Source organism: Alligator mississippiensis, chromosome 3 (genome assembly GCF_030867095.1).
Source record: "Alligator mississippiensis isolate rAllMis1 chromosome 3, rAllMis1, whole genome shotgun sequence".
In the NCBI taxonomy this organism is placed as follows: domain Eukaryota; kingdom Metazoa; phylum Chordata; order Crocodylia; family Alligatoridae; genus Alligator; species Alligator mississippiensis.
In genome coordinates this window covers 97,341,068-97,478,487 of record NC_081826.1, presented here as the reverse complement: position 1 = coordinate 97,478,487, position 137,420 = coordinate 97,341,068, and the positions used below count along the sequence as shown (strand labels likewise).

The 137,420-nt window shown below is 42.1% G+C and overlaps 4 protein-coding genes across 8 annotated transcripts in view; 2 read left to right on the top strand and 2 right to left on the bottom strand.

The window, feature by feature from the left end:
* Positions 1-15,861: 15,861 nt before the first annotated feature.
* Positions 15,862-49,581, bottom strand: IMPA2 (inositol monophosphatase 2). 2 transcript variants are annotated; one of them, XR_009460774.1, is made up of 9 exons: positions 49,343-49,581; positions 41,319-41,452; positions 36,031-36,135; positions 33,552-33,597; positions 30,366-30,474; positions 25,808-25,916; positions 25,456-25,607; positions 21,537-21,748; positions 20,498-20,660 (listed from the first exon to the last, which is right to left on the bottom strand). XR_009460774.1 is itself a non-coding variant. In XM_006269742.4 (8 exons), exons 1-8 carry the CDS (start codon positions 49,424-49,426, stop codon positions 20,545-20,547), a joined length of 855 nt encoding a protein of 284 aa, XP_006269804.1. In that variant the 5' UTR covers positions 49,427-49,566; the 3' UTR covers positions 15,862-20,544. The 2 variants fall into 2 exon arrangements, 1 of the variants encoding a protein (XP_006269804.1); XM_006269742.4 differs by lacking the exon at positions 21,537-21,748 and having other exon boundaries at positions 15,862-20,660; positions 49,343-49,566.
* A 12,298-nt stretch (positions 49,582-61,879) lies between these two features.
* LOC132249345 (myosin-11-like) lies at positions 61,880-75,032 on the top strand. Its single transcript, XM_059724254.1, has 7 exons — positions 61,880-62,228; positions 64,981-65,120; positions 65,682-65,768; positions 70,403-70,493; positions 70,955-71,141; positions 72,082-72,179; positions 74,672-75,032. The coding sequence occupies exons 1-7, from the start codon at positions 62,196-62,198 to the stop codon at positions 74,804-74,806; spliced, it is 771 nt and encodes a 256-aa protein (XP_059580237.1). The 5' UTR covers positions 61,880-62,195; the 3' UTR covers positions 74,807-75,032.
* Positions 75,033-80,869: 5,837 nt separating this feature from the next.
* On the top strand, positions 80,870-98,093 carry MPPE1 (metallophosphoesterase 1). 3 transcript variants are annotated; one of them, XM_019490400.2, is made up of 10 exons: positions 80,870-80,994; positions 81,098-81,245; positions 89,189-89,294; positions 90,338-90,441; positions 91,860-91,940; positions 92,814-92,922; positions 95,118-95,189; positions 95,279-95,401; positions 96,187-96,327; positions 97,632-98,093. In XM_019490400.2, the coding sequence occupies exons 2-10, from the start codon at positions 81,181-81,183 to the stop codon at positions 97,806-97,808; spliced, it is 978 nt and encodes a 325-aa protein (XP_019345945.1). In that variant the 5' UTR covers positions 80,870-80,994; positions 81,098-81,180; the 3' UTR covers positions 97,809-98,093. The 3 variants fall into 3 exon arrangements, with proteins under 3 accessions (XP_019345945.1, XP_019345940.1, XP_006269800.1); XM_019490395.2 differs by having other exon boundaries at positions 80,870-81,245; XM_006269738.4 differs by lacking the exon at positions 92,814-92,922 and having other exon boundaries at positions 80,870-81,245; positions 95,296-95,401.
* Positions 98,094-99,746: 1,653 nt separating this feature from the next.
* Positions 99,747-137,420, bottom strand: part of GNAL (G protein subunit alpha L) — a 330,318-nt gene continuing 292,644 nt past the window's right edge. For both annotated transcript variants that reach the window (XM_059724253.1, XM_006269740.4), the window contains exons 6-12: positions 119,828-119,882; positions 111,983-112,056; positions 110,850-110,908; positions 110,317-110,437; positions 109,007-109,137; positions 107,425-107,492; positions 99,747-101,417 (exon numbers count right to left, since the gene is read on the bottom strand). In XM_059724253.1, coding sequence (XP_059580236.1) covers positions 101,271-101,417; positions 107,425-107,492; positions 109,007-109,137; positions 110,317-110,437; positions 110,850-110,908; positions 111,983-112,056; positions 119,828-119,882 — 655 coding nt within the window. In that variant the 3' untranslated portion in view covers positions 99,747-101,270. The remainder of the gene's footprint in view (positions 101,418-107,424; positions 107,493-109,006; positions 109,138-110,316; positions 110,438-110,849; positions 110,909-111,982; positions 112,057-119,827; positions 119,883-137,420) is intronic.

Below are 137,420 nucleotides of genomic sequence, written 5' to 3'. Positions count from 1 at the left end.
AAAAAGAAGTTTCTTAGTCAAGCCTGGGTCTAGTCAGTTGTTTGTTTTTTAAACTAATTTGGATCAGAGTGCATAAGCACCTTTATATACATGTAATTGTGTCTCGAGTAGGAGAGTGTACTCATTTAACTATACTGGCTTCAAATCAATATAGATTCATAGATTCATAGATGTTAGAAGTATATATAGTTATATATATACTTCATATATAGTTAAAGTGGTATTAAAACCTCGTAGAGACAAGCTTATTTCCCCAGCAAGTTGGGGCTTGTCTTCACTATAGGGTTAAACTGAGTTATAACTCGAGTGTTTCTCCCAACCAGAACTCTGTCCACACACTAAAATCCTCCATTAGACTATGATGGTGCTTTTACCTCAATTTGGTTAGCCAGGGAAGGGGTATAGGCCACAGTGAGAGTTAGTGTGCTTGTCAACTGTTACCACTATCCTTCCATGCTGTCAACTGCTACCACTATCCTTCCATCCTTCCTATAATCTCATGCTTCTCAAATAGACAAGGTTACATTAAATATAGGCAACTTGTGCTCATGCTTCAATGATGCATAACATTTGTCACAGAGCACCCAGGAACCTAACAGAGGATTGCTGCTTCTGTTGCATTCATGTTTATATTAGACAAGGCAGAGTAGTTTGTTCCATACGCTATGACAGCAAAGTTCCATCATACTGACATTTCAAGATTCTGAAAAGCATAATTGGTAGACTGAAAAAATGTGAATTGCAGTTGTTTTGTCATCTTCAGCTGTAGATGCAAAAATACTCTTGTTCTGAGATACAATGTAATAATCTAGCAGAGCAATTAGATGGGAGGCATTAATACTTAATATAGGTTTAGTTGCAAGGCCTCAGCTTAGCTAGTTATTAAGAGCACTGACCTTGATCAGTGTAGAAAAACAAAGGAAATCAGACAGCCTGAGTTGAAATAGTTATAGAGTTAAAAAGAAGGTTTGTGAAAGATGTGGGACTGGTCTGCAAAGATTCATGACTAATTTATGTGACTTAGTTATTGGGATAGTTACTACATGGTTATATTGTTTTGTTGAACTGTTGACTAAGTGTGTATGTTATTTTAGTCCAGCAGGGATGTTGGGAAAGAGGTGAGAAAGCACACAGTGGCTCCAAATACGCAACCTCCTGATAAAAACACCAGGTGGAAATAATAGTCAACCTCTGTCAAGTATCATGAGTAATATTACTTTATCCAGGCTTCAGCCAAAGTTACTTATTCTTCTAGTAGTGGGAGCCAATGGAGCCAAAGCACACAAAACAGTTAAAAAATCAGATGCCATTAGAGAATCTGAAATAGTCAGGGGATAGTAAACTTTAGGTAAGATAGACATGAATGTAGCCCTCTTATCATCTTACAGTTCTTTTTCTCTTATGTAAGCATTTGTTCCACCTATGAAGATTATACCATACTTTGAGAAAGGTGTCTGGGTTTCCTGACAACCATGTCAGGATTTCATACAACCTGTAATGAGCCCCTGAAGGGAAGACTTGCAGATGCTAACTAGCTGGGCCAAGTCAGCACACAAGAACCACATGGGACTACCATATTTACTCAGTTACAAGATGAGGTTCCTCCTCCACCCCCATTTAACATGGGGGGGGGGGGGGGAAGAAGTCCCTTGCCTTTCAGTGAGGGCAGGGGTTAGGGCTAGAGCCAGAACCGCAGCTGCTGTCTGCCCTCAGTTGCTTCTGCACACCCAGCCCCCAGTCTCCCCGCCATGCTGCTTCTCCCCATCTTTCCACCTCTGCTGAACTCCTCCTTACCTTTGCTCTGCACAGGCAGGCTCCGTCTTTGCTGCAGTCTGGGGTATGGAGCACATGCTCCAACCTGACCCTGTAACAGCAGTGCCAGCTCCATGCTGCTGCTATGGGGTCAGGGTGGAGCCATGCTCCATACCCCAGACTGCAGCAGGGATGGAGCCTGTTGGTGCAGAGCAAAGGTGGGGGTGGGTGATGGAGAGGCAGGCAGGGGGGAAAGATTTTGTGGGGGTAGACAGGAGGAAGGGGGAGCAGAGACCCAAGCCTGTGATGGCCAGAAGCAGCCTGGAGAGGGAAAGGGTGGGGGGGCAGGGGAAAAGGGATTGGGGCAGCTTGAAGGTGAAGTGGGGTACAGGCATCAGGGGGAATCTACCTGCCTCTCTCACTGCTTGCCCCACTGCCTCCACACTGCCTGCCCCCTACCACATGGCCCCCTATTGCCTTCCCCACAGTCTGTCTCCCCAGTGCCTGCCCCATTACTGCCCCCCCCATCACCTCTCCCTCCCATCCTTCAGTAGTGAGGAGGGATGAATTTAAGATGATCCTTCAATAATTAGATTCCATACATGGAAATTTATAATCAATTTTCCATGTATAGAATCTAATTCCTCGGGGGGAGGGGGTCATCTTAAATTCAAGGTTGTCTTGTATTCAGGTACATATGATATGTCTAGGAGTGAGGGAATATGGGGATTCCACCCGATGAGAGGCAAAAGCTGTGAAACCTACTGTCTGAGCGGGTGCACTTCAAGAAATCAGAAAGGGATTACAGAAGTTGCTAGGCTAGTAACTGTGACAGGTTATGTTAGATTGCAACAAAACAAGCTTGAGTAAGAAATAGTTACATAGTTACTGATCCCCAATAATATTATGTACCATTTGACATCATGCTGGTTTTCTTTTATAGTACTAAACAATATAATTAAACAAACATGATGGAAAAGATTTTCCAGACATGCTTCTTTTGCCTCTGCATAAACACCAGAACACTGACATTTTGAGCATCAGACCTGCATTTATCCATGTCAGGTTTTACACTTGCAAAACTTATTTGGGCAGAGGCTGGAGTTAGAATCTCTGAAATGTATACAGAGATGTTGACATTTGAAAACTTCTTAGGCCTGTGCTGGCACATGCACAAAGGAGACTGAATGGAAAAATCTGTCCAAATAGAAGTTTAACACTCTGTATTGAAATGTCCATATACTTCCAAATGTCAGTCACAGGATCAGAAATGTACAGGCCAAGAGTGAATCCATTTAAATTCTGAAACACTGTGTGGTTCCCATAGTGTCAGCATGTTGGCAATAGCTCCTTACATGGTTTTAGGCAGCTCACAGGTCTGGGGGCTGGAGACTTGGCCACCAATATAATTAATACATGGAACGTCAGAAACCTTAGGTAAGCTCTGATAGTGATACCAAGAAGTTAAGTTAAAATAGAAGTACTTTCCAATGTTGTTTGTTTTTAATTAAATGATTTGTAACTGGCTTCTACCTTTTTTGTGGCATGGTCCAATACAGAGTGCTATAAGCTATTTTCTACTAGGGAATACAGAGGTACCAGATTTAGTGTGTGGCTGCTGGTGGTTTAAAATCAAGTCATATTCTTTCTACCAGCAGTGCTTTAATTAGCCTTGCACAATATAAACACATGATCCAGGCTGGGAAAAGGAACATTGTTTCCACAAAAACCTGCCATTCTGATTAAATAGTTTAGAATAAATATACTTCGCTGTCAGCAGGTGGCTCTGTGTTAAAACTGGTGTTACTTTTAATAACTCAGAATTGGAACAATTTTAAACAAGCTTCCTAGCTTGTAAACCAATTGGGAGAGAATGAAAGACTACATACAGAGTGTTTCTTTATCCTCTTCAATCTTCTGCGTGAGAAAAACTGTAGGATTGGGGACTGTGTTGGGAGGAAAAATCTAGTTATTTTAACTTGTGCCAGGGTAGATCTGGTAGAGATGCCAGTGGGTTTTAAATTTAAACATCATTCATTTTATTTCTCTTAAGGATTGTATTAATAGATCCTTCGTCTTTATATAAAGGATATTTCTCATGGAATGAATCACTGAGTGCCTGAAGTGTTTAGTGAGAACAATAGGAGTAGCTGGAGCATAGGGCCTGATCTAATGTCTCTGAAGTTAATGGGACACTCTCCATTGACTTCTGTAGGAATGAGATTAAATCTTCAGTGCCTCACAGTATCAGGCCCAGTGTCACTACTACTGCTGTGGTTCTCTGGCAGTGCTACAGCTTATATGGGCATTTGATGCTAATTCAACTGCAATCAGAAGTCCATGAATATATTACAATATACCATTGTTTGAAATTGTTTACCTAAATATCAAAATGAGTTCACCATCTAGTGCAGTGTTCTTTTCAGCCATTAAATACAAAGGCCTACTAAGGAGTCCCTTGACTATTTGTTTGTATGTGACAGTGACAGCCTATTTTAAGAAGGTGATTTTATCTTTTGTTGAAACATGAGCATTTATGGGCTCATGGGAGAAGTGAGGGCCATGTCATATGTTACACTTAGGACTTGTTAACTGCCCTTAAACTGCAAGCCTCTGAGCACTGCAGCAGTAAAACATGTGCTAAAGTGTGATTGTATCATAGCAAGTTATGACTTTTTGTGGAAGGAATATCTCTAGGTCATATTAAGTAAATGTTCAGCTCTCATCAGACTAGTCCACAGATACAGTATGATTTCAAGACTGGAGTGGTACAGAGACTGTGACCAACAGTCAGCTGATTGCTGGTCCCAGTCCCAGCACCACACCATAGCGAGTTCAAGAGTGCCAGTGACAGGAACCTAGCTTGTTCCATAGTTCCAGCAGGAGATGTGGATCCAGCAGCAGGAGTGGCACCCTCCCTGTGCCTCCCTCCACCTGCCCCTAGCAGCAGAGATCTGGTTGTCCTGAGCATGCCAGGGGAGGTGCTCTGGGGCTGGGCATGCATGGGCGGGATGGGGGAGCATGGTCTCCAGACATGGGAGTTGCACATCCTTATGGGTGGACATGTGAGTTTTGGTGCTTGGTGCCAGGGTCAGTGTTAGCAGGGAGGGAGAGGCACAGCTGGCCTCTCCAGAGTAGGCTAAGATTGTAGCAGATTGTCCTGTCCAGAGTAGGCTGAGATTGTAGCAAGCATTGTCACGCAACTTCTCAGAACATGTTCTAACTTTTAATACAGCATGGTAATGCTAACTACGGTTGAAATAAAACATGGATTAAGTGTCCCATGCAACAAGGCCCTGAGCTTAAGACAGGTTTTGAGAAAGGTGAATGGAGTTGCTTGACTTATTGGGATAGGAAGGGAACTCTGAGTGTAAGAGGCAGCATGGAGTGCTGTTAAGATACTGAAAAGCACCAGTATGTAATGGCCTATGACCATTTCCTTATTTCTACAACACAGGTAGATCTGTCTATGTACACCAGTGGCATCAAAGCTGGGGCAGTTTAGCAGTTATTCATCAAGAAATTACTCAGCTTCTGACAGTTAGCACAAAGACACTCCATTCAAGTTGTATCTTTTGCCATAATTGGGGACCTAATGAAATCAGAGCTCCTGCCCCCAATTTCACAGGTAGAATATGGGGCTGGGCAGCCATTCCACAGGCAGAGCAGAGCAGAACATGCCCCACCATGCCTCTGATTGGCCAAGGGGCTCCAGTAGCCCCTCCCCTCACTGATGATTATCTGTGAGGGCTACTTGTCATGCAGCCCCTCACTGCCAATTGGTGGAGAGGTGAAAGGTCACATAATAGGCAGCCCTCACAAGCAATCAGTGGTGAGGGATGGGGGCAGCAGCCATCTTGCTGGCAATCCTCTGAGTGGGCAGAGCCCCCCTGTCCCCTTCTCAGTCCTGGTGGGCTCATGTAGTGTGCTGAGGACGGTTGGCTCCCTCTGGGGAGCCACCATTTCATTTTCAGTAATTTTTTTTGCCTGCAGATTCCGCAGGCATTGCTAGACTTCACAAAATCTGTGCAATTGTGATTTCAGTAGGTCCCTAGCCATAATGTTCAGGTAAGTGGTGAATTCACTTTACCTAATCACCCTCCTTCTGGTTTTTGTTTTAAGAAAAATTGTAACTGTGGTCAAGTTACTGACTCACGGGATATGGAGCTCTCTCAGTGAAACTCTATATGAACAAAGGTGCAAATTAGATTACTGCATGCTGCTATTAACATTTTATTCCAGTATGTCATTTTATGGCAAAACACATGGCATGATTGACATAGACCATTTTCAAACTGAATTTTCTAGGTTTTGGACTGCTGTACTGGCACTGCTGAATTAAATTCAACATGTTCTTAGATTGCTCCTTTAAATGTTAAAGGCACTGTGGGCTCATCTGTATGCTCATTAATGCATGGTAGTTACTGTGCATTTAGTTTAGTACTTGCTTAAGGCACTGGCACACAGTTTTTTAGTGATGCTTACTGTGCAATAGCCTAATATTACTGTGCAGAAGTGTATTAGCATGGTTTTTGCCCAGCACATTACTGCACAGTGTTATTAGGCTACTGCACATTAAGCATCTTGTGTAAATGCGCTCAGTGAGGAATCTAGTTTAGCTCCACATGAGGCTCAGGCACTCACTCCTAGCCTGCATGTTGACCAGAAAATCATGTTTGCAGCTGGAGCCTCTGAGTAATAAAAGATGAGGTTTTGTCATCCGATAATTTAGATTCTGACTTGAGTTTCAGATTTTCTGAAAAACCTGCAACACTTAATTAAAAGCTACATTTGTAACATGGCAATTTCTGAATTATTAAACAAAAAAAGCTTTGAAAGAGTAACCTTGGGTCAAATTCAATCATGGCACAAATGGGTGGAGTTTCAATGAAACCAAAAGACCTTGCATCTGCAAGGGATTAGTTTGGCCTCTTGTTTTTGGTTCCTAATGATGTTTTTTACTACACAGAACATTTCTCTTCCACATTTTTCTGGTTATTCAGTTGCTTTTTTGTGACCTATGTGTGATCCTCATGAACAATGTATGCCCCCAGAGTCTGGCAGAGCACGTGGCAGCAGGGGCATGGTGGTGGTGAGTGGGGAACTCCCACAGGTGGCCGTGGTGGTGTCAGCGGCAGAGGAGTGGGGTGGTGAGCGCTGACCAGTGATCGGTGACCACCCACAGACACTGTTGGCAGCGCTTTCTTCAGGGGGTGCACGTGCACCTGTGTGCACCCCTTAAGTGTCACCAGTGGTGATCCTTACCCATTAAATATATGATTTTCACGTGTCTCTTTAGGCCTTGATTCATCACTCATACCATGGTAAGGAAGCAGGAATGTGCTGATGTAAATTAATGGACTTGAAACTCTTCCCAGGTTTGGTTATGTTCTGAAGGGCATGGGCAGATGAAAAAATGCACAGTAACCCTATCACTTGTTAACTCTATCCCACCACAACTGGAAGCTAAACAAGAACAGTTTACCACTTGTTTCAGTTCATTCAGGTGTAAATCATTTTGGTTTAGTTTTACGTCTTATGAGGACCTTGTTACATGGTAATTTTGGGCAGCTCCTGGACCTCTTAACACCTGGACTGTCCACACATTAACACCTGAAACTAGTTTTCAACAGTTGTTAGGTGGCTCAAAGTTCCCCACTCCAGGGCAGGATTATTTCTAATCTATGTTACCTAACTCATGTTACACTAAGGTGTGACCACTCTAGACTACACTTTAGTGTAAACACTCCCTGCCCTTTCCCCTGCTGGCCCAGATGAGTCCATTGCCACCCCCGCCACCCCTACAGATCCCTACTCATGGCTACCCCACCCCTTGCTTACTTGTGACTGCTTGCACTGTCTGTCCTAGTGTGGGGAGTAGGGAAGGGTTAACCTGCATGCCCAGCAGCTGTCACCACTGCTGCTCTCTGGGCTGGGCTCAGCTTGGAGGAGAGCTGCAGCCCAGCAGTGGCAATCACAGTGGAGGGGGGTGTTGAGCAGGAAGGTTGAGCCTTCCCTGCTTGTTCCCCTGGGACAGATGGCATGGGCAACCACAAGTAAACAGGGGGAAATTAAGGGGTGGGGAGGAACCTCAGGTTGTGTGTGTGGGGGGGGGGGTAATCAGGGTGGTCCTGTGGGGGCAGGGCCAGGGGGAATCCTGGAATGGGAGGTGGCAGGATTTTAACCTTTCAGTCTTCCCGGCCTCTGCTGGCCTGAATTTGTGACTGCTCCATACTTGAGCCAGTACTAACACTGATCAACATTTGTGCAGTTCACAGCATAACATGTAACACTGTTTCTTCTGCCTGAGATAGGGTCAAGCAGAAGAAACATTTATAACTGAGGATCTAGCTTGCACTTGCCTAACCTGTTGATACTCTTTAACAAGAATAACATAACACTGGGCAATATTAAACAGCTCTGTTAGCAGGAAAACAATGTGTTATTTATTACAGTAGACAAACAGAATTTTAGGGGTGGGGGGTACTGAATAATAATTTAATATTATTTAAAAAAGGGGTGGGTGAAATATGGCCCACAGGCTGTATCCAACTGATTGTATCTGGCCTATGGGTGGACAGTTGCAAACTCATGGGATCCAGCCCTCAGGCAGCCAGCAGCTCCAGCTCCAGCTCTGGCTACTGTGTGGTGCCAGGCAGGCAGTGTGTGGTGCCAGGCAGGCAGGACTGCTACCACCCAGTGCTAATATGGTGGGCAGCATTGGCTGTGGATCTGGACAGATGCCCCACTCAACACCCAGATCCTGCCAGCCCATCCACAGGTGATACTGGTGCCTGCATGGGGTTGCTTCTGGCATGCCGGATGGGTGCTGGTATCAGCTGTGGACATAGCTGGTAGGTTCCAGGTTGAGAGCGGGGAGGATCAGGGTATGTTGCAGCTTGGGGTGAGGTAGGGATCAGGATGTGCTGCAGCTCTTGGCAGGGTAGGGATTTGGGCATAGAAATCATAGAAAATTAGAGTTGGAAGGGACCTCAGGTCATGGCATGCTGCAGTTCTGGGCAGTGTGGGGACCAGGGAGGCAGGGGGTGAGAGAGAGAGAGAGAGAGAGGTGTGGCCTTTGAGAGGACACCAAAATTCATTAAGTGGCCCTCCAGCCAAAATAATTGCCCACCTGTGGTTTAAAGTATCCTGGCTTCAAGAAGTTACAGGTTTATCTCGCTTTATGCAGGTTCTGTATGTGCAAATTTGCTCTTATGTGATGACCCTTTTTATACCAAAAATTAGTTATATGCAAGGTAAATTAACTCTTATGCTATCGGTGTGGTGGAATCCCGCAGTCAGCTGCTTTGTGTGGTGTATTGTGGGATTGAAACACACCAAAATATAATCTCCTGTATAGATCTGTGCTCCTTGCTCCTTGTCTGCAAAATGTGTTCCTGTAGTAGCCATCTCCATTATGATAGTGCCCTGTGCTTGTGTGTACTAACTGCTGTTGGTGAATACCAAAACTATCTTGTAAAAGTGGTAGAAATGGGTCTGAGGGTCAGTACAATTGAGATCTTGGAACATATCCCTATTTGTTATATTGTAAAGTAGATTCCCTTTACATGAATTCGAATTATACACCATTTTCCAGGAACACATGTACAGCATAAAGCAAGGGAAACCTGTATTCAGGAACACAGAATTCCAGATATGGCATTACTTACAACCTGAGGAATATTTGCATTTCTGGCATTAAGCATTATGTTAGTATTACTGTTGATTCAATGATGTGAAAGAAAGGTGGATGCTTAAATGTTGCTAGTCTTTTAAAAGCACCAAAGATTAAGAAATACAGAATAAATACACCACAACATTGACAGGAATTGTACAGAGAGAGTAGGTTTCAGTGCATAATATGGATTAAATCCTCTATGCATGTTGCATAGACACTTTCTGGCATGTGCCTGAACAAACTGTCCAGATCTCAGCCTTAGTTATGTTTCTGAGATCAGTACTGAGTAGTATGTGCCATCCTGCTCTAGTGATGGCTGAATCACATAGATTCAGCATATAGTGCACACCAAGCAGAAGTGGTTGAACAGAGTGTGTTTTTTTGTGTTTCAGGATCAATGTGGAGGTAGCAAAAACTTTCTGCATGATCATTTTGGTCCTAAATTCTGTCATAAAAAAAGATATTGATACAGAGGCTAACCAGATTACTATAACTGGTTGGCTCGGTGTTCAATACAGAATCTATCCTTGAAATGCTGCTGTTTTTTCATGGTAATCATTTTGTGCTTCGAGGCATGAGAATCTATATCTGACATAATTTTTATCCTAGCCAGTATATCTGAATATTGTTTGTTTTCCATTGGCTAAACCTTTGAATTTTACTAAGTGATTCATATTTAAGAAATTTACCTCTTTGTATATACAGTACAATCTATAGAAATACAGAATGTCATTCATTTTCTGCCAAACATTTGCTTAGTATATTTAGTAACTGTTACATTAAAACAAAAAACTTTATTTGAAAAGAACTTCAAAAGAATTATTAGCCAGGATTAAATTACCCAATTAAATGCTATACACAATGCTGACAGATTGCAAAACAGTAAGTAAGCTACATTTTTGTAAAAATTATTAATACACATTTCTATTTATAATGATATAGGCCTCAAGTGCTAGTGTTCCCTTGTAAAATCTGAGCAACATTCCTCTTGGAGCCAACTGACGTTGCACAGCCTAAACCTGAAGAAATGAATTGGTGTGTCTGCATGAGATGCTTTACTGTGCAGTAGACTAATCTGTTGCACAGTACAATGTCACTTCTACACATGCTCAAATTTACTGTGCAGTAAATCAGTCTACTGTGCAGTTAGCTACAACCTATAAAAACAGGAAGTAAACTAACTGCACAGTAAAATGTGTAGATGCTGGCCAAGAGCAAATTTGATCCCAGTCATCCTAGCCAGTAGAGGGCCACAGGGCAGGGAGCTATGATCCTAGTGTTGTACAGCTCCCTGGCTCCCTGCAGGAGATGGGAGCTGACCAGGGCTGGGACTGGGGAGCTCTGTGCCCTGTCCTTACTCCCCACACTGAGCTGGCTGCTGTGGGGAGTGAGCGAGGGCTGGGAATCCAGACCTGCTCACTCCTCAGAGCAGCCAGCTGGATTCCCTGCTGTGTGGAGCTGGCTGCTCTAGGGCACAAATGAGGGCTGGATTCCCAGCCCTGTGCCCCCACATCTGGCAGGAGGCTTTCTTGCAGCTGCCCCACACCCCAGACAACTTCCAGCAAGCCCTGTGCCTGTGACTTGCTGAAAGCTGTGTCCAGATATGCACAGGGCCAGGAGAGCTCTGCCTGCTGCAGGGGCAGCTCTCTCCTGGCCCCATGCACATCAGGTCCCCTCACAATATGCACAAGGCCAAGAGACAGGTGCAGCTGGAAGAGCTCTCTTGACCCTGTGCCCCTTGGCAGTCCCTGAGGTTAAGGAGGGGTGGGGAAGGGGAGCTTGGAGTTCCCTCTGACTGCTGCAGGGAGGCAGAGCAGGGCAGGAACAGCTCTGTATTGAGCTGCTCCATTTGCAAGAGGGATACCATGTAGACATCCTCTCTTGTAGGCTTACTGCACAGTATTTTTACTGCACAGTAAGCCTACTTTTAAATAATAGCACGTGTAGATGTGCCCAGTGTTGAGCAACAGGAAGTAATCCCTTTCATGCAGCGAGATAAAATGTTCTGCCTCTACAGTATTCCTATGGTGACATCTTCTATTGTAAACAAATGGAATCCTGTTGACTTCAGAAGAACTCGCCTTTGTCAGCGGATTTGTTTTGGGAGAGAGGACAGGATCTTGAGTTTGAATTTCTGTACATCAGTGGACTAGGTTGGGTGCTTTCTTGCATATATTATTGAAAACCTGAGCATTTATTGTCAGAGTCTAAGAACAGTTATAGACATTTTAAAGTATGCAATTAATTCAAGAGGATTCTTAGCATAACTGGCTCAAGCAACTGTAGTGTTTTACACAGATCAATATGTGGGAATATGTAAAAGCCGTACATTTTGGTATACACTGGTGTAGTAATCTTAACAGGACTGACTTCACTAATCAGACCAAGCAACAGCAATTATTGAACTTTGCAAACATTAACTAATTAATTTTCATGCCATCACTCTGAGGTAGGTATTATCTATTATTACCAGGCTTCATTACATTACATTGAATGTATTATCATTGAGAGCTTATACATGAGCACAGAGGCTGCTCCGACGCGTTGTAATTACAGCACGTCAGAGCAGACTCAGTGAATTGAGTCTGCTGGAGTGTGGCAATTACTGCACTCCAGTAGCTTCCTGCATCTCATGTATCAGCATCCCCACACTTAAAAATGGCGGCAGAGGTGCTTGAACTAAAGCCTGCCAACTTTAAGCATGAGGACACCGATACATGAGATGCTGCAGTGCTTTATTAGAGGGCTCTTGGAGATTTTCTAAGTAAAGTGCCACCCCTAGACCACATGTAAAAGTGCCCACTAAGCTAGACAAATGAGTGTGGTAATATACCTTAATTTGTAAATAAAAGAATAACAGTCAGTATTCTGAAATTCAGAATTCTGTTTCTCGGGTTAAGTATAACAACACTAAAATTAATACCATCACTTTCTAATCCTCCTGTCTAAAAATAATTTTAAACACTAAGACTCAATGAATTTTATTATAAAACTTAGTATTATAACATAGAGGCTTATAGAAATTAGAGAAACAAAAAGACTTATGGTAATACACCATCAAAACTGAAACTTTAATTACATAGGAATTAAAAAAAATGCTGTTAAATTATCTCATAATATCCTTAATTCTGCTCCTTTTGAATTATAATAAGGTCCTTCATTATTTAACCACAATAATGTGTACCTAAATACTTAGTGCTTTTGTCATATTTAGTATATTATAGAAAAAGGGGCGATTTCTTTCTATGTTATTTACTATTTAGTGACTAGTGCGGTGTGTTTATAAAATTTATAATGTCAAGTGTATTTATACAAGCATAGCAAAAGGTGCTTTAGGAAACAGAACTCTGAATTTTTCCCCAAATGTTGCAATTTCTATCTTAATCATATATAACACTGCCAGATGCTTCATAGAACTTCCCTAACCAACAGTGAGAAAAAATTACAAATAAGTGTTTGTATTAACAGAAGGTGATGTGAGAAGAAAACCACAGTTTGTGCTAAAATAAGACTGCGGTTTCACTCTAGTGTACTTTAATATATAAGATATACACTAGAAGCTTCTTGCAGGTCTGTCAGCCAAATACTGAACAGACTCAGCTGCTTATGATACCAAACAAAAACACCAAAGTCTAGAACTGTCTTTCTGGTGGCAAATGTTATTTTTGTTGTTTGGATTAACGTTATCAGCAATGAGAATAGAATTATACATAACATAGAGCATTACCACCATAACAAGTGTTACCTTAGTCTTTCAAATAAATGTCTTGTTAAAAATGTATGAACACCTTAAGATTATCCATTGCTATCAAGGGGAAAAACAGTTTTATGACAAATACCAAGTACTAACCAGACCAATATCTACTTTGGCCAAAACTGATTTATAGGTTTTATAAATCAGACAAGTTGAAGTCCTTGCCTGTTTTCAGCTATCCATTACTGCAACTTCCATAGAGCATACATAGCAGAATTTCCTTATTTATCTGATATATATTATCTATACTTGAGATTATTTGAGCCAAATGGTAGATTTAAAATGTTCTGAGCCATTTTGCAAGAGACAAGCTGAAAAAGTTTAACAAGAAAAGGAGTAATGTTTACTTACAGGAAAAATAGATCCTATTCTGAGCATATGCCCACATAGGGCATGTCCAGACAAGCATGGATGTTTGGTTCCCTGGGGACAAGTAGTGGTGGTGCACCTTGTGTCACTGCTACTTGCCCCCAGGGAACGCCCATGCCATGCACACTTTGGCGTGTGGCAAGTTACCTTGGGTAGGGGAGGCTGGGCCCCAGCACTGGGCTGGCGCCAGCAGCCTTACCTGGGGGCCTGACAGGGCTGCAGCAGCAGTGATTCTCTTCAGTGTCACAAACCCCAAGTTCCAGCTCATGGGGATGCAGGCATGCAGTGTCAATTAAGATTTCTTCACCCATCTTGCTCTCCCATTTACATACACATGTATATTATCTAACATATTCATAACTATACATATTTTAAATATAATATACATATGAAATATAATATTTGAAATATGGTAACTTTCTGCATAAAGTAAATACATGCTGCACCTTCAGTGCATGGAGAAAATTAGACCCCAGGGGTCTAAAAAAAATGGAGAGAAAAAAAGCAGGGCAGGCACTGGAGGCTGGGTTCTCCACAGAGACGCTCTGGCTGCCAGAGTGCCAGAGGCCCTTGCCCTGGTGCTGAAACACACTGCCTGCCCCTCTCAGGCCCCCAATCCCTGCCCTACCCGGCCCCATCCCCTGCCAGCCCTCCCGATCCCTGCCCCCTGAACCCAGCATCCCCAGAGTAAAAAAACCCAAACTAACAAACCCCCTGGTACTTACTGGCAGTCCAGCTGCTGTCTGTGTCACTGGGGCCCCACCCACACAGCACGGGGCAGAGGGACAGCCCCAGCGTCCCCAGCCTGGGCCCTCCTGCCCCACACTGTCCTGTGCTGCCCAAGGGGGCTCTGTCAGGAGCCCCCGGAGCCCCCACAGCCCCTGCTCCTAGGGTAAGTAGAGGCTTTTGTTTTCCTTTTTTTTTTTTTAAAGTGATGGTGCCTGGGGCTGGGCAGCCATTGGGGGGGGGCTGCAGCAGCTGGCGGGGGATGGGGTCAGGTGGGGCAGCAATCGGGGGGCTTGGGTGGGGCATGTGGGCCTTGCAGGGGTGGGTGGTAGCCCCTGCAGGGGCCATTTGGCTCCTATTGGGGGGCTGTAGCCCCTGTGTGGGGCAATAGTGCCTGTTGGGGAGCTGTAACTCCTGTGTGGGGGCCATTGGAGGGCTGTAACCCCTGTATAGGGGCCACGGCCCCTGTGTGGGAGCCATAACCTCTGTGTAGGGGCCACAGCCCCTTTTGGGGTCTGAAAACCCTGTGTAGGGGCTGTAGCCTCTGTGGGAGGGCAACAAAATATATATTCATGTATTCATGAATTCATGAAACATGTATTTAGAGTTCACTTTATTATTATGATAGAGACACTGGTAGGCTTCCACATTGCTTTAACACTGTAGATATATCAATAAAACATTGCCCAAGTGATCATTGTCTCTGTCTCACTCTCTCTCTCTCTTCATAGTGGTCTTTTGTTTTAATAGTAGAGGAACATGGATTTTGGGGTATTTTACAGAGTGACCGGGATTTTTGTATCAGGGATTTTTTAGTTTGCCAGTAGTGAACAATAGAATTTCTGCTAGGGAGGCCAGTGACAGGACTCTGCCTGCTCGGAGCTGCCACCTTGGACCTAGCTGGCTGTTGTTGACAGTTTAAAGCAGGCCACCACACCTGGAACATCTTTGGGGCGATAGCTGCCCAGATGGCCAGGCAGGGGGCACACATGGCAGTAGTGCCACACAGAGGCCAACTCTGCAGCCACAGACTGCTGGCAGCTGGCCCAGAGGGGCAGATGCCTCATCCCAGTCTGGCAGGTGCGCAGCAGGTCACAGCCAGGCAGCAGCCCCCACTGCCAGACTGCTGCAGTGGGTAGAGGGTGCAGGGAACTTTCAGGGCTGCTTTTGCAGTCCAGTTGGCACAAGGGGTAGTGTTCCCAGATACCAATTGGCTGGGCCCCAGAAGCTTCTGAGAGCAAGTAGCCCTGGGCTACTTGCCAGGGCAACTTTTTGTACTGCTGGGGCCAGGACAGGGAAGATTTTTATACCGCTGGAGACAGCACAGGTGCTGGCCCCAGGCTCTAGCTCCCCCTGGCTGCAGATCCGGGAGGAGCCAGGCAGGGTTATTTTGCCCCAAATGGCACAATTTGCTCCTCAACAAAGTGCATGTCTAAGCATGTGCACTGATCCAAAAAGCCCTGGCTCAAATTTGCACCACTTCTATTTGAGCTGCTGCAAGCGCACGGCTGTGACCATAAGCTACAATCAGATTCTTTCCATCAGCAACAGTCTGTGACAGAACAAGATCTACCAGCTTGGATCCAGCAGAGGATCATTCTTTTATTTTCTACATTCAGACAACAGAAAAACAGCTAAAAACGTTGTGCTTTATACATTGTTCCAAAACAATTTCTGGGAAGAGACAAAGCATAAGAAGCTGCAACCCACCAAAGAACATTTAAAAAATATGTCAGACGACCACAATACCTGTAATAAGCCGAGAACCCATTCCAGTTAAATTTTCATTAGCAACTTTGGTTGGAAGAGCTCATTGTTTGTAAAATTTACAGGGAGGCAAAGCTGTGGAGTATTTCCAATACAGAAGAGGATCAGATTATTATAGAGAAAGAATTAGATAACCTTATGGAGTTGAGTAAGAGAAATTGTATGAAGTGTAAAAGTCAAAACTACAGAGTCATGCACTTAAGAACTAATACTTTTTCCATTAGATGGTGACTTGTAAATTACAGGCAATAGAGGAAGGACCTGGGTGTACTGATTAATCATAAAATGAGCATGACCTGTGGTGCAATCATGAAAAAGATTAATGCAACACTAGTGTATACTAGGTGGGGTATTTTTAGTAGAGACAGGGAAGTATGAGTAGCACTGTCTCTGAGATTCACTGTAGAGCTTGTTTTTTCATAGGGTGCTTTGTGGCTGCTGCATGTGAGAGGGGTTAAAATGAATAGTTTTGTGGCTACTTGGGCCACAGGGCTGTCTATGAATGCCAGGAACGTGGCTGCATGGACTGGGAGGCTTGTTCTAGTTCCATATTCCTAAGTTCTTGTAAAAAACCAAACCCAATTTTTTTTCCCTTCCACTCCAACGACAGCATGCAAGAATATGACTCCAAAATATATCAGAGATGTCTCTGACTCTTATTCTCTTCTGCCCTTTCCATCAACATTCCTCCAGGAGCTACCATGGGAAAAACGCCAACGCAGGTTTTAACACCCTGGATAGGGAACAGCTTTTCTGAACAGTTAAGCATTTGTTTTTTTCCTTTTGTATTTAAATACTATCTCTGCTTCATAAACTAGCCTTCAAATAATATAAAAAGGCTGAAGCATGATTTAAAACTATCCAAAGTACACAAAATGGACTGTAAACTTTCACATCTTCATTTTGTTAAAAATGAAAACTACATATTTTACAAGTGCTGGAAAATTAGTTAAAAGCTTGATATTATTTAAGCAAAAATAGCTAAACATTTAAAGATTTGACTCACATACAGTATTAGGTTAAAGCTTACACTGGAAAGTTGACAAGGAAAATTTATAGAAAACAAAGGTTTAGCTAGCAAGCATGAGAAGATGGAAGGGAAGGACAAAATCTGGGACAGGATTTATCTGTAAGAACTTAACGGATAAAACTGTTTTCAATAAAAAATGTGGGAATACCCCTGGTCAGTCTCACTAAAACTATGACCATCTGCTCCTTCCTCTGACATCAGTGGGAGTTTGAGGCACTCATCAATTGCACTCACCAAAGAAACAGGTGAATCTCAAACTGGATTTGTGGATGTTCCCCCCTCCTTAGTTAATCCCCACCTCCACAAAGCACCTGTTTCAGCAAAGCACTTGCATGTGTCATTGAAATCAACAGGACAGGTTCTCTGGTTTATTTAGTAAGGTCACCCTGCATTGCAAGTGTTGGGGAGTTCAAATAGACTGGCCAGAGGTTCTCTATGCATGGAAGCTATGCTGAGGGAAAGCTTGCCGAGGGTGGAGAGATGTCTACACCAGCTGTCCATCTACCAGAAAAGGAAAAAAAGCAGCTTATCTGAGGAGAGTGCAGAGATGGGAGGGGGCATGAGGAAGCCCAGCTCTGCTACACTTGATCCTCTGCTAGTGTAAGTTACATTACAGGGCTTATGTGAATGACGGAAGTTAGAGTAGGTGCCTGGAGATTCAGCCCTCTCCTTAAATCTCTCATTACCCTGGATCTGACCTGTGCTTGGATGGAATGAAAACTAAGCCAATGAAACCATGTTTATTCATTACTTGTATTATTGTAGTACATACATACCTAGTCATGAACTGAACAACACTGTATTAGGCATTCTACAAACACCGAATAAAATACAGTTCCTGTTCCAAAGAGCTTACAATCTAAATGTAAAATAAAAGACAGGAGATAGAAGCAGACCAGGGAGTACAAGGAAATATGGTCATGGAGCTAGGCAATACATCAGTATGTTTAAATGTTCTGCTGAATCAGGGACCTAAATTTTGGCTATTGTTCAGTCAGTGTGTGCATCTACATGAGATGCTTAATATGCAGAAGACTAGTTCTACACTGCATTAGCGTGGCTGGCAAAACAGTACTAATGCACAGTAGGCTCAGTCTAATTCACATTAACATCACAAAAAAGTGTTCATCTGCGCTAACGAGCAGTTGTGCTGATTAGTTATAGTACATTAAGCTTAGTACCTGTTATTACAGGTACTAAACTTCATGTGTTGTAATTATGACACATTAATGAATGTGTAGATGTGCCCAGTATTTTGCATTTCTCATTTAAAAATACAACATATAAATTATAATGAAAAAAATCCTCAAACATTTTTCACAGTAGAAAAAAAACATGCAGGGCTACTATTTTTTATACTGTATTCTTTAGTTGTGTATGCAAAGTGGGTAATTATGCATAGGCATTTATCTACAGTCCACACATGCAATTTAGAAACATAAGCTTTGGCCCATTTGGGTTTGTGGGCTTATGGGGTTTGTGGATTTATTTTGTATTATTTCAGAAAGGTTTTTAACTTGAATCTGAGCAACATAAAAGCTAGAAGTAAATCCCCATATTTAATCTCAAATAGTTTTCTGGACGCTACAGTATAAGTAATCTAGTAGTGCCATTTTATCACCGAGATTACACGTTTTAAAAGAATAATCTAAATAGAAACCTTGGTAAAATGAACACAACTGTTGAACATAAAACCAGAGTTGCACAGATTTCCTGTGCTTTTAGATTTATTAAATTAATTTTACATGATTTCTAGCCATTCAGAAAAGGTGACTACAATTGTATATGTGAAATGTCCTCTCTGTATTTACAATTATGTTTTTGCAAGCATAGCTTAGGCACCTATTTTTAATAATTGGCCTTTATGGATGAAACACTGTAGTTCCTACTCCAGCAAAACATCCACTGAGGTCAACACTTCCTTGACATAGAACTCTGTCAGGCTACCATACTACTATGTATAGTACTTACTACTGTGAATAGCCCCATTGGCTTCAGCCCTTCTGGTAGTAAGCACTTTGCCTAGAAATCACAATTACTTAGTCTTTGCAGGACTGAGATCTTACTAAAGGTCAAATAAGGACTGTCAGATTTGGGCCTAAATGGTTGACATGAATCATAAACTGGAGCTGGTTGAACAATGTGAAAAAAATAACTGATGAAATGTTTTCCCTGTTTTCACCAGATTTTATTACTAACCATTTTGGTTAATAAACACAGTAGAAGTAACGGATACTCTTCCCTGAGAAGAATATCTAAAATCAGCCTTTTTATTTTTCTCCACTATATAAAATCACTGTAAACTTCCGAGAGAGAGAGAGAGAGAGAGAGAGAGAGAGAGAGAGAGAGCGCATGCACACAAACACCACCCTGCCAATATGGATATATAATTTTAGCATAGTTAGAAAAGAGTAATGTCACTTTATATTGCATTAAGTACTGCTGAACAAGGCTATTGTAGGCACATATTTTTACTACTTGTTTCATACTACAGTTCTAAAGCTCATTTACCTGAGATCTGTGTTTTGTAAAAATAAAGTTTTATTTTTAACTCCATATGTTACAAAAGACTTGCTTCCAACCCTACGCATGTGAAACCGTGACTTAATTCTGAAACAGATATTACATGTGATCATATAAAAAAGTTACCACTGAAATACATGCATATTAAAAAGGATTGTTAACCTTAGAGGTTTTAAACATCTCTTTTTTCCCCCCACACCTCTTCATTGCAATAAATTTTTAAAAAATAATTTGACCCAGAAAATCTGTGCAGAAAGCTTGCTCTCACAATCATAGGTGCCGACTCCATGGGTGCTCTGGGTCTCAAGCACTCAGCAAACAAAACTAGCAGGTGCTCAGCACTCATGAGCCATGGCCAAGACATTAAAAAAAATAAACAAAACATGCTTTACCAGAAGCAGCAGCATGTTACTTCAACCTGGCTCTGCAGTGCCTGTAAAGACTGGGTGCTTCAGCAGTGCTTTTTAGCGTTTTTAGCAAAAACCAATTCCATTATTAGATAAAAGTGCCAAAAAAGCCCCATTAAAGTGCCCGATCTTTACAGGTACTGCAGAGCCGAGTTGAAGTAATGTGTGCTGAGTTTACATTAAAGCACATTTTTTGGGGGGGGTGGGGGTTTCTACCTGCAAGCACCCACTGGAGAAAAACAAAGTTAGTGCCTAAGTCAGGCGTGGGCAATTATTTTGAGTGGAGGGATGCTTACTCAGTTTTGGCAAGCCATCGAGGGCTGCATGACAGGCAGCCAGGGACATATAAATATTAATTGTCTAAATATTTTAGGGGCCCTGCGGGCTGGATAGAATGGCCTGGTGGGCCGCATCCGCATTTTGCCCACCTGTGGCCTAAGCTCACAACCATATTCCCTCTAAGTTGTCCATCCTGGAAAAAAATTACATAGTTCAGAAAACCAGATTTCACTTTACTATTCAGAGTATTTCATTTTGGTCAGTTCTCATCATCCCGTCTGTAGTCAATAGTCTGTATTTCCTGAGCTACAAACATGGCCATCTCTTTAGTACCTGCAGCAATCACTCGACATGACATGAGATCCAGAGGTCCCCCTGAGAATAAAATGGAAAAGAAGAATAACATTTAGATATAAAGGCAATATATGCTTTACTGCCCTCTGTTGTAGTTAGATAAATTAAAAAAAAAATACAGTTTTACACACAGTATGTTTAGGGAAATCCAATTAAGATCTTACAAGCAAAATATTGCATTTTGGAAATCCTAGACCCAGCAACAAAGCATGCAACATAAACAAGGTGCATTTGGATTTATTTGATATGAGACAAAAAATACAACGTATTTCTCCGTGCTTTCTTAAAGATGAAATGTCCAACTGGCAAAACTATAGAAAGTAAGAAATAAAATAAGCAACAGTACAACCGGTTTTGGGCGTAAAACATATCCTTCACCTGACAACTTTTTTTTTAAGTATGTATCTTTCCAGACTTCTCCCCTGGATAGGGGAAGCTTAGAACACAGGTCTGTGGCTCAGCTCTTAAGGTTAACACTTTACAATTTCCTAACCAAAAAACACCCAAACCTTAATTTTTTCAGTTCATCTGAGTGACTATTTGTGGGTAGTTGTACCTCAGCATCTTCATACTGTTTTCTCATCCTCTGTCCCAATACAGTAATATTGCACTAAAACCTCTCAGGCCTGGCCCACTTCCACCTAGACATAGGCTACCAGTCATATCACAATTACGCACTTCTGATTTAGGGATTTCCCAGGGGAGAGGTGCTGTATAAACAGTCACCCCTCTGTCTTTGAGAAACAATTTTGAAGTAAACAAGATACCATATTTTCTTGCATTACAAAACACCCCCAAATAAGTTACACACCTTGTTTTTGAAAGGCAGAATGAAGAAAAAAATCAAAGTAATGGCTGCATAGAGCAGGGACAGAGCCTAATGATCAGTTGACTTACCTTCCCTTTCCTGCTTAACTAAAAGCTGAAACCCTAGCTTCTCCTGAAGACTGGTCTCCATGGGTGGATCTATGATTTTGAAAAGAACTAAAGAGTCTCCAGGGCTGTGAAATAGGAGAAGACTAGGAGCAGTTAGCAGCTAGTAAAATTGCTGAAACTGGTTGATTAGTGGAACATCAAGACCATTGCAAAGGAGAGATGATGGTCAACACCTGTGGAGTGAAGAACAATGAGCTGTGGGAACTGACTTCCACAGTTGCCTGGATAGTAATGCCACTGCTGCTGCCTAGTGGAGCAGGAAGCAAATCAGGGTGCTTCTATCCAGAACAGAAAAAAAAACAACCATTCCTGCTTAAGACATGCACCCTAATTTTGGGGGTCTAATTTTTGGAGAAAAGGTGTGTGTTGCATGTGAATAAATACGGCATGCTAAAATTCCTAAACAGACTCAAGCAAGGTCAGAGGCCTGTTGGGAATACAGAATTATCAGCAAGAGAGAGACAGACAGACAGACAGTTCTGAGAATGTAAAGGACTTTTGGCAGAATTCTATTTCACTTAGTGGACGGTCAAAGTACAACTTGCGACCAACTCTTGAGTTACCTAACTGAAGTGCAGAAGTGATTCTATTAGCCCCTCGGGTACATGTAAGAATGAGAAGACATCTGTAAGGGTGATCCTGTTCCTGGACGCTAGAGGGTCTCACCTCTCCCATTCAGAGTCAAACCAATCACTACATTTGGGATCAGGAAGGAATTTTACCCCATGGTCAGACTGGTACAGACTGAGAGTGTTTTTGTCTTCCTCTGTAGTGGGGGGCATTGCCATCTTCCTTGGATCTCAAGCATATTTTGGCAACTCTTGCAGTTGCAGGCCATTGGCCACTGTTGTTTCCCTGATTTATTGTGGTAGGTTAAGGTGCTACATAATTGACTGTATAGTTTTACTAATGTTGGGAAATGGATTTATATAGCATGGTTTGGATAGGGATTGATCCTCTCTGGTTGGGTGGGGGGGGAGGGAGGTGGACAAGATGACCTCTGAAAGTCCAGCCCTACTTTGCTATAATTCTATAATAGAGGTACTTAAGGTGGAATTCTATTTCCCTTTGTGCATCTAAATGGAAATTTTCTAGCCATGTGCCCAGCTGTTTTTGGCCCTGGCTTTACTTTGTGAATGTATAAGCTTCTGCACACAGAATGCCCATGCTCAGTAAAACTATACACTGCTCTGGCATGTATGCAACTACATACATGCATACCTGAGCACAAGTCCTGGAAAAATGACAGAAGTGGGGAGGGAGGAGGAAGACAGTCCTCCCATATGTTAGGATATTTACAAAGCTGTCCTTTTGCAAAGGTGCCAGCATTTACCTCTCCTCTACTCTGCCACAGATTCAGCAAATCACACCTGGCGGAACTGTGCCAGACCATAAATCCCTCCACACAGCCAGATCATCTCCCACTCAACCCAGCACCTCCTTGTGCAGTGAATTACATTACAGATAAGAGTAGTCATCCAGGATACTGTTGTAAGCCACTCAAAAGCTAAGAACAGAGCCAGACACTATGCTCTCTTTCTAAGAATTCAATCTGTCTATACAAGGAGTAATTGTAGAAGACTGACACAACCAGGGATACCCTGGTTTTTGTGACTCTTTCTCCCGCTCTTCCTAGATGACACCATTGGCTTACAGGGTGTCAACACCTCTTTTTAAGAGGAGCCTCCTGCTCAGTCTGAAACATGCAATAGTTCAGCCAGTATCAAATCTCACTCAGTTCTACAACTTTTCAAGCTACTACTCGGTAACTTGGCTTCCTTTTCTAAGCAAGTCAATTGAGAAGCTGGCAACAAGAGTACTGTACTCGAATTGTTAACTTTTGGAATCTTGGCTCCATGTCAGTGAGGCTTTAGGCCAGCAGCTGGTAATGAGAGAACATTTGTTGCTCTGGTAAATAACCTTCTCCTGTCCATGTCTATTTTGCTGGCTCTCTCTAAGCCACTTAATATAACAGATAAATACACTTTTCTTGCCTCCAACAAGCTGTAGGAGTGAGTGCAAATGCACAGAAATGGTTCAGATCCCCAGATGAAACCCAGAAGATCCTTACAGGCAATCTAAAAAACCTGATGCAGGGAGAGGAATCAGTTCCTTTCCCATCTTATTCAGCATTTAGAAGAATGTATTGGGAGTGACAGCGAGACAAAACAAATTGGCCTGGCAAAGGATGGGCTGGAGTGGTAGTATAGCTGTGATGGTGCAAAAAATACATGAGAACATAAGCAACTGATGACTGTTGATAGTGGGAGGACACAATTTAAAGGCTCTGGTAGTATGCAGCAGGGTTCAGGGCAAATACTCTGGTATGCCAGGATCAGCCTGGTGCCATTGGGGCCATGTGCCAGGCTATGGCTTGCCTGTATTGGCCCTGCACCATTGGGGCTGTATACCAGATTCTAGCATTCCTGGATCGACTCTGAGCCATCGGAGCCATGTGCCAGGCTCTGGTATGCCTGGATTGGCCCTGCATGACTGGGGCCATGCCCAGTCTTTGGCATGCCTGGATTGATTCTGAGCCCTCAGGGCCATGTACCAGGCAGGACTGGCCTTGCACCACTGGGGCCATGTGCCAGGCTTAGCCCCACACCATTGGGAACATACACCAGACTCTGGGTGCCTGGACCAGCCCCATGCCATCAGGGCCATGCACCAAGCTCTGGCATGCTCAGATTGCCTCTGTGCCATTAGAGGGCCTCCTGATGTATAGGGCTGGTTTGGGCTCACTTGAGCTTGACCCCTGGCTTTGATGGTGCAGGCACAGTCCCCAAGCCCTGGCCCTCTAACTCCCTCTGCCCCATAGACTTAACTGCAGAAGCAGCTCCTGAGTCCTGCCTGAAGTGCAATGGAAAGTGTTGCTGCTGGAGCTGCTCCCACCACCCTGCCTGTACTGCTGGCTGTGTGTGCACATGTGCGTGTGTGTGTGGCACCCCATGCCCCACAGCCTTGGACTTTTTTTCCCCCTTTACCTCCCTTTCTATACATTTCAATGTCCATTGATGTTTATCAATAACAATCGATGAACATTAAATCTGGGGAGGCAAGTGCCCCCCCCCCAGGGCTCCCCTAATGCATTGCCAATGCATGAGAAGCAAGTTTTTTGGGGGGGATATCTTTTATTGAACCAACTGTATTTGTAGGTGGACTAACTACACTGTTGGACCAACCACACTGTTGGACCAATAAAAGATATAACAAAAAACCCATGCCTCTGCCAAAGGAATACACACAGTGCCCAACTCCATGTTCCCTTTAGTTTAAGCATAAAAAGCGCTATCTATCAGCTTTCTAGATGTCTGTGTGAAATTAACACCTAAATGAAAAGTAGCTGACTAAAGCTGAACTGAGGAAAAATTCAGATGATGCTGGTAGAAAGATGGAGAACTACCTTTCTCTGTAACATTTCCAAGTATGAGGACTATCTTCTCTCATGCTATATAGTCTGTTGGTGCTTGTTTTTGAAGCCCTTCAGTCCTACTTTCAGTGGAAATGCAAAACTCATTATCTCAGCTGCCTCACAGAGATACACGCACAGTCTCTTCCCTTCCCGCCCCCTTACATACCAGAGTGGGAGAGAAAAAGATATTTTCTATTTTTAAATGCTTGGAAGGTATTCAGATATGATTTGAATGAGGACCGATAGCTGAATCAAAACTGAAAAAGAAACAAAGTAGTAAATAGCCCAAATTAGAAAGCAAAATGTCTTACTGTTAACTGCCCCATCCCCCAGAGACTAGAAAAAAAATGGCTGAAAAAAATGGAGTGCGACTATTATTTAGATTGCAGTATTGACCTCTGTGGGCTAGATACTTTCCAAACACAAACATCCAGTCTCTGCCTCAAAGAAGCATATATTACTCACCTGAAGTATCTATCACAGTACCGCCCGCCTCTCTAATAATGACTGTAGCTGCCGCCAAGTCCCAGCAGTGTAAGCCAAATTGATAATATGCATCTGCAGCTCCAGATGCTAGATGGCACAGAGCCAAAGTAGCACTCCCAATGACACGTACCCTGGAAGCAGCAAGAAGAGGCACAATGTAACTTAAAGGGGAAAACTCCTGTGATTCCAACTAATGTATTTATCAACAGAGTAATGTGTCATACTTGATTGAAATGAGGTAACATTTTGTTTGGAATTAAGGACATCTGTGAACGTTTCTGACTCTTGATTATTATGATATACAAGTCTGTTTAAAAAAACAACAACTTACCCATGTGCTTGGGCTTTGAGTAACCTTTCCATGTTACTCAGGAACAATTTCAAAGTTTCAGGGTCACGTTTTGGACCAATTTCTGTTAAAATCAAGGCCTTCGAGATATCTGCAATGTAGACAGTTGTTTCTATTAATTCACTTGCCTTTCAAAGTTGGATTTGGTAATTTCTTCAAATGAAATGTTAATTGGCTTTTCACAGCAAAACCATGTGTCATGCACACAAAAATTGTTCTGTTTCCCCTTTTTTCATATTTTTTCATGGGATAAGAAACAGCTTTGTTTAAAGCACCGTATCAACACTAAATTGTTCATACAATGATGTTATCTAAAATAAACTGGTTATAGGAGAGCAGAAGCAATAAAAACAAAAATGTATTTTTTACATGTTTCTTTTGTTTCCATCCATTTTTTCTTTTATTAAAAACTGTTAGCCTTTGGTGACTTTCTAAGCTTTAGCAGTCAGCTAAAAATAATTCAGCAACATTCTATTTATTAATTCCCCTGAAAATTAATTTAATCCAAAAGTAAAGTGGTTCCTGAACAAAGAACTTTGATCTCCTGGATAAACCCATCCATTTTAACAAATGATGTAATACCAGCTATATAAAAGACAAGAGCAATTAAAAATATATATCAAAACTCAGTTTCTAGAAATACATCTGATATAGTAAAGACTATTAAAATGATATAAACCTGGAAGTACAGTATTAACAGTTTTACAAGGAAAAAAGTTTTAATAGTTAAGATGCGTACTCAGAATTATTTCAGTTTATATATTGAGTCATTTCTGATTTACTGTAGCATTAGAGCATTATATGAAGTCAAAACTCCATTGAAGTTAATGGACAGAACCACACTGACTTTGACCGGCATTAGATCAGGCTGTAAGTGAGATCAGAATTAGGTCTACTTTCTGTGAACTATTTTAGGAAGCATAGTTTGAATTCCTTCCAAACGATTTAAGTGGGGGCATGTGGTCAAATCCTGAGTGCTGCTGAGCAGCTGCAGTGTTGATTAAACTCAACAGGAGTTGCATATATACAAAAAGTCAGGATTAATCCCTGTGAACCAGCCTATGCGCAAATGTCAAATGCTGCCTTTTACATGACTTAAATTACAGGATAGACATTCATTTCTGCAGGGGGTGTTTGCTCTGTTATTATACATAATGGCATATGTTGAAAAGGATGTGCAGTAGTACTGAGGACATTTTCACAGACAAATTAATGTGGCTTGAGTCATCATGTAATTAAACAGATATGCTAGATACAGGCCACCAATCACTGTGGCATTGTTTAAAAGCAGTATAGATTCAAGCACTTGGGTTAGTAATTGATGAGTAATATATATGTAATTAGGAAAAAAAGTCAAAGGATACTACAAACTTAACTACTGGAACAGACTTACTGATTTTAAAACACTGCATTAAAATATAGAAACACAGTTTACAAATTTGGGGGACATTATAGGACATGCAATGTTCAACTGTAACTGGAAATTTCTAGAGGATGAAAGTAGCCATTAAATCTTCCTCACAGCACATTCAGTTTACAATTATGAAATATTTAATGCATGCCTTACTATAGAAATCCACCATGCACCAACACTTGGGCCATGACAAGAATTATGAAGCTATGAAAATGATTAAACATTTCGTGATTAATAAACAAGTATTTCCCAATTTTTAATCAAAGTTATGTCCTGTTAAAATTAGATGAAAAGACCACAGCCCCAACCCTGCCCAAGTGTCTTAGGCACAGGAAGAAGAATACCTTTGGTCAAAAGATGACTCCAAATGGCTGCAGCAATGCAAAGAAACTGCACCCTGAGCTGGGAGATAAGCTCCACTGCTTTGGGGAAGAGAAATAAAGAGTCTGGACTGAAAAAAGTTGATGGTGACCAGGCTAAATTTAGGAGGGAATTGTTGATGGAAGAAGGTAGAAGGGAAACAAACAAACATACAAAAAATAATCATTTAATGTATCAACAAACTTAAGGACAGGCCTGATCCTCATCTGTGGCAAAAGTGAATGCTTGAGGAAATCCAACATCAATATGGTGATTGTCTATTAAGATCCTTTAAATCTACTGTGACTGTGAGACCTTCCAAACCACAGTTCCAGTTTCTTATTTAGACACAGCTCTACAAAATGCCATGTACAAAATTAATTAAAACATGGGTGCAGTGCTGTTTGAAAGCTGCAAAGTCTAGAAGCAATGAGAAAGATCTTGAAGCCATTGTCCTTACAAGACAAGAATCAGTGTAAATGGGCATCACTAAAACCTCAAGAAATAAAAACAAAACACAGCTCAAAATTCACTGCTGCAAATCTCCAGCAAAAAGGACTGCATCTCAGAAGAGGAAAACATTTTGAGAACATATGGCCTGTCTAAGGGTTCTGGGCTCCTATGTTAGCAAGAAGTCCAAAGGGACTAGGATCAAACTGGTGTAAGCCATCTACAGATATGCCGTAGCTGAAGACCAGGAGAAGTGACAGCAGAAGTAGGGGCATGTTATGTGGGGCAGAGCCAGAGCATTTGGGAGATGCCCAGACGGCCTCTACCAACAGGGTTCCTATGGAACCTGGTGAGTTTGATTTTTCACTTCCCTGGCAGAGCATACTTGTTGGTGGGGAAGTATGAGGAGAGCTCTGGTAGGACCACAGGTACCTGTTCTCTGGGATTAAAGGTCTTTTCTCAGACACAGCCGCTTCTATGAGGGATGAGTGACCAATTTGCAACCTCCTTCTCCAGATGAAGAGAACCAGTCCCACTAAAGACTAGTCTAAGACACAAGGTGTGGGTCTGGATCTAAACTTCCCCAAATTTTAGGGAAGATCTGGTCCAGGGTTTGGTTTGATTCCATGTCCCTAATCTGTACACTAGGCCACTGACACACATTACATTGAGGATGCAATTAACCTGTAAATTGAGCCTTAAATAGTAACCTGGCACACAGTTCAAGACAAGTTATGGCATGATAACACGGTAAACAAGCCACAAAGATATTCTACATATAATGTGTAACAACTTTGTGGTTTGCTTGTATTGTGCTTTAAGATGAATGTGTGTCAGGTTGGGGCTGGCCCATGAAGAGCCCCAAGGATGTCAGAAAACCACATGTGCAGCTCAGCTGCACACAGTTTTTAAAGGTCCCAGCATGGTGGGACCCTGGAACTGGGATGCCGCAGTTTGATCACATGGGTTCTCTGTGCTGGGACTTGTAAAAACTACAAGTAGCTCAACTGAGGTTTTGATAATCACCTAATTGTAGGCACCCAGCTTTCAACTTGCTGTTCTGGTGGAACCCGGGATCATGGCAGCAGCACTGGCAAGTAAGATGCTACTGGGATGTAGTCCTTGGTCCCAAAATTACTTGTCCTGCTATATAAATGTGGCATGGCAGGAGGCATGATTGTTGCGGTCGAGGCTCAGATCCCATCATGCCTTTAAATGAACATCTGTCAGTGGCTTTAGATTGTGAATTTTATATTGTTTGATGCCCACTAAAACAATTTTATCACATCTTGTGCACAGTGATGCAGATCTGTGGGTGTGTCTACACAAGACATTTACTGTGGAGTTGCCTAATTAGCTCTGCAGTAAAATGCAGCATCTACCCATGTGGTGTTATTAGGATAGAGTAATCTAATTAACTCTTTCATAGGATAGTACTGGTAAATACAATACTATCCTACAATGGAGTTATTTACTCCACCACAACTCACATGTAGATGCTGACCTGGCTGGCTGGGGCACGGGTGCTTCAGTGTGGGGCTCCCTGCTGGCTAGCCCTACACTGAAGCATCCTTGTGCCCCAACCAGCCCCTCTGCACCATAGTGAGCTGGGCAGGAGCAAACCCAGGCTGGCAGGCTGACTCTTGGGGCCCCCTGCCAGCTGGGGCTGTTCCACCCCGGCTCAATGTGCTGTGGTCATGGGCATATGCAAGCGGTGCAAACTGTGCCAGAGTTTATTCAGGAGCATTAATTTCATGTCTAGATGCACCCAGTGTCATCTACTTGCTTTCATCTACAAATTAATGCCACATTCTCCATTTGCATTTGTACTTGTTTTCTTCGTGCACTTATAAACAAGATAGGGCACATTAAGTCACCTGGAAATAAGTGAATGACAGATGTCATAATACTCTGGGCCTGATTCACCATATCCCATTTTATTTCATAACCCAGGAAGTCTGCCATTATACAGATAGAATAATTTACTGGAATCTGGCCCTATTTCTTTAGCTAAAAATAAAGCAGTTATATATAGATTGAAACTGGTAAATTCACATAGAAACCAAAAAAATAATTCAGATCATTTGATTCACATGAAGTTGTACTTTTCAAGCAGAAATTTGGGAAAATCATGATATTTCCGGGGAAAAATACAAAGCATATATATACACACGCACACACATACACAAGTATAATGCAGGAGAAAACCTTTAAGTCAGGATAATGATATCCCTTTAGCATTAGCATCGACTCTAAAAAAAATTTAAAAAAAAATCGACATATTTCTTTTAGAGTTCTAACAAAATCTAGACCAACCTGTCTCTTTTGATACCTGAAGCCTTTTTTCATTACAAAATGCCCCTTGACCTCTTCTACCAGTGTATAATCGTTCTTCAGTGCAGTGGTAAATTACACCAAATTCAAGCTTTAAGATTTTGAAAAGGAAAGAAATGAATGCAACTCAGATTACTCATTACAAGGATAAACAACTAATAATGGCAGAAAGATTAGTATTCTTTTAGTTAGCACATATAAGGTTATGAAGCTGTTAACAAATCTGAGTAATTTTACTGTTATGTTGAAATTTCAGAAACATCATAAAATTAAGTTTATAAAAAGAAAAGCTAATTTCACTGTTCACTATCTTTAAAAGGCTTTTCTGCAGCTTATTTGTATGTACACTACCATAATTAAATAAAAAATTGTTTTAAAATCCAATTTAAGGTTTTATTATGACTACATAAGTCCTTCAGGGCCAGGTTCTGAATACTTTACTCTTATTGGTGAACAATTACACAGTGTAGTTCCATTGAGTTCTGTAGTACTGTCTGTACTGCTAAACCCCAGTATACAAAAATTAGGTTGTGGGCCCCCAAATTATTGCCTTACAAATTGTGAAATTTTTAGGAAAGAATACAGTCCAGTTCATTTGCTTTGTGACTTCTGAACCCTTAGCATGTACTGAAGTCATGTTTTCAAAATTTTCCCTGAAAATTTACTACTACTTTTTTTTAACAGAGCTGGCATTCTCATGCAATCACTTGACTCCAGGAGCTGGAGCTTAAAAACAATACCAGGTATGGTGTGAGTCACAAAAAAACCCAAAACAATGATACAGGGCAACACTGTGTACTTACCTACTTGCCAGTAGGAGTAATGAATTCATAATTTGACCCTTCATAATCTACACCTGAGGTACTTAACAATATTTTGCATTTCTTTACTAACTTATATCAAAAGATTTTAAAGCACTTTATATAGCTTAATGATTAAATTGTACCACTACTATTTGGTAAGTATATTTATCTACATTTAACTTACGGGAGAAAGACACAGAAATTGCCCAAAGTTACACAAGAAGATAGTAGCAGAACTACAAATAGGTCTCAAACCTCCTAGACTCCCGATCTGTACATGCAACAACAATCCTGTACTACTTATGTAATCATCATTTACCCAACATTTCTCAAAGACAGTCCTTGCTCTTCATCCTGAATACCTATTTGGACTAAGCAGGTGTAAGGCTCTGCCTAAGGATACTAAGTTTCTTCCCTAAACATATCCACAGGAATCTCTCTTCAGTAATATATAAGGCCTTAGTTCCCTTGTGTTAGTTTTGGTTCCTTTATTTAGTTATTTCCTTTTCTTTGCCCATGTCCTTTTTTTGGATGGGACGGAAAAGCTATTACCCTTTATTTGTTTTAGCTTCATATTTTAGTTTACAAAATCCCATAGACAGCTTCTAAAGCATGAAGGATGCCACAGAAAAATATTTTTAAAATGTGTTTTGTAATTATATGTGCTATTGAAAGGTTCTGGGGAAGGTGTATTTTTTATAATGTGATTGAAGTGTATCTCTGAAGCTTCTAGATTTTTGCAAGTCACTGGGTGCATCTACAAGTGTACTTTAACGCACATTAGCCTATTTTAATGTGCATTAAGGTGTCACAAAAAAACCCTTGTTCTTTAGCTAACATGCATTAAAATCGGCTAATGTGCCTTTTTCTAGTAACTCACAATGGAGGTACAAGATTTAATACACATTACCTAAAGTGCATTAATGAACATGCAGATGTGCTTGGTGAGTAGGTACTCAGCACATTAATGCACCTTTTCTAATGCGCATTAAATTTAGTATTTCTGGGCATTTTTACACATGCTCCCGGAGTGGTTGTGAGGACCTTTAACTAGAGTGGCTTCAAGAGACACTCTAATTAAAGTGCCTGGAGTGTCTTGTGTATCAGCGTCTACACGCTTCAAAATGGCGGTGGGGGCACTTTATCTAAAACTTGTTGAACAAGCTTTAAATAAATGCCCCCACCAGCATTTTGAAGTGCAGGGACGCTGATATACAAGACACAGAGACTGGCTAGAGCACGGTAATTGCCATGCTCCTGAAGACTTGATTAATCAATTAACTGAGTCTGCTCTGCTGCACTATAATTAGAGTGCATTGGAGCAGCCTCCAGGCTTGTGTACAGGCACCGTCCAATGTAAGGTACTAAATTAATGTACGTTAGGCTGTGCTAATGCACAGTAGCACATTTGCACACATTTTTAGTGATGCTTAATGAGCAGCAGACTATTTTACTGCACATTAGTGTAATGTCATGGTTTTTTACGTGATGCTTTAATGCACAGTAAAATAGTCTACTACGCATTAAAGTGCAGGTGTAGACGTGCCCAGTGGGAGCTGTTACCATTCAGCACATATGAAGATTAGGCCATTGCTGAGTTTGTCTGATGCTGCAGTCCTTGCACATGCAAAATTTCTATTGACTTCAATGGGAGCAACATGCTTTTAGAACTGTGGAAGAAGGGCCAAAGTTTTAGTCTCATAAGTATAATATGAATTCCTTAACAACACCAACTTTTCTTTTGTAGATCAAGCAGTAAGATTACAGTAGCTGGGCAAAGCCCTCTTTTGTGGACTGCTAGAACTAGGAAACTTAAAAAGAAGAGCATTCACGAAAGTCATCTTCTTTGTTTTTCTATGTTCAGGCTATCAGGAAGATGTATCCTGAAATAATATCAAGTTACTATACCTCAAAAACCACACAAACGCAGATTAAATGCACCTGACCGATAACTTTGCACATAGCACAGTAAGTAATTCCATTGTCTTCTACAGAGCAACAACTGGGTAAGAGTCCCAGAGATAGGTAGCAGATTTGAAGCATAAGGACAGGATCACATAGGAACAAGACAACACTACGAGATAAATACAGAAGTAAAAATGAAGTGGGACATACCAGCGATCTTATGAACTGGTATTTCCATAAGTAATCCCTTTTTAGTCATATAACTTGTCTCAATATGGGACAGCTTGCATAAGTAAAGCTCTCAAGGATAGGGATGTTACACTGGTGTGGTATAACCAAACAAAGTCCAATAACAGGGGAAGAGCTTGGGAATTAAGTTTTGGGGTTTTTTTAGTTCCCACAGTGCTCTGAGGTTTGAAGCTAGATCTCAGGTTACCAACTTACAGAACATATTTTATACCTCTTGGTTAACAGCAAATCCAATGCTAACTGCCACTGTTGGAAACCTGTGAAAAATAAGAAATAAAGTACTATTCATGAGTAATCTCTCTAAACATGCAAACTGTAACTTCCATCCATGGCTGAAACCCACAGTGAGCACTAATTTTACTCAGGTTTAAGCTAAAAATTCAATAGTATAGTAACCCTCCTGGCCTTACACTTTGGCACTTTTTAAAATATATATATAAATCAACACTTAAAGAGTTAAAAAATAAACCTGTTAATACATAACTAAGGTTAGTATGCTAAATATAATGAACATTTTAGTGATACTTTTCCTTTAGTGTCATTGATTGATCTAGGTTTAAATTACTAACATTACTGTAACAAATTACACAGTACTTACTCAAATATAAGATGACCCTGAATATAATATAATAAGATGACCCCCACCAATAATTAGATTCTATATATGGACAATTTATAAATTTGTTATAATTTTCTAGGTACAGAATCTAAATATGGGAGGATTATCCTGAATCCCCCGCCCCTGCCCTCCATAGCTACATCACGAATAGCAGTGGCTAGAGAAGGAGGGCCAGGTGGCTCCCTTACCCTGTCCCATCCACTTCTTTCGCCTGCAGTCTTCCTGCCCCTCCTGCACCCCCAGCTCCCCATTGCTTCTGCCCCTCCCCACAGTCTCTGCCTCTTTTCCGCAAACTCCCCTCAGTCTCTGCTCTTCCCCTTTCTTCTCCCCAATCTCTGACCGTTTCCCTCCCACCCTCCCTTGCTGTCAATGCTGCTTGGGCTGCTCACCACATGGAAGCTCAGCTCTTGCCTGACCATGTAGTAGTGTTGGTGCTATTGATTGGCCAGGCAGGGGAAGAAGTATCCATGTGCTCCATGCCAGGAGAGACTCCAGCCCCAGCCAGCACAGATTTGCACCTGATAGCAAGCGTAAGCGGCCAGGGGAGGCAGAAGCTGCAGAGGGGAATGGGGGGGGGGGGGATGACAGGAGGCTGCTGTGGGTTTGACTCTGGCCCTGACACAGGATGAGGGGCAGTCAGAGCCACAGCAGCCTCTGTGTGCAAATATAATACGAGGGACTTCCCCCCCCATGTTGATTGGGGGAAAAACCTTGTCTTATATACAAGTAAATATGGTACTTTTATATACTACATGCACATTTCATCTAGTGATCTCTGAATTTTACAGGCCTCAATTAAGGAAGCAGTAGACAGGGTAGAGATGCACTTTAGAGACTAACTAAATCATAGATGCATAGACTTTTGTGAGCAAATGCATGAGGGGCTGTCTGAATGGAGCTCTTGCTCCTGGAAGTTTGTGCATCTCTCATTCAGTTAATCTATAACTGAAGTCAGGCAGATGCCCCTGCCATCTGCCTGACTTCAGACTAACATGGCTAACTGCCTCTCACTTAATGTGGTTAAGGAAAGGTACTTTGTTGCTGACATCAACAATAAGTTAAACCTGTTATATCACTCTTTCTTGCCAAAGTAGCAACTATGTATTTAACTTGCTCCTTCTGACTGAAATATTAATCATCACTCAATTTCACTAATGAATTCATAAAATAACATTTTCTTAACACTTGAAGAAAAATGTAGATTAGCTTCAGAAAATATTACTGGAAGGAGAAATTTTGCCAAAGTAGATGAAACACCAGTCCCGAAAAATTGGGCCAAATCAGCCAGGGAATATGTACACTTACTTCCCCTGAAAGAAAGCATTTGCACCAGCACTAATTCTGTCTCATCATTATTTCAAGACAAAATATAGTGAATGATTTTTAGAGGTAGTGGAGCTGTCAAGCTGTGGTGAACAATATTCTACTTAAAAAAATTGTATTTTTAGTTAAAGTTGTAGTTTTGTGGTCCTAATAACTGTTATGTATTTTTTTTAAATCTTATTTTAAAAAGTTTAAAAGTCAGATCTATGGTATGCAGTATATAGGAATATTGTATTTATATTCAATGTTTTCAGATATTTTGCATATGTGATAGTTACCTGTTTCAGTGCAAACTGAAAATACATTCCCATGGGAAAAACTTCCACTATTATTAGTAAATGACATAGAAAACAATTCTACATATAGTTATGTCAAAGCACATCACCATATAGCTTTGTTCCTCCTATACAGTTCAAGTCTCTACATGTTAATGTGTAACATACAGGAAATCTTGAATCATAGCTACCTCTGTAAGATTAACTAAAGAAACAGAAAAATATTTAGCTTACAGTTCACGAACAATTATACAGCTCTTCACACTCTCTGACATGTTGCATGGGATATAAAAAGATACTGGGATGGATCCTGCAGATCTTGCTCAGGCAAAACCCCACTGGCTTTGAAAATACAATACCATACATGCTAAATAAACTCAACACAATAAAGTATATTTGAACAAAACAAGAAGAAAAATTTATGAGAAACTGATTTGCAAGATTTTCATAATTTTCCATTTTTCTGTATTTACCTGTGCACAAAATTGCAGGTTCCATCAACAGGATCAATAATCCAGGTTGGGCTGTCAGTGAGGACACATTTTGAACCAGCAGCAGTAGACTCTTCTCCAATAAACCTGTACATGACATGGAATAAAGCAGTGGGGGCCAACCTTTTTGGTAGATATTCCATAAGTTAGCCCACCACCCTCTCTGAGTACCACTTTGAACCCCTTCCTCAGCCCGACCTGCAGCTTTGCTTTCTGTTTCCTGTACTATTAAACACTGTGCAGCCCATTCCCTCCCTGATCTGTCATATAGCATATGCAGAGGCTGCCCATGCCACTTGTGGTTGGACAACCCTGGAATAAGGTGTGGATCAGAAAACTGAAATTGATCTTCCTAGGTTCTGGGGGCTACTGTTACATTATTGATTTTTCTTCATTTTTTCTTTGCTTTTTGTTTTGTTTTCTTTTGTTTTAGCTACAGGGGAAAAAACTACAGAAACAACTTATTGCCCCCTTTCACAGAAACTTTATAAAGAAATTCCCAAAATGTATTAAACAGAAAAAAAATCGTTTCCCCCACCTTGTGCATCTGGAGGTGGCTCTAAACTGAGAATTTGGAAGAAGTACAGATCTGGACTGTAATATTAAAGTTCAGGCCCCTCTCTGGCATAAGTAGAATAAGTTGCAAAATGTATTTTCCATTCCTTGCAGGCAGATTTGGTCAGCAGGAAACAATACAGCTTAGGAAAACTCACATTCCTACTACAATTTTTAATAATGGCTTGGGTCAGAAGATAAATTTCACAAAGCTGACCTCTTGTTTTCCCATGACCTAGAGAAAGTCAACAACATTTTTTTTTAAACCCCAAAAGGCACACTGTTGATCTATACTATCCTAATTTCTTTCAGTAGGCTCCCCTCCTCCCTGCTTCAGGGAAGTGTACGTGCAGTTCTGGCATACTTCCTGCTGTTCTCAGTAATCTTTGCCAGACAACTCAGGGCCTGTTTGAACAAGTGCTTTCTCTGTGGCACCCCTGCTTTTTTCAGTGTGAATTCTATATACAAACTGTCTGCAGGATCAGGATGTTAGGGCTAAATTTTGTCTTCTGTAGCACACCACAGAGTGTTTGGGCTTTGTACAGGGAATCCCTGCAAAGGAGGTAGCCTCCTAGTCTAGGACCTGAAGGCAAGGGGATATGAAGGGACCTGGATCCCCTTTGCAGCTACTACTACCTTACTAATACCTACAGTGGCCTCCACCACTAAGGATGTGAATTCAGAAACATTCAAAATGTGAATTTAAGACTTTAAGAAAGGCTGAATTCAGTGGTAGAAGCTTCTAGCCAAATACAAAGCCATGTGGACTCTTTATCACAGTCACTGTAGAATTCTCTGTGGCGGATAGCAGGGAATTTGCAGGGCAGAATGAAGTGAATAGGGAAAGACATCTTCCACATTTCAAGGGTGTTGGTTGTAGCCATGTTGGTCTAAGGACATAGGCAGACAAGGTTCTTTGGGTAAATGTGATATCTGTTATTAGACCACCTAAATGCTATTACGTGGTCTAATAACAGATATCACATTTACCCAAAGAAACTTGTCTGCCTAAAGAAAGAAATTTATGCCTGCACAGAGGACTAAACCAAGAGCTCATATAAGCTTTTACACAGGACATAAAAGACAAAGTCAGGCCCCTGTGGCCTCTTCCTGTACCCAGTGAAATCCATAGCAACAATACCATTGATTTCAGTGACACTGGCACATTTCAAGCCCACAGCACATTGAAATGAAGATGCTTTATTTATTTACATCTTAGACTGATATGCTGTCCTATACAAAAAGGGCTTTGTGGTAACAGTAGTGTGGTAAGTAGAGAACTATCTGTCTCATTCTGCAAAAAGTCCAAGCTGCTCCACCATGTTTTCCCATGCAAAGATTCATTAGAAAAGAAATGTAAAATTCTGACATTTTGAAAAGTCTAATTTCAGTGCATCAGAGTACTGACATTTACACTTAAAGGTTGCCTTTATTCTCAAATAATCAGTAAAGCATAAATGAAAACTGATCAAACCAGTACACTACCACCAACCAATCAGGAGAGCAAAGAAGGACAACCTGCACAGAAATAAGGTTTCAACAAACTTTTCCAGTACTTATTTCACTTTTGTAAAATCCTCTTGGCACTAGCTGGTTCACTGAAGATATTTCAGAATGCATTATTCTGCTACATCACAACTACCATAGATTGCAAAGAAACCAGGCCACAATAGAGCAGAGATCCCTGCATGCCTCATTCTCTGATCTCAAGAGAGTCCCAAGGACAACTGAGTGCACAGAAGAGCACTTATTGGCTGTCTGCTCTGTTTCCCCAACCTACTTATAGGCTCGGCAGTGCTATGTTGGTTAGCACTATGGAAGAAAGAGACTTGGGGGTCATCATTGACCACAAGATGAACATGAGCCTGCAATGCGATGCTGCGGCTAGTAAAGCGACCAAAGCGCTGGCTTGCATCCATAGATGCTTCTCAAGCAAATCCCGGGACGTCATTCTCCCCCTGTACTCGGCCTTAGTGAGGCCGCAGCTGGAGTACTGCGTCCAGTTTTGGGCTCCACAATTCAAAAAGGATGTGGAGAAGCTTGAGAGAGTCCAGAGAAGAGCCACGCGCATGATCAGGGGTCAGGGAAGCAGACCCTACGATGACAGGCTGAGAGCCCTGGGGCTCTTTAGCCTGGAAAAGCGCAGGCTCAGGGGTGATCTGATGGCCACCTACAAGTTTATCAGGGGTGATCACCAGTATCTGGGGGAACGTTTGTTCACCAGAGCGCCCCAAGGGATGACGAGGACGAATGGTCACAAACTACTACAAGATCGTTTCAGGCTGGACATAAGGAAGAATTTCTTTACTGTCCGAGCCCCCAAGGTCTGGAACAGCCTGCCGCCGGAGGTTGTTCAAGCACCTTCATTGAACACCTTCAAGGTGAAACTGGATGCTTATCTTGCTGGGATCCTATGACCCCAGCTGACGTCCTGCCCTTTGGGCGGGGGGCTGGACTCGATGATCTTCCGAGGTCCCTTCCAGCCCTAATGTCTATGAAATCTATGAAATATATAAAATGCAGGCTTAAATATGCATCTGGTTTGTTGCATATAGTCTGTATATGCATCCCTATATATATATATATATATATATATATATATATATATACACACACACACACATGCATATATATATATGCATATATGCATTATATATATATATATAAATGCATGCTTAAATATGCATCTGGTCAAAAACAAACTTGCTAAAATCTTACCAAACAACAAAAAGTTAATTATCTTAAGGAAAAAGTAGGTTATTCAGTCAGAAGCTAGGAAAAATGTGGACTTATTCAAAGCTGAAGTTGACTGTATAGGGTTAATAAGCTCATATGCTCGAAACTTCCATTTCTGGTTAGGCTTAAAACTGCTACTCCTGTACTAAATAGCCTGAGTACTTTTAATACCTGGATTATTTTCATATTACGTGAACCTTGTATGTTACACTTCCTTGGTCAGAGCATTGTGGAAAACTGAGGGCACTTACACACATGCAAGGAGCCTGTTCCAACATGCTGGAAGTCCAGTGCATTGGAGCAGATTGAGTAATCAAGTCTGCTGGAGCACGTAAACTGATGCGCTCTGGCAGCCTCACACATCATGTGTACCAGTGGCGCAGCGTGCCTCTGCACTGAGAAAATGGAAGCAGTGTGCTTTGAACTAAAACATGTTCAATTTACTTTAGTTCAAAATACCCTGCTGCCATTTTCTCAGCATGGGGTTGTGCTGCCACGCTCATACACATGATGTGCAGGTGCTTTTAATTAGCACGACTCACTAATTTAAAGTGCCTGGCGCTGTGTCAGAAACACATGTAAAAATGCCCTCATCTATTACAGAAAGAATAAAACCATAGCCTATAGTACTCTTTAGAGAGATTATTACACAAATAAAATTAATCACTGTCTTTAGAATTGCAGTCTATTGTAATACATGTACCTTTACTATTACTGCTTCTGTTGTTGACCACATATGCCATATATTTAGAAAGATACATTTAATCAATTATTTTTTCCTACTCAGTTCCCCTCTAAACATGTACTTTGCTGCAGCATAATAAACAGGATCAGTACTTTCAAATATACTGCATGCTAGTCAAATCTTTCAACCAAGTTGTCACTGAAATTCTATCATAGTGAAATTTACCTTTATGCTTAAGGCCAGCATTATGACCCACTTAAGATCTCCTTAAGTTATATGTACAGGCTTTTCAAAGATTTAAGCAATGTATAGGCTTTATATTGGCCTTCTGTAGAAGGCTGAATTTTGATTTAAGCATTTAAACTCAAACATGGAAATTGAAGGCACTGTTTATATTTTGTGTGCATCAAGCTGAACTTGGCCACATTTCATAAAGTTTATCTCAAATCACTTCAAATTTTATAATGTTTTGAGTCATGGTCTCTACTACAAAGGATTACTTTCAATGTGACATTAGTACTGTAGAGTAATTTTTTTAACTTTTTATTCTATATAGGCTAGGAGTCTGAGGTGTGAGGATGATGGCCACCCATGGATCTGATTGACTTTGGAACTCTCAAGGTTCAGATATTAAACAAAATAAACATTTAGCATCATAATCCTGATCCTGCCAGCTTTTTGTATGTGAATAAAACAAAATTATTCATGAAAGCAATTATAGAATTGGGACAATAGATACCATTAAATTCAACTTGATTCTAAAGCCATTTGTTTAAATAATCTTAGTATTATGTTACACCAGACAAAAGATGCAGCTCTATGAACAAACAAAAGTTCATAATTATGGGGAAACAAAAGGGTTTTATATTTTATTACTATTCAAATAAATCCATAAAAGTTGCAGAATAACCTTTAAGCACCTCGCATGACAACTTAAGCTAAACTAAAGTAATGATACTGGTTGGCTGATGAGAAATACAGTGAACCATTTCTAACTGGCAACATGAAAATGAATCTGGAACAGTGATTTTTAAAGAAAGGAAGCTAGTAAAAATGTCCAATCTAGTGCTTATTTTTTAATTACTAAATCTAAATATTTTTTTAACAAAAGAGACAGTAACAAATTGATAACTGGCACTAGAATTAAATTAGGCTATAAGTAGGTGAATTCATGTTTGCAAATATTATCTGTTTCATAGAGGCTGACTCCTTTGTTTTCGCTCTAAGGCCAACCTCATAGAGGGGTTTTATATGGAATAGGGTCATAGGCTGTTCTCTTTTTAGCAGTACTTACCTGTGGGAGGGAAACTTCTCTTTCAGAGCAGAAATAATTAACTTTTCCACAAACTGATCAGTTTCAGTAACAAGATCTGCTGCAGATGTTTTTGTAGACACTTGTTTTTCCTCTGTAAGAGCTTTCCTAATAATCTGAAAGAAAAGTACATACACATTTATTTCTGAAATTCCTTCCATAAACACTGAAAAAGTATATTACACAATCAGAGAGAGAGGGAGTTAGCCATGTTACTCAGAAGGTGGGATAGATTTGCACTTTGAAGACTAACTAAATATTTGATCTACCCTGAAAATGTACCCTACCTTCTACCAAAGTACACAAGGTTAATTTTTGTGCTGAAAATAAAGTTAAAGCTCAGTGTGCTCCCGTTAAAGCAAAGGGATCCAGTTTTGGTACTCAATATCCATCCTTTCTCTTCATGAGCTGGGACAAATGTAGAGGTAATGAGCTCAGTTGTACATCTGTGAAGGACCTTAAATCACTCAGCATCTACAACAACAGGCTGGATGTATCTACACATGCAATTAATGCCCAGAAAGCTTGCTGCACAGTAAGCTTTCCCCAACAGGGTACCTACATGTGCTCCTTTCGGAAGCAAATTTGCTCCCAACAGGAGCAGTTCAGTTCAGGGCTACTCTAGCCCTGGTGTGCCCCCTATAGGATCCAGGGGGAGTTTCAGGCTTCCCTGGCTGGTGGCGGGGGGCACCAGAGTCAGGCTCTGCCTCCCAATCCCATGTCTGATCTGTGGAGCAGGGCACAGGGCTGGGAAAATGTGCCTTCCTGCAGCTGCTGCTTCCCAGCCCTGTGCCCTGATCAGCAGATCAAGACAGGGGGTTGGGAAAGAGTCCCCTCCCCTGCAACTCTTTCCCAGACCCCTGCCCTGGTCAGTCAGTGGGGCAGCTAGCAGCAAGCCCCTGACTAAGCTGCAGAGGAAGGAAGAGCTTCCAAGTCCCAGCTCTGCTTCTGTGGGGAGCCAAGAGCCCCACGGCACTGTGATGGGAGAGGGAAGGCAAAGAGGAACCTGGTCCCCACGCTGATCAGCTCCCAACTCCTTGGGGGAGCTGACAGCTGAGCAGTGCCAGGACTGGGCCCCCTGCTGGTGTGGCTGACCAATCTACTGTGCAATAAAGCATTTTGTGTAGACACACCAGCTGTGTGGGAAAGGTACTGACAAGCTCTGGAGGGGGATAGAGCCACCATGATAAAAGCTGAACAACAGCTTGTGCAGCATCTGGATAAATTACACAGAAATTTCATGGGAGAAGGAGGCAGGGCTCCAACATCTTAATTTGCCTTCCACTGGGAATTAAAATATTAAAAAGCCCTATAGACAAAAAATAAACCATATTGTTTTGGTTCATAAAAAAGCCTTTTATATCAGACTTAGGCAAAGGCTTTCAAAAATTCCTGTGCAATGTTGGGGTCTTAAATCCATAGGCATAGCCTTATTTTGAAGTGCTAATTATCCAACAGCTCTCAGTTAAATTGGTGGCAAGTTATAGGTGCTCAGCAAGCAGAAAAATCAGATAATTATTCAAGTGCCTAAATATGGACCTAGGAATCTAACTCTGAGCATCTTTTTTTAAACCTGGGCCTTCTGTTTTAAAAAACTTTACAGCTGTACTAAACTAAGCCAAATCCAATACAGAAATATGAAGCATCATATGAATTAAAACATCTTCCTACCTCCACCTCTCTCTTTCTACTTGTTACTGAGATGCAAAATAGAAAATGAGATGGGGTGAGAGTAGAGAAACAACTGATTAATTTTTAACCAATAAAAATGATAAACTATTTAAGATAAAAGGAAGTCAAAACAGTCAATAAGAGCAACAAATGCTACTGCTAGATTTGTACATAACTATACTAAATTAAAAAAACAAACAGTATTACACTGCTAATACTTGCTATGTTTTCTTTAAATCCTTCAGTCAAAATTGTGTGGCACCAAAGTATTTTAAACTTACCAAAAGAGAAGCCTTTTCTTTTTGAACAAAACTTTTCTAATGTACTACACCTGGGACTAGAAACCAAGAACTCCCAAATTCCAATGTCATTTCTTTCACTTGTCTGTCATAAACCAAAATATTATAGTTGAAGTGTTTCATGTCTGCTAACTACTACACTGAGCAGCCTGACATATGATCTGGACAGCAGACTTTTGTGAGGCCTCAGAAAAGTCCCATGACCTCTCTGTCTCAGTATCATCAGCAATAAAATATGAGTTATATTTCCGTATTTAGCTCACAGAGGAACCTCAAAGATAAGTATTTTATATTTGAATATGCTATATAAACATCTTTCTAGTAGTATGTAGCAAAATATTTACTGCACCAACCTCTTTAATTTCCTTATGTCTGGCCCCATTTCTCCTGGCAATATTATCATAGATTCATAGAAATGTAGAACTGATGGGGATCTAAAGAGATAGGTCATCTGACCCACCGCCTAGTTTCAGATAGGACCAAGAATGCTGACCCCCGCCTCCCCTCCATGGAAGTGTGTCTAATCTGTTTTTAAAATCCTCAGTATGTAATCTGTTACAACATCCTCTGAGTTAGAAAGTTTTCCCTAATATTTACCTTCAGTTTCCATTACTGCAAACTAAGCTAGACAAAATACTTTAGTTGGGGCACCAACAATGCCAACAAGTATGGCAGAATAATTACCTTCTGTAACTTGCATATAATACTCCTGTTAATGCACCCTAGAAAAACTGCCTTTTTTCATTGTTGACTCACCTTGGTGCCATTTGCAAATTGTATATGGGTTCCCTCTTCCATCATCCAAGCCATTAATGAAAATATTGAAGTACTTATTGGACTCAGGACAGCCCCCTGCAGGACCCTATCTGAAATGTCCTGCCACTTGACAGTGAACTGTTGATAACTATTTTGGATTCTCAATCAGTTGCACACTCACCTGATAGAAATTGCAGCTACAGCATAATTTCCTCATTTGCTTTTGAGAACCTCAGGTATGACTGTCAGAAGCCTAACTAAAAGCAAGATACTGTATACTTCTTAACCTGGAGGCATACATCTAATACTCACCACCCCTTCATCCAAAAGGCATGTGATTCATGTTTTCACCCCCAACAATGTTAACATTGCATAGCACTCTGCAACAGCTTTGAAAGAATTTTGAGGCATCCCAGAGTACCATAGCACTCTGGTGGAGAATCACTAGTCTCAGTGTTTGCAGGTTTGGGACCTACTTTTATTGTGTGTTCTCAAAGCATTTACACCAATTAATTGTTATTGGTTTGTACCCAGTTCTGAAACATTTCTTCCCCCTACCCCTTTGACAACGGCCTAAATTGTGACTTTAGGTACAACTCTGAACAAGGGATGGTGTATACATCACTCCACCCTGGAAGGTGTTCTGATTTAGAAACATCTCTGACCAACAATGCTTTTTCTGCTTCTTCTTGCTCCAAGCATATATGCCAGCCACAACTTACTAATGTCAAGCCTTTCCTATATGAACAGGCCCAAGGTCTAGGTAGGCTATATAAAGGCCTAAATGACGTGCATTCTTATTGACTCCTACTTGTCTTCTGGCATTAAATCCAGCTTTTTATTCATCATCAATTAAGTTTACTGAGTATTTCACACTGGACAAGATTTTGATGCCCCTCTACTTATGCCTTATATTATGAGCACATCTACCGAAGTCAGTGGTTCAACTTGTAGAGTAAGGTGCTTCTGCATGTGAGTGAAAGTTTTAGACTCTGGCCCTGTAGTAACAGCAAGTGGAAAAAAGTACAGAGTATATACCCTACAATCTGATTATGTTTGTCTTCTTACAAAACACTTGAGATAAGTTTTATAGTCACTTGCTGTAATTGGCTAGCCTGCCAAATTAGGTGTGGAGTTATATAAAAGGTTCCCTCAAGAGCTATAACAATAGATAAGCAGAAACTATTCCCTTATCAAGTAAATCTATACTGAATCTAGAAAACAGATATTGTATTTTGGCTGTAAAAGTAGTATCTAACCTTCATTATCAGATTAGAGTTTGTCCATAGATTAACTAAATTGATTTTTATATGAAAGAACTGTCATATCAAGTAGTTGATTTAAGAGAATCAGTGGCCATTTAGAACACCTCCTCACACAACGAAGAGCTAGATTGTACATACAACTTGTGTAAAAACGCAAGGAACACACCCCAGTACACTGGGAGGTTCAAGGTATTCCAGATGATATAGGAAGGAGGCAAGGTATGGTATGATATCCCCATACCGGCTGGTATGGTACAGCAAGCTGCGGAGAGGGATGTTGCATAGTGTGCACTTGTCCTGTACACATTGGAGACTCTTCCAACTAGCAGCTTGGCTCTTGAATATCACCATCATGCCACAATCAAGCCCAAAATATTGAGTGGTTGGAAATGTATGTCATTCCTCAAAATAATCTTGGGAATAAGCAGTTTTTCCCCTAAAATCAGTCCGCTTATATTTGAATTTAAAAGATCCTAAAAGCATCCCAAAAAGATCAAACATAGGATGAAATTCCTAGCCAGTGGAAATTTTACCATTAACTTTTAATAAAGCCAGGATATTACACATATTTTTTTTTCTCTGGCTGAATTCTCCTTTTCCAGTTTCAAAATCATGTAAATATTAACATACTAGCTTGAATGTCCTCTCAGATGCTCATCTCTTGTTTTTATACTGGTGTAAAGCAGTGAAGTCTCTCCAAATGTACACAATTTAAATGACGGTAGGATTGGGCCCAAATTGTTCAGTACTGTTGGGATATAAAGTATGTATTCAGCCTAACCTCACTTGCTTTACTTATGTAAAAAGTCACACTGAAGTTAGCAGCTATATTCACAAAAGTAAGACAAGCTGGATTTGGTAACAGGATACTGAACAGAAGATTTGAGAAAGTCCTTACTAAATCTACAATGAGAGCAGTTTGGGTAGGGACTTCAGCCCAGACCAGTTATGCACAGAGATTGACCAATTAGAAAAACTTAGTCCAAACTCTCTCACTCCCTCCCAAAGTATCTGGATGCAAACTGTACTGCTCAGGCCCACATACTTACAGACCAAAACAATGGACTCAAGAGACACAAGACTTGGAGCAGTCTACATTCCTACATCAGACAGCATCAGTAATGACCCATATTTATATAACTATTTTCTTATCAGACTTCTAAGCTTAGGAAAACTATTTCTAAACATAGGGCGCGTCTATGAATTGCTGTATGACAATGTTGCTATGGCACCGTACTTTAGTACTTCCTTTTGGTATCGTACTTCCCTTTGGAAATACTAAAGCATGGCACAGTGTGGGCAGTTACTGCACTGTGTGTGTGGCACACAGTTAAATTTCGCCACAGTGCACTATATGGCAATGTAGCATGTTGCTATAGGGCTGGGTGTAGATGCGCTCATAAATGAATAACTTTTGGAAGAAGGATATATTTGTCTTATAAAGGACCTTATGGAGCCTGATGCATTTCATCTATTATTTTTATCCTCAGTGTTTTTCACATACATACGCTGTCTCTCTCAGAGGAGGACTAGGAAGATGTAGTTTTTATTCACTTTTCCCAGAGATGAAAAAAAGAGTGGTTAGCTTTTTGCTGGATACAACCACCTAAATATTCACAGCTTCTAACCTTCTTAGCCTGTTAGACAAGAGAAATCAACACAAGTATATCCCTGAGCCATCTGTGAAGTTAAACTAGAAATGTAGCTAAACTAGACATTTTCCCTATGAACTTTAAGAATGTATTCCAAAAATCAAATTTTGACATTACAAAATTATCTTATTGTGATAGCAGAAGCTCATTAAGCTGGATTTAACCTAGCTTCAGTTTTATCATTATTATGAAGTATATCTATGCTAAAGGGTAAGACTGCACACAATATTTGTATTCATGTTTTGATTTGCCTAACTTGTTTCAGTATTAGTAGAATATGGGCAGCCTTCTTAATATCTTAGTCCCTGCTTTTAAGTCTCACTCCCTACTTTTGATAATCCATTTCTTATCTTAATAAAACATGCTCTCCCTCTGTTTTTTTGGCCATTCAGGCTAATAATATAGACTTAGGAAAAAGCAGAGGCCCTCGGTTCAAGACAGTCCTGTAGCCTTTTCTAAAAGTATAGGAGTACAACATAATTCCAGATGGGCCCTGTATCACTTACCTGGCCCATAGGGCCAGAAGTTTGAGCAGCACTAATCTAGGACCTCAGAGTAGACATTTAATTTTCTATTAAATGCACAAAGCAATCTGCCAGCCCCCTCATCTGTAAAGCAAAGACTTCATCCCATTAAAGCAACAGACATTTTCCCATAGGTTTAAATGGGACTGGGATTTTTTCTTGGACCTTGATTTTTCAGCTTGATCCAGATACTGATCTTAGCCACAACGTAAATTTAGAGTGCATCTACTGCAGCCAATAGACTGACTCCAGATTTACACACACAAGTGAATGGGTTTGTTTGTTTTTTTAAATCTCACTCATTGTGAAGAGATACTGGCACACAAGACATTAACCATAGACAAAAGACTGGTCACACACCACCTTTTTTAGAAAGAAACCCTGCTAACAACATGGAGCTATGGCACACAAAGTTGTGGCTGGGATGATTTAGTTGACTCCTTTCCAACCCTAATTTTCTATGATTCTATACAATGTTTGGAGCATGGATGTTGTGACAGGCACCGTCCTCAGCTCCCCATGAGCACTGTTAACCCAGCAGGCAATACTATCCCTAGGGGAGGTGCCTCTTGTTTTTCATCCTACTGAGAAACACCTATGAAAGCTTCTTTCCTTTGGTAGGGTGAGAGTGACATGGTAGCCGTGATGGTCCAGAAACTCTGTGAGAAGCCACGATTTCTTAGGGCAGTCTTTTATGGGCTCGACTGTATTTGGGGTAGAGTCAGACAAGCCTTCCAGGTTTAGGATGTCTTGCATGGGAAAGCCTGCCTGACTTTCTCACCACTACACAGTTGGTTGAGTAAAAGAGATGGCTTTCAGACTACCTCGCCTCTTGCAGTGTTGCCAACTCTCATGATTTTTGGCATTGTTAAAATCTATGCTTCAGGAATGTGAAAAATGTAGCTCTTTTATTTATTTATACACACACACACACGTATGTATACACATTTGGTATATATACACACGTATATGTACATGTATACATGTATGCACATACGTATACATGTACATACGCACATATGTATACGTGTACATGTATAGACACATATGTATATATGTACATGTGTGTATATACATATACACGTACACATATGTATGTATGTATGTAAATAAATAGATAAATCAATAAACAAATACAAGAAAGGGCAAAGTTTTTCACACTCATGAAGCATAGACTTGAAGAACAATGCCAAAAATCAAGAGAGTTGGCAACACGGCTGAGTCTCCCACCTTGGCTTTGGCCAACTGCTCCGACAGGGTCTTCCAGGGTCCCTGGTGAGCACATATTATGGCATCAGCTCACAGGAGCAGGATGTTGGCTGCTGTGCTGTGGCTGCCCTGCTTGCCCTGGGGCAGGCAGCCTGCGAGGTCTGTGCTGCGTGGGGGCTGCAGGACAGACGTGCAGAGGCCAGACCTGGGCTTGCAGGGGGCGGTGGGGATAGGACTGGTCCTGCTGAGGCAGGCTGCAGGCCCCTTCCAGCCCGCCTGCTCCAAGCCACGACACAGGTGCCCTCTCCCTCCGCAAGTGAAGACAAAAGGCACCCAGGACACAAACCCCGCGGGGGCTGAGCCCAGCACGGCAAGCCGGGGTTGTTACTCTCATGGCACCGTCCACACAGCACTAAACCCCCAAAGGGCGGGCGGGCAGCAACGCTGCGGGGGGAAAGGGGGAGGGCGGTGCAAGAAGCCCGGCCAGGCGGGGCAGCCCGGGGGCGCTGCTGCTGCCGGGCGGGGTGCCGCGGGGGGCTTTGCTCTTTGCAGCCCCGGCTGCTGCAAGTTTTGGAGGGACAGGGACCCCCCGCCGCCCCGCCCCACTTGCTCCCGTGCCCGGGCTCTGACCTGTCCCGCCTGCAGCGCCAGCTGCACGGCCAGCTCGGCGCACTCCCGCCACGGGTCCGCCGCCGCCGCCCCGCCGGGCTGCATGCTCGCCTGGGCGCTGCACCGCCACTGCCACTGCCGCCGCCGCCTCTCTCCTCCTCTTCCCCCTCGCGCTAGCGCCGCCTCCCCGAGCCCGCCGGGGGGCCCTTCGAGGGCTTGGCTGTGCCCCGCTCGCCCGCCTCTCCCTGCCCCGCTCGGCTCACGGCCTGCCCGGCCCCACACCCGCGGCTCGAGCTGCCTCCCAAACAGCCGCACCCTTGCCGTGACATCGCAGGGGTGGCAGCACCTCGCCCCTAGCCCTCTTGTGGGCCCCGCCTCCCCCTTGTCTTGGGCGGGCTGCGGGACTCGGCTCTTTCCTCAGGCTTCGCGGCGGGCTGTGACTTGGGCCCCGCAGCCCCCTCCAGGGAAAGCCCTTGGAAACCGCTCTCCACACGTTCAAGCACTAACTTAGAGCTGGCTGGCTCTTTTCATGGCGGGGCAGTCCTTTTTATGGGGTGCTGAGCGCTTCGCGCCCCTGGCCAGTCCACATTTATTGCACGCTTCGCCCATTGCACGACAGTTACTTGCATGGGTGGCTGGTCTTACTTTGTACGTGTGGCAGGCCTACGTTTCTTGTGCACTTCAGTTAGTTGTGTGATAATTACTTTGCGCGTGTGGCAGGTCTACATCTATTGCCCGCTTCAGCAGCTAGTTGTGTGTTGACTTTGTACCTGTGGCCAGTCTTACTTTGTATTTGTGGTGGGTTTACATTTCTTCTGCGCGTCACAGTCATGTGATAATTACTTTGCACGTGTGGCAGGTCTACATTTATTGCGCACTTCAGCAGTTAGTTATGTGATGATTACTTTGCACTTGAGGCCAGTCTTACTTTGCACTTGTGGTGGGTCTACACTTATTGTGCGCATCACAGTTAGTTGTGTGATAATTACTTTGCACTTGCGGCTGGTTTTACTTTGCACATATGGCCAGCGTAGATTTATTGCACAGGTCACCAATTAATTGTGTAATATATGTAATGTGTAGCAGGGGCTCTCGGGGTAGTGACAGGTGATTTCACTACTCTGCAAGATATTTTTCAGTGCCTTTTCAATGCTTGTCCACTAAGAACCTTATTGGAGAAACGCTTTCTACGTCGGGGTGGGCAAAATGCGACCCAGAGTCTGGATGTGGCCCACCAGGCCATTCTATCCGGCCCATGGGATCCCTAGAAATTTTAGAAAATTAATATTAATCTGCCCTGGGCTGCCTATCATGTGGCCCTTGATGGCTTGCTGAAATTCAGTAAGCAGCTCTCTGCCCAAAATAATTGCCCACCCTGTTTCAACTAGTACTTCTAATAGTAATTCTAATTAGTACACATTTAAACGTCATAGTAAGACCTCAATACATTTATTAGAATCAGTACATTATTTAGTATGCACATAGTTTCTGAAATAGGTTTAGTGGGATTGCTACTGTACTTTAGCCACAAAGTTATTGAAAACTATTTTACTGTGGTTTAGCCATCTCTCCCTCTCAAGACTTTAGCTGCCCTAGGCTAACTGGAGAAGGTATGCAACTTGCACAATGAATACTCCCTAACATTTTGCTGCAGTAGGCAGCTGAATATTCTGCCCATATGGTTGAGCTATTCTTTAAAGATACTGTATACACTATATAATCCTTAATGTGGAGGGCTAATATTTGCAAATGGGACAGAGACAAAAGGACAAAAACTGCCAAATGAATGATTGCTAATCATTGTTTTAGCCATGCTAGGCTATAACATCAATTAGTAGTAACCATCCTACTGAAGAATAGGACAAGTAGAATGTGTAACAACTAAACAGAAAATAGCGCACTCATCGCATCCAGGAATTTTTTTTTGGTCATTTCAGAATTCAGATATACGTGTATTTGACGTGAGTATTCATGCCTACCTAGATTTCTCTCAGTTGTCACTGCTGTACATTATAGTCATTTGCTTTTATTCAGTGACAAGAGGAACAGAATTCAAAACTTACCATTTCAATAACTCAGGACTCTACCACATAAATGAAACAGACAAAATCAGTGTAAGAATAAGGACACACATGAACAGTTTGAATCCCATCAGAAGACAGTGGCATGCCTGTGTGGGGATGTGCACACATACACATGAACACACACAACCTACTCCAAGTACACAATACTGAAACGCTGAGTGAGAAGAACCAGTACAATGTCTTGGGTTTTTTCACCTTTAACCTTTCCAAATTATTTCTTTGGGGGCATTCTTTTTAATAGGCTCAGGAAAAGAAAGCTGAATGGTTGAATGAACACAGAGTATGACCTATCCTGATATCTTCTTGGAAGAGGGTTTAAACACATCTGATGTGTGAAAATGGTCGTTGTCATTCTGTACTTTTTCTGTGGATAAATTTTTTTGACTATCAATTTGATGATGTTTCAATATTGATTATTTTCAGCACCTACTTGTGCAGGCCGGGGGCGAGCCGGGCCCGTCTTTGCGCACGCGGGCTGTGGCCAGCAGCCCGGGCACGCGGGGCCAGAGGAGACCGGGGGCGAGCTAGAATTAGTCACGGAAGCGTAATGGTTGATTCAAAGATTATTTACTTACACCCAAGATGGTCACGGTGTAGGCTGGACGGTTTCCAGGTGCAGCTCCGCTTAAATCCTCGTTGGAGGACTACGACAAATTCGTTCTAGCCCCGGAGTTGTTAAAGCTCCGCGGGTTCGGTAATTTCTCTCCCACGGAGTTGTCGAAGCTCCGTGGGTTCGGTTCGGTTCTCTTGCCCCGGAGTTGTTAAAGCTCCACGGGTTCCTATCTTTAATATGCAGGAAGGGATACATCTAGGAATTTATCGGCGACGGGGAGAGGCTAGAGGCTGTTCAGGCCTCTGTTGCCTTTTAAGAAATGCGTTGGGTCTGTTAGGATCCGTAGTGGTTAGAGATCTTCGTGCTCTCCCTCTCGAACTCCAGTTGCTCTCTCTCCAACTGATTTCTCTCCAACTTGGGCGGAAGCCACCCAAGCCCTTTATACGGCTAGCAAGCCAATCACTAGCCGTTACGTGTGCATGTATTAGAATCGGCCAATAATGTGGCACGAATCTTCATACAAATGGCAGGAACTCCTTGCACCGTGCATTTCTTGGATGCAAAAGAAATGCACCATGCAAAGAAAGCTTCAAATTTGGTGGGAATACTCCATTGCACCGGGGTTCTCCTCTGCAGCAGAAAACTCCACCGTGCAAAGAAGCTGCAATTTAGCGGGAAAAATAATTTAGCGGTGCCGAAGCACACACAAACAAAAAATCACAACTTTGGGTTGTGACATCCCCCCTTGCTGAGAGCATAGCTAAATTATGCTATACACTCATCATTCTAGAACTTTGTCGTGAGTCGTCAAATGAACAGATAAGCAAACAAACAAATAAACAAACATAAAATTTGCTGTCCTGGAATTGAGTTACATAATAATCAAGAAACAATAATCAACATAAATACATAATCTGATTCATAACAAAACTGTACAATCAGGGCTTCAGTGGGCGTCATGGCGAAGTCACGCGTCAGGCCTTCACTTCTCGGTGATGTTATCCTTCTCAGGGCTTTTCTTCACCACGCACTCTGAATTCCAGATCTGTAAACAGAAAACTCTTAAAAAAAAATGGATTAATGATCTTATTCAACAGATTTACACAATTTTTATGGTTCATATTCTCAATTGGATGAAATTGTTGAGGATCCATCATCTGGCTCTTCTAAATAACGAAAACCTAACTCATAAGCCAATTGCCATTGGCCTGCGTCTCCTAAAATCCGAAGCTGCTGCTTGTTAAGTCCGGAACGCTGCAGGAGAAATCCAAACATGTATCGCTCCTCTAGGGTTCTCAGTGGCAGTGGTGGAAGATTGGATTCACAACATGTGGTGCCTTGAAGTCCAGTCGGGTGTCGACAGTCCCGATCAAGAGATAATCTTGGCTCCATCAGGATACGCAGTCGTGACAACTGACAAAGAAGATTGCTTACAGGTTGGTTCATCATTGGAATGAGCAGAATTCGGAGGACTACGATGTTTTTTTGCCCATAAATCTCGAGGCAACTGTCTAAGCTGTGAACGGTTACTGGAACGGTTCCAGGATCTCGTAGATGACGGTGAGGCCATGGTCTTATTCACTGGAGTGATGTCAGTCCCAGCGCACATGCTCTGGGGTTCCAGGCACAGTACAAGACTCCGATGATTGCTAGCATGAGATGCTCCGCGCCGGTGTATTCTGGTCATCCTTCATGCCATACATGGGCTTTCTGATTAATCAGTCCTGCAACAAGCGCTGGCAGTGGAATAGGCCAGTGAACGTTGACTGTTATCCTGTCGATGTCAGTGACATGTCCTCTACTCCACGAAGCTTGTCTGACTAGGAAGCTTGCTTCTTCCTGGTTCAGCAGGTCGGATCCAAGTTCCATGACCAAACATCCTAACCATACAGCTAGAGTCTCTTCAGGCTGGATTCTTGATGCTCTACACAAATCCTGCAACTCAGCTCTGGTGCGAGCATAGTAGGCAATAGCAATTCGATTAGTCGTTGTAGGGAAAGCTGCTCTTTCGGGAGTTGATGTTGTTATAGGCTGAACTGCTGCCGCGGGAGTTACTGCTGCTGTTGTTGCTTCATGCACTCCTCTGCTTGACTCTCTCCTTCGTCGGCAGGAAGGCGTGGTCAGTAGAGGCGTAGCTGCGTCGCTAGGCAGGGTTGCCGGTGACGACGCTGCATCGATGGGCGGAGTCGATGACCGAACTCTCGCGGGTTCTTCCAAAGCTCCACCCTTCTTTTCCGGTTCTTCCACACGGTCTCCCTCTTGCTCGGCGCCATCTTGGACTGGCGTTTCAGGCTCCTTTCTCTCAGCCGCTTCTTTGACCGCTTGGATCGCCATCTGCAGCTGGGCTTTCAAACTTAAATTCTTGTGCATTAGATTCATTACAGTACGAAAAGTTGCACTGCATTCTCCCCCCTTGTCGTACCACAGGGACACCCTCTCATCTGCGGCTCGTTCCTCCGCTTCCAGGTCTTCGCGGAGCTCAGATGGTAGCTTGCGACTCCTTAATCTAGCCACCATGAGGAGAGGGAACCAGCCGATTGGCTCCGGTTCTTCACTCTCCCGAGCATATCATAGGCATCGGGCACACTCCTGGGTGAAAGTCGGGTTCACTTCGCCCACTGGGTTGGGTCCGGTGAGGGACACAGTATCGAGGGGCCTGAACAGGACCCGCTCGTCTCTCATTATACACCCGAACGCTGCGGGGAGCAAATACACTTCCCTCTCTCTCAGGGCTCCGTCTTCGGAGACTCCCTCTTCTCCCTTTAGCGACAGGCGTCCGCTTACAAATCTTTCACCCGTTCCGCCCGCCTGGTGGTAAGCGATATGCACTTCCAGTTCTTCAAAGCTTTTCACTTGGCGTTGGTTATCGCGCCAAGGGCAGTTCTTAACCAATTCTAGCTCTAACGTGTCTCCTCCTGATCCCATCCTCGTCGCCATGTGCGGGCCGGGGGCAAGCCGGGCCCGTCTTTGCACACGCAGGCTGTGGCCAGCAGCCCGGGCACGCGGGGCCGGAGGAGACCGGGGGCGAGCTAGAATTAGTCACGGAGGTGTAATGGTTGATTTAAAGATTATTTACTTACACCCAAGATGGTCGCGGTGTAGGCTGGACGGTTTCCAGGTGCAGCTCCGCTTAAATCCTCGTTGGAGGACTACGACAAATTCGTTCTAGCCCCGGAGTTGTTAAAGCTCCGCGGATTCGGTCATTTCTCTCCCACAGAGTTGTCGAAGCTCCGTGGGTTCGGTTCGGTTCTCTTGCCCCGGCGTTGTTAAAGCTCCGCGGGTTCCTATCTTTAATATGCAGGAAGGGATACATCTAGGAATTTATCGGCAACGGGGAGAGGCTAGAGGCTGTTCAGGCCTCTGTTGCCTTTTAAGAAATGCGTTGGGTCCGTAAGGATCCGTAGTGGTTAGAGATCTTCATGCTCTCCCTCTCGAACTCCAGTTGCTCTCTCTCCAACTGATTTCTCTCCAACTTGGGTGGAAGCCACCCAAGCTCTTTATACGGCTAGCAAGCCGATCGCTAGCCGTTATGTGTGCATGTATTAGAATCGGCCAATAATGTGGCACGAATCTTCATACAAATGGCGGGAACTCCTTGCACCGTGCATTTCTTGGATGCAAAAGAAATGCACCATGCAAAGAAAGCTTCAAATTTGGCGGGAATACTCCGTTGCACTGGGGTTCTCCTCTGCAGCAGAAAACTCCACCGTGCAAAGAAGCTGCAATTTAGCGGGAAAAATAATTTAGCAGTGCCGAAGCACACACAAACAAAAAATCACAACTTTGGGTTGTGACGCTACTTACCTGCAAGTTCATGGAAGTTTTGCGACTGATTTTATTGGGAGTAGGATAAAGTTTTATTTCAGATATCCCTGTAGGTTCACTATGAACAATATACTGTGGGAGTACTAGGTCTTGCTTTATTTAAAAGTGGAAAAGTACTGCTACAATGTATACAAAATACATTTGATTATGCCAACTGCAAAAACCTGGGACAACATCCTATTTCATTTTACATGCCCAGCCAAGAGTTACCCAGCCAGCAAAAATCAATTTTTGGCACTTAGGCATAGTTTGGGATCCTATTCAATGTGTAGTGTGGACATGTCAGTGTCTAAAAGGTTACTAAGGACTTATGTTAGGCTGTGCACATATACACCTCCATACACACATACTTGAGTATAAGTCCTGACACTGTGTTCTTCTAAGAACAGGAAGGGGAGAGGAACATTCTTATGTTCTAGCTTACAGCTGAGTGGTTCGGGTATGTGCTCAGGAAGTGGAAGACACATCTTACCCAGAGTGTGTTTGAACCTGCATCTCTCTGACTTCATAGCACAGTGCTAGAACCACCACATCATGCACCATGCATTATCCAAGAGCCATTGCACCTTACATTTGCTAGTCAATGGGGCTAAAAAAAGCTTGAGCCTGAATTGATTCAGTCTTTGCAGGTTAGTCTAACCCAGGGGTGGGCAATTATTTTGGGCAGAGGGATGCTTACTGAGTTTCGGAAAGCCATCTAGGGCCGCATGACAGGCAGCCTAGGGCAGATTAATATTAATTTTCTACATTTTTTTAAGGGCCCCATGGGCTAGATAGAATGGCCTGCCAGGCCGCATCTGGCCCCTGGGCTGCATCTTGCCCACCCCGGTCTAGCCTGTGGAGCAGAGACCCCTGCCCAGCCCAGAGACCATGCCAGGGGACTCTGATTTAACTTAAACCAGCAAGGGGTCTGGGGCAGACATTGCATAAACTGGTTTGAGCCAAATCAGTTAAGTCTGATACTACATTCAACTAGTTTATCTCAAACCAGTTTCAGCCATTTTCAAACTGGTGTATGTGCATGGAACATCTGTTTTGTTACAGGTTTAAACCATTTTGTGATCACTTAAACCAGATAATGTGTAATGCCTGTCCCTAGCCTGGTTTAACTGGATGGAGAACAGGAGTGAAGTTTCTGCCTTATTGGGAGTAAGGCTCCAGGCCAGAACCCAGAGCCTGCTTCCTTCTATGGGAGCAGCTCTCTCGGTGAACCACTCACTCTCAGGGTTGTTTGCTTCCTCTTGGACTGTTCTCTCCTTTTCCTGGCTGTACAGGGGAGAAGCTTCAAAAGTAACAATGGAAAAAGACTTATGTAATGTCTTACTTGTGGTCTGGTGACTAGTCTGAGAAGTCAGAGAGTTGTAGGCTCACACCCTATTTCATGAATGGGAACCTTGAACCTGGTGTATCTCCTGCATCTTGGGAAAGTGCCTGAATCATTTGGCTGTTGGCTGGAAACCTGGATTCTTCTCTTCAGGCTTTTGGCTGGTGGAATTTTTCCCAGCATAGGTATTTACCAAGCTTCATACCTGCATGGCTGGATTGCAGACTATTGTGCATGCTCAGTGGCTATGTGGATACTTATGTGCCCACACTTCACATGGAGTAGGATCACAAACTGTGGATAAGAGCCAAAAATGGCAGTTAGGCTGCTGGGTAAAGTGAAATAGGATTCTGCCCTAAGTCTGCACTTAAAAAGTCAGACTTAATAGACTGTGCAAAGCATAAAGCAAGTGGATAAGTTAAAGTTAGTTTGCAAACACACAATTACATTTCATTCTTAAAATGGAAAAACAAATTTTTTTGATTTACATTTTCCAAATGCAGGTATGCTCACTAGTTAGGCATTTCTGTATTAACATTTTGTTTAGCAAATTAATATATGTCTTTCCTAAGTTTCTTTGATCATCTTGAACAAGCTTTTAATTTTTCTTCCATTGCTGAATATACATATTGTATCAACATATCACCTGTTTCAGCAAGAATTAACCTAGTGAGCATGATTAGTCCACCTCTGTGGCTTGTTTCCTGTAGCTACCACATTTTCAAGCTGTTTCCACAAGCAACATCTCTATTTGTGCTGTCTAAGCCTGTTTTGCAAATCTGCTGTTGCAATTGTCTTTTGAAATTAGGTGTGGCATCATACCCAGTAGAGCAATGTATAAAATGTCATGTGTGTGTGAGGGGTGGGGTCAGAGTCACCCCACATCTACTCATTCCCCTGAACATCTATTCATGCTCTTTCCAATCCTCAAAATCAATCCTGTCATCTAGTTCTCCACATCAGTTCTGCCCCCAGATCTGTTCTCTCTCCACAGCTGCACCTGTGTTCCTCCTGAAGTCCCCAAGAGTCCTTCACCCTGGGCCTGGAGGGGTGCTGATGTGGGGTCTCCTCTTCCTCTTCCCAGGCCCTGGACTGCTGGGATCCTTCTGCACCCTGCCTCCTCCTTCCTCCTTGTCCTGAGACTAGCTGGAAAGAGTTAGTCTGCTCCCTGCACAGTCCAGATGAGCTCTTCAGCCAACCACCTAATTTTTATAAATATTATTTCCCAGCTCTGTGACTCGCTGCAACCCAGTGAACTCATTCTAAGTAGGTTAACAAGTAGCACGTGTGGCTGTCTTTGTACCAAGTTGCTTTGTTTCTTTTCATTCACTACAACTGAAGTCATAGAAATAGCTTGGTCTTGGCAATGTAAGTACTGATACTCCTGAGGAGTTACAGTGTTACATATCATCACTCTCATCATCACTCTAAAATTGATAGTTGAGTCTTCAGTGCAAAGTGGAAAGCTAAGCTTCCTTAAACATGGTTTGGGAATGTATGGGTTGGGAATGTGTGCACAGTGCACCTTGCTCTTAAATGAGCTTGAAAGAACAGAAGGTCCCTTGATGGCACTTACTGCCTACGTGACTTATAAAAGTCTTAAGACTGCTTTGACTTTGTTCAGGCTTGAATTTATGCCTGTACCAAACCCCAGCTACATCCAGGTTTGGGGGATGCAAAGATTTTTTACAGACACTTGCATTCCTGTTCTTGGGCCTTGTGCACAGCCTAGCTAGATCAGGCCTCAGGATCTGGCCCAGTCTGTTTCTGCATTGAGATAGACCAGATAAGAATATTTACTGGCAACATTAGATAACAATATTTTTATGCATTGACAAATAATAAGCAAATTTATAATAATAAGCACATTTATAAGCAAAGGGCTTCATGTTCTGAGGAGCAGCTTGGATCATTGTTAGGATGGCTGCATTTTCTATTTTTTTATTTAAGAAAGAAAGCCTTTAGGTCCTTAGTCATTTAGTTGGCTGGCTGCAACAAAATAATACAGTGAAGTGAGTCCTTCCTTGTATCACTCAGCAATTACTCACGTACTACTTTTATTCAAACCAGAACATTTCCTGTCTTGCTGCTCAGTTCTGTTGTTGTGCCCAGGGGGCATTACTCTGTATAAGCTTTTGGGGCTGAGTGAAATGTGTGAGTTTGAAATGGGAGGGCATAGGTGAAGATCTCGGAAGTATAAACAGGAATATCTGCACTGAGGTAATTATGGAAAACCCCTGGCACTTGGTGAAATCTGTTTGATGCAAAAGGAAGAAAAGGGCTTTTCACATGACCACCAGGGATAAACCATTCATGTAAAAGATGCTTTAACAGCATTCATTCGGGAGTGACTTCATGAGAAGCAGGAATATTTTTTAGAGCTCTCCTTGCAATTAGGTGGATTTTTTTTTAAGTTTCTCATAAGACCCTGGTGACTCCCTCTCTCCCACAGCACTGAGTTTCAGAGCTTTTGAGGGCTGGAGGGGGTGAATATATCAGTTAAATAATGTATCAGTTTTTGAAAATTTGTGCTAGCCATATAGCTTGAAAAGCTACATGCAGTTCAGTAAAACCAAAACCAAAACCCCAGTTTCTTGGTAAGTCAGTCTCTGTAAACAATATTTAAAAAACCTAAAATAGTCAGCAAAAATTGTAGATTCCCACTAATGTCTTAAATGTATGGGAAAGTTTTTTAGCATTTTTCGCAGGAAGTTTTCATTTGGTATTTATTGTTACTCTGCTGCTAACAATTTATCCAAACCTTCCTTAAAGCTTCAGGGTTCCTTCTCCTCAACCAGGAGTAATGGCCATAAACTCCTGGAAGAATGTTTCAGACTCAACATTAGGGAAAACGTCTTCACAGTCAGGGTGTCCAGGCTGTGGAATAGGCTCCCTCTGGAGGTAGTGCAATTGCCTATGCTGGAAATCTTTGGGAGGAGACTGGACAGTCACCTTGCTGGGGTCACCTGACCCCAGCTGTCTTTCCTGCCTGGTGCAGGGGGCTGGACCTGATGATCTTCCGAGGTCCCTTCCAGCCTTACAATCTATGAATGTATGAAAACCTTTTAGGCAGGCATGCCACAAATTAGCACCACACCCTCCCTGAATGCCACTTCAATCTGCTTCCTCTGCCTGATCTGCTGTTCTGTTCCCTGCCTTGTGCTCTCTTCCCCATCTGCTGCTCTGCTTTCTGCCTCCTGCCTTATCTGTTGCTGTGCTGCTTGCCCCATTTGCCTGTCCCCCTGCTGCGCAGGCTGCCCCTGCCATTTGTGACGTGTGTGCCGCAAGTTGGCCGGCCCCTTCTATTCTAGTCCAATGGCCTAGTGCAGTGGTTCTCAACTTTTCTTAGACTTGAGGCACCCCTTGGAAAATACCAGCTCTTAGTTTTTACTCTTTTTTTTTTTTTGACTACAGAAAAATAATGGAGCTAGTATTCCACTGCAGAGAATTCAGAAAGTTCACAACAGGTTGGAATGTGTTTAACAGTACGGATCCCTGTGTGAAAACTATAGAGTTAGATGATGATTCATGTTCTCATGTCTAACAGCGCTAACAGCGTGTGGCAACCTACAACCAGCAGCACATCCAAGGGAAGGGGTGCACTGGTGCACTTACCCCCCACCCCGTTGATCCCCGATCCACCCAAAGTTCAAAACCAACTGCCCAGCAGTGGCAGCAGTGTTTCCAGTCAGGCAGTGCTGAGGGAGTTGCCTGACTTCGTGGCTCCTGGTCATTTACCTGATCCCTTCTCAATTCTTCATTCCACCTGGTGTTAAGGACCCTCTTCTTGTTTTTTTAATGGTCTTGATGTTTCACCAGTTCCCCCACGCTGCTGCCGCTTGGTTGATCCTGATAATGGAGTTCCTATTTCACAGCCCATCCCCATTCCCAACTGTTTTTAACTCATGCCAATGAAAGCATGCTCATTGACCTTTTTGGCTCCTCTGTGAAACTGAATCCTAGTTCCTCAGGTCCCTAGTGGTTTAATAAAGCTTCTAGTTTCTGGGAATGGGGGAAAATACGTTGTGCTTTATAGGGGATGATGCCCCTCACCCTCTGCATTACTGTCAAGCTGTTGAGACCCTCCTCTTCCAGCCTCCCCCTGTAGTCTAGCAGCAACCAGGGCTGAATGTAGCTCTAGCACCCACATGGTGGGCGGTGATTGTGACGGAGCAGGGAGCGCATCCCACATGGCATGCACCTCCTTTCCTCAAGTCTTTGCAACAAGGTGCTTAGCAGAATTTGCAGCTTCATGGGAACCTGGGAGGCAGCCAGCAGCGCTTCTGCCAGGGCCTCAAGCTGGCGGCCCCTGGGCTGTCAACACCGCAGTGCCAGCACAACCATGTCCCCTCCGGTGGCTGATACATGTCTTCGGGAACTCCTGGCTTCTGACTTGTAGTCACTTCTGTACAATTTTCCTTTACTGTTATAGATAGGTAGAATGGTAAGATGGTGCATGCATGTGTGTATACACACACACACACATATATATATATATATATATATATATATATATATATATATATGGTGAGATGGTATAGATAGATCTATATATATATATGTCTATATATGTGTGAATACACACACATATATAGACATATCTGTCTACACCTTCTATCTATAACACCTTACTCTGTGTGTGTGTGTACACAGACGTCGCCTACACTGGAGCCGGGAGGGGAGGGGGAGCAGCGGGTCACAACCTTCGCAGACGCCAACGGAAGGGGGCGGAGCCTCTGCGCCTCTCACAAGCGTCCGGCCCCGCCCCCCTGTGCCACTTCCCGAGCCGGGATGCTGTCGTCTCCGTGGCAACCAGCGCCAAGGAAGGGCCTTGCCGTGGAGCGGTCGCCTGTTAATAACGTCACCCCTCCTACGTGTGGGCGGGGTAGTGCTTAGATGTTGACCTCTGTGCCTGCCTGTCCCGAGCGCGCGGGAAGGCAGGCGCCGCGCGGGGCAGCCGGGCCCGGGGTCCTTATGGCGACCGGTAGCGACGCGGGAGCAGTTTGAAAACGAGGGTCTGCGCACGGCTCTTTCGCTCGCCTTGGTCATCTGCTCGTTGCTGGGGCGATTGCGCCGCCCCGCCCATCAATGGCGCTACCCGCGGTGCACAAGTGCCTACAAGTGAGTGGGGGCGGGGCCTTGCAGGTGGGAAACGGGCGCAGTCGTCCCGCTTGGGGATTGGCCAGTCACCAGTTACATCACAGCAGGGGGGACTCCAGCTCGAGGTACCCTCGATGGATTTAGCCCTGCCCCACCCGGCCTTGCGCCCCCTGCAGGACAGCGGCTGCTGCTGCAGGCCCAGTTTGGGCTGAGGCCTGTGGGCCACGGGGTGCAGCCTGGGGCTGCACACAGTAGCTTGTGCCCTTGGCAAAATCAGCCTCTAGCAGGAGTGTGCTGGTCATGTGCCTGGTGTGTGGGCATGGCGCCCTGTGCTTCCCCAGTGGAAGCAAGGGGTGGTCCTTCCTGCAGGGTGTGGCTGAGTCTCCAGGCCCCCTGGTTGCTGTTGCATCCTTTGTAGGTGTTGCGAGGAGATAAGCTATGAATGCAAGCTCAGGCTTCATCCCCCAGCTCTCACAGCCTGGCTCTTCTGTCAGCACCGTTGTGCATACACTAATGTTTGAACTTGGATGCCACTGGGCTCACAGGCAGGGCCAGACACAGGCATGGGTGAACTGGGTGGCTGCCTAGGGCCCGGATAGAAAGGGGGCCTGAAAATGGTAATTTAAAAATTATTATTATCATTATCTCGCCAAGGCGGGGCTGATACTAAAAGTTGGCCCTGGGGCCACCAGGAGTCTAGGTACGGTGCTGCTCACAGACGTTAGGGAGGGGTGCCGCCAGTCCAAAAAGGTTGGGAACTGCTGGTCTAAGGAGCAGTGCCTTCAGTCAAGAAGGACTGAGAACCACTGATCTGGAGGATAATACACTAACAGTTTTTCCACTGGTGTCTCCTGGCTCTTATATGAGTGGGTGATTATGGTTATCATAATCATAATTGTAATGACAGTGGTAATCATAAGTGTAATGATGTTGGTAGTATTTATTATGATCTATAGTGATTCCACAACCTTCTGGTGGCATTTCCTCCACCAGGGTTGAGACTAGTATCCCCCTCTAAATTGCTTTTGTGCCCAAAGCCATTGGCATCCTAGAGATTGCCATGTTATGTAACTGCCACCCAGCACTAGGTGTTGACAGTCTCAGGTAGTACTGTCTACTGTAAATTACAATAGCAGGCAAACCTGACCTGACCCAAGCTGACCTTCCCATGTGATAAGTGTGGAAAGGACTGTCATTCAAGAATTGGGCTGTACAGCCACAGTCATAGATAAATGTTCAATGAGCTGATGCCTCACCATGCACATCTGTTGTCTTGTAAGACAGACATATGCCTCTTATTAGGGTTTATTTTCTTGCTGTCCTCATCTCTGGCTTGTTTGCAGCTTCTAAAGTTGGTGGCTTCCTGAATTGAAGAGGCCCTAAGCTAGCCATCTACCTGACTAGGACAGAGGCTCTGGCTGGGGGGGATGTCCAGGGACTGTCGGGCATCTTCCATTCCCTCATCCATTCATGTCTCCAAGCATAGTTTCACTAGGCAGTGTCCACTGGATCCTTGGACTCGTTCAAGGGTCACTGAGCACTGGCTGGTGGGCTCTGCTTGCTGTCCTCTTTTGGCACATGCATTAATAACATTTGGCCCACACTCCCACCCCTGTTTTAACTTTTGTTATCTCCCAGAATCTGCTGGTGTGTTCTTAGTGGCCTCGTGGCCTGAGGGAGGCTTACAGATTTTGTGGTGGGCCTAGTTTACCGACAATCAGTACAGCAAGTAGGCTGACTAGAAGAGAAAATGTATGCTGTTACGTCTATCATACAGGCCTGATGTCAAGTTTGTTACCATTTGCATAGCAATGCAAGAAACAAGCTGCATTGAACTTAGTTTTTTGTTTTTAAAATGTGTGACAAGTCTCTGAACACTTATGCGGCGTTTAACTTCATTTGTTTGAGGAATCCAAGTACAGTGGCAATACTTGTATGTAATTTACTCAACAGAAGTGAATCTAATGTCTCCTGTATTTAATGTTAGACTAAGCAAAAGACTTGACTTTAAAATGTTGGGAACATATGATTGAGTCAACTAAATTGCATGTGAATCACATATAATAGTATTGTAGTATTTTGCGGGAAGTAATTTCAATCTATATGATGATTTTAATTCAGCAGACCTTCATTGGGACTGATTAAGCATAAGTGTATCTTTATGCCTTTCGGCAGATCTGGGCTCTAGATTTGGCAGCATAGCTCAATAGCATGTGTGCTTTGTTCCTACCCTGTCCTTTATATACAAATACATTTAACCTGGTGACAAACTAAGAGCAGCTGGGTACGTTTACATGAGACGCCTTAATGCACAGTGGACTGTTCTACTGCACATTAGTGCATCACGGCAAAAACTGCTAATGTGCAGTAGGATTAGTCTGCAGCACATTAAGCTTCACAAAGAAAAGTTTGCCCTTGCTACTGTGCATTAGTGTAGCTACTGTGCCTTTATCTGGTACCTCATATTAGAGGTACTAAGCTTAGTGTGCAGTAACAAAAGCGCATTAATGAATGTGTAGATGCACCCACTGATACAGATTCACTGATCTGTACAGAAGAGAATACCTTTTGGTATGTATCTCAAGGCATTTGTGTTTAGGTTTACACAAACATTATGAAACCAATAGCTTTTCCAGGTGTCTTGCTTTATATATGTGACTAACCAAAGATAAGTGTATTAATGTTTATGAAGAGAAATGTTAGTCAGCCAGTCCATGCTAATGCAGTATCTTAAACATTCTATTTGATGAAATATCTCTTTCTTACTTTCCAGCTCAGTGATGAAAATGAACAACTACTTAAGAAGCTGAAAAGGCTGCACAGGAAAAATAAACAGCTAGAAAGTGATTTGACTCAGATTCAGGAGAAATTACATCTGCAGCAGTTAATGCATGACTATGTCACAAGCAGAGAGTAAGACTGATTAGTTTAAAACAGAAAGTAATGGGTTCAAATCTCAAATTGAGACTGCTTGTAGTAGGGGTGACAGTGCCATGCAGTACTTTTCCTTAGGATAAAGGTCTTCAGATCTGTGATTAAAACTAACCCTTTGCACTGGACCAAAGTTGTATTTCAAGCAAAACAGGTCTATATGCTGGTGACTTGTGCTTTTGCTTACTTAGTTGGTGTTCTACCCAGGGTTTGACTTGGTCTAAAATGCTTTAGAGTTTCTTGATAATAATAAATACTGTATAAGAGAATGAAATGTGGCATATCTGAAAGCATTAGTGCTACTTAAAATGTTTTGAAATTTAGACTTCAGAAGAGACTTTTTTCCCTTCTCTTTATTTTGAAAAGGAGCCAGACAGCTTTCCACACATCTTTGTACAGAACCTGTAGTAAGACTTTCAATGCTGAATGAAAAATATGGAAAAGTTACTTTATTTATCTGCCGCCATTCTGACACATTTCTTTACTGTTCTGAAAGCTGTTTACATTGGTTTACATTAAGCTGTAGCATTTATTTCAATTAAGTGTTCAGGTTCAAACAGAAGCCTACTTATGGCACACGATGAGTGGCATTCCCAAAAAGGAACTCGGATGGAAAGGGGAAAGTGCTAGGTAAGTTACTTTGGTAAATCTCTCTGAGTTAGTGGAGTGTGTTCCTTCTTGCTAGGACTAGCCTACTTTAAGGTGGAGGGGTTGTGATTTACCTCTTTTAGGTAGGATATACTGTATTTTGTCACATGCAACATGCACCTTTCCCCCCAAAATCAGCTCTCCAAAATTGGGGTGGATGTTTTAAGTGGGAAGCCGTTCTCTTCACTGGAAAAAAAAGCTAGCCTATATGTGCTGTGCAGCTGCCAAGATAGTGGAGTCCTGTGTTAAGCTAGTCAGTTCATTGACATTTGTGAATTATAGAGGTTGCAGACTCTCATAAGTAGCTTTTGCTGTACTCAGTATATTTAAGGGGTCTTCCTATCTTATACTGGTATGTCTGTGCTGCTCACTGTAGTATAAAGATATCTGAATTAGCTTGCTAAAAGCTAACTTAGATGCTGGAAGCAGTCTATCTATTGCAACACAGGGAGAAGCAGAGTAGATTAATTTGCATAGAGATCTGTGTTGTGGCTAGACTGCTTCCTGCATTTGAGCTAGCTGAGGTCTCTTTATACCATACTGCATTCTGCAGTGTAGACGCACATCCATTGTGTATATAGACTGCTTTGCTTGTGCACTATAGTCAAGTTATTAAATTCATCAGTACGTTTCATGAATATGGTAGTTTATCAGCTGTCAGTTGCAGAATGGGAGCCTTGTAGTGATTTTCAGTCAAATCAGACTCAAGTGTTCACATTTTGTGTAACAGTCATTGTCAATAATCTGAAAAGCTACCAATGCTTTGCCTAAGTGATAAAGGTTTCAAGGTTTATTAATATCCAAGAGATTCTTCTTAAATAAGAACATTCCTTTCACTGATTCAGAGATTCATAGATTGGAAGGGGCTGGAAGGGACCTCAGAGATCATTGGGTCCAGCCCCCCACACTCTAGACAGGAAGACAATTGGGGTTAGGTGACCCCAGTGAGGTGACTGTCTAGTTTCCTCTTGAAAACCTCCAGGGTACATGACTATACCACCTCTGCAGGGAGTTTATTCCACATAAGCTCCCTGACTTGCATGGATCAGTTTTGTGTATTATAGTTAAGGCTCTTGATAATAAATGGCTCGCTTACTCAGCACTTAAATGAACCTTTTTTTTTAACTGTTTCTAACTCGCCCTTTTGAATAATAGTTCATTGTTATCCTCATTACAGAAGTAGCTATGTGTATAGTACTTATTCTTCTGTTGCCTTATTGCACTAATTTTGTTAGGCGAAATGACCACATGTATGTGTTGTATTTCATTTTGATTTATAAGCAAATGGTCAAAAATAAAATCATAACTCACACTTAATGTTTACCATTTTGTCATCTTAACTTTAGGTAATTAACTATCTCTGAAAAGTTTTAATTGATTTATTAAAATGTTGGTCAAGTACCTCCCTCATTAAGTATCTTGACCTAAATAAAAGTTTTATTTTTAAGAAAACCTTAAAAAAAGTCTTGGGTACAACTTCTTAGGAACATTGTAGTTTTACCCAAGCGTACGTTTTAGAGAAGGAAGCGTTCTCTCTATAACTGGTCACATTTTATGGTAACTAAAACATCATTCCAAAGTCTGAAGAAGTCTTAGACCTGTGGATTAGATACTAATCCATGAAGATAGTGCACCTATTAACTAGGCGTTTGTAGGATGACATTTAAATGAGTGTTCTTTAACTTGTAAGAGACAGTTTGTTTAAGTATCTACTGTACATGCATTTAAACATTTTTTTTCTACCTAGATTCATAGATGTTAGGGTCGGAAGGGACCTCAATAGATCATCAAGTCCGACCCCCGGCATAAGCAGGAAAGAGTGCTGGGTCTAGATGACCCCAGCTAGATACTCATCTAACCTCCTCTTGAAGACCCCCAGGGTAGGGGAGAGCACCACCTCCCTTGGGAGCCCGTTCCAGACCTTGGCCACTCGAACTGTGAAGTTCTTCCTAGTGTCCAATCTAAATCTGCTCTCTGCTAGCTTGTGGCCATTGTTTCTTGTAACCCCCGGGGGCGCCTTGGTGAATAAATACTCACCAATTCCCTTCTGTGCCCCCGTGATGAACTTAAAGGCAGCCACGAGGTCGCCTCTCAACCTTCTCTTGCGGAGGCTGAAAAGGTCCAGTTTCTCTAGTCTCTCCTCGTAGGGCTTGGTCTGCAGGCCCTTGACCATGCGAGTTTCCCTTCTCTGGACCCTCTCCAGGTTATCCGCATCCTTCTTGAAGTGTGGCGCCCAGAATTGCACGCAGTACTCCAACTGCGGTCTGACCAGTGCCCGATAGAGGGGAAGTATCACCTCCTTGGACCTATTCGTCATGCATCTGCTGATGCACGATAAAGTGCCATTGGCTTTTCTGATGGCTTCGTCACACTGCCGGCTCATGTTCATCTTGGAGTCCACTAGGACTCCAAGATCCCTTTCCACCTCTGTGCCACCCAGCAGGTCATTCCCTAGACTGTAGGTGTGCTGGACATTTTTCCTCCCTAGGTGCAGCACTTTGCATTTCTCCTTGTTGAACTGCATCCTGTTGTTTTCTGCCCACTTGTCCAACCTATCCAGGTCTGCCTGCAGCTGTTCCCTGCCCTCCGGCGTGTCCACTTCTCCCCATAGCTTTGTGTCATCTGCAAACTTGGACAGAGTACATTTCACTCCCTCGTCCAAGTCGCTGATGAAGACATTAAAGAGTATCGGTCCCAGGACCGAGCCCTGCGGGACCCCATTGCCCACACCCTTCCAGGTCGAGACCGACCCATCCACCATGACTCTTTGGGTGCGACCCTCTAGCCAATTTGCCACCCACCGGACTGTGTAGTCATCCAAGTCACAGCCTCTTAACTTGTTCACCAGTATGGGGTGGGATACCGTATCGAAGGCCTTCCTGAAGTCTAAGTATACGACATCCACCCCTCCTCCTGTGTCCAGGCATTTCATAACCTGGTCATAGAAAGAGACTAGATTGGTCAGGCATGATCTGCCTGCCACAAACCCTTGCTGGTTTCCTCTCAGCATAATTTGCCTTGCCGGGCTCTCACAAATGTGAGCCTTGATAATTTTTTCAAAGACTTTACCAAGGATGGAGGTGAGACTGACTGGCCTATAGTTGCCCGGGTCCTCCTTCCTCCCCTTTTTGAAAATGGGGACCACATTAGCCCTTTTCCAGTCCTCCGGGACTTGGCCCGTGCGCCACGAGCGTTCAAATATTCCCGCCAGTGGCTCTGCAATGATGTCGGGCAGTGCCTTCAGCACCCTCGGATGGAGCCCATCCGGGCCTGCCGATTTAAAGGCATCCAGTTCTTCCAAGTGACTCTGCACCACCTCAAGATCTACCAATGGAAGTCTGGCGCCTTGCTGCTGCCTCTCTACAACCCCAGTGAGAGACTTGTCGTGCCCCTCACTTAGGAACACTGAGGCAAAGAACTCGTTGAGGAGTTCAGCCTTGTCCCCCCTGTCTGTCACCAATTGTTTCTGCCCATTTAGCAGTGGTCCTATTCCTCCCTGGGCCTTCCTTTTACTCCCAATATATCTAAAAAACAATTTCTTGTTGTCTTTTACTTGGGTTGCCATCCTCAGCTCCATGGTAGCTTTGGCCCGCCTAACTGCCTCCCTACAAGCACGAGCAGAGGAGGTATATTCATCTTTAGTGATCTCACCCTGTTTCTACTTTTTATGTGCTCCCCTTTTGGCCCTTAGGCTGCCCTGGATTTCTCTGGTCAGCCATGGAAGCCTCCTGGCCCCTTTCCCTCTTTTGCCTCGCTCGGGGATCGTCTTGCTTTGTGCCCGAAGGATCGTTTCCTTTAGGCACAGCCACCCTTCTTGGGCTCCCATCCCTTCAAAACTCCTACTCTGCAGTGCTTCCTTGACTAATCGCCTGAGTGCATTGAGATCAGCTTTCCTAAAGTCTAGCACTTTCACCCTACTAGTTACCTTACCCACTCAACGTCTTATGTTGAATTCTATTATTAGGTGATCACTGTCTCCCAAATGGCTACCGATCTGGAGGTCCCCTATCATGTCATCCCCTGTTGCCAATACCAGATCCAGTATGGCATTCCCCCTAGTGGGACCATGCACCTCCTGTGTCAGGTGGAGGTCCTGTACACAGGTTAGAAACCTGCGTGAGCGATAGGACCTTGCTGTCTGCGTCTCCCAGCAAATGTCTGGGTAGTTTAGGTCCCCCATGACTACCGCCTCTTTAGCTTTTATGGTCTCCGAGAGTTGACTCAGGAGCCCCACATCTATTTCTTCCCCTTGGTGTGGGGGTCTGTAGCAGACCCCTACCACCAAATCCAAACGAAATCTAAATGGTTTTGTTTCTTTAACTTTCTTTAAAGGATATGTTATTCACTTTATTACACACAATTATGAGGATTATGAAGAATTATTGACCAGCTCAGGGTTACCGTGCAGAAAAATAACTATGTATGTTCATTTTGTATAATTCTTAGTAATTTGTGGTCCTGCTATGCAGGGCTAGTGCTATGAAATATAGCTACAGTCCAAAGCTGAAATGTAACCAATAGTAAGCAGGCCTTTATTTTTAAAGGACGTTAGTCATTAAAGAGTAGGCTGGTAGTCTTAATTGTTTAACTAGCAATTCACATACTTCTGTTCTCAGACTACTTCAGATGTATAATAATCTACAGAAGCATTATGATAAAGAAATAAAAATAAACCAGGAACAAAGTGAAACAATCAGAAATCTCGCAGTAAGTATGACAACTTTCAGATTTATGTCAAATAATTTATGTTAGTTATTATGCAGAAACTAGGAAAACTAAAAACTTGCCTGATTTTGGCATTTACAGCTCTATATTCTGATAGATCAGCAGCACAGAACTCATTGTTTTCAGAGTAGGGTATGTTGGCTGGTTTACAGTAGGTTCAGATCAGGAGGAACAAAATATATATATATATTATTTATTTATTTTTTTTTTTGGAGAGATGATTTGGTATCCTTGATTAGCATATATTCTTGCAGACAAGTTTTATAAGCACAGACAAATTCATTTTAAAATTATTTCTCTTTTCTTCAACCTGTTGCTTTAAAAAACTTATTTTATATCACTTTGGGATCACTACATTTGAACTCAATTCAGGTTTGACTGTATTAAGTTGAAACCTATTTGCTTTTTGTACACTGCTTCTTAATTTTCTAGTTTTTTAACAGGTTAAAATTAACGAGCTAGAACAACAACTTCAAGGGCAAAAACAAAGAATTGAGCAGCTAGAATTTAAAAAGATCTCTAAAAAAGATAGCAGTATTTCTGGAAAAAGGACCACAACTGCAGAGAGAGAAGTGACATCTCGTAGATGCATATGCAAAAAGATGGGAGGTTGTTCCTGCAAATACATAGGTAATAATTATGTGGTTGGTTCTGCTGTAGAAAACATTAGGAGTGGTAGATTTCATCCTGGTGCATGTGTACCACCTCTGCCTGTTTGTTTTATTATTTAGTATTGCAAATACAGTTCAGCTTTGGGAAATTACTTTGTAAAAATGGCACCGTCTCTTTATTTGATACCTCCCCACGCCCCAACACGCACATAGGTTGCTCTTATATTTTAGTGACAAAAATAAGTATTGCTTCTGTACTTGTCATTTGGTGGGGTTTTTTTTTTTTTTTATAATTTTGCTCAGATATGAGCTTGGGAAAATATATGGAGAGCTGTTAAAATGCTCTTTTTTTTTTTTTTTTGGAGGTGATGCATGAGACATTCTAGCTGTATTTAAAACAATACCAGAACCCCTTCCAGATTAAATCCAGAATCCTGTGATACCATATTTGTATGATTGGGGTTTTTTTGAGTAAAGCCAGACTGACTTTAAAGTAAGGTGTATAGGGAGGTACATATGCCCAAACTACTGTGAACTCAAGGTTTTTGTCAAAATCCAAGACCACACTGTGATTCTAAAGAAAATCCTTACCCATTAGTAATTAATCTGGTAGATCATCTGACCCTTTCCCTCTCCCCTTCTACCCTCTGCCAAAGTCTTTCTTTCAATTGCATATGTAGGTTTTTTTGTTTTAGAATCAAATGGTAACAAACAGTTTTCAGAATTGACTTGTGTAAAACTTACATATATAAAATCTGACTGGTAAGTTCTTATGATTTCTCATGGTGCTAGAAAGATATGGGGCCAATTTTTAAAGGCAGATCATTTAAACCCTTTTAAAATAGCCATAATTTTCTTGAAGTAACACCAAATGCTGGAAACTCTAGGTATAATATAACTTGGATGCATAAGAGGATGATTGTAATAATTAAAATATGAATTTTTAAATTTGAATATAGATATATTGCTATTTGAAATTCAGAAGCTGAAGAAAGAAAATGAGAAGTTGTCTACAGAAAGGAGAATGCTAAGAAATGAATTAGCTGGGCTAGACAAGGTAACTTGCTTGAATAAACTTCAGAAGATAAATATTCCCAGTGTGAGTTGAAATTTAGCTGTAGATTAAACATGTAGCATTGTGAAAACAGATTTCTCTGTCTGGTTGCCTGATAGCATTTCAAAAAAGGAATACAGATCAACAACTCTTGAAAACATGCTTGTTCAATATAGTGTTCAGGTGCATGTTTTCTTTATGATTTTGGTAAGAGCAGAATTATTTTTGCTATAGTTTATCCAAGTTACTTCTGGAGCAGGACTCTTTGGCTGCTTTTTTGGCTTGGGGCACTGGACGTTAATGTGAGGAGTTACTGTTTCTGGATATGGGACAATACAAGTTAAAAGGCTAAATCTGTCCAGCTGAGTCAGCTGTATGTATGTGTACATTACTTTTTCTGAAAACAAAAAGCATTTGATTTTACCTTTTTTGTTATTCATTTTTATTTTAATTAGTACAGCTGGGTTCTTTCATTGGGAAGACAGGTTTTATTTCAGTGCTGTGGAACTGAGATGCTTGTAGAGTACTCTCTTTGTATGACATTCCAGGGGATTGGGCTCTCAGTTAATTGTAGTGCTTTTCATAATCAGAGGAAAACAGGGGTGGAAGGGACCTTGGCAAGTCATTTTAGTCTAGCACTTGCAATGTTTTCTGGTGGTGGGCTGGGATTTCTTGGCTCCGGTCCAAGGGTGGCCAGTGCCAAGATCTGTCTGCTGCTTCTGCCTGCTGCCTGGCCACAGCACAACGCAAGCAAGGCTCCCCACTGCCTGGCAATAGGGTGGCACAAGGCGAGCAAATCCCATCACCTCTGAAGCCATCCTGGCTCCATGGGTCAGATCTGATGGCTCTGTAGGCCATAAGTTGCTGACCCTGATCTAGTCCAACCCTCTGCTCACGGCAGTCTTCACTATCTAAACTTGAGGAGCCAGGTGATGTTGACACCCCTGGTCTAACCTGTTCTTGGTGCATAAACAGCTCTCGTACAACTACCAAGCACAGTGGCCAAAAACAACAAGAACACCTTAAACTGTTGTAAATAAAGTAGGGTGATGAAGACACTGCCAATGTCCTGCTGAGGCAAGGACAGGAAGTAGTTTGTTAAAATGCACTTGAGAGAATATTGTTCCCTCTGTGCAGACAACAATCCTAATAATTGTTGTCATGAGAGTTGTAGGAGAACAAGCTACAGAGTGATTAAAGTCTTTTGCTCGTTTCCTGTATACTTGAATGTTTCCTCAAAGAGCATATGTGTCCTCTGCTCTAATTTTAAACCTGTTTAATTTGATAGCGTTACAAGTGCAGCAGGAAGTGATGCTGATGATTCTTTAGGTCCCACTCTCGTCTGTAGAACTGTCCCTGGAGCCGTATGAGCCCAAGCCTGATGTTTTATTTAGGAACAGGGTTATTCTCAGGTTGAAGGTGCTGTCCTGTGCAAACCTGAGGTCATGGCTACTGGTCACTACATTTTATTATAGATGGTTTATTTAGCACCACGATATATGTGTGGCATTTTACAAAATAGACAGGTTCCCTGCTACAGAGCACTTGCAACCAGGGTTAAACCAGAGGAGGATGGAAAATGCAAGAAGAGAATGGAGGCAACTGTAGCATATACCACTTTTGCAAAGAAGTTTCTTTGTTACATTTTTATTGCAGAATTTTGAGGTGTACTCATTTCATTACTGGGTAATTACATTCCACTTATTGTTCCAGTAATTCCTCTAACAGCATTTGGAAGTGGCATTCATTTTGTCTTAACCACTGCAAGATTATCTGGATTCCTTCACTGCTAAATTCCTCATTCTTACCTTTTATCCTTTTCTTCACTGTTACATCTCCATTCTTTCTGGACTTCCTATCAGTTCTCAGCTCTCTGGTATTTTTGCTGTCTAGTTTTTGAGTGCTCAGAGAAATGCACCTAAATTTGAAGTTGTTTGCTTTAGATTTGTTTCAGGGTCCTACTGAAATCTCTCTGGTTATAAAATGTCTTCATCAATTTGTTCCAGCTGTCCTTTCAGACTTTGCTTTCTCCACTGCTTGTTTGTCTGACACTACTCTGGTCCTCCATGCAGTTGGGTTTGTCACAACTTTTCCTTGTCATGTTAACACTGCTTTTTTGTATTTTTCTGCCATGCTGGCTTCTCTTTTGCTTCTCTTTTTAATTTCTGTCTGCCAGTATCATTTCTAGTTCTTTCTTTTACTGTATGTAAATCTTGAAAAATATCTTGTAATCAGTTTGTATGATAGATGCTCCTCAAAATAAAGTTGTAAACTGTTGTGTAGTGTGGCTAATTGCTACATCTCTCTCCATCTGGCCCTGCATATCAGTAGTGGCAAAGTAATTCCTACGTATGTAACTTGCAAAGCACTCTGGGCAGGTGCTCAGAGAGGGGAATGATTTGAGCTGTGGCTATAATCTCCCAATTACTATTGGGAAATCTTTCTCAAGAACAAAGGATGAATGCCAATTATTTCTTTTTCTTTTTTTTGTTTAGGATTTTTTTGATGAGATAGAAGATTTAAAGCATGCTCTGCAAGAATCAGTTAAACTGAATAATCAGTATGAAAAATGCTTGAAACGAATCAGTGCAACATATGGACTTGCTTTTACTTTATATTCTGTAACGTAGTTAATTGCTATAACTTAATAGCAATTAAACCCCCTGTTTAGATTTTTATATTTAATGTTTAGTTCTGCAAAACAAAACAAACTCAATTCACTATCAGGTAGCATACAACTTTCATAACATAATCATGGCTTTGAATTCAAGATACTTTAATGCTTTCATATTTTGGACAATGACCTTATGTCTTTTGGCATAGTTTTAAAATAAAACATGTCCTTTGTAAATGTTATTGTGTGTTACAAATTCAGTGGTGTTGTTTTTTGTTCCATACGAATGTTGCAGGAATACTTTTGTACACTTCGTAACAATTTTTTTATAAATCTTATATATATATATATTATATACATTCCACGGTGAAAATGGTGTCTTGTGCTGAGCTTGAACTGCAAAATCAGGTGGCAGCTGCTCTTTTACATTCCTGAAAGGCAAATAAAGTGCCTCACACCAGAGGAAAAAAGGAGGCTTGTAGGATGACGAAGAATAGACAGTTGGAGGGCATGGAAAAATGGAGGATGGTTACTGCAACATGATCATGGGCTTCCTCAATTTATACTTTGTAATGTTTCAACTTCCAAGTGCATATATAGCTTTTAAAAATGTAGCCTCGATAATAGTGAGTGTTGCCACATAGATGTAGCTTTCAGAGGGATATGAATGAGGAAAAACGAATGGCCCTGTGAACCAGTATGGGGATAACATCTTATATGGTAGGTTGCCCTCTAGAACAGGGGTGGGCAAACTTTTCTGACAGCGGGCTGGAAGGACCCACCCTGAAAAAGGCACATCAGCCAAATGTTGCTGAAGTCCCATGTCTGCAGGCCAGGTCCAAGGTTTCTACAGACAGGACCCACTGCCCACTGCCTGTGGGCTGCTGAACCCTGCTCTAGAAGATAAGTCATGTAGAAAAAACAGCTGAAATGTATTAGAAGCAGCACCATGTGGTAGTGTAAAGGGATTTGGTCGGAGATACAGCAATGCTAGACATCCTTGAGATAAACATCTTGGACCGTCATGGCTACAGCATAAGATGGTGGAGAAAGACACTTAAAGTTGGTTTATTGGGGAAGGGAGATGAGGGGTTAAAAATGTGTAATGTTGGCTAGGGAGGCAAAAGTAACAATAAGTAAGAGTTGATTGGGGCATTTGAAAAGGCTTCAGCTGTTTGGAGTAGAAGGAAAGCTCTGCTCTACAAAATACTGAAAGAAAACTGCACACAGGCCACATTTTAAGTCCAAAGTGAAAATGAAATGGAGGAATCAAAGACCCCTGGTTTTAGGTGTGGGAGATTAAGATAGAGGACTCAAAGTGACCAGTAACTCTGATTTGACAGTGTGGGCTCTAGAAGATGGTAGTGGTGTCAAAAGAAACAAAAAAGGGAAAACAGGGACTCTTTAAAGAAATAAGCTCATTTTTACCTGTGTTATGCTGATACAAATACAGAATGCAACTCTGTAGAAGTCTGCATTTTCAAAGCACTGCTGTCACAATGGTGCAGACTTGACATCGCTGACTTGGCATTACATTGCATACGCTGAGTTTATTTATGACCTGATGCCTCTCTTTGTTAAGTCAGTATGAATTGTCACTGACTCGATAGGAACAGAATAGGACATTTTCATCTTTTATGACCTAGGTTTTTTTAATTGTGTTACGTAAGTTCTAAGGTTAAAAAAATCCGTTATAACTTTAGGACAAAGTTCTAAACAAAACAGTTATGATGGGGACTTCTAACAGCTGTATAGTTGTCCCCCAGTATATTTCAACATGGTTAAATCATGCAGCAAAGCTAGGACTCGTGTTAATTTTGGTCCCTCATTCCTGCTAACTGCTGTGTGTTATAGAACAGTTCTGTTGTTACCAGGCTCCAAGTATGCTACGTTTTGTACTGGGAATCACTATTATACCTACAGTTCCAGTCAAGCTGGCTTTGTATTTTTAGTTTAAAAGGAGCGCAGCAGTGAGAAAACACGAGGAGGGGAGAACAGCCAACCAGAATTAATCTATGATTAACCAATGCCAGACCTCCTTGGACCAAAGGCTAAAACAACCAATCCAGATCAGTATTTCAGTTGGCCAATAGGAAGAGATGTCTTGTAGCCTTCTTGTCAGTACCAAACCTGCTTGGCTCTGTCTGTCACAGCCTTTTGCAAGCAGCCGAGGGAAGGCAGAAGACATTTCTGGCATCCTGCCGGTTTGCAGCACAGCTCTTTCAGTACCAGCAGCAAAAGCACCAAGCCAGGGACATATCCAGGGAGGATTTTTATCTTCCTTGCTCTTCTTGGGTGGTTTTCTGCTGATACTGGTGATCTTTTTAAAAGGTTTTTCCACCACATTTTCTTTCCTGGTCCTCCTTGGCTTTCGGCATTCAAAGGGATGTTCTAAATGACTGAAGATTTTTGTTTTTTCAGCACTGTTTTGTAGCTCAGTATCTGTATGGATAGATTCCCAGTTGAGTTGGAGAAATCACTTAATGGAGAGCAATTATTGAAAAGCAGCTGAACATTGGGAATGAATTTGCTTTATTTTTCTGTATCCTAATGTAAGTTAAGGATGTACTGATATTTATTATTCAGTTGAGTTCTACTTTTCTGGGAGAGCAGATTATCCAAGAGCTGCCAAAATCTACCTCAGGTATCTGAAGGAGGTACAGTTTGCCCACAAATCACTTGATTTTCATTAACAGGCTTGCAGGACAGGAAAACTAAATTTGATTCTTTGATAGAAGAACTTTTTCCAAAGGGAAGGTTATTAATACTTTACCATCATGGAATTTCTTGTTCCTTCCCCTGAAACAGCTGGCCCCAGTCTGTTCCAGATGCAGTACTGGAGTAAGTGGATCATTGCTTTGAATTAGAGAATGGTGCATAACAATGCAGCTGCATCATAGTATAGCTGCTATCCTGTGGGTATTTGCAAGATGTGATGACTGATTTGTGTGGCAAAGGATAAAGTTTTAGCAAAAGTGTCTAATAGAGGAACAGAAGATATTTATGATTTGCCTGTGTTTGTATGAGTTTACTGCCATATGAAACAGGATTGTTGAAATTGTTTGTTTGTTTGTTTGTTTTTTTTTTTTCTGCTCACAGGTTAGCACTAGTCAGACAACCAGTATACAAAGGCCAGTTTTGTTTAACTGCTGCTTTCTGTGGTGCTTTGTCATTTAGCTAGCACAGGGGTGGGCAAAATGTGGCCCAGGGGCTGGATGCGGCCCGCCGGGCCATTCTGTGTGGCCTGCCGGGCCGTTCTATCCGGCCTGTGGGGTCCCTAAAAAATGTAGAAAATTAATATTAATCTGCCCTGGGCTGCCTGTCGTGTGGCCCTTGATGGCTTGCCAAAACTCAGTAAGCGGCCCTCTGCCCAAATTAATTGCCTGCCCCTGAACTAGCAGTTTCTGCATTTGGAGGCTCTTGCCCCTGCATTGGGTCCTGTGCTCTTCTAAAACAGCTACTAATATATTGAATAGCATATATTTTGTAGTTTGTGCCTCTGCTTTGCAAATATTCACTTTTAGTCAAGTTGCAGAGGCCAGCATTTTAAAAAGTGTCTGCTAATTCCTGAGTGGTCTAACTTTTGGTTGTCTAACTCCAGATATTTAGGGTATGTGCCCCTCCTACTTCCTTCTTCCCTCCCATTTGAGGCTACTGATTGTCCGGAATTCCAGGTTGATGGCTATGGATGTCTTGATTGAGCATCCAAAATTAAAGGCTTTCAAAACTATTGGGCACCTAGTGAGTGAATCACTTCTTATCTGTTAAACTGAATAACTTTGCCTATTTTCAGCTTACAAAGTGTTTAGATGTGTGGAGAGCAATGCTTAGTACTTGCAGCTTTCATTGCTTTTTATCATCAGACCACAGGAAAGCAAATCATGTTTCATTCTTCTGTTTTTAAAAGATTACAGATTTCCCTTTAATACCTCTTCAAATCTGCATTAAAATAAGTATTGAAACAATACCACTTTCCTTTTCCAATAAGCATGCCTCTAACTGGCTGTCTTTTAAAAGCAGGTTCAGCCATGCTGTGTCATCTTCTAACTGAACTCCAGAGAGAGGCTGCACATGGAGTATCCATTTTGCTCTAAGGTAAATCTAGTGACTCCTCTGTCCCTTAAGGCTTTTTTGTGCACAAAACAATTTTTTCTGCACAGGCCTATGGAAGAAATAGTATTGTGAAAGTGCTGCTTCTACTTTAACTACGAGTAAAGATTGTTCCTTGATATCCAGGAAGACTTTTACTTCCAACAACAGTAAAAAGAGAAACCTGTGATAGATGCTGCCAACTTTTGTCAGGATGGAGACTTCTGTGCTAAGTTTTAACGTTGTTTGAAACTATCATGAATTCTCCAAAAGAAAAGAGCTTTGTTTCACTAAGACCTTCATATCTCTCTGATTTTCCCCTTTGAAAGCTGAGGCTCCAGTCACCTGCTAGTCCTGGAAGCCTCCAGTAGATTTGCTCAGGGGCATGGTCAGTTTTTGTTTTTTTTTCTTTCTGCTGGGAAGCTTTCATGCAGCACTTCAGTGAAGTCACTATCCTTTTGAACTGGGTTACATTAGGTGACCACCAGAAAAGTTGCATGTGACCTAGTACATGTGCTACTGTTCTCTTTGCTTACTACAGTGTCTCCAGGACAAGCTCCCATCATTCATGTCTCTATTTTTAGAGATATTTGAACTATTGTTAAATTAGCTAGCTAAAAGATACTGGTAGCAGTTTATGGTAGTATAAAGCTCAATGTGAACTAATTCATCCTGCTGAGAATTGCAACTTGGCATTTGGGCTAGGGACAGACATTACACACAAACTGGTTTAAATGATCAGAAACTGGTTTAAACCTGTAACAGAACAGATGTTCAGTGCACATAAACCAGTTTGAGAATAACTGACTGAAACTGGTTTGAGATAAACCTGGTTGAATGTAGTATCAGATTTAACTGATTTGGCTCAAATCGGTTTATGCAATGTCTGTCCCAGACCCCTTGCTGATTTAAGATAAACCAGACACCTCCAGCATGCTTTCTGGGCTGGGCAAGGCTCTTTGTTCCACAGCAGAGCTGGCCCCTCCCCTCTGCTCTCTGGCTGGAGCTCTGGTAGAGACTGCAGACACAGCAGGGTCTGCCTGGCTTCCCTCTGCCCTATCCCCACTTTGCTGCTTGCTGCTCAAGCAGGGATCCTTCCTCCTCCCCCCCCACCCCCATCTCCCACAGCATGGCCCCCAGCCCCGTGGCCCCTAGGCACATGGTATCTTAGCTAATGCTGAGAGGTGTCTCTGTGTGTGTCTCTCTATCCAATATCACTGGGACAGGCAGACAGCACAGTGTTCGTTTAGGGCTGTTTGGAGCTAATCAACAGGTCAGCCAGTAAGCTGTTTAAGAAGAGTTTGAACTAATGGAAAGAGCCCATTGCTTTGCTGATGAGGTGATAATCACTGTTATCAGTCTCCTGCTGGCTTGCTTGCCTGTCAGTTTGCTGCAGACAGTATAAAGAAGCAGGGAGAGGAAGACTGAAAATCTCCGTATGTATCATCAACAGATGCATGCACTGCACAGACCCTCTTGCCTTACAGAGTGCTAGCAGGGGGTTGGGGTCTGGCAACACTCCTGCCCCTTGAGCAGCCAGAGGGGAAAAGCCTGGGACCATGCAGGCAGACCCCACTAATCCAAGCATCCTGCTGGGGTGTGGCCACACCCACCCAGGCTCAGCATTGTGGAAGGGAAGGGAGGGGAAAGCTGCTCTAGCACCCTTCCACCCCCACCTTCTAGCCTGAGCCACTGCAGGCATGTGCCTGAATTTCCTCAGTCCAGAGAGAATGTCTGTCCAGTTACAAACCGGTTCAACCTAGCCAGGTTAGACTAACCCGCAAAGATTGAATCAATTCAGGCTCAGGCTTTTTGAATGTCTGTCCCTAGGCTTGAAGTTTAAGTCTTTAGTGTCAGAGCTTCAAAGCTTTTAAAATGAAGGCAGTTAATTTTTTCGGCTTGGTATTTGGCTTCACATCTTGTAAATAAGCTGTGCTTGGCTAGTGCCTTGAACCCAGTCGTTGTGAATACTTTATATTTCTTTTGCAGGTATTTTGTATTACTGTGAAGACCTCTGATTGGACCTGCACATTTCTAGCTGTGTGACAAGTTCTTCCCATTGGAGAATTACTTCCATAGACTGCTTTAGCAATGTTGAGATTCAGCTCGGGCATGGTGAAGAATCTTCCTTTGAAGAAGAGAGTTTGTTTTCTTTTGATGCTTGTGTGTCTTGCCTGCTCAGTGTTAATCTTTTGTGAATTTTTAATTTATTATGTAGTGATATTTCAGTGTTATTGGCCAGAAGTGAAAACTGACACACTTAAGGGCAGCAGACAAACTTCAGCTTCTGTTTTGAAGGCAATGTTTTTATCTGATACCCACCTGCTTGGTGAAATCAAAGGGCACTGGCTGGACAAATTAAGAAGGTAATCATTGAATTCAGGAACAAGCTGCAACCAATGTCTGGAGTTTTTAATAGTATCCATATACAACAAGTACTAAATAGCATAGTGCAATGGTGGCAAATTAGCCTGACTGGCTATGAGTTCTCATTTGAGTTTGGGATGGAGAGAACAAAATAATTTTGTAGGATTAAGGAATTCAGTTTATTTAGTCAGTGCAGCATCTGACAGATTCACATAGCGAAAATTGTCACAAGCTTCTGAGTACCTTGCTTGGATCAGGGGGTCTCTTACTATGATCTGGAAAAAAAAAAAAACTTCATAAATGATAGAGTGCTTTTCAGAAATGAGCTGTTCAACATCCCTGTTTTTTAAGGTCCTTGTATTACTGTCACTCAGTGAGCCAATGGCAGAATGAGGAGTAAAATCCAGATCTCCCAGTCCTGAACCTAATCCACAAAGCCATGTTGGTTCTTCAGGTTAATCCAAAGAGAAGCAGAAGGAAAGTGCTTATTCTGTCCTGACATGAGGTATAGGACTGTGGAGATGGAATTTGGTAATGCTCAGGACTATTCCTTTCTTTCTAGTAGAATCATTGAATCAAAAGCTAAGAGTTGAGGAAGGAGAGATTGAAACTAGATGTCAAAGGAGTTTCTCTTGTTTTTATTTCCCTGAGAGAGAGTAAAACCTTCTAGCTGTAACTTTCTTCTTTGTGTAACCCTGCATTGACTAGATACAAAATTGCTTGTTTCTATTTTATGACACCAATGGGGGAAAAATTTAACAGGTCATTAAGGCATCACATGAAACCTGTAGTTATCCTCAGAATCGGTAACTGCTGAGAGATCAAGCTATTGCTGAACTATCAGTTTGTAATAGTATGTATGTAGGATAGGATTCATTTTATGTAGCAGTGTAAACTTAGTGCGTTTCTGCCAAATTCAGTGGTGTTCCAGTTGCAGAATAATAGAATGTGGCCTATTCTGAGTTGCAACAGGAGCCTGGTTCACATCATTTCAGAGCAACACCTACACAAGTAAGACACATCCCTACGTGCCCTAATACAGGAAAGGTTTAAAACAGTAGTATAACCTTGCATAGAGCACAGCCATGGTACTCTGGCCTACCCTTGTTTTGTGAAGGCAAGATGATATCTTTTTAAAACAGTGTTATGTCATTTTTTGTTGTTAGCAAAAAAGACTTCCTGCATTTGAGGTACCATGTAGTTAATGTGTTGTTTAAATGATTTGTAATGCTGTTTCATTAGCCAGAGAGGAAACTTGGTTAGCAATTTGAAAGATTGCTGAAGGAACAAAAACATTATTGGATATATGACTATTCAGCATTCTACTAACAATTATACATAATCTTTAAAATAATCCCTTAAAATGAGCTGAAGATTTAGTTTCATCAACACTTTGTGCATAGAATGTCATGAATGGGCAGTGTGTGTTTTGGTGGAGTGGGAAGGGGGAAGCTCACCTACTAGACTTTAAGGATTAAATCTTACTCACAGTTAGACATCTAAATGCTATGTGCCCAAACGTAGCTATGTAAGTAGCATTTTTGGTACTCAGTATGATTTTAGTTCCTATTTCCATGTACAGCTATGTTTTCCCTTCTGAAGATGCTTAGAAGGCTCCACTCTGGTGGTTCTGCTAGTTAGGCATGTAACGTTACATAAAACTCTGAAAGTGGGGCTGGAAAAATCCCACAACTAACATCTGAATGGTGACTGTGGGAAGAGGGTGGACTTCTCAGCCAGCCAGAAGGGGTTTGACCTACATTTGTTTCGCAGCAAAATGCTTCAACTACCAGGCTATGAACGAGGGAATACCCAGAGCACTTTCCAGCCCTCCTCTAGAGGCTGGCTCACTAGGTACCTAAGTAGAAGATATGCGAGTCCCAGAGGAGAGCAAGCAAGAAGGAATGTGAATCTATTATGGGCATAGCAATAGAAGGGAGCAAGACCTGGGTTTTGGGCTCTGTGGAGTGGGCAAAATTTATCCTCCAGCTGTCTCTCTATTTTAGGCAGTGATTATTGAAAGCTGCAGAAAAGCAACTGGAGAGAGGGACAGGGCCAAATCCAGGGCTTGCTCCCTTCCATTGTAGTTTCCATCTCACTAAACTGCATTCCTGGCTTGCTCTTCTCTTAGCCCCTCTTGGTTGCTCTGTTGACCAGCTGTGCTGGGAAGTAGGAGATGCAAGTTCAAACCCTTTATGGGTCTGGGGAACCTGGAATCTGAGCATGTATCCTAGCCGCTAAAGCTAGGGCTGTTCAACTTCTAAGTGACTGGGGGCCCCACACAGTATCAGTGGGGGGGCTATGGCATCCCTGGGCCATGTGGGCAAGCCCTCTTCTGCCTGCATTGCACCATGCAACCACATGGGTGCCCCTTTCACCACTGCATCATACACCCACACAGCCCTAGGCTCACCTTCAGCTCTCTTCACTGTGCCTCATTGCATCTCCCCACTCTGGGGGTAGGCATGGAAATCAGAAGCCAGAGGAGGGAGAGCCCAGAAACTCCAGCTGCTGTTGCAGCTGGGACAATAGGGGAAGAGGGGACCAGGCAGGACCCTTGTGGCTGCCAGTTGGACAGTCCTACACTAAACTTTTGGGCTAGAAGGTAATCATCCTTCTCCACTATCACATTCACTGCCCACTTGCTAATTGTGATTTTGCTCTGGTTTCAGCTTCAAGTTCTTAAATATAGTTCTGCGTCACCTTGTGCAGGATGGCACATATGTGGCCGTAGGGGAGGCTTTGGTGCATGCTTGGACAGAGAAGGAGTGCTGTGCAGGTAGAAATAGATCTAAAATATCCATAGTGCCAAAAATGACACACATTCAGTTGTGCTTGAGCATGTAAATGGGCCCCTAGGATTTATGTTTAGCTAGGTGTCATGTAGGGGTGCACTGATAAAGATATTTTTGGCTGATACCGATGACCTATTATTAATGAACCATATCAGTTGATACTGCTCTGATTGCTGATATGCAGCCTGGCAGCTTGGACAGCAGCATCTGGCTGGTAAGTCTGTTGGGTGGAAGGGGCGTGAACGGGGCAGATCGAGGCCCCTGTGGTGAGGGAGGGACTAGGGCTGGGGCAGGCGCTACCCAGTCGGGATGGGGCAGGGGGCAAAGCCGTCTGCTATGTGCACCCCCAGGGGAGCCATGGGGGGAATGTGCCCCTGGATCTGTGTGTGGGGTGAAGGTGGGCTGCTGCTGTGGACTGGGAGTGGAGTCAGCACTGCGCTCTTCCCAGCAGGGGGGCTGTGCTCGGAGCGGGTGGTGGCGGCGCTGGGAGGGGGGTGCTATAGGGGAGCTGCAGCCACCCCACAATTTGCCTTAGGCCCCCCCCCTTCCAGTGCTGTTGCCACCCACCCTGAGTGCAACCCTGGCCCTGCCCCTCCACCAGGAAGAGTCCAGTGTCAGCCGCAGCTCCACTACCTTACTGCGAGGGACTCACAGATTCACAGAAGTTTAGGGCTGGAAGGGACCTTGTGAGAAAAATGCAAGGTTCTCCACCTTGGGAGGAAAAACCTGCAGCATCCTTATAGGCTCGGCAGTGCTACGCTGACTAGCACTATGGAAGGAAGACTTTCATAGATTCATAGATGTTAGGGTCGGAAGGGACCTCAATACATCATCGAGTCCGACCCCCTGCATAAGCAGGAAAGAGTGCTGGGTCTAGATGACCCTAGCTAGATGCTCATCTAACCTCCTCTTGAAGACCCCCAGGGTAGGGGAGAGCACCACCTCCCTTGGGAGCCCGTTCCAGACCTTGGCCACTCGAACTGTGAAGAAGTTCTTCCTAATGTCCAATCTAAATCTGCTCTCTGCTAGCTTGTGGCCATTATTTCTTGTAACCCCGGGGGCGCCTTGGTGAATAAATACTCACCAATTCCCTTCTCTGCCCCCGTGATGAACTTATAGGCAGCCACAAGGTTGCCTCTCAACCTTCTCTTGCGGAGGCTGAAAAGGTCCAGTTTCTCTAGTCTCTCCTCGCAGGGCTTGGTCTGCAGGCCCTTAACCATACGAGTGGCCCTTTTCTGGACCCTCTCCAGGTTATCCGCATCCCTCTTGAATTGCAGTGCCCAGAATTGCACGTAGTACTCCAACTGCGGTCTGACCAATGCCCTATAGAGGGGAAGTATCACCTCCTTGGACCTATTCGTCATGCATCTGCTGATGCACGATAAAGTGCCTTTGGCCTTTTTGATGGCTTCGTCACACTGCCGACTCATGTTCATCTTGGAGTCCACTAGGACTCCAAGATCCCTTTCCACTTCCGTGCTACTCAGCAGGTCATTCCCTAGGTTGTAGGTGTGCTGGACATTCTTCCTCCCTAGGTGCAGCACTTTGCATTTCTCCTTGTTGAACTGCATTCTGTTGTTTTCTGCCCACTTGTCCAACCTGTCCAGATCTGCTTGCAGCTGTTCCCTGCCCTCCGGCGTGTCCACCTCTCCCCATAGCTTTGTGTCATCTGCAAACTTGGACAGAGTACATTTCACTCCCTCGTCCAAGTCACTGATGAAGACATTAAAGAGTATCGGTCCAAGGACCGAGCCCTGCGGGACCCCACTGCCCACACCCTTCCAGGTTGAAACCGACCCATCCACCACGACTCTCTGGGTGCGACCCTCCAGCCAATTCGCCACCCACCAGACTGTGTAGTCATCCAAGTCACAGCCTCTTAACTTGTTCACCAGTATGGGGTGGGATACCGTATCGAAGGCCTTCCTGAAGTCTAAGTATACGACATCCACCCCTCCTCCTGTGTCCAAGCATTTCGTAACCTGGTCATAAAAAGAGACTAGATTGGTCAGGCACGATCTGCCTGCCACGAACCCATGCTGATTTCCCCTCAGCATAATTTGTCCTGCCGGGCTCTCACAAATGTGAGCCTTGATAATTTTTTCAAAGACTTTGCCAAGGATGGAGGTGAGACTGACAGGTCTATAGTTGCCTGGGTCCTCCTTTCTCCCCTTTTTGAAAATGGGACCACGTTGGCCCTTTTCCAGTCCTCTGGGACTTGGCCCGTGCGCCACGAGCTTTCAAATATTCCCGCCAGTGGCTCTGCAATGATGTCGGCCAGTGCCTTCAGTACCCTTGGATGGAGCTCATCCGGGCCTGCCGACTTAAAGGCATCCAGTTCTTCCAAGTGACTCTGTACCATCTCAGGGTCTACGCATGGAAGTCTGGCGCCTTGCTGCTGCCTCTCTACAACCCCAGTGAGAGACTTGTCGTGCCCCTCACTTAGGAACACTGAGGCAAAGAACTCGTTGAGGAGTTCAGCCTTGTCCCCCCTGTCCATCACCAATTGTTTCTGCCCATTTAGCAGGGGTCCTATTCCTCCCTGGGCCTTCCTTTTACTCCCTATATATCTAAAAAACAATTTCTTGTTGTCTTTTACTTGGGTTGCCATCCTCAGCTCCATGGTAGCTTTGGCCCGTCTAACTGCCTCCCTACAAGCACGAGCAGAGGAGGTATATTCATCTTTGGTGATCTCTCCCTGTTTCCACTTTTTATGTGCTCCCCTTTTGTCCCTTAGGCTGCCCTGGATTTCTCTGGTCAGCCAGGGATGCCTCCTGGCCCCTTTCCCTCTTTTGCCTCGCTCGGGGATCGTCTTGCTTTGTGCCTGAAGGATAGTTTCCTTAAGGCACAGCCACCCTTCTTGGGCTTCCATCTCTTCAAATCTCCTACTCTGCAGTGCGTCCTTGACTAATCGCCTGAGTTCATTGAAATCAGCTTTCCTAAAGTCTAGCACTTTCACCCTACTAGTTACCTTACCCACTCGCCGTCTTATGGTGAATTCTATTATTAGGTGATCACTGTCTCCCAGATGGCTACCGATCTGGAGGTCTGCTACCATGTTATCTCCCGTTGCCAATACCAGATCCAGTATGGCATTCCCCCTAGTGGGACCGTGTACCTCCTGAGTCAGGTGGAGGTCCTGTACACAGAAACCTGCGTGAGCGGTGGGACTTTGCTGTCTGTGACTCCCAGCAGATGTCCAGGTAGTTTAGGTCCCCCATGACTACCACCTCTTTAGCTTTTATGGTCTCCGAGATTTGCCTCAGGAGCCCTGCATCTCTTTCTTCCCCTTGATGTGGGGGTCTGTAGCAGACCCCTACCACCAAATCCCTTTCTCCTTGCCCCCCATGTAGCCTACCCCACAATCCTTCTACTTCCTCGTCTTTTGATTCCTTCTTGATGAGGGTTGATGTATATTGCTCACTGACATAGAGCGCAACCCCTCCCCCTTTCTTCCCCACCCTGTCCTTTCTTCACAATCTATAGCCCTCAATATGTACCGCCCAGTCATGGGATGAATCCCACCAGGTTTCCGTTAGCCCCACTAAGTCATAGGTGTTTAGTGCAAGCAGGAGCGCTAGTTCATCCTGCTTGTTTCCCATGCTCCTAGCATTAGTATATAGGCACTTGAGCCCTGCGACTGGTGCCTTTGCTGCCCCCCCGCTCCGAGTCCCAAGGGGCCCTTTGATTCTTACCTTCTCGTTTCTTACCTGTGCCATAGTGCTGGCCTCCCCATGGTTTTCAGGTTCCCAATGCTCTCTTTCTTCAGGCTGGGCTGTCCTTGTGGGTGCCACATGGTTTGGTGGTCCACAGCTTCCCCCGCCCTCATCTTCCCCTCCCCCCGATGAGCCTAGTTTAAAGCCTGCCGGAGGAGATCTGCCAACCTAGAAGAAAACACACGCTTACCTTTGGGGGACAGGTGAAGCCCATCCCAGCTGAGCATGTCCCTCATCGTGATGTGCGGGTCGTTGTCCAGGAAGCTGAAGCCTGCCTCGAGACACCATTGCCGAAGCCACCAGTTGGGGGTCATCATTGACCACAAGATGAACATGAGCCTGCAATGCGATGCTGCGGCTAGTAAAGCGACCAAAACACTGGCTTGCATCCATAGATGCTTCTCAAACAAATCCCAGGACGTCATTCTCCCCTTGTACTCGGCCTTGGTGAGGCCGCAGCTCGAGTGCTGCGTCCAGTTTTGGGCCCCACAATTCAAAAAGGATGTGGAGAAGCTTGAGAGAGTTCAGAGAAGAGCCACATGCATGATCAGAGTTCAGGAACAGACTTTACGACAGGCTGAGAGCTTGGGGCTCTTTAGCCTGGAAAAGCGCAGGCTCAGGGGTGATCTGATGGCCACCTATAAATTTATCATGGGGGACCACCAGTATCTGGGGGAACATTTGTTCACCAGAGCGCCCCAGGGGATGATAAGGTCGAATGGTTTTAAACTACTGCAAGACCATTTCAGGCTGGACGTAAGGAAGAATTTCTTTACTGTCTGAGCCCCCAAGGTCTGGAATAGCCTGCTACATTGAACACCTTCAAGAAAAATTTGGATGCTTATCTTGCTGGGATCCTGCTGACTTCCTGCCTTTGGGTGGGGGGCTGGACTCAGTGATCTTCCGAGGTCCCTTCCACCCCTAATGTCTATGAAATCTATGAGATCATCAGGGCCAGCCCCCCTGCTCTGGGCAGGAAAGACTGCTGGGGTCAAGTTAACTCCAGGAAGATGTGCATCCAGTCTTGCTTTTGAAGATGTCCAGGGTAGGAGCCTTGATCTGCCCCCGCCCCCAAAATGCCCCTTCCCCCCTGCAGATTTACCAGCCAGACACTGCTCTTCAAGTTGCCGGGCTGACTGTGTACATGCTGCGGCTGCATGTGTACACGCAGCATTTATTGGTGAAATTATTGGTCACATCAGCCAAAAAAAAGCTGATTGCTGAGCATGTAAATTTTCCTTTTATTGGTGCTGATATGATAGGGAGCGATGTATTGGTGCACCTCTAGTGTCATGGTAAGTCTTGTAGGTGTCTGCCTTACCTTATAAGTGAGGAACGTACATGTCTGCCTTGTCTTCCTGCCAGGTCAGACCGTATATTCAAAGTAGCAGGAAGTTAGAGGCATATATTGACCAGATCTTTTCTCTGTAGGGAGTGGCAAATGGAGAGAGCCTTCCAAACTGCCCTGTTACTGCAGCCAGATGTTGTTTTTATTCTGGGTGATGTCTTTGATGAAGGGAAGTGGAGCCGCTCACAGGTAAGAGGGCCACATCTGCTTGATGAGTTAATAAAGAAGCAATTGGGTTTCCATGAAGGGGTTGATCCACAGAGATGAGCAAAGTGGGACTAACGTAAATGGAAGATTATCCTTAAGCCCAATTGATAGTTCTGTATTATGGGATGGAAGGTCTTCTGTGATGTGATCCTGGCACTACAAGGCTGTTGTGGCCCAGTCTGAATGGGGGCTACACATAGCCATTAAGTACTAAGTTTTCTCTCTTGCTTTGAGGGAGTTTAGACCCCTGGCACTTCGATTACATGGTTAAGAGGGTACAGGGTGTACACAGAGAATGGGCATACCTGGGGCACAGGGTTAAGTGTGATCCTTATTGTACATATGAAGCACTAAAACAGAAAAGGGGATCAGGTGGGTTTACTCCTGCTAATAGGAAGTACTATTTTACTGGCACAATCCTCTTCTTACTGATGTCCTGCACTATCAAAAAGGTAAAATTCAAGACCACAACATATTTATAAAGCTTTGAGGCCACCAGTTCCTAAGATGCAAGACAGGATATTAGTATGAGAATGAGAATGGGCAGCAATTGAAACTTAAATAGCAAACGATTAATTTATTCAGCCTTTTTTAGTGTACAGGAGACGATTGGCATTTGGAATCTGAAGAAGTGCATTATCCAGAGTGTGCAAAAGTTTTTTGCTAGAGAATTTGGCAAACAATAATAAGGGTAATAATCAGACCTGTGTATTAATGCCCAGCTATGGAGTTTGATCTGCTGCTGGCCGATCAAAAAGTTGTATTTCTTTACTGTGTTTTAAAGCCAGTTTTCACTCTTTGCAAGAGCAGTTGGCATGCTAGCACCTCTTTTAATGAACCCATCTTGTCAAACTGAAATCTGGCGATTCTTCCCAAGTTTGGGGAGTTTTGTCTTTTTTCTTTTCCATAGTCCAGGCTCCTAAAAAATGAACATCTCTCACGGTCTATTAACCAATGTGACACCACACAAATAAGCTTTTTCATAGTTCTCTTCAGCACCACCAGTTTCTACAATTTTCCTGCAGGCTTGGGCAGATGATGTCGGGAGATTTCAGAAGATGTTTCGACATCCAGCCGAAACTGAGCTTGTGGTTATTGTTGGCAACCATGACATTGGCTTTCATTATGAGTAAGTATTTCAGTAAGACAGAATTGCTAGGGTCCAAATAGTAATTCCTGTGATTTGCATACGATTCAAAGCTTTTCAAATTTTCTAGAGCAAGGGTGGGCAAAATACAGTCTGCAGGCCGGATCTGGCCCACCAGGCCATTCTATCCGGCCTGCAGGACCCCTAAAAGATTTAGAAAATATTTATCTGCTCCTGGCTGCCTGTCAAAGATGACAGGAGCCACAGGCAGTAGGACCCAGGGAGCTGGCAGCAGGAGGTAGGAGCCCCGCCCCACCCCACCCTACCCCTAGCCATTTTCTTGCCTTCCTGCTCCAGCACCATGTGGCTCCTGGCTGTATTGCCATACATGCAGACCCACACCCCACAGCCACCATCTCCCACACATGGCCCCCCCCACACCCCATATATCCACCCATATACCCACAAGCTCCCTCACCCCACAGACACACCCCTCACACCTATCCACCCCCACACCTGAAATACCCACACACCCACAGCCCCCCACAAACCTATACTTCCCCAATATACAAGAGTAAGACTTCATTTTAAGCTATTATATACAGTCACCACTATGTACACTATGGAAACCTGTAAAGCAGGACAAAAATATGTTTTGAAATCAAATTAATGAATGATTTAGATGTTCACTTTTTAGAATATTAATTGGTATTTTTCTGGTTCCAAGATGGCAAAATCTCTTGCTGAAAGGAATCCTTCTGGGGGCATGGGGAGGGACTTGTGGTGGCAAAGGAAAGGGTTTAGGGGGCGGGATTTCCAGTCCCAGGGGCACCTGTCAAGGGGTAGAGCTACTCATGTGGCCCTTGACAGCTTGCCAAAACTCGGTAAGCGGCCCTCCACCCAAAATAATTGCCTGCCTTGATCTAGAATGTTTTCAAGTATGGATTAAGCCAGGCTTTCACTTCAGAAGTCAGATCTTTGGGCTGGGTGGTGGAATGCCTTATGAAAGTGCCTTCATGCTCACTGTATGCTTTCCTGCTTGTGCTACTATTCTCTTCAGAGCCAGTTTGGCTGTGCTGGCACAACACACTCAGCACTGCTCTAACACATGTTGAATTGCAGCAGCCCAATAGGTCCTATAGATAGGGGTCCTAGAGATAGATGGGTATTCCCTGTTCCTTGTTATTTCTGCAGCAGGGAGGATGAGTTGCATGAGTGGCCTCTACCTGCTGTATTTACAGGAGGGCGTAAGTGTACACTGCAGTAAGCCTCTGAAGCCAGAGCATAGTGGCAAAGCAGCAGAATCTGAGCCTTAAGGTATAATGTGGACACTGGAGAAGTAAGCTGCTTACCGCATTTGTAAACCAATGTAAAAGGCAGTTTTCAGTGTATTATGCCAAGGTTTTGAGTATCACAGTGGTTTTTATTTTGTTTTTGGTTTTTTTTTTAACAAAACACAGAATGACCACTTACAAGTTAAAACGATTTGAAAAAGTCTTCAACTTCACCTCAGAAATGCTAGTAACCCGGAAAGGAGTCAAGTAAGGCTACTTTTTGCTAACGTTCAGACCCTCTTATTTCTTAGATCTTTTTTATTTTGCTAAACCCTTTTTTCCTGTTATTGTGAAGTTATTGTTTACCCAAAAATGTGATCTCGGAGAGCATCAAGGGAGCTGTTACAACAGACTCCTCAGATTTGTGTCTTTTTACTTTCATTCACTGGTTGCAAGTCTTAAAAGCAGGATAGGATTGAGCTAAATTGTTCATTGTTTAAATACCAACATTTACCATTGGTAGAAAGTCCTCCCTTTTATTATCAAAGCTCAGCCCTTGTTTGTGGACTCTGGCAACATAACACCTATTCTGCAGTCTGTATACACAGGAATGATTTAACTGGGATCGCTTCAGGATTTGCCTCTAAGTAAGCCACCATACATTGTAGGAGATAATAAGCTTTTAATATTAGTTGGAGAAACCTTTGAGGGTCCAGTAAATAAACTGTTGATTTTACATTTATTTAGCATATCTCCTTGGCTTATCTACTCCAGTGACATGGGAACATTGCCTCTGCTGAAAGGCATATTGTCAGACTGCACTCCTCCCTGCCTGCCCCGCTCCACCCCACCCTTGATAAATATTTTGACTGTTGACTATTTGTCATGCGTACTTGCAAGACCTTGTAATAGCACTTTCTGTGGGCAGTTCGCTTTGGAGCGTTGGTTGTCTCTGCTCCACAGAAATCGTGACACGTCTGCACCATAACTATGTGAGCTGAGAACAGCCACTACTGGATTCAGACTGTATGTTTTGACTTGAATGTATGCAAGTTGTGAACACATCAAAAGATGGTACCTTGTTGTGCCACTAATGCATAGTCACCAAACAGTTCTCTCTCTCTCCTCCCACCCTCTCAGTTTTGTGCTGGTGAACAGTGTTGCTCTGGAGGGTGATGGCTGCACCATCTGCAGTTTAGCAGAGGCAAAGCTCATCGAGCTTTCTCATAAATTGAATTGCTCCCAGCAGGTAAGTGTTTACCAAGTGGTTGCTACCGAAAACAGTTCATTGTGCTAAGTGAAGTATTGGTGCTACGGTCCTAGAATACAGGTTCTTCTCTGAAAAATCTCAGTCTCCAACCCTCCTGTCACTAGAACCCTTCTTCCTATCCTGTTGTTCAGACATCACCTTGCAGATCACACTTGTATATATTCCAACGCTCCCATAACCACCTTCTCTTTCACAAAATCACTTAAACTTCCCATATACAGGGCAGATAAAAATCAACTATTAAAAAAAAAAAAAAAAAAAGGATTTAAATCAGATTTTTTTTTTTTACTTAATCGTATTTTTTTTTGGTTAAGATTATTTTTTTAAAAAGCAATTTATATAAAGATGGTTTTAATTTAAGATATGTTAAAGCTCAAAGGTATCATGGAATAGGGATTATAACTTCTAATTCTATACTATTTGAGGCAATATATTCATGTCACCTTTTTTAGAAAAGTTTAATAAACATGTCACAGCAGGCCATGGATTATATTAGGGGCCCAATCTTACAGGGTTCCCAGAGGCTCCTCTATAGATTAGGAAAGATTAAAGAAAACCACTCTACCCAATGGGACTCCATGCTCCATCCAAGATCCCATTGAGTATCTCTGTGATGCTTAGTTTCAGTTCTCGAACTGTGGATTTGTCTCCAGAGTAGGCAGACAAGGTTCATTGGGTAGATGTGATATCTTTTATTAGACCAACTAAATAGTTGGAGAAATTGTTCTTTGCAAGCTTTGGGGCACAAATGCCCTTCTTCAGGCACAGGGAGAGTTTGCTGTCTCTAGAGATAACATCTTTCTTAACAGCGTATATGGAAATGAGAGATAACAGACCTGATTACCTACCCATCAGCCCTATTGTCTCTGCAAGTTTGTGTACACACAGTCAAGCCCTTACCTTTCTCTAAAAGTGCAAAGTTTCAAGAAGTTAAATGAATAAAGGATATCAAACAAGAATGCACTTTTTATAGAAAACAATGATTAAATCAAAGCTTCCTGACCAGTGATTTAAATCGTGACTCAAATTGATTGGATTTAAATCAAATCCACCCTGCCCATGTAGGGTCTCTACTTCAGCCTTCAGAAAGACAGGTGTCCCTTTGATTCCATCAAATTTTCTAGCTTCCTTTTAGCTATAATGAAATTCTGATTTCAGTTACCATGACTTCATTAAACTCATCACTGTTCACCACGTTACCTTGATTCTTCCTTGAGTTCTGGCCAGATACAATGAAGGCAGTTTGATGTAACAGATGTGCAGTCAGAAAACACAGATCCTATTTCTGGCTTTACCACTGATGACCTGTACAAGTTTTGGTGAGTCACTTCATGTTGCAGAGCATTTAAAGATCTTTGGATAAAGTTGTTATGAATCATTTCATGAACAGGCATCTTTTCAGTCTACCATCTCCTGTTCAACTTTCCTCATGTATTCTTTATAAATATTCCTCCCTGATATAACAGGTTATCTTGAGATTTAGCATCGACACTTTTAGCTCTTTTTCCATAATAAAGCTGCTTCTCTTGTGTAAGAAGAGTATTAACAACAAGCTCTAAATCCTGTCTGTCTTTTCAACAAAAATTGTCTATTTGCTTTGCCTTAACCTGGACCCTGAACTTCTTATCCTGGGTTGTGGACCAAGCTGACTCCCATTGGAGACAGGATCTTCATGCATACTTTGTTTACTTGCTAGGGTACAACTGTCTTTTTAAGGCCATGACAAATTTCTATGGTCCAGCATATACAGTAAAATATTGTTATCAGATTCTCATATATACAGAAAATATAACCATACTCATGCCATCCTTAAAATTCCCCTAAAACTTAATTCTAGTTCTGAATTGGCCTTATTTTTTTTTTTTTTAGAGACATTTTAAGCTTTGTTCATTCAGTACCATCTACTCTTCCACCACTCTGTATGGACATCTTTTATTTGGAGAAGATTTCTTTTATTGTTTTTCCTATTCTCTGATTGCATTTCATCATACAGCTTTTCTCCCTTCTTTTTAGCTCTTAAAATTCCTTCCCCTAATTTTTAAACTCTAACTCTGCAAGGCCACGTAGCAGTTTCCATGAGATACTGTACCGAAGTAGTCTCTACGATCTGAGGTTCTTCCTCTTACCACTGAGACATGAAAAACATAAGTTGTCTGGCTTGATTTTGTTTGCAGGAACAGAAGCATTCCAACAGAAGGTGCAGAGAGATGGAACAGCTTCCTGTTTCACAGCCAATCCTTTTACAGGTTTGTTGGGGATGTAAAGATATGTATCTGGTAACACTGTCCAAAGACTTCCGTTAGCTAATAACTGCTCTTATCTGAATCCCTGCAAGCATTACCCTCTTTATAGGAGGAGTGACTCTGAATGCACTGGAGAAGATTCTGCCCCTCCTGAGGAGAAGACCATCCCGTTTAAAGAAAAGTATGATGTACTTTCTCAAGAAGCTTCACAAAAGGTTTGATAATTTAGCAACTTTATTTAATATCACATAACTTTACATCTCTTCTTGAAATCTTTTAATTATTTATATCATATTGGAAAGAGCAAATGCTAGCTGAGACAAGCTGAACACAGCTCTTCCCGATTAGTGAGGCTTTGCAGACTCTGTGGTAGAAGTGCTGCCTAAGGACCACCAGAGTCTGTCTTGGCTCCACTATTGTGCCACATGTAGGTCCAGGCACTGAGTCTGCTATAGTAACATTATCTTTAGTGTAGCATTTTGTACTCTATGTAAAGTTTGAGAATATACAGGTAATCCATTTTTGGTAGGACTAATAAGTCAGTGATCTTCTCCAACACACTCTAAGCATTATCTTCACTGAATTAATTACCATAAAAAGTGCAAACAAAACATCCTAATGAATTCAATGGGCAGCATATGGTTCCTACAGTAGAAATGTATGTGCTCAAGTTTTGCAGTGTAGTTCTCCTCCTAGACAAGAAAGCAGCATTCCTCTTTTTAAAAGCAAGGGTTATGTGGTGCCAGTGACATGATACTAGGCTTTGCACAAGTTCTAATGCATAGGATGGCCAAATGAAGCACCCCTTTTAATAAAATGTTACAAAAACGCACAAAGCTGTTTGAGACCAGGGAAATAGGAGGATTCTGCAAAAACATTAGCGCAAAGAGACTATTTGGAATCTCATCAGAAGAAAAAGTAGGTATTAAGTCATGTCACTGTTTAAAAAATGCATTTAAACATTGTTTACATTGTTTTTCTTTAACTGTTTCCAATATAGCTGATATGGTGGTTTCATCCCCGCTTGATTCTGAGTGGCCATACCCACAGTGCCTGTGAAATACTGCATGATGGGAAAATTCTAGAAGTCAGTGTCCCATCATTCAGTTGGAGGAATAGAAACAACCCTAGTTTCATTATGGTATGTTTTAATATTTTTTTTGTCAGCTTGCTATTCAGAGATAGTTATGATCTATTTTTTTTTTAACCAATGCCACTGATTTAAAAAACAAAAAAAGCTGACTCCTTCAAACACGCAACACTTTTTATAATCTGCATCCACTTTATAAAGCATAGCAGTGGGAGCTGCACAATCTGTGTGGCATACAAGTGATACTGCTTGATCTGTACACAAGTACAAGCATGTAGGAATGTTTTTATAAAGAGGGAGCAGTGTAAACTATTGACTTGTAGAAATTATCAGTATTGTGTACTGAACAGTAGAGACACTAATTTTTCTTGATTTATCAACTATGAAAGCAAGACCGTCTGCCTCCACTTGTTGTATGGTGGTCTTGCCTTTTCAAGCTTGCCCATTAATCACTTTACGCAGGGCAAACTCTTGTCTTCTGGCAAAAATCTGCCTCCACGTCCCCAATTCACATGTCCTACAGAATGTTGGTTATGCTTCAGTAGATAGTTCTAATGCTTACTATATTTTTATCATCGATATTACTAAGAACTAATTTCCCAATTTTAAGATACTCCAAGTATTTGACAAGTTCTCTTTTAAAATAGAGAATCCACAATCTGTCCATTCACTTCACAGCATGGTAAGTCTCATTATTGAAACTTGCTGCTCTTGGGTGAGACTTTCTTTATCCATTGAATACCCAAGCCTCCTTCTCAATCTGTATATTCTCTCTCTTTTTTGTATGATTCTTTTGCTAGGAAGTTTTACTTTTAACACCTGCTTCCTATTAATTTTTTCTGAGAAAGTATGCAGCTTGATGGCAGCTAATCTCTGCAGCATGTCAGAGATGTATGATTATACTGCAAAAAAATATTCTCCACTCAGGTTGGACTAATCCAAATGAGAGAGTTTTCACTGGTACTTTAATTCAAATTATGGATTTTTGAGTCTGGTTACCACCTGAAGTTCAAGTTCAATCCCTTCTATAAACTTGAGTTTGAGTTCCCAACTCAAGCTCAAAATCCAAGTTAGACACCACCCCAACTATTTTAATGTTAACCAATTTTGATTAGGAAACCTGAGTTAACACTACACTCCGTTTGCAGTGCAGACTTCCTTACTCTACTGCACTCTAGGGTGTGGACAGACTACAGGGGAATGGCAGAAGGCATTAGTGCTATGAAGCTGGGTCAGGTCCTGCCACCCAAGGTAGAACTTAACATGATAACTATCCCATTGTGTCTGATTTAAAACCAGCAAACTAAACCCGTGCCCAGCCTTGTAAGAGCAACTTGAATCTTTTTCTTTTTCAGGGTAGCATAACACCGACCAACTTCTCCCTCCAGAAGTGCTTCCTTCCATTTGAGAGCAGAGTTTTTACTATATACTGTGCAGCTGGAGCTCTGCTTGTGGTCCTCCTACTAGCTCACTTTCTCATGCCATCTTTTTATTTTGCTCAGCGTTTAATCAGTAAGCATAAAGCAGTATGAAGAGCCAAACATCTGCAGTCAGTCACTGATACCAAAGCTGAGAACAGTCAAACATCAGACTATATTCATGCCAGCAAATGACCTAATTTGATTGCTAGTCCAAAGGCAGGTTGCATTCACACATACCATAGAAGTCCTATACAGTTGATATGACTACTACAGGATAAATAATTAACTGAAATTGTTTCATGCTGTACAAAAATACTGTATTCTACAATCAAATGAGTCCTTTTCTGCTATATTTTTTGTATCAAATATGTATATTAAAAGTTTAACTGTACATTATGTAAATATTACAGCCTCATCACTTGACTGCACTTGTGTCCTACCCTAGTAGAGGCTTAGGCTTGCAAACTGGAACACTCCTGTATATTTTATTGCTGCATGCCCTTCTTGTGTGAGACTCTGTTAATGTCAGCAGGAGCTAGATAAATCAGCATTAAGAGATGCAGATTTCCTTACCATTTCTAGGATGTAGTGGGCAAGACTGTCATTTGGGAGAAGAAATCCACTAGTCCCTGATGCATTAAAGTCAGATGTTGATGATTGCAACCTGCAGCTCTTGTCTACCAGTAAGCGTCAAATATCCCAACCCTCCGAAGTCCAGTTTGTCAAGTGTCAGAAGTGTCAAAACACACTTCGAACCTGCTATAAAAATTAGGGTGACACCTCTCAAACTGCTGTCTTTAAAAATGTGCTATGGTAATTGTAAAAATGAAGGCCCTGTTGCATCCCAGAGATCTGTGTGGAGGGGGTCCCTTCATTTGCCAGTCTTCCCCAGAAAGGGAGGTCAGACACCACTGTATTAACAGTTACCTATGTCTTGGTCCTGGATTATGTGCCCCTACAGGATTCCAAAATAGTTACCAAAGGAGGTTACATTAACCTTATTGTAGAACTACCTTCAAGCTGGAATCTCCCTTTTAATGGGGTTATGAAGATTGCTGCATGGGGAAACCCCAACAGCATAGCCACAGTGGGCCTCAGAGCTGGTGAAGTCAGAGGGCCTCCAAATGGTTGGCAGTAGGTAGATGGCAAAGACCTAGAGGCTAGAGTCCCTGCTTGTTTTGGCATGGGGGAAGAGGGAACAAAATCCCATTTTAACCAGAAGGAAAACTGTTTTGCATTGGGAAGTTTCCTTCTGATGTCCTTGCAGAAGAAGGGAGCTCTAGCCTAACGTTACTTTTTAAGCCTACCTGCATCGCTTATTCTTAGAAAAAACTGCTAGTTTGTTGAAGGGGAGGATTTGATAGGGAAAGCGAGAGAATTTCTGTGTCCAGTTATACCTATTACTAACTACTCTCTGCCTTTCACTTTCTGGGAAACACAATGAGAACTCTGGAGTAGATACAGAGATAAAAATATCTACAGCCCAGTAGTAACTTCATGGCAAGGGGTAGAAACTATGGAAGGGTCTTAGTACAGTGTCTGTGACTTAGTATTGAAACAATCCCATTTTAAAATAGAACCAATTACTGAATTTTCTCTACAGTCTAATGATAAGTGAAAAAAGACTGGGTTTTTCAAACAGTAAGTCATGCCTCCATTATAAAATTTGATTCGTAGTGTTTGGGTGAAAACACTTCAGAGCTCAATTTGTCCTTAACTAAAACAAAGAGTGGAGACAATCCAAGGAGTGATAAAACAATGTCTGAAGTAATGTAGGCTAACACTTTTCTCTATGTTTCTGTTATTGCAACTGTAATTTTAGACATTTGTACAGGTTATCTTGGACACAGGAAAAGTATATACTCACAGACACAAAACACCCATGTATAAAATATAAAGCAGTGTTATAGTTACTAAAAAGGACATGCCTTATTGCTACAGCAATTCTTGCTTTTTGTATATTGTACTGTACCACAACTTGTTTTGAGAATGTCATTTGCATAAATTATTCAAGTTTGAGAAATATTCACACATTTTGATTCTACAATATTTAAAATAAAACAATTTTCTAATGTGTCTCTTTATTAAAAGAGAAATAAAAATGTCATCTTGTAATTCTCTTAGGCCAGACACAAGGGTTTACACCTTTTTTTTTTTTTTCTTCTTTCTTGCTATTTACTTGCACAATGAAAGCTGCTGTTGGTACAAAGATTGAAGAGCTCTACAGAATGGTGCTTTACACATTCACAATCGGCTTTGGCAATTGTGAAGTTCTATGAATGACCAAAGAATTACCAAACATAGTTTCTAAAGATAAAGAAAAAAAAATCCTTGGTTCCCATTAAAACAACACCAGGTTGCAATTTGGACACTTGAATGAATTCCAATGTTTTAAAGCTGAGACTTCAAAAGAGAAAGGCATGTTGCTGCAACATCCGGTGACTGTAATACCTTACTTGGAAAGGTAAGTGGTTAATTTGCATAATTTATAATTTTTTTTTATACTAAAGAGCATTTTTATATAAACCAGAAAAAAACCCCTAAACTCTACAGATAAAGTTCTTACCTCCAGTCACTGCTGCAGGTAAGGTTGACATCAAGCTGTACAGCGCAGTCAAAAACATACTTACATCTTAGCTCATTTTACAGGTACAGCCATAATCAAGGCACAAAGATCTTCTACAAGTATTTTTCTTCAATAAAGTTGTACAAAATAATATTACATTTTACAGTCTGTACAATATAATAAACCAGCAGTAAAACAAAAAATATATATAGGGGAGAGGACTGTTGTCCAAGAATGATCTAAACTAAGAGGATCATTTGTGGACAGCACAAATAACTGAACTGAGGGTGGTTAATTTTCTGCCTAGATGCAATAGGCTGAAAAAGTAGCTGTAATTCAAATGCCTGAGGTGTGCAGAGACACTTAGCCCCAAAACCCCAGAAAAATTGCTTATCTTCACTATTCCTCTCATTGTCTACTCTACTTCCTGTGCCAGTAACGGCTTAAAAGAGGAGGTCACTTTATCAGTTGACCTGCAACTCAGTAATGCTAAAAACTGTGACAGAGTAATAAATATTGTGGTGCTGCTACATTGTGTGTATACTTCCTCAACAGTATTTAATAACCTGATACAAAGTGCATTATTCTTTTTTTCACCTATCAAGTACTCTTCGATGTCATGTTAAAAAAAAGGAACCCGCACACAGGGATAGCTATGACTTTAGTGTCATCCAGCTGAGAGATACCAGTTTGAAGTAACATTAACCTGCTTGAAAAATTTAGCAGACTATGTTCAATTAAGGGAAAAAAAACCTAAGGAAAGAGGTAGCCAGAGGGCTTAGTGGAATGATAAAGAAGTGGCACGTCAAAATAAAGCACACAAATAGTCCCAAAAAAGCGTGGAAGAAAAGAAACCCAAACTTGGTTCCAATCAGCTCGAGGGTTAAATAATCAAGGTAAACAAACTGATGGGACTGACATTTCTATAATATATTCTTCCACCCTGTGTGGGGTTAATAGACTAAGGAGCAAAGAATTTAAAACCACAGGCTCCACAGTGATCCTAATCACAAGAGTTCATACTGGCGAAGATGCATTCTCTGAATGATGTCTCGACAGTCGTTGAACACTCTGCGGATGTTTTCTGTGTCCACTGCACATGTGAAGTGGGGGTAGCAGTAATGCTTGCCATCTCCAGTTGCTGTGCTTATCCTCTGCAGAAAAAAATGAGACAGTAAGAAATGATTCCTTAGGGCTGTGTACACAGGAGTTACTCCTTCCAGTAACCACATGTACTCAGGTTGTGTCATGTAGAAAATAACAGCCAGTTTTCAGAGATGTCTGCTTGACTAGCCAGATACAGTATTGGCACATTCTGAATAAATGAGTCAAGTAGATATACAAGTATCAAGTCTCTTAGCAGGAAAGCGGTTGGTAAGCAAAGGGAAGAAATCCAGTCTAAGCCAAATTTCAGTTCTCAATTGCTTGTTTTGAAGTTTTAATCCCTGCTACTAAAACTACTAATACTGTAGGTGGTGGCAATTGGATCCCATTTAGGTATCTGCATTTAAATGGATGTCTTGATTATGTCACTGCTAAGTTATTACAGTGAAAAGCATTAAAGAAAGCCCAAAGTAGACATAAAATGACTGATTGATACAGAAATAGCCGATGAAGGAGACAACAGGGCTGTGTGCAGCCACTTCTTCTGGAACTTGGACCTCCTAATTTAAAAAAAACCAAAAGGAAAAAACACTCTATTTCTCATCCCCCAGTTTTTAGTAGCTCTCATCCTCTGAAGCATCCAAGCATGGGCTTAATTTCCACACTGAAGCATCCAAGCATGGTCTTAATTTCCACAATCTCCCTTACTAGGCACATGCAAAAATCTCTTCACTATAAGAGATGCTTTAAGGTGTCCAATTGTAGTTTACAAGGGTTTGCAATTATATCAATTTTCCACAGCTGCTCTTATACCAGACAAAAATATGCTCTCTCCCCACATCCAGCTTAGTAGTTTAAAAGATAGTGTGACTAGCCCCATATACAACACAAGTCATGCCTACATGTGCAATTAATGCTACTTGCCTTTACTATGCAGCAGACTAATTTACTGTGTGGTAAGCACCTGTGCATGTAGGCAGTGATGCTTTACTGCACAGTAGATTAGTCTACTGCACAGTAAAGTGTTTCATGTAGACAGGGCCAGAGGGTCTGCCCAAATAGTTTTACCATTTTCAATTATCTGTTTGATAGAGCTCACTGGCAATTGGTGGCCTACCTTATCGGTTTTACAGGATGGACAGTATATACTAGAAAATGGGCTGGGATCCTCACGATTTACTGCTGAACGTTTGCATTCAGCAGAGAAGCCAAGTACTGAATAGATATGAAAAAAGAAGCATCTTTTTTCCCCCAAAGATTTTGTTTAGAGAACTCAAAAAAGTGGCAGTCCGATTTGGAAACACTGCATTCCCTACTGCTAGCAGTGACCACAAGCCCTGCCCTGAGGGACCAAAAAGCTTCGTGAGCTTTGTGGTTTTCCCGGTCTTGCACTAGTAGACAGAAATCCAGAAACAAGAATGTCAGATTAAAAGAGGAATCATTTAAAATAATCCTCCACTCAATCAATGAGAAAACTACAAGTGGCCTTTTTGGATCTTTTCTAAGGGCAAATGAAAGATTATGAAAGATAAAGTATTGTTATATTTTCCCTTCTGAATCATACTGTAGGTTACCAGGGCATGTTTTCTTAGTTTATGAAGAATAAAAGGGCAGGTTTACCTATCTCTGTCTTTAGATTAATGTTCCATACTGTCTATTTTCAATATAGTCATTGCCCTTACACAGGATCAAACTTTTAAGAGAGGTAATTTTAAATGACTAATAAGAGCCAAAGATTTGGCAAATTACAGTGCTTAAAAACAGATTAAGTGTCTAGGCCAATTAAAAGCAGTGGTTGTTTTGGAGCATCTATTTTGTGTAGTTTTAACTAAATTCAAAGAGTTTGCAACTGTTCCATGACCATGCCTCCCTTGTGCTCATTAACTGTACACCAAAAAATAGGCCCCAAGGGTTAACCTATCAGAGATAAATATTGATTTTAGAACTAGATTCAGGTGATAGGTAACTTGTTCCTGCTGTATTGATTATGACTGCAAAATGAGTCAGATCAAACATTAATGTTGAACAAGATATATATATTTTTTTACATAGCTGCATTCTTGATATGTAATACATCAAATAGCTATTATCACTGTAAAACTCCATCTCTGTTTTCACTGTGGCATTCATCCAACTATATGCAACATGCTCCCATCCATACTTGGCTGAGATTACTTGTCTGTCCCAAATCAACAGAGGCAAACCCTAATTTATGAGCATGGTATTAATTATATTAATCTGACAGATGCACCAGAAAGTGTAATGTAGATCTGTATATTAAATATAAATTAAATTTATATATGCTATATTACATATATTAGATGCTTCACAGTTCTTTCACATATCCAGGATAAGTAATATTTCATCACTTTTACAAAGTGCAGAGCCATAATAATCCACTGAGAACAAGCAGAGAGCACCTAGTTGATCAGAGTTTTTTTTTTTGTCTTTCCGGAAGAAAATGTTTGGACCCAAACTTAAGTTCCACTCTCCCTGCACTCTTTCATTGAGGCTTTTCTTTTTGCACAAAAACCTTGGCAGAGATCAGGACTAGACTGTTCAAACTACTTCCAAGTCACTTTGATTCTTTGCAGTTACTGATCCAAAAATACCTATTCATGCTGCCTCTAAAAGCTATTTCAGTTGCTTCCATTTATATATTCAGACATGCTTCCTTCAAGGAAGACAATCTCAATGCATCGTGACAAGTAGACTGATATTGCTGTATAGCACACAGAGATTACTCACCCAGGCTGGGCTGGCCAGACCTCTAGTCCTGCATATTTTAGCAAGTGAGCAGTTTAGAGTTTGTTCAGATGGGGCACTGGGTTATTTTTTCTTTGAGTTTAAGTACTGATTCCTTCACTAAATGTGTGCATCTAATACACACACCTCTGAATTTATTACTTACTCTCCAACCTGGACAAAGTGGCCTTTCAGCACCAAGGGTTCAAAGCAGTTCAAATCCCCTATGATCACTTATAGCTTCACACCTCCCTGTTCCATACACTATGCCAAATGCTAACAAGGGATGCAACTCAGATCCATCTCCTTTAAGGCCCAGGGCTCTGTCACTTCGAGCTATTTGCATCGTGCTTATCTTACACAATGCTTGTGTAGTAAAAACGTGTAGTACAAAGCAGGCAGTTCACCAGGATATGTGGGGAACATCCAGTTACACTTGTATGTCTGTGCTCTGACACTTAAGCAACCTTCTCATTTTAGGAAATACTCTATTATATTCTAAGGAGTTATATTAGACTTGTATTAATACAAGTGAGTACCTACTTAAGGGAAAACAGACCTCACACTTCAATTTAGTAGAATGCAAGAATGCATTTCACATTGGCTGCCTATATTTATACACAGGTCAAGTTGGCTAGGATTCTTCTGAAAGGAACAAAACATTCCATTTTTGGAACTCCACTCAATTTATTCAAACAGTAGCTGCTTCAATTCCAGTAGTGAATTTTTCAGATTAAAAAAAAAAAAAAAAATCCAAATGAACGAGATTTGTCCTGCTAGCCTTTCTGTAAGGCCAATTCATATAATGGAGGTGTATCAAAGCAAAACATGCACAGTAGCAGAAACCTGCATATAGAACATCAGGGTTTGAGTTTGGAGAATTCTAAACGCCGAAGGCATAAATGCTGTGCTTGCAAAGTCATGAGGCTCTCTTACTGGACTGAACATGTAACCTGACCTTAAGACAGAGCTGGATCCATCAGGCTTTGGGGTGGTGAGCCAAACAGCATGTATCCTGCTGTGCCCTAGTCAATTATTTCATATACAGGATGCTCACAACCTAGTTTTTTTCTGAATTTCCACTGGAAGAACTACAGATGGGCAACAACCTTAGAAAAATCAGGCAGTCCATCTACTGGTACATATTAGTAATGCAAGATAGAGGCGTGTTCACATTTAAACATACTTTTAAAAATTATTTAATTAGTCTGTATTTTATTTACACAACTGGCTCCCAATCAGGGTCAGCAGAGCGAGAGTTTTTGGAGCTGCAGTGCACCAGGTGCAGTTATAGTGGATGACCAATCCAGCACACATGAATGCAAAAGAATACATGTAGATTTGCCTGAACTGTCTTTGAAAGCAGAAAACAGCAGGACAAGAAAAAAAATTTGGATTGTATATAAAAACAAACGGAAATAAAAATGTAACAAAAGGCAGTGAGACCACTCCGCAAAAGCAAATCAAACTCTTTTTCTCTCATTCCTTAAGAAATTGGGCCTCTTCTCTAATCTGTGAAACACCAAACTCCACTGGTACAGTCTGTGTTTCTTTGCTCTTACTATGTCTACACATGCATTAACACGCTTTAGTTAATGCACATTAAATCTAGTAACTGGGCATTTTTAAATGTTTTGTGGGACACAGTGCTGGGTGCTTTAATTAGAGAGCTGTGCTAATTAAAAGTGCCTGCGTGTCACATGTATCAGTGTCACTGCACATCCCCACGCTGGAAAAATGGCGGTGGGGCGCTTTGAAATAAAACTCATTGAATGTGTTTTATTTCAAAGCATCCCACTGCCATTTTTTCAGCGTGGAGATGTGCAGTGATGCTGATACATATGATGTGGAAGGTTGCTGGGGCGTGTCAATTTTCGTGCTCCAAGCTCTGTGCACCTGTACAGCTGCCCTCCATTGTGAGCTATTAGGAAAATATGCATTAACCTGTCTTAATGCACATTAACTAAAGAGCTTTAGCACATGCACACATATATGTGATGCAGCACTGAGTGCTCTTAAAAGTGCCTGTTGCTACATCATGTGCATTTGTATAAATGGCAAAATGTGTGTCAATGCTAAGAAAATGGTCGTAGCGCGCTTTTGAACTAAAACGTATCAAACGTGTTTTAGTTTCAAAGTGCACCACTGCCATTTTCTTAGCCTAATGTGTATTTTGCTGTTTACACAAATGCGTGCAACACAGCACCGGGGGTATTAATTTGTGTGCTCTGCAGACTCGATTAATTGGGTCTGCTCTGATGCACTGGATTTCTGGCGTGTTGGAGCAGACAAATGTATGTGTTTAAATGCCCCATGGCTTTTAAGTGATGCTTAATGCGCATTAGTCTATTTTAATGTGCATAAACTATACAGCATGTTTTTAGTGACACTTTAATGTGGATTAAAATAGGCTAATGTGCATTAAAGTGCCCAGTGATTTAACAAAATCCTTCTATCACAAAAAGCTGAAAGTTGCTCTTTCTAAATTGCCTCAGAACTACTTAAAACATAATGCAGAAGTGCTATCCCAGCCTTACTTGCCTACTGTCCCACTGAAAGCATTCTTTCTCTGAGGTTGTCTAATGATGTATTAATGATATGAATGTTTAACACTATTATATTTTTCAAGATTCATATAAGCATATATAACCTCTGCCCCTGTGTGTCTTACAGCACTTAAATCAAGCTACATTTTCAAAATGGCAATTTCACTGGCTAAGTAAGGGGCTTATCAAACAGCTAAGTTTTGTAAACAGCTCAGTTTGTTGTGTCCAATATCTGACAGACTAAAACACAGATCTTTCTCTAACCCTGTGACAGAATGGCACAGACTTTGACAATAAGCTATGGATACCACAACTAGTTGTATAGTCAGCTTAGGGGTATTAATGTGTGTTATGCACTGGGAGTAAGCTTTTATAGATAGATACATTCAGAAAAAAATCTCATTATCCAGAAACAGGAATATTAGTCTGTGTTACTGCATATGTGTGCACAATGGGGAACAAGAAGAAAGAGGAAGGCTCCAAAGTACTCTTTCCAGCTTTCCCACTGATAAACCACATGGATCTTGGCACCTGGGATTTTTTGTGTTTGAGATTTACCATTCTTTAACAGGGAAATAAACACACTGAACATTTGAAAAAGGCTGAGAAATGCATGGTTGAGGAGATCTAGGAAAGTGCTGGGAAGACTCTGCTACCTTTGGCAAAATGCCACCACACCTCTATAAACCCATTGTGTACTACTCATTGTGTTTAATGACAGAATTTTCTGTGATGCTGCAAGATGCAAGTTTTTAAAATTACTCACTAAAAACTCATCCCGGATAAAGAACTTGGCTCTTGTGACTTTGGGATCTTCTCCTGCATCTGGTGTTGCTGTTTATTAAAAATAAATCGTATCAGATAAATGAAATAAATAATCAGCTATTTTAAACATTTAGTAAGTAAAGGGTAGTCATTACTGTAAGAATTAAAAACATAAACTGTCTACTGTATACTCACAATTGGTATTTTAAAATGTAAAGACACTGTATAATCAGCATCTTAATAAACTTCTGAATATTCCATACCTTTTAAGAGCTCTGAATAAAGTGGTAAATTATTTATGGTGCTATTGATCACATCAAATATTAAACAGTTGATAGCTCTGGCACCTTCTTTCTTACATCCAACATTTTATTCACGTGAATAGACATACATACAAGGATTTAATCTGGTAAAATGTGATTAGAAAGAATGGCTAAACTGTTCAGATTTCTTTTACTATGAAATGCCCCTCAAGCCTGTCCATAAAGCTGCTACATATGTAGTAGTTTAGCTTCTCAATAATATAATCAATGCAAAAGTGCACACTTTTCTTTAAAAAGAAAAATGTCCTTTTTAAAAATTACATAATTTTTCTCACAACAGTGAGTGATCCTTCAGTAACCCAGCAGAAACCAGAAAAAGGTTTCACTGTAAAATACTTAGACTATTGGAACAAACTTGTGGATTTTGTATAGGAACACAACTAAAATGAGAAAACAGCAACTCAGCAGTTACACATTCTGTTACTTTGAGTTCTGTTCATAGCTTTGCCAATTAAAGCACAAAATATTATATCTTTAAAATATAATATAAAAATAATTTTTTGCCTTTTTATCTGGCATTAAGATTTCACAATTTATGTAGTTATTAACACTTTTCTCCTCTGCTCAGTTTTTCCAGGTGTTTATTAGACAAAGATGCCTGGGTTCACATTTATGAATGCATCAAATAACAAATTTGCTCTTACGTGGCTAGGAAGGCCGGATCTACAGTCAGTGAATATTATCTTAATATGTGTTCAAAGAGTAGATCTTAAGGAAAGTAAGCATCTGATTCTGTGCTTCACTTCCATGAATAGCACAGAAAGCTTTGCCAAAACAGAAGAAGAGCACAGGGGAATGTGTGATCTGGAGGAGAGGTGAGGATGAGAAGAGAGAGTGTGCATAGGTGCCTTTACACCATCTTTGGCTCCCTTATTGCTGAATACAGTGTAAAGTGCAGCCCAGAATCGCATGCTTGCTATGGGTTCGCTCCCATAAGCAGCTTCTCCTACTGCCTGCCAACACTGGGACTTGCTTGAAGGCAGAGCAAGGATGTTTTACTATACCTGTATCAGGTACCTTGTCCAGCTGTTGTTGTTTTACATACCACTGGAGCAGCATCTGTACATCAGAGTTTATTACTCAGATAAAAGAAAAGGCCTTCCTGAAAGTAAGTTTCTCTTTGGTGTGTACTGGTGCATGTGCCATATCTCTTCACAGTGGTGCACCACTAGTTAGTTCAAGAATCTGAGAGCTCTGTGGCATTTGTTGAAAACAAGGATTATACCTGCTTCTTAAATTCCAGCAGCTAAAAAAGCTTACCATCCTCAGGTACAGTGTAATTCACATATTCAGGAAAGTAATCTTCAATTTTAGATTTCCCTGCCAAGACTTTTTCAGCCAACATGTCCTGTTTGTTCAAGAACAAAATGATAGAAATGGTCCGTAGCCACCTGTCAAAAACAAACCAGATGTTGGTACTATTTGCACTGCATTTATCAGACAAGCATTTCACATCAACAGAAATCTCTGTAGCTGCTGATTTTGTGTGCAGTCTATTTAATCAATCTTAAAAGAAAAATAAGTGAATTAAACTAATATTTCAGTTATTTTGAATTCACACCTGTACAGGTTAATAAACTTTTAAAAATATATGTTAGACACTGATGAAGGAAACAAGCTAAAAAGGTTTTCTTGATTAACTCACTGATGTCAAGATAGGAAACATTTATCCGAGGCAAAAAATTGCTACACTTTCTAAATGCATTATACTCAGACGATAAATACTAGAGTTTTCTAATAGGTGAGTATGTGTGTAGTTCTTGTAAAGCAATGGAGAAATATTGGAAATCACTTACTCTTTCTGTACATTTTTTCTAACAGCTGTATTTGAAATGACTAATAGTTCAAACATAAACTAGTATCCTATGTCTTACAGTGGCCTGAGGCAAGTGAATATGATGCTTAAAGAATCAGAGGAAAATAACCTACGTTTGTGCTAATAATGTCCCAGGCTATTTTTGAGACGCTGAACCACAGGTATTTGCGCTTAAAATCCTTCCTTATTGCATCTGGAAATCACTGCATGTTGTACAGCATAATGATGTACATTTCCTTATAATTTTCATTATCTTACACTGCACATCATTTTGACAATGCTTCCCTTATTCTGCATTAGGTCTCTATTCAAACTGTTATCTGGTTAGCAAGTTTATCACTTACAAATATGGTAACAGTACTGCTAAACAACAAATCTAAGTACTTGGCAATGGGGCCTATTCATAAGCAAGGTATCACTGTATTCCATTGCGTACCTGTACACTGGCAGTTTTATTTTAAATATTTATCTGTCAAATATTAATATGGTAAGGAAAGGTAGTTTAATTTCAATATATGTAACTGTACTAGAGAGCTACTGAAATATGTATATACACACACACACACATACATATATATACATATGCATACATACATATATATGCATATATATATATATGCATATATTTGCTTTTAATTTATCTTACTGTTTAACTGATTTAAGTTTGAAGAATGCTTAGAAAAATGAAGTGCTAACTACCAATTTTCCTAGTGACTAAATTAAGATACCCATTTCCAAGAGGTTTAATAATTACCTATTATTCCAGATACTTTTGAAGAGGTCCAGAGATTCCCGTAGTCTATTTGTGTTATTATCTTCCCTTATTACCATGTTGTAGCTGCTACAGGCCACAACAAAAATGATAGCCGTGACATCTTGGGGGACACAAAAAAAAAGAGAGACCGCAAAATGTTTTAGTTACCCCAAACAAGCTCAGCAGGGTAATACTTCAACACAACCACACAATGGCTCCCCAGACTTCTCTACAATATATATTATAACACAGATCTGAAGAAATATTTTTGATACTGGGTTTTGCTATTAAAACACATGCCATTTTAATCTGTTCATGTAAATGAGGTTTTTATTTTAAACATCATTTCAATAAAGAAATGTAAAAGTGAAGAAGGAGCACCAAACTGATAAAGTAATTAAAAGCACTTACATTTTAATGGGACCGATTTGTTTAAGTTCAGTGTAAGTGAAAAATAAGAAGAAAATTAAAAAACTCGTAGCAGAAAATAAATACAGATTAAAAATGTGGTGTAGAACTGAGAAATTACTCACCATTAAAACACTGAATCCATTTTCTTCTTTCATCTCTCTGGCCACCTACATCAAACATGCTGTTAAAAAGCCATAGGATGTTATATCACTTGGGTGCACTGGGAAAGTCACATGAAGCGTGCAATTTAAAAAGTGTGACAGCTTCAAGGAGAACATCAGCAATAAAATGTTTCCTGAAGGGAAAGGGGGTTCCTGAAACCGTGTTCAGTGTGATCAAGATGTAAAATTCAATCTGCTCTGTCTTGAACAGCACATTGTACTGAATTCCAAAAGAAAACAAAACTTTTTAAGAAGATGGTAGATTTTTAAGCCTTTAGAACAACTTGTGGTTGGGTTTAAATAGAAAGCCTGACAATGTGCTTAGATATACCACAATTCAACAGACATGGCTTTCAGATTACAAAATTTAGTGGTACCTGTCCAGTAAATGGAAACATCCAGGTTAAATTCTTGCCCAATCCATGCTGACACACTTATTTGTTCTAAAATAATATTATTTTATATTATATAAAGTATAAGCCCAATGAGGAGTATGTAGAAAACTATATACACCTTAATGGAGATACAACAGTGGTTTTCAACCTGTGGTCACGGACCCTTGAGGGTCCGCAGACTGTGTCTAAGAGGTCTGCGAAAAAATGACTATGATCAATCAAAATAAATTTTGTGAATACCCACATTTACAATTTCAAGGGGGCTGCACCTCCACTCAAATTTTTCTAGGGGTCTGCAATGAAAAAAGGTTGAAAACCACTGAGATGCAACATAAACACACAAACTCCAGAGACCATGGCTCTCCAGAGGAAGGAGCATGTTTAATTCTTTGGGCCCAACTATACAAATGCTTACTCATGTAAATATTATTCCTGGAGTCTGCAGGCTGTTGCCCAGAGAAAGGAAGTAAACATTAACATTGAATTAATAAGAAATAACAGCTCAACCCCGAAACATCAGTAGATGCTTTTATCAATTTCTGCCCTCTCTGAGTAAAAGACAGTTATATTATGTCCTATGAGGACAAAAGCTGTAAGAAATACCATGCCTACAATATAAAGGATGAGGTGAAACATCCGAATCAGATGTTCCAGAACTAGTGTGATTTGGTAATCATAAATTATTACTAATGCACTTACTGAAAATTTACTTTATCTACTTGAAATCTTGTTTCAAAAATCCCTGATGTCAAAACTCTGCATCTTAAAAGGTCCTGGAATAAGAACAGAAAAAAAATCAATAGCATTTTTGCACACTTTCTTAACAAGTACAACTAATTCTTTAGATTAAAACCTTTCAAGCTTAATTTAATTAACATAAAATCTGACCAGTGTATGAGCATCTATACGTTTATGATAAATACAGTCAATAGAAGAATAAAATACTGTAACTAAATCTGACCAGAATCTTGAATATGCAGAAGCAGGGGGACATCAGATATATATTCTTTTAAACATTTTTCTGAAATCTTTTATAGATATTCTTATAAAATGCCACGTGTGATGTGGATAATGTAATTAAATTACATAAAAGACATTAATTTTTTTATGTGAGCAACAAAGACAAGCACTCAAAAGTTAGAAAACTGCCTGGGTAATTTTAGTTCTGTCTCTTTGTACATGGAATGAGCCAGGTGTCCTATGGAAAACATAGTATATGACCAAATAATTGAAGCCTTTATCATAATGCAGAAGGAAACAAATCAGGTTGCATGCACAACTGTCAATGTCATTGTCTGTGTTTTGACTTTCTAATGTAATTTCTTAGAAGAGAAATATGAAAACAAAAGTTCTGGGCATTTTAACAACCCCCTCGCTGCATCATCATCAAGGTGAACCCTGAATCTTCAGCACTGCTGCACAGACTACTATGTTTTCAACCACTCGAAGAACTGGATTTGCTGGCAGCTGCAGAAAGATGCTTTCTCAGGATTGGAGTGAAACCTTTTTCTCCCCATCTTAATTTTTCCTCCCCTTCTGCTTTCCCCTCCTGGGAGTAGTGGAAGTTCTTGTCCCCTGTAGGTTACCCTAAGAAAGTGGGATGAGCTTCTGGAGTTGGGAGGCTGTACAACAGAGTCCAGCAAACTTTTGTGAGCTAAGCGACCTCTAAGTCCATTTGACCTCCAGTCCTACTGCTGGAAATTGGTGTGTGAGGATGGAGAAAACGCAGCCAACTCCACCTGGAAAAGGGACATGTGGCACAGGCTGTTCAAAGACCACCGGGGAGGGGAAGTGGAAAAGGAAAATGGAGAGGGCATGATGCAACTGGACCTGGAGACAGTGAGAAGGACAACAACAGGATCAGCAGCAGAAGTGACAATGACATTGACAAGGATTGTGAATGAACTGAGATTATAAATCCCAACTGGGGCTCGGACTAAGGAACTGTGATTGGTTTAGGGAAGGGCAGCGGGTGGGTGCATGAGGGCACAAGGGAGCAGGTAAGTTTATTGTAACAGGTGGGTAGGTTTCTTAATACGGTTTGAGGTGTGTGATGGAAATTTTATGACAGAAGGTGTGTGTGTGTGTGTGTGTGTATTATATATTCCCATCCCCACAAAATTTGAGATGTCCCATTCCTCCCCAGGAAGCTGGAAAAGGGAAATATTGGGACCATGTCCTGAAACCATCCTGTGTCAATTCTCTACGCTCATCCCCCATCACTAGAGCTGCCACAGTTGTTACCAGGCAGTTTCACCAATAAAGCAGGCACTATGCTAGGTAGCACAAACCCAACTTTGGAATATTTTTGAGTTCGGTTATTATTCTGGCCTATTGACAAAAAATGCCTGATGTCTGCAAGAAAGAGGAAGAAAATAGTTATTTTGAATGGTTCCTTCTTAACCAAAGCTAGGCATCATTTCATGGGAAACAGAAAAAGACGCTTTGCTAGCACACACGTTTTCTTCCTGATACATATCAAAGAACTGCTGCAAAAGTGGAGGTAAGAACCTCTTAGACAAAATGGACCCAAGAATCCTTTACACAGGAGAAAATTTTAGGAGGCGTTAGTAGGGAGTTCCTTATCCCCTTCACCAACAATAAACTTACTGGCATTGACTGCACCTATAGAGAAAAGCTCAAGAGAACAAATGGGCTTAAGTACGTAAAAACACTGAAACCAAAGAGGAAGACATGTTTCATCCCATTTTTCTCCAGTGGCGTGAGGAATCTTGAAATAGAAGTCAGGTCATGATTCTAAGGACTGATCATATATGTCTCACTAAGGCTAATGTTCTCTGAAACAAGCATTTCCGAGTCCAAAATCACCATTTTCTCAGACAGTGTTAATAACGGGTTGTTGACATATCCCATTCCTACTTTGTACTCATTTTTCCCTTTGATTTTTACCTTGCAAATATTGTTTATAAATACCAGAATGAAGAATTACTTTTCACTACCTCATATTTCAGGAATTTTGCCACATCCAGACAAGCGCAGCTATGCGGTATGTGGTGCTACAGACATGCCTGCGGTGCCACATACTGCACGTGCAGGTGTTCTCCACACTGCAAGGGAGCAGCCCGAGGTTTTTATTCTGACCCCTGGATATCCAGGGGTCAAAAAAAAAAAACCCAAACCGCACAAAATCCCCCCAAACAAAGAGAGCGGTGTACACAGGGCAGCCATGCTCCGGCTGCCAGCCAGGCTCCAAGCGGCAGGATCACCGTTGCTGCAGCCCCAGGAGGCCCCTGGGACCTCAGGTAAGGTTGCTAGGGCCAGCACAGCTGCTGGCCCCAGCCTTCCCTACCCCCGGGGTAACCCAGAGGGCGCATGGCACAAGTGTTCCCAGGGACAACTTGCAGCAGCACAAGGTGTCCTGCTGATAGTTGTCCCCGGGGAACCAAACATCCATGCTTGTGTGGACGTGGCCTTTTAGAGCATCCCTATGGTTTTGTGGTTCAGCACTAGACTGGGAACTTGGGAGGCCTGAATTCTATTCCTTGTTTTGCTACACACTATCTGTATTATCTCTGGCAAGTCACTTAAATCTCTCTGCACCTCAGTTACGCATCCGTAAAATGTGGCCATACTTTCCACCTTCAACTCCCTCTATGCTTTGTGTATTTGGATTGTGAGCTTTTCTGAACAGGCAGGCACTCTCTTTTTACTACCTTGATGTCCAACCTAATGTAATGGGACCCTTAATCACAGTTGGGGCTTCTAGCCATTACTATAATACATATAATGAAAATGGATAATATGAGAAGCAGTTTACATAGGAGAGAAGCTTTCTGAATGGACAGCCATTCTGACTACAGGATCATCAACACGCCCTTGCCATATGTAGTGCCACAGACAAGGGCTTCATCCTAACATGGCAGCATTGCAATCAAAGTTATCCCAAACACTTTAAGCATTGGCATTACAGGGCTGAATAGCGGTAGCATTAAGGCATTTGAAAAAAAAGCATGAAACTGACATGAAAACTGGTAACTTAAGAAAACAGAATTAAAAAATTGCATAAAAGGGACAACAGGCTTAAAGTTGCTCCAGGAGCTACTGACAAATAAGTATGATCCTACACTGCAAGTTTATAAAAGATGCATTTGTGTACAAACATCATTTAACCCAAAGTGTTCAGGTCTAACTGAAAATACAAAAGTACTTGTTTCAGCATCACAGTGGTGCAAAAGATACAATAACGTACAGGCTGCAGCTATGACTCAAAGTAAAACTATGACCACATACAGGCATTATGTTTCTGTTGGGAGATTTGCTGCTCTCCCAGTAGAAATTATGAGCATACAAAAGTTCATTCAATTTCTCTGAGGGAAATATGCCTCCTCCAAAAGAAAGGTCTTCCAGGTGTCAACCTGTAAGACCTCTCCTGTGAGAGAAACTCTCACAACAATGAACGCCTGTATGCTCTCCTCTGATATGGTCTGGGATATGACTGAAGCAGCAGGGCAAAGCCTCTCAACCTGCTCCCAGACTGGTCCCAGGCTGGGGGGCAGGAGGTTTGCTCCTTGTTATTCTTTCAACTTTGCTCCCAGTGAACAGGAGCAGGGTGGAGGAACAGCTGATTCTGGTCTCTGCCTGCTCCCCGGATTGGGGCTCCCGGTTCGAAGAGTGAGCAGGAGAGAGAGAGAGAGAGAGAGAGAGAGAGAGAGAGTGTGGGCGCATGCGTGCATGCGTTGGGGGGGGTTGCACTGCTGCTCCCTCGTCAGGTGGCATTTAAAGCCTGCAGGGCTAGGAACTGGGGTGGGGAAAGCTTTCCTGGCTTGAGTTCATGACCCTGCAAGCTTTGAAATCGCCACCCACCCACACTACCTAGCTTGGATTTCAGAGAGATTCAGAGGATTTCTACTGGTAGAAATGAAAGGCTGTCAATGGTCTATGGCTAATGTCTTACACAAAGCCTAAATTATACATGTTACCTATGGAAAAATACTATGTAATGTTTGGGAGGGAGGGGAAGGATGCAAGACATCCTTTCTAGCAGGTTTCTGTCTCAGCAAAGCAGCACTCAATGAACAAATACATTGGGCAGGCCGCCACCTCAGCTGCTTCATCTTACATTCTTTCATAGGAAGCCATTGCAGATCTCTGGCTTTTCTATATACAGAAAGGCAGTGAGTCTCAAGTTATAGAAAAAACAGGGCTGGGAGGGAGGGACCTCAGGTGTCTCAGTTCAGTGGTATTCAACCTTTTTGCCCAGGTCAGATTGGCAGTGGCTGGTCCATCTGTGGGCTGGATCTGGCTGGTGGACCCAATCTAGAGCCCAGGGTGGACGCAACCTGTCCTAGGACCATGAGGACAGGGGTGGGGGACAACCTGGCCACAACCCAGGCCTGCAGGGCGGAAATGGGGCTTGACCTGAATCCAACCTGGCCCTGCAAGGGGAGGGAGCATTGTTTAGCCCTGATCCAGACATTGGGGCACGGGAGGGGGCATGGCCGAGCCCCAACCAAGGCCTGTGGGACGGAAAAAGGGCAAGGCCCTACCCCGATCCAGCTGCAAAGGGAGGAGGGGGCATGGCCCAACCCATCCCTGTGGGAGGGAAAGGGGGCATGGCTCAACCCTGGTTCAATTGCTGGGGGGAGGGGAGAAGGGGGCATGGCCTGACCCTGATTCAACCCTAGGGGGGAACTGGACATGGCCTGGCTCTGGTTGGGGGGTAGGAAGAGGGGGCACAGCTACCACATGAAGCCTGGGGTTTGGGAATTTGGCAGTGGGGAGGGTGGCTGCATTAATGGCCACTGCTCCCCCACTGCCCAATTTTCTGACCTGTGGGGAGCTCTGCAGGTCAGATACAATGGCTCTGTGGGCCACATTTAGCCCCTGGGTCGGAGGTTGAGCACCCCGATCTAGACCAAGCACCTGATCAGGCAGGATCATCCTTGTCTAAACCAACATGGACAAAGGCTTGTCTAATCTGCACTTAAAAACTTTCAGTGATGCAATTTCATAATCTCTCTTGATCTAGTCTAATTCTTGACTGTTCTAATAATCAGAAAGTTCGTCCGAGTGTCCATCCTAATGCCTGGGTATACCTCTTTACTTCTTGTCCTTTCCTCTGTGGACAAAGAGAAAAATGGATCATCATCCTCTGTACAACACTTTTTGCATTTGAAAACTGTTATCAAATCACCTACCATTTTTTCCTTTTTCCAGACTAAATCATCCCAATTCTTCTAATCTATCCTCATATGTCATATTTTTAGCTCCGTATTTGCTGCCTCTTTTGGACTCTTTCTAATTTGCCCACGTCTTCCTGGAAGTGCAGTGTCTAAAACACTGTATGTATTCCAGGTGAGGCCTCCAGAGTGGGGAACAGAGTAGAAAAATCACTTTCTGTCACTTGTACATGACACTGCTATGAATTAGCCTTTTTCAGTCCTGCATGGTTTATTTATATTCAGCCAGTGGTCCACTGTATCTCAAGTCTTTCTTTACAGTAGTGCAGCCTAGCCAGTGGTTCCATGTTTTGTATTTGTGCATTTGGTTGCTCTTTCATCAGCATAGTACTTTTTTCCTGATTACATTTAATTCTGTTTATTTTAGACCATTTTCCCAACTTATCAAGCTCCAACTTGTCTGCTGTCTATTGTGCCATCTTACCACACTTTCACAGAGAAGAATGATACCCAACATCCAGCCCTGAGCAGTTGTTGGTCCTCCTGCCATCAACATTTGGACCCACAGGGCCAAATGACACAGCTCCGCACTCTGGATCTAGCCTGTGTGACTCCCCACGGGTCCAGAAATTTGGCAGTAGACGAGTGCAGCAACATTAATTTCTGTGGCTCTGGGAGCTGAGACAATTAACACTGTTACCACATGCCACGCCCCCAAATTCCCAGACCCGTGGGGAGCTCCATGAGCTGGATCCAGTTTACAGGCCATATTTTGGTTATCCCTGCTCCAGACTGCATTTCCTTTGCTTATGTATGATAGCGTTGAGGGAGACCAAATGAAAAGTACTTGCTAAAGCCCTGGTATGACATGCTCCAGTATCTTTCCAAGTATTGTGGTTAGGCTGACCAGTTTAATTCCACAGAACCTCCCTTTTTCCTTTTTTAAAATACAGGTACTGTACTTGCCCTTTCCTAGTCTCCTGGAACCCAACCTGACCTGTATGAGTTTCCACAAATAATAGACAATGGCTTTGCAATTACTTCAGCAAACTTCTTGAATACCTTAGGATGAATCGCATCAAGCCCTGATGATTTTAAAACATCTACCTCCTTCAGGTAATCTCTAACCTGTTTTTCCCCCCATGAAGGTCATTATCCTTGCTGGTAACTGTGCTTGTCAGCTGACAGTTGACCTTTTTTGTCAAGACTGAAGTAAAAAAAGCATTAAATACCAAAGCCCTCTTTACGTTGTCCATTATTAGCTTCTTCTCCTTGTTCAGTAAAAGACCTAAACTTTCTTTGGCCTTCTTCCTATTTCAAAGCATTTATTAATTTTTTTTTGTTGCTTTTAATATATCTTGCTAGCTGTACCTCAATTTATGTCTTGGCTTTCCTGATTTTATCCTTATATACCCTTATGCATTTCCTTAGTAAAATGGCCATTTTCCATTTTCTGTAAGATTCCTTTCTGAGTTTCAAGTCATTGAAGAGCTGTGTAGCCAAGCACGGCTTCTGCTGCACTTTCTAGCTTTCTTTCACACCAGGATTGCATGCTCTTGTGCTCTTATAAAAAAACAGTCTTCTCTCCTGTATTCCCTTAGACTTGCTTCCCATGGGTTCCTGTCCACCAGTTCCGTGAATTTCTAGCAATCTGCTTGTCTGAATTCCTTCTTTCCTTCCCTCCTTCCTTTCTCTCTTAACGTGAACTCTTATCATTTCATGATTTCCTGATCAATAGCATGCAACTTGCTATCCACTTTTAGGCTCTCATTCACTTCCTTGTTACTACTAAACAGCAAATCAAGTCTCTCTCCAGTGTTTTTTCCACCCTCTATACCAAGAATTTACTGGACTGACAACACACTGTTACTGTCCTAGCAGGTATCACAGTAATTAAAGTCCATAGTAAGCACCAGGTCCGGTAATTGGGATAATTTAGTTATTTAAAAGTGCTGTTCACCTTGTATGCTACTTTTGTTTTCCTAATACACTGCCTATATTTTCTTCCTCTTCCTAAACAAGTTGTACTCATCCATATCAACCTTCTAATTGTGTGAATAATCCCACGAAATCTCACTAATCCCAATCAGGTCGCAATGTTGTGTGCATATTAGGACTTCCAGTTCTCCCTGTTTATTCCCCTATGCCTTACATTAGTATATAAGCACTTTAGGTATCTCTTATGGACTTGTTAAGATGCCTTATGATGAATCCATTTCATAAGAAGCATTTATCCAAATTACCTTGCTCTTTATTTATCAGGGGGCTTTTGTCTCCATCCCCTGTTAAACCCAGTTTAAAGCCCTCTCTTCTGCAGCCAATCCTCTATCCTGCTTGAGATGGAATATTATAGTGCTAGCTATATTATTGCAGTATTGAACATAACCCCTTCAGTTTTACTCACCTGATCTGTGGGTGTGTAGTCTTCCATACTGACACTGTCAATTCTTTCTAGAAAGCTAGAAGAAAAACACAGCTGCAATTAGTCATGCAAAATCTTGAATACTATACAAAATAATTTTTGTGACCTTCTCAAGTTTTAGACTCTAGACATTTAATGCAGGACAGATTCATGTTTAAAACCTAAATAATTTACCTTCACTGAGTATATGTATTCTGTACCCAACTTCTTATTAACCAGTCCTTGCTTCAGTATACCTTAATACTTCACATACCATATATACCTTTCCCCGAGAAATAAGCCCCCCAAAATTGTTGTGTGCATCTTAAGGGGGAAGCTGATATTTTTCCTGAAGGAGAAGCAGCTCGCCTTGATTCCTGTTCCATGGGGCAGCAGCAGTAGTGGAATTAGTATATAGGCAGTTCAGGGAGTCAACTGACTTAATGGCTCATTTTTCTTTATTCAGCAGGTGTTAAGGATTGTCTCTCCTTTTTAATGTTTTTAATGTTCCACCAATGAACTAGCTCACTAGTTTCTTTGGGCAGTTTTGCTCTCTGCTAGCTCTTTCTGGTCTCTCTTCTCCTATTTCACAGCCATGAAATAGGCTCTTTAGCTCTTTTCAAAATTTTAGACCACCCATGCAGACCAGTTTTCAGCAGTATCTAATGATTTGGTCTTAGTTGATTAAGAAAGGGAGTGTAAATCAGCTAAAGACTAGGCCCTGTCCCTGCTCTATGCAGCCATCATCCTGGAAAAACCTTTTCCCTTTCTGCCTTTCAAAAACAAGTTTCTCGTCTTATTCTGGGCCATGCTGTATGTAAGAAAATATGGTAATACTTTCTATTGATACACAGTGACAACACTTGGGAGCAAACCAAATAGGATAAAGGCAAATAAGGATTTTGCAAACAACCTATACATCCACACAATTTGATAGGATATTATATATTTGTTTGTAGCATTGTTTAGATCTAAAATTTGCATGTTGGTTAAAAAAGGTGGAAGAAAGGGTTTATTTTATAAAAGAAGTGTAGAATAATGTTGACAGAATTTTTCATTAATACACACGCAGCTTCAGACTGAAACATTTCCCTACTGTATTTGCAATGGACACATGAAAACACACAAAAACTGGAGAGCAAAACTGACTGGAAATTGAAATGAAACTATACTGTTTATTTGCATTTTCCTGCTCAGTGAAACACATACAGTACAAGTAAAGAAGCACTAGAAACATCAAAAAAGTAAATGACTAATTTTACCACATACCTTTTAAAATTATTTCAATTTTTACTAATGTACAAAGAGTGTTTTATAACATAAGGAGATGAGCATATGATAATACTATGACTTGGAATTTATACCAGTAATTACAATATGTGGGTTTCTCTCCTGCCTTTTGACTATCCCTGTTCTATGGATTTTTAAATTCTCTTATTTGAGCCTAGAGGTCTTATTTTCAGGGACTGCCTAAATGACTTCTTTCTTTAATTTCTAGTTTGTTATTGGGTGTACATCCTTTGGCAGGGAACCCTCACTGAATGGTTCAACATACTATAATGTAATCAAGGTTTCGTTATTAACTGGAAAATCCCCCTCCTTTCCTAATTTTTAAGGGTGTGCCTGTGGAATATATTTCACTGCAGTGGGAAACTGGAAAAAATGGTGAACTCTTGACTTTCAATGTGACTCACTGTTAAACAAGTGGGTTCACACACACTGACTGCTTGCAAAAAAAAACACCCTGCCAAAGCTTGTATGTAATGCTCAAAACAGTTTCCCACAGAGACAAATTTAAAGGGAAAAATACAATATATAAAATATTACTTTTGATTGTTTTTTCCACTGCTATAACTTCAGATATTTGATTTTTAAATGAGTATTCTCTTTCATAACCCCCACTTTTCCTTTTGAATGATCCCAGTATGAGGACACAGCTTTTTTGATTTATGTTTATGATATCACTATCTAATGCTATATAAAGAGAGTATAATTGCAAAATAATGACAAATTAAAACTCAAAACCAACATAAATTTCCCATGCCTTTAGATATGAATCCTGCAAACTCATGTTTATCACATATATTTAATTATAGCAGCTACAACTACCCTGAAATAGAACTATCTGCTCTCAATTGATTCATTTTAATGAGCATGGTGGTAAGTGATTACATTTTTACTGCTTTTCCTGCTATTATCCCTGCAGTCAATGCTATTCGAGAGCGAGCTAGATTTTTAAAAAACTGATATACATTATCAGCAAAACATTTAGCTAAGGTCAGTAGGAGAGACTCAGAGGAGATAGAGGAGGAGGAGGGAAAGAAAAAAAATTAAACAAATGAACCACACCTCCATGTGGAGTTTTCTCTCGATTATTCTGCTGACAGGCAATGACTCAGCCTATGCTGGTCATTCAAATCGAGTTCCTGTATCTCTGGTTCTTATTCCAGGTTTTAAAGTTTGAGTTAAGTTGTGTTACACAAATTCATTAAAGATCTGGAAATGAAGGTGAGCATTAAGGTAGCAAAATTTGCAGATGACACAGAATCACTTTGGGTAGTCAAGCCTAGAAAAGGCTGTGAAGAATTCAGAGGAGCCTAATCCAGACAGATGATTAGCAACATGGCTGACAATGTTCCAATTTCCAGTAATTCACAGTAGATGGAAACAACCTGAGCTACTTCTATACCTTCTAGGGTTCTAAAAGTAGGCATATAATCACAAAAAGGGGCCTGGCCATTACTGTGGAAATGTCTCTGAATTTTTCTGCTCATTGGGCAGCTGCAGTCTAAAAAGCAAAACTGCATATGCAATGGAATGGTGAATAACACAAAAAATATATCATTCACCATTATCTGAAAATCAGCGTTACATCTTCATCTGCAGTCCTATGTGCACTGTGGGTCATATCACCTCAAATCAGAGGAGGTTCAGGCAAGGACTGGGAGACTAATTAGGCACATGGGAAAATTTTCATCTGGGGAGGGGCTGAAAAGTTGGGGACTATTTACCCTAAAAGTAGATGGGGAAGAAGTGGGGAACATGTTAAAGTATATAAAAAAAGTGACTTGTACAGAGAATGTAGATCATGAGCTTTTGTTCTCCTGATCTCATGACACAAGAAAATAAGGACATTCAATTAACCTGAAAGGGGCAAATTCAAAACTGACCAAAAGTAAAACTTTTTTCTACACACGAAAATTTGACTGTGGAACTCTGCCACAGGGTGTTACTGAGGCCAATAACTTGAGTCAACTGGTCATTTCTACAGATAAGAATATTCATAATTATTTGATAAAACACTAATACAAATTTGGGAAGGGATGCAATGCTCTGCTCCTAAATTTAAGAAAATCACTAACAGTGGTGTCCTTAAGGTTGTTGGGGCCCTGGGCAAGAGAGTAATTTTTTAGAGGCTGAATTTTGATGACCTATAAGCAGGTCAGACTTCTTTTTATTTCAATTTCACTTTGCCCTATCCATGAACCTGCAATGAAAATATCTTAATACAATAATGATAATACAAATATTCAGTGTAATTAATTTTTATATTTATAAAGTGTGGGGCTCTGGGCAGTCGCCTGGTTTGCCCTCCCGTAAGGTTGCTACAAGGGATAACAAAAACCTTCAGAGGGAATAGGTTATGTCACATCTGCCTATTGTAGGCTTCTCATACCTGAAGAAACTTGGTTCTGGCTACTCTCAGAGACAGGATGGTAATACCTTGGGTGGATTCAACATGTAAATTGCTATGTTTCTCTGACAGAAAGCAGAGCAGGGTTGCACCTTAGAGACTAACTGGTTCAGAGAGGCATGAGCTTTCCTAAGAACAACCTACTTCATCACATGTTAGGAATGGACTGCTAGGAATGCTGATAATATATGAAAATGTTTGTAAATAAATTGGCTTAGCTCCCTGGAAAATTAAAGAATGTAAAGTAATTGGATTGGTAAAGTTAAAAAAATAATAATCACGAGCTACTGACACTATTATATCTATTATTATGCCTATCTTTAGTTTTATAAATAACCTTCGTGAGTTTCCTAGGAAACTCAGCCAACATTTAGTTTGACAAGCAATCTCTAAATTTTATATTATGCAAGCTGCGAACGGAGGAGCACAGGTTTCAGATCCGCATGCTAGTGCACACAGGAACTATGAAGAAGTATTATTCTCTCTAAAAAAAAAAGTGACAATTTGAAGAGCAGGAGAGGCCAGAATAATATTTTTGAAAAGAGGATTTCTAAATACGCAGGTAACAGAAAACAATCAGCTATGAAAAAATCCATTTCTAACTAGGTAAATTATGAAATTATTCTAGACCAGTGGTTCTCAAGCTTTTTAGACTCCAGACACCCATCAAACAACCTGAAGGCATCCCTTGGGAAATACTAGCTCTTTGATTTCACTTGTTTTTTGACACTGGAAAAATAATAGAGCAAAGAACATAGAAAGACAATAGCAGGTCAGAAATGTTTTTGACACTAGATTCGTATTTGTAATCTCTAGGTTTATCTAGTGAAATCTGTGCAAGTGTTTGTACACTTAAGTACTAATATTGTGCAGCATCCCATGACATTTTAAAAATGATTTTGTGGCACTCTAGGGTACGCTGGCACCCTGGTGGAGAATCAGTGTTAGAGACAGGTACTCCTACCATAAACAAAAGAACAAGGCAATTCTTTGTCATTGGAACACAATAAAAAAATGAAAATTTTACTATGTCTACACCAGTGTATTTTGATGCTTAATATTTTGGGAACACTGTATGATAAACTGCTAAGAGTGATAACAACTTACATTTATGATGTTCCTTCATCTGTTTCATCTATTATCTTTCCACCATTACATCTCTGAGTATTATCTTAACACTCCAAACTGGTAATATTGAACAGCTACAATTTAAAACAAGAAATTGATGCTACGGCAAAATATTTCCTTCTTAACAATACAAGGGTCTGAAATCCAATATTCAATCCTTCATCTATGATAAGTTTAAAGTCTGTAATCTTTGAAGTCATTCATGACTAGAAACTAGAAATGGGAATTATATACCATTGGAACACAGATTCCTGATTTCTTAGTTTCCGCTCATATTCCTTGGAGATACCTGCTTTCTGAGACTGAGCTACATATTTTATAGTCTCAGACACTTTGAAATATTAACTAGATATATAGCAGAAAAAAAATCAGTAAGACTGAATCTGTTTTAAATTGAGATAATGGATACTGTAGTACTCTGTATTGTTAACATATAATATTTCTGGTTGTTTAAATGATCACAGAATAAAATATTTAATACAAACTTGGAGAATGTTACTAAACTTCACATTTACTTATGCAACATATAAAAAACATAATTAGTTTTTTGCATCATCTCTTGAGATTCTGTCTTTTCTTGCACTTCCTGTTCGTGGTCCAGGATTTAAAAGAATCTATTTCAACTGCCAAATACACCTACAGATGGGAGACTGAGACAGCAGCTGCAAGTGTGTCTACAAGACAAGGAGAGTGGAACCTGGGCTCTTAAAAAGGTGAACTGTTTTGGAAGCTCTTGAATGCATATGGTATTTTTTTAAGAGTAGATAACAGGATGGCCCCTAGAGGGCAGCATGTACTAAACCACATTTTCCCTTGTGTGCTTGGACAGACCCTTACTGCTGTAATTCATGTTATAGCCTCTTCACTGGAACAATATTCATATGTTTTAGTTTAATAGCATGAACTCCACAGGAAAAATGTAAAAGGAAATATAAATAGAATCTGAATTTAATGCATGTTGCTTGAATTTACTTTGATAGTCCTTAACTTGTCAGAGTACAAATAGAAAATTGTCTATTATTCTTCCAGTGATATACAGGTATAACAGTTCCTGTCACTGTGGTAACGAGGGATTGCATATTTGATACTGGACATGATAGGATCTGTCTAGAGAAACAGAAGCACCTTGCTAAGCTGTTCCATGATTTAGCCTCTTACAGTTCAGCAACATGTCAGCTATCTTTGTAAAGTGCCATACTAAAAAGAGTCTTAACAACATGGTTGGATGCCAGCAAGAGGAAGAATCTTCCCCCCTTTTCATCTGTGGAGGAGTCCCCAAGTTCTTGGCCTTGTTGCTGAGAATTGTTAGATCCTCTTCAGATTACAGTGGTCTGGGTTTTTTTTTTAATTTGGTATAGTGGGAACACTCCTATGGACTTCTAGTTAGAACTTCTTATCAGACCCTTGAATAATATAATGTGACAGTGAACAGTAAAGCATGGTAACCTTAAGGATACTTTTGTAGGTTGAAAAACATATCATCACATCCCACTAAGGAGCTGGGCTACTGAATTATGTCCCTCCTGTAGCTCCTTCATGAACCTTTGGCCTATATTGAAGTACAGTGAATTACAATAGTACAATCTAAAAGAGATCAATTTATGAACTATTGTGGCCAAATAATCACCCAGCAGGGATAAATAAATGTGTGAACTGGAATTGAATGAAAAGGGGAGGAGGAAGGGGGTGCATTTCTTAAAAAAAGACTAACAGATATCCTTTGGTGTTATTGATAATGATCTCTCTTGGTTCTGGTAGCTACAGTGCTTGATCGTCCTAACTTCTGTACTAGGCCACCCATGGGAAAAATAACTAGATATCGGTAGAGCTATCGCTGTCATCTTATTAGTATGCTTGCACTAACCATCAAACCCCATTTCCTGAAACAAGTAGGGCTCAATTAAACGGCAAAGCAAAAAACAATTATATATGCTTATGCTTTACCAATATTATTAAACCACATATTTCAATATCCTTGAGGGAGGGACTATTTTAACCCCAATTAAATATAATGTAAACCCAATTTACAGAGAAACACAGATCAAGGAGTTAGAAGCAGTGAAAGGTTAAAACTAAACTGAGTCAATAGCTAACTGAACCAAAGGGGCCCCTCAACCAACCAAAAGCGCCCTGACGCAACAAATTTAAGTGCTGGCAGGCTTGAGGAGTGCAAAAAAAAAAACTTGATTCAGGAGAACTTGTATGACACAGCATTTTAGTCTTTTTGTTATATAAACAACAAACAACCTAGAAGCAGGCATTCAGTTTAAATTCACTTTTAGCTTCCCTCACTTGCAGTTTAATTTCTCTTTCACTTGTAAATCTGTCTTTTCTTGCTATTTCCTGTGCAGAAAGACCCCATAACGTTTCACTAATCTGAAGCCACTAACTTAAAAATACAGGAAAAGTTATTCAACCGTACTAAATGTGCTAGATATGGCTGTAGTAACTTCATCCTGTTTAATAATTTGCCTTTTTTTTAATTGAAGAAACAAAAAAGACTGAACAGTGTTACTTTCCCACCCACTCAAAGGGATTAACAAGAAGCAATGGCATTGAGACTGCAATATGTATCTTCAGCAGTACAGACCCATAGAGACCCTTATTCATCTCTCTTCCCTGGTGCATGATCTCAGGGACTAAGGAAGGAGAAGGGCAAAGAACTAAGGAAAAAGAGAAGGAGTAAGATAATTTCTGCTAAACTAGGGCTTGGTACAGACATTTGGGGATGTTAGGGGAAGGTTAGATTGAGTTAAAAAGAGGCACCTGATCTAAGGTAAGCCAGGATGTAGAGGCTAGTGGAGGGGGTTGGGGGAATCAGGGGGCAAGCTGGATCCAAAGGAAGGTTCAGGGGGGCAGGCAGCATTTGAGGGTGGGATGGGGAGGCAGGCAGGGTCCACAGGAGGGATTGGGGGGCAGACAACAGCATCTATAGGAGGTCAATGAGGTCTGGGACAGTTTGGTGGGATCAATGGGGCTCACAGCGTCTGCAGGAAGCCTTGAGGGGGACCAGGGGCTATTTTAGCCCCACAACCCTGCCTTGGTGAAGTGAGCCTCCCCCGCCACATCCCTTCTCCCCTCTGCACACTGGGACTTACTTCCTTGGCTCCTGGCATTGGCGAACACTGATAAAAACCAGCACTGGGAATGGCTTGCAAGATGGGAGGGTTGTGGGAAGGGTGAGGGACTGGGGTCTAAAAATAGTCCATGTCGGGGGAGGGGTAGGAAAAGCTCAACCCTGGGATTGAGGCCAGTGGCTGGGCTTTCCCAGCCCTGGGAACTTTACAGAAGTTCAGGGAAATGAAAAATGGCCAACTCAATGTAAATTACACTACCTTGGAAGTAAGGTTAAATTAGATCAGGTCGGCCATTTTTAGACTGATCAAACCTTCCTGGAACTTCTTTACAGTTTGCACTTAGACTGACCTAGCTAGGGATCTAAGAGTGCAGACAGAAGTGCAGCTCCCTGCTGTAACTGAGAACACTTTGCAGGATGTGTTCTGAGCATGGTGGGGGTGCTGAGCGTGGCGTGGCGGTGGCTCTGGAGCAAAGGAGCTAAGCCCTGTTAGTCCTGGCCTTCCACCGCCTATGGCTGGCTGCAGCCTACAGGTGGTTTCCCCTAGCAACAGCCTCTCCTCCCTGAGAAGATGCAATGTTTTCAGAACAGGAGGGGGAAGGGAGCAGAGGAAGCTCATTCTAGGGGTTCCCCAGCTGGTGCTGGAGGGTGGGGTGGGTGAACTGGAGCTCCCCCCCAACCTTGGAAGGGAGGGGGCACTACCTGTCCCACCCTCCAGCAGGGGCTGAAAAACCCTCAGACTGAACTCCCTCCACTCCCTTTCTCTCTTCCCATTCTGAAAACAGAGACAGGCTGGTAGGCAGGCAGACAGAAGTTACAGAAGAGACTCTGTTTTGAAACATCTTTATCTGATCCCTCATACAGACAGCTTTCTGCACTATATCAGGTGAAAATTGTCACTTCTGTCTGCACCCCAACTGTAAGGTCCACACCTGGTCGAATGGAGTTAGATTGGATGGCCAATTTTAACATGTTCTAACTTCCCCCTAGCCTGCCTGCCTGTCCCCAACAGCTGTATGTACCCTATTTGATAGGTCATATTTCATTTCTAAAGGTGAAAATGATTCAGATTTATTTGTTCCAAACACAAGTCCAAACTGAAGCAAATCTATTATCAGATATCTGTGTTTGTATATATAGAACCTGATTTTGATCTCACTTACACAAGTGTAATTCCATTAACTTCAGTGGGGTAGCTTTTGACTTATACTGGCATAACTGAAATTCAAGTTTATTATTGAAATTATTATTAAAATTCATTATATGTGAGGTAAATTCACCCTTATACAATCGGTGTGGTGGAAGCCCGCAGTCAGCTGCTTTGTGCAGTGCATCCTGGGAGTGATGTGCACTAAAATATAGTCTCCTGTGTGGATCTGTGCTCCTCACTTGTTGTCTGCAACACATATTACTGTAGCTGCCATCTCCATTATGGTAACATTTACTACCACTCTGTGCTTGTGTGTACTGTCTGCTGTTGGTGAGTACCAAAATTGTCTTGTAAAAGTGGTAGAAATGGGCCTGGGGGTCAGTAGAGCTGAGGTCTTGTAATATATCCCTATTTGTTACATTGTAAAGTGGGTTCCCTTTATGTGAATTCAAGTTATGTGCTGTTTTCCAGGAATGCAAGTACACCATAAAGCGAGGGAAACCTGTATACCACATTATAAATGCTCAACGATCTGTGAATTATTTTCATTATCTCTGTAACACAGGCTACACATACAGAACAGCTTCTTTCTATGGAGGGTCAAAAGAAAATAAAAACATTAAGATCTTATTACATATCTAGGAAAGATCTGGATCCTAAAGTGCTCTGCAAACTTAAACTGATACACGATACTTAACGGTCACTTCACTGGTACAGTGGAATTAAACAACTATTTAATATCATATAGCAACACTATACACCAGCTTAGGACAGGAAGTGAAGAATACCTGAAATGTCAGGGGATTTAAATAAGCTGAATTTAATTACCCAATTAGAATTTGGCTGTAGGGTCTTTAATATATCAGAGTTAATCAGGACCTTGGTTTTACACTTTACCCACAAAAGCAGACAGAAAAATTCCACAGAAAAATCTTTAGTTTGCTTCTTTCAATAAGAACTTTAACACTTAAGTTAATGGACGTTGAACTATGGGCAAAGGTCTTGTTAACATTTGGGCTTATCAAGTGCATCAGATTTATGAGCACCAACTACCCAGAAACACTTTTCACTGCAATCTCATTTGGGAATGCTAAAGGTTGTTGGAAAGATGTCAAAAGAAAGCAAAGCTTCTCTCTACTGGATATTCCAAGCCCAGCTTTCTTTTTTGTTTGAAAGCTTATCTTAGTACAATGATTTGGGGACTCTAATTCTGTGCAACTTCTGAATTTTGGTTGAAGTTCTGTAGTTGTTATGAAAAACTGTTACACTGTGAACATCACTTCAGATTACGTGGAATCCAATATGTACTTTAAGTCATTGGCCATGTCCCTCCCAAACTAGGGACAACACTGGTTGTTTAACTTTTTCATGGTAACCTATTTGAGCAGGAGTGTCTTGGAACAATAGATATGCATAGGTGGTTGCCTGAGTGTAGAAATGTATCTAAGTTCTCTGACAGGGCCCAGAGAGAGGTGCTTAGCTATATTCATTAGAAGTCAGGTAGAGGCAAGTTAGGGTAGCAGCTTAGAGACTACCTTGTTCAAAAATTGCATATGCCGTCATAAGGGACAGCCTACTTCATCTGATGCTTCACAGAAAGAGTATAATAGAACAATTTCAGAGCTATCGTCTAGGAAAGCATATGAATTTTTGAATGAGTAAGTCACTACAGTGCCACCCTGTCCTACTTTCTGTAGAGGATTAGTGAAGGAGAGTAAGTATGGACGGCGCATGCCCCCGGCGGTTGGGGGGGCCCGGCGGCGGCGGGAGTGCGGTGGTGGTGGTGGGAGCCTGGCAGTGGCAAGCGGGGGAACTCCCACAGCTGCTGCTGGGGGGGCAAGCACCGACCAAGGTTCGGCAACCATCTCCGGACATCTGCTGGGAGGAGCAGTCAGCTAGGTCTGACTGCTCACGTAGGTTCCCAGCTGAGTTACAGGACCTCCATCTAACCCAGGAGGTGCACAGTCCCACCAGGGGAAATACCTTGTTGGACCTGGTCCTGGCGACAGGTGATGACCTGGTGAGGGGACTGCGGGTGCTTGACCACCTGAGCGATAGCGATCATTGCCTACTGGAATTCACCAGCCAGCACACGGTGTGAAAGGCCTGCAGCAAAACAGCAGCCCCGACTTAAGAAGGGCGGATTTCAATGAGGCAAGGAGACTAGTCAGGGAGGCTCTGAGGGGAGGGGAGTTGTGAGTCCAAGAAGAGTGGTCATTCCTTAAGGAGACAATCCTCCAAGCCCAAAGGGTGACAATCCCAATACGGATCAAAGGGGGTAAGAGTGCTCAAAAGTCCCCATGGCTCAACAAAAGCATCCAGGAATGTCTCAAAGCTAAAAAGGAGGTGTACACCCAATGGAAGGAAGAGGCCATCACCAGGGAGGATTATACCTCCTTTGCTCAAGATTGTAGGGGGGCTGTGAGGAAGGCTAAGGTGGAGATGGAGCTGGGACTAGCAACCCGGATCAAGGATAACAAGAAGTCCTTGTTTAAATACATGGGGGTAAAAAGAAGGTACCAGGTAACATGGGGCCTCTACAGGACAAGCTAGGAAATCTGGTGGTTGCACCAGATGACAAAGCTATTCTCATTAACAATTTCTTTGCCTCCATTCTTCTGAGCAGGGACCAGGTCATCCCCCGCACCGGGATCCCTGATGGTCCCAGGGGAGGCACAGCCAGGCCCAGAGTCAGTGAGGACCTAGTCAGGGAACTTCTGGTGGGGCTATACGTGTTCAAATCAGCAGGTCTTGATGATCTCCACCCCAGAGTGTTGAGGGAATTAGCAGAGGTCATTGTGGGACCCCCTGGCACAGCTTTACGAGCACTCATGGTGCTCTGGCAAGGTGCCAGAGGACTGGAAAAGGGCCAATGTGGTTCATATTTTCAAAAAAGGTGAGGAAGAAGGACCCAGGAAACTACAAGTCTGTTAGTCTTACCTTGGTCCTGGGGAAGCTCTTTGAGAAAATTATCCAGGCACACATCTGTGAGGGACCAGCAGGGGAGATTATGCTTAGGAGCAACCAACATAGGTTCATTAGAGGCAGGTCCTGTCAGACCAACCTGGTGGCCCTCTACAACTAGATCACAAAATCCTTAGATACAGGTATTGCGGTGAACGTAGTTGCGGTGGACTTTAGGAAGGCCTTCGACATTGTCTCTCACCCCATTCTCATTAAAAAATTAGGCGACTGTGGTGTCGATGCCTACACAGTCAGATGGGTCGCTAATTGGCTGGAGGGCCGCATCCAGAGAGTGGTGATGGACGGGTCTTTTTCGACCTAGAGGGATGCGGGCAGTGGAGTTCCCCAGGGCTCAGTCCTCGGGCCCGCACTGTTCAACATCTTCATCAGCGACTTGGACAAGGGGGTGAAAAGCACCTTGTTCAAATTCACGGATGACACTAAGATGTGGGGAGAAGTGGGCACACTGGAGGAGAGGGACAGGCTGCAACTAGATCTGGACAGGTTACAGGGGTGGGCGGATGAGAGCAGGATGGGTTTCAATACTGACAAGTGCAAGGTACTGCACCTGGGGAGGAAGAACCAGCAGCTTAACTACAGGCTGGGGAACTCCCTTCTCATCAGTGCAGAGACAGAAAAGGATCTTGGAGTCATTACTGACTCCAAGATGAACATGGGCCAACAATGTGAGGACGCAGTCAGGAAGGCTAACTGCACCTTGTCATGCATCCACAGATGCATCATGAGCAGGTCCAAGGAGGTGATCCTCCCCCTCTATGCGACATTGGTCAGGCTGTAGTTGGAGTGCTGTGTCCAGTTCTGGGTGCTGCACTTCAGGAGGGATGTGGACAGCATTGAGAGGGTCTAGAGGAGGATCACTTGCATGATTGGGGGCAACAAGGCAGGCCCTACAGTGGGAGGCTACGGGACCTGAACTTGTTCAGCCGCCACAAGAGAAGGTTGAGAGGGGATCTGGTGGCCATCTACAAACTGGCCAAGGGGGACCAGCAGGCAATGGGAGAGTCCCTGTTCCCCTGAGCGCTACCGGGAGTAACAAGGAATAACAGCCATAAGTTGATGGACAGTAGATTCAGGCTAGATATTAGGAGGCACTACTTCATAGTCAGGGCAGCTAGGATCTGGAACCAACTTTCAAGGGAAGTGGTGCTCACTCCTACCCTGGGGGTCTTCAAAACGAGGCTAGATAGACACCTAACCAGAGTCATTTGACCCCAGCATTCTTTCTGGCCCATGGCAGGGGGTCAGACTTAATGATCTGCACAGGTCTCTTCCGACCCTACCAACTATGAACTATGACCACCCACAGACACCATTAGTAGCAGTGGCCAGTGGGAATCGTGGACCGCCCACAGACACCGCTGGCGTTGTCAGTGGTGGGGTGGCGAGCGGTGACTGCCCACAGGCACCACAGACAGTGTTGAGTGTCAGAGGCACCTTTCTGCAGGGGGTGCACTGCCATGCTAAGGGGGTGCACATGCACTCCCTATGTGTCGCCCCTGAGAATAAGGAAATTCCCACATAGGAAAAAGGTAAAAAGGGGGCAAAGCAGGAGTTTAAATGAATTCACAGAACAAAAAAATAAGACAGCTTGCAGAGCTACATGACAAGTGTTCAGCAGTAAAGGGAGAGAAGAGACAGCATACTTTTGTAGTGGGGAGGAAGGCAATTCTGTAAGACCAACTAGAGTCAAAACCAGTTGACCTGCAGCAAAGACAGAGAGAGGCTCAGTGTTCAAAAGGCAAACCACTTGATGCAGGAGAAGGATCCTGGAAACCTGGAAAGGAAGGAACCCTCCAGAATGCTGAAACCCCTGAGCTAGGAAAAGTTTATAATTTTGCATGGATCTGTTCACTGTGTTTTCTCATGTACAACATATACCTTTCCCTCCAAAAACAAGCCACCCCAAATTATGGTGTGCGTCTTAAGTGGGGAAGCTGATTATCTGCCTGGAGGAGAAGCAATCTTCTTGGGTTCATGTTCCACTGGGCAGCAGCAGTGGCATTACTATATAGGCAGCTGAGGGAGTCAATTGACTTAATAAATCATTTTTCTTCACTCAAAAGATGTTTACAATTGCCTCTGCTTTTTAATACTTTTGATGTTCCCCTAATCAAGCTAACCTTTCTTTGGGCAGTTTTGTTGTTTGCTAGCTTCTCCTGGTCTCTCTCCTCCTATTTTAAAACCTCTTTAGCTTCTCCAACTCTTTAGCTCTTTTTAAAATCATAGCTCCATGCATCAAGACCAGTCTTTAGCAGCATCTAGGGATTCTGCTTTAATTAAGCAGGAAAGAGAGGGTGAGTCATCTGAAGATGCTCTATCCCTGCTTCTTCAGCCATCACTCTGGAAAAATCTTTTTCTTCATTCTGCCTTTCAAAAACAAGGTATGTATTATATGCTGTAGGGGTTTGTGAAACAGGCCGTATTCGATTTGGATTCAACCCGAATCAGGGACAGTGATTCGATTCATTGACTCAGATCACTGTCCCTGATTCAATTTGGCCAAATCTGAATCTGAAGATTCAATGCTGATTCAGAGAATCATCAATTTGGTCATATATACAGATTTAAATGCTTTTCCTACATACTTCAAGGTGTAAGGCATGGCTCGTGAATGCTGCAATGCCGAGACAGATGGAGCATCCCACAGGAGTGCAGGCGGGGGTGGAGGGGCACGGGGGGCGTGTACTCAATGGCAAACTCAGAAGTGGACCGGAAGTACTCCCGGTCCACTTCTGGGTTAGCCACCAAGTGTGCTGGGGGGGGGGGCACCCCCCACAGCCCCCTTCTTGGCTCAGTGATTGGCTGTGGGGGATCCCTGGGTGCCTCCCCCCAGACCCAGGAGGCACCAGTCGCCAAGCTGGGGTGGCATGGGGGGGCCCCCCGGCGTGCTCCCCAGCAGACCAGGAGTGCTTCTGGTCCATTTCCAGGTCTGCTGCCAAGCATGCTGGGGACCCCCCCACGCTCCTGTAGGACACTCTGACATAATTTTTAAAAGAATGCAAAGATGTGAAAAAAACTCTCAGGATATCCATGTAATCTGAGGAAATAAAAAACAGGAGTACTTTTGGAGATCATTTGTTCTATAAACAGTGAAAACTTCACTTGCACTTTTATGCACTTTTATGCAATGATTTATTGTCCCCACCTTGGCAGATCACCATGCATTTGAGCTGCTTACACATATGCAAATCTATTTTGGGTAACAAAGCCTTACATTTACTTTCTTTTTTTTTTTTTTTGGTGCTTTTTCTTCCCAGTCCAGTCCTGAAAGCTATAAAATAAACTCCCTAACTGGCTTCTTTTGCATGTGAAATGTGTGTTATTGCCTGGCACAGCTTCCAGTGAAGGCTTGAGACATGTTTGGGACCTAGACAAAGAATGAAAATCACTTTTCCAACATTCCCCAAGGACCTAGTTTTGCTCACATGGAAATCAATATGAGGTTATTCTCATTTACCTAAAGAAGTCTTTGTATTGCTCTGGTAATGTAAAGGAGCTTCAAAGCAAGTGCAAATTTAATTTATACCTCTTTGAGGTATGCTTGTATGGCCAGAGCAATCTAAAGAGGCACCAGGAGTTTTCCCATTCATTTAAGTGGCAAGGCAAATCAAGCTTTAAGAGCCTGAATCAGCAAGGTACTGAGCACCTGAAATCCTACTAAAATAAATTCACTCAAAACCAGGCAGAGAGTAGCTAGCATCAGGCATTACCAAACCCTAAAGCATTAATTTGAAGCTTGAGCATTACCCTTATTTTTTGAGATATCAGATAAAATTGCTATTGCAGGAGCTTTCCTCAACAATTAATAATTTATCTATGAATATAAGATTATAACATCCTGGCTAATATTTACTTGTTTCATTTTGTAATCCCTCAAACTGTTAGTAATAATCTTAATTAGATTACCACTGATCCAGTTCCAACACCATCCTTCTAAGTACTGTCTCCTCAGTGTATGCTTATTTTGTGACAAGGCATCATGCATCAGGCTATAGGATATTCAGAGTTCATATTTTGTGTAGAAAAATGATAAAAAATTACAATTAAAAGATCAAAACAGAAAAAAATCATACCAAAGAAGTGCTTCTATGATAATTGTGATAACTTGTTGGTGACAGAGGCCATTCTTTAATTAGAAAAGGTAATGATGTTGATCAGTATTTCCGCACTTTACAGTGTGTTCGCTCCCACAAGGTCTCAGTGTTATTTGTATTATTTGAATACAAATTGTCACACTGAAATGAAGTATTCTGAACTGTGTATTTTTAATTTGTTTCAGATTTTATTGTTACTAATGTAATAAATATAATTATTACCTGTGAAAGCATATGCTTTAGAATGCTCCACCATATACCAACTATGTACCCATGCAGTTACCATACATGGGATTCTGTATTTTCTTCCAACTCTACAAAGCCACTTATATAACTATGACATTTAACAGTCACTAATAACATTTTAAATCTGTGCTATACCTACAGTTACAGAGAGAGGTTACAATGTATTTAGGGAAAAAAGATGACTTTTTCCTTTATTCAGCTGTGAGAAGGCAGAAGAAATGTACCAGAAGATGTAAGGAGGTAGATGAACCACTGCTTTCTATTCTTTACAGGTGGCTAATAAAATTAAGTGAATAAAAATAAACAATTCAGTAGCTGGCTGATATCCAACAGAAATAAATGATAAAATAAATATTTAAATATTTTCAAAATCCACGTTTTAATCTATTCAGTGTTTGTGTGTCTCATTTGGACTTGGCCTGGCCTTAGGTCAAGTATCAGAGTGCACTCCTGGGTAAACTCTTTAGCACAATATGCAGACAAAAGATAAGTAGCAGAGACAAGAAAAAGGCAGTTTCCAACTGGCTGGCATGTAGTCTGTTTAATACCCTCTATCCCTGAGAGCAGAGGATAATGTCTGTGCTACCCTACAAGCACTGCATATATTCATAGACATCTTGAGTCCTTAAGATATTTAGTGTGGGTTGAAAATACAGGCAACTGTAACAGTTGGAAAAGAATCACAATTGGAATAAATTCACAGCTGTCTAAAAGAATTTTAATAAAGGACAGTTTTAAAAATTGCTCATCTGGGGCTATGCTTCTTTAAGACTGGAAACATAACTGTCAAAAACTTCAACGCAGTTCATTTCTCCAGAATTACAGATAAGGGGAAATTATTGCAGATAGTAATGTAGAATGTTTCTACCCGAGCTCTGAAATACTCTACTTCAATCTTCCAAACTTTTCTTAGTTTCTTTTCACTTGTCTAGCCACAACTCCTTAAGTGTTTCAGTGCTAGAAAATAAACTAGTCAGTAAAGCCTTGATTCCAGCAACAAAGATTTATACATATGTATAACTTGAAGCCTGTGAGTATTCTCACTGAACTCAACAGAACTTCTACATTCAACAGGATTACTCACATGCTTAAAACAACGGTGGGCAAAATACGGCCTGCGAGGCCATTCTATCTGGCCCGCAGGGCCCCTAAAAAGTTTAATATTTATCTGCCCTTGCTTCCTGTCAAAAATGACAGGAACCAAGGGCAATAGGACCCACGGG

Coding starts and splice junctions, on each gene's coding strand:
- MPPE1 (XM_019490395.2), top strand. CDS start 80,971: ATGTTGAGATTCAGCTCGGGCATGGTGAAGAATCTTCCTTTGAAGAAG. Junction 81,246..89,188: donor TGGCTGGACAAATTAAGAAG/GTAATCATTGAA, acceptor TTTTCTCTGTAG/GGAGTGGCAAATGGAGAGAG. Junction 96,328..97,631: donor ACAACCCTAGTTTCATTATG/GTATGTTTTAAT, acceptor TTTCTTTTTCAG/GGTAGCATAACACCGACCAA.
- LOC132249345 (XM_059724254.1), top strand. CDS start 62,196: ATGGCGCTACCCGCGGTGCACAAGTGCCTACAA. Junction 62,229..64,980: donor CGGTGCACAAGTGCCTACAA/GTGAGTGGGGGC, acceptor CTTACTTTCCAG/CTCAGTGATGAAAATGAACA. Junction 70,494..70,954: donor AAACAATCAGAAATCTCGCA/GTAAGTATGACA, acceptor GTTTTTTAACAG/GTTAAAATTAACGAGCTAGA.
- IMPA2 (XM_006269742.4), bottom strand. CDS start 49,426: ATGCAGCCCGGCGGGGCGGCGGCGGCGGACCCGTGGCGGGAGTGCGCC. Junction 25,608..25,807: donor CTCAAAGCCCAAGCACATGG/GTAAGTTGTTGT, acceptor TGCTGCTTCCAG/GGTACGTGTCATTGGGAGTG. Junction 20,661..25,455: donor TACTGTGATAGATACTTCAG/GTGAGTAATATA, acceptor TTTTATTCTCAG/GGGGACCTCTGGATCTCATG.